The following is a 144,179-nucleotide window of genomic DNA, read 5'->3' on the forward strand; positions in this document are numbered from 1 at the left end:
TTTAAGAGACTCCTGGACAGGTACATGGAGCTCAGAAAAATAGAGGGCTATGGGTAAACCTTGGTAATTTCGAAGGTAAGGACATGTTCGGCACAGCTTTGTGGGCCAAAGGGCCTGTATTGTGCTGTAGGTTTTCTATGTTTCTAATACATTTAGCTGTCAATGTCAATGAAGGGATAACAAGCTATGACATTCTGGGTAGGACATGGACACAGATGCTGTATTTTTTGAAGTGGTACATGTATAAGCTGTACCGATTTAAAACTTTAAAAGCTATCTTGGCTCTAGATGAACAAACATTATAAGAACAGTAATAGGTATTTATTTAATATTGTTCCTTAATGTGTATCATGCAGTGCTGAAGAGCAGAAAAAAGTCACTATACCAGTAATACATTCTCATATTTCCTCACAATTTTGAAAAAGGCTATTTAACCTATTTTGTCTATGCCAGCTCTCAGAACTAACCAATCCCATTTTCACTTATATGTTTATCAACATCCCCCAGTCCCCAATTCTGTAACCACTTATACCCGTCTATCAATCTACCAGCACAATCTACCCCACCAGCGCCCGCATCCAGCTCATAATTCTCCAAAACTTCCACCACCTCCAACTGGATCCCACCACCAAACACATCCTTCCCTCCCCCCCCCACTTTCTGCTTTCCACAGGGATTGCTATCTACACGACTCCCTTGTCCATTCATCCCTCCCCACTGATCTCCCTCCTGGCACTTATCCTTGCAAGCGGAACAGGTACTTCACCTGCCCCTACCCCTCCTCCCTCACTACCATTCAGGGCCCCAAACAGTCCTTTCAAGTGAGGTGACACTTCACCTGTGAGTCTGTTGGGGTCATATACCGTGTTCGGTGCTCCTGGTGTGGCCTCTTGTGAGACCTGACGTAGATTGGGAGACCGCTTCACCAAGCATCAAGGCTTCGTCTGCCAGAACAAGCAGGATCTCCCAGTGGCCACCCATTTTAATTCCACTTCACAGTCTCATTCCAATACGTCCATCCATGGCCTCACCACTGTCGGGATAAGGCCACACTTAGGTTAGAGGAACAACACCTTATATTCCGTTTGGGTAGCCTCCAACCTGAAGGCATGAACATCGACTTCTCAAGCTTCCAGTAATGCTCCCACCCACCCCGCTTCACCATTTCCCATCCCCTTGTCCCTCTCTCATGTTACCTCCTTGCCCACCCATCGCCTCCCTCAGGCGCTCCTCCCCCTTTCTTCTTTCTTCCATGGCCTTCTGTCTCTCTCAACAATCAACTTCCCAGTTCTTTGCTTCATCCCTCCCGCTCCAAGTTTCACCTATCGCCTGGCATTCCTCTTTCCCCTCCCCCACCTTTCAAATCTACTCCTGGGCTTTTTTTTCTCCAGTCCAGCTGAAGGGTTTAGGTCCAAAATGTCGACTGTACTTTTCTCCATAGATGCTGCCTGGCCTGCTGAGTTCCTCCAGCATTTTGTGTGTGTGGCACAATATTGGGATCTGGGAAGAAAATGGAGCAGTTGAGGGAAATCCATGTGGTCACAGCAAGAACTAACTCACAATTACTTTTCTGGAATATCATTTGCCAACTATTTGCCCATTCTGCAAATATATAGTGGAGTACCATAGGAAATGGTACTGGGTCCATTGTTGTTTGTCATCTACATCAATGATATAATGTGTTATCTGGATCAGCAGATTTGTGGATGACACTAAAGTTGGGGATGTAGTAGACAGCCAGGAAGACGATCAGAACTTGCAGCTGGAAAAAGGAGCCGAAAAATGGCAGATGGAATTTAATGCAGACAAGTGTGAGGTGTTGCACTTTGGTAGGACCAACCAGGGTAGATCTGACACAGTGAATGGCAGGGCACTGAGAAGTGTGATAGAACAAAGGGATCTGGGAATATAGGTCCATAATTCATTGAAAGTAACATCACAGTAGATAGGTTTGTAAAGAAAGCTTTTGGCACTTTGGCCTTCATAAATCAATATATTGAGTACAGAAGGTGAGGTGTTATGTTGAAGTTGTACAAGACATTGGTGAGGCCTAATTTGGAGTGTTGTGTGTAGTATAAAAGAGTATGGAGAAGATTTACAAGGATGTTGCCGAGATTGGAGGACCTGGTTTATGAGGAAAGATTGGATAGGATAGGGTAAATGCAAGTAGGCTTTTTCCACTGAAGTTTGGTGGGACGACAACTGGAGGTCATGCATCAAAGGTGAAAGGTGAAAAGTTTAAGGGGAATATGAGGGTTCTGAGAGTCTGGAACGAGCTGCCAACACAAGTGGTGCATGCAAACTCGATTTCAACGTACATGGATGGTAGGGATTGATGAGAGTAGGCAGTGTAAATGGTTCGCCACAGATATATGGGCTGGAGGGCCTGTTTCTGTGCTATACTTTGTTATCACATTCCCTTAGCATCTATTACTAAATCCTGTACTTTTCTATGACTCTGTGACTCTATATTGAAATTATATTGTTGCTGGTCTCGTCAGTTTTAAACATCTCTCCCAAATTTAATACCATTCAAAAATTTATAAATTGCATTTTTGATTTCAGACTCTAAATCATTAATGCAATTTTAAACTTTTTATTTAGAGGTATAGTATCCTAACAGGCTTTGGGCCCAGTGAGCCCAGGCTGCCCAGTTATGCCCAAATAGCTGTAAATCTTTGGAAAGTGGTAGGGAACCGGAGTACTTGGAGAAAACCCATGTAGTCACAGGGTGAATGTACAAGCTCCCCACAGACAGTGACAGAATTGAACTTGGGTTGCAGCTACTACTGTTACAGCATGTGCCAACTGCAGTGCTACCATGCCACCCACTAATTTTGAGCAGCAGTGTTCCTAATACTGACCCATGAAACACCAAATCCCTGCGTCCTCAATGCAAGATGACCACCTTTTCCACCCCCTTTCTGTCCCAAAGCCGGCCAGCAATCCATTCTGCCCCTTAACCCCCAATTTAGTATTCCCTTCCTTTAATCAGTAGAGCTCTGTGGCATTGCATTTTTGGAACCTGGATGAATTACACAGACTGCATTACTGTCTACTCTCTCAGTTACCTCTTCAAAAAAATCAATCACCAGAAAGAATTTGTCCATTTTCTCTTTTGGTAATGACACAGGCATTGAATATACTCAGGGGCCAGTTTATTAGGTACACCCGTACACCTGCTCATTACTGCAAATATCTAATCAGCCAATCATGTGGCAGCAACTCAATGCATAAAAGCATGCAGACATGATCAGGAGGTTCAGTTGTTGTTCAGACCAAACATCAAAATGGGGAAGAAATGTGACCCAAGTGACTTTGACCATGGAATGATTGTTGGTGCCAGATGGGGTGATTTGGGTGTCTTAGAAACTTCTGGTATTTTCATGCACAGAACTTACAGAGTATGGAATGAGAAAAAAAAATCCAGTGGCTGGCATGTCTGTGGGTGAAAATACCTTGTTAATGAGAGAGATCAGAGAAGATTGCCTAGAATGGTTCAAGCTGACAGGAAGGTGACAGTAACTCAAATAACCACATGTTACAACAGTGGTGTGCAGATGAGCATCTCTGAATACACAACATGTCAAACCTTGAAGTGGATGGGTTACAGCAGCAGAAGACCATGAACATACACTCAATGGCCACTTTATTAGATACAGGAGGTATCTAATAAAGTGGCCACTGAGTGTAGATCTATAGTTTTGTATCCCATTAAAGCATAAGAATTAGAAATGTACAAAATGCAGCTTCTGGTGCTATTTTTGTGCTGATAACAATGATCTCCAGTTGACTCTTTTCAACAGTAGCTCCATTGGGTTCCTGATTTGACACAATAAATTTTTAAACCGGGTGTACAGTAATATAACTGGTTTAAAGTGGATAAACTGCAGGCAAACAGCTGGCGGTTTGAACCACTGATTCAGAGGCGTGAGTTTGAAGCTGACCAGCTTAGAAGTTTAGATTCCTGTGTAATTAAACGTGCCCGCTAGAGAAAGCAGGATCTCCCAGTGGCCACACATTTTAATTTCACGTCCCATTCCCATTCTGATATGTCTATCCACAGCCTCCTCTACTGTCAAGATGAAGCCACACTCAGGTTGAAGGAACAACACCTTATATTCCGTCTGGGTAGCCTCCAACCTGATGGCATGAACATTGACTTCTCTAACTTCCGCTAATGCCCCACCTCCCCCTCGTATCCCATCCGTTATTTATTTATTTATTATTAATTTTTTCCCTCTCTCCTTTTTCTCCCTCTGTCCCTCTCACTATACTCCTTGCCCATCCTCTGGGCTTCCCCTTCCCCCTTTCTTTCTCCCTTGGCCTCCCGTCCCATGATCCTCTCCCTTCTCCAGCCTCATATCCCTTTTGCCAATCAACTTTCCAGCTCTTAGCTCCATCCCACCCCCTCCTGTCTTCTCCTATCATTTCAGATCTCCCCCTCCCCCTCACACTTTTAAATCTCTTACGAGCTCTTCTTTCAGTTAGTCTTGGCGAAGGGTCTCAGCCCGAAACGTGGACTGTACCTCCTCCTAGAGATGCTGGCTGGCCTGCTGCGTTCACCAGCATTTTGTGTGCGTGTTAATTAAATGTGGATTTTTTTTCAAAAAAAGAACTAGCTTGTAAATACAAAGCCTCCCAATTGTCATTAAAAATGTCTAGTCTTCTTTCAGAAAAGGTAATCTATCATCCATACATAGATTTGACATATATATCACTGATGCAAGACCCATGACTGTGGTTGACCCTTAACTACCTTCTCGGGGAATTGAGGGGTAGACATTATCTATTGAAATAGCGATCTATATCCATCTCTGTGAATAGATAAACAGACAACAGTCCATATTCCATCTCTGCATGAAATCTATATATTTCAGTAATTCACATCTGGCCTCTGTTCTGCTCTACCTCTGTTTGTGCTCATGTGTTTTCATTTTACTGAATAGAATACACCATCCTCTCTACTTTTCTACATTTCATACCTCTAAAAAACATTGCCAAACTCTATTTTACAATTGTTCTTTCACTAATCCTCCCCTCCTCTTCTATTGTTTGGTCTCTCTTGTGGAAGATTTAAAAAAATGCACTAAATACGTTCAAGTTTTTTTCTGTTCTTTAATCAACATCGGTTATTTTGCATTAATAGAATTTCATAAGTGTAGAAGCCATGCATCTATTCACTACTTGCTTTGTATCCTGTGTCTTGGTTTATTATGTTTATTATGGTAACTAGTCACATGAGTGGGGGCGTGGTAAAAGCGAAGGCAATCAGTTATGTCTTCATGCTTTGCTCCAGGCAGTTTGTAGCTTGGGACTGGTGAATGTTTTGCTGATGCTCAATAACGTTCAATTGTGCTTAACTTACACTTGGATATGCTGAAGTTTCATCACTTCAAGATTGTATGTTTGCTAATTGTTAATAAAGGGTCAAGTAAAGGATTCAACTTTTGGAGCAATCATTGGAGCTGGGGGCGTGTCAAGCAAGTATATCAAATCCGTAGGTTGAAGGCAGCTACAATTGTTTTGCTTTTGGTTTTGCCGTTACAATAAGGTTAAATTCGTAACAACAATTACAGTTTACATTTATATAATTTCCTTGACATAATACAAAGGTTCCAAGGCAGTTCACGTAAGAGTTAGTAGACAAACCCAACACCCCACCAAAGAAGGAGATTTTAAGAGAGCTCATCAATGCAGATGCACAAGGAATGTTTTGAAGCAAGAGAGAGTTGTAAAATGATACAGAGTTTTAAAAAGAGACTTTCACAGGATTAGCAATTGAAGGCATTAGCTAAATTCGGGTAAAGAAAATTAGGAATGCATGAGAAACTAGAAATAAATGAAGGAAAATGCCTCAGAGCATTTAAGTGCCGGACACAATTAAGGACATCAAAAGAGGTGATGTAATTGAGGTATTTGAACATAATGATGAGAAAATGTAAGCATTACCAGACTTCAAGACAGTGAAGCTCGTGGGCAAAGTGAATACAGGAGGTGGAGGAAGTTTGAAAATAGACCTGGATGCTTGAGCTGAGGGGGAATTAGTGTTCCACAAGTCTTCCTTTCTCTCCTTCTACATGCCTCAATTATAAAGCTCAGATCCCATGTGCTTTTTAAACTCCTTTCTCCACCTGTGCACATAAACCCCTAGATCTCACTTTTGTTGGAATTGTGCTCTGTATACCCAAGTCCACATCATTAATGCATGTTGAGAAAAGCAGCAATTTAGTACAGAACCACTTCTCCATAACATGAGATACAATTTCTCAATACTCTTGTTTCATGCTGCTTAACTGTTTACTTTCCACACTTTGTTAATCTATGCTTAAATTATTATCATGAGCCTCGGATGTGGCACTTTTTCAGATTCCTGTTAGAAGTTTACATTTACCACACCAACTAAATGTTCCTTATTTACTCTCTCTGTTACTTAATCAAAACACCTTTTTAAAATATTAAATGCCACTTCCCTTAATTCATCCTAGCTTTCTCTAAGCGGCCAACAATATAGAAGTGATAGTTAATTCTGATCCTGATTATTGTTTCAGGAGTTTTCCTCACCACAGACACTATATATTGCCAGGTCTGTACTTTGTAAGTACATCCCTGCTAATGATTGCTATTGTCCATTCTTCAATCTCCTCCCCTGAATACATGGATGTTTGACTGATCATGGCCAGGGTTTCTACTATTTCCTTCCTTCCCTCAAAAACTTGGGATTTATCACTTTAAGTACAGCTAGCTTTTCTATCTTTATTTCTAATTTTTTGACCTATCAGAATCTCAACCACATATTCCTTTGAGGCTCAAGCAGTCTTCATCCTTCTGAGAGGGATGTAAAGAACTCATTCATGTATTCTCCCAGCTATTCCCTTTGCCTCCATGAATAGATTTCTTTCTTAGTCTCTGATCAACAATTTCTTTTCCAACCCCACCTCCTCCCTCTCTTACAACCCTTTTCCTGTTCACATGTACACATACTACTTTTGAATATTTCTATATTCACTGACATTCTTTTCTCATTCTCACTTTTCTTCCCGCATTTCTTTTCTCTTATTTCTGCTTTGAAGATTTTGTAATTTTTTTGTAATTAGTTTAATTATCATTTTCATACATATTTCTTTATCTCTAAAAAGTTCTAAGTATACTTATTATCAAAATCCATATAGCCGGCCAGTGGTGTAGTGGCATCTGCACCAGACTTTGAGGCAAGTGGTCCCAGTCTCGAATCCGGCCGGTTCCTTGTACGCTTTGTATCTGTGCTGGGTTGAGCATCAAGCTAGCAACTTGGCCTTGTTAAAAAAAAAAGACAAATGCTAAAGAAACAGCAGTGGACCCCCAGTGGGCCACTAGGTACGGAGAGGAACAATATGTATGCCTCCATATACAACCCTGAGATTTATTTTCTTGTGGGCATACTCAATAAATCCATAATAGAATAATAACCATAATAGAATCAATGAAGGACTGCACCAACTTGGGCTTTCAGCCAATGTGCAAAAACCAGCAAACTGTGCAAATACGAAAAGAAAGAAATAACAATAATAAATATTAAGAACATGAGATTCAAGATTGAAATCAGCAAGGATGAGAGTGGAAGCCGAGCAGGTGCTCAGCGCTATCTGCCTGTGTTTGACCAATCTCTCTCTCTCCCTCTCGCCCACTGCTGCTAGAGGAAGGGGCCTGTGTTTGAACGGTCTCTCTCTCTCTCTCATTCTCACGTTCTGCTCCTGGAGGAAGATGTCTGCACTTGACTAGTTTCTCTCTCCCTCTCAATCAATGCTGCCAGAGTTTTGAGCTTGGGCAAAGTTTAATTGACATGACTAGATGCAGATTGGACTCTGCAGTTCATGTTATGTGCTTCTGGTTACTCCTTCTTTTGCTGCTATCTTGTGCGATCTTGGTCGCAGCAGACTGGCTCTGCAGCTTGCGGTCAACGAAAGATACAGTGCTAAACTGAAATGAACTGAACTGAACTAAACATTCCTAGACTGTTTCAATGACACTGTGATTTGATGTTTTATGTTCTGTGTTTTCTGCTTGCTTTTTGCAATTTGCATGATTTGTTCTTTTTTGGGAATTTTCTTTAAACGGTTTTCATAGTATTTTTTTGTTTTGTGGCTGTCTGTGGGAAGACAAATCTCAGGGTTGGCAACTGCATACATACTTTGATAATAAATGTACTTTGAACTTTGAAGAGCCCCTGAAAGTGAGTCCATAAGCTTTGGGAACATTTCAGTGATGGTGCAAGTGAAGTTGAAACATAGAAATATAGCAATCTGCATCATGTTACAGGCTCTTTGGCCCACAACGTTGTGCCAATCATGTCTAGAAACTGCCAAGAATTTCCCTCATGCATAGCCCTCTATTTTTCTAAGCTCCATGTACTCATCTAAGAGTCTCTTAAAAGACCATATTGTATCCACCTTGCTGGCAGTGCATTCCATGCACCCACCACTCTGTGTGAAAAACTTACCTCTGACATCCCCCTTGTACCTATTTCCAAGCACTTTAAAACTGTGCCCCCTCATGTTATCCATTTCAGCCCTGGGAAAAAGCCTCTGGCTATCTACATGATCAATGCCTCTCATCATCTTATGCACCTCTATCAGGTCACCTCTCATCCTCCATCGCTCCAAGGAGAAAAGGCCAAGTTCACTCAACCTATTCTCATAAGACATGCTCTCCAATCCAGATAACATCCTTGTAAATCTCTTCTGCGCTCTCTCTATAGTATCCACATCCTTTCTGTAATGAGGTGTCTAGAACTGAACACAGTACTCCCAAGTGGGGTCTAACTAAGGTCTTATATAGCCGTAACATTACCTCACGGCTCTTGAACTCAATCCCATGGCTGATGACGGCCAACACGCCATACACCTTCTTAACAACACTGTCAACCTGCACAGCAGGTTTGAGAGTCCTCTAGACATGGACCCCAAGATCTCGCTGATCCTCCACACTGCCAAGAGTCTTACCATTAGTATTATATTCTGTCTTCTTATTTGACCTACCAAAATGAACCACTTTACACTTATCTGGGTTGAACTCCATCTGCCATTTCTCAGCCCAGTTCTGCACCCTACCAATGTCACACTGTAACCTCTGACAACCCTCCAGACTATCCACAACACCCACAACTTTTGTGTCATCAGCAAATGTACTAACCCACTCTTCTACTTCCTCATCTAGGTTATTGATAAAAATCACAAAAAGGAGTGAAGTTCAAAGGTTTCAAAGGTACATTTGATGTCGGAGAAATGTATACAATATACATCCTGAAATACTTTTTCTTCGCAACCATCCATGAAAACAGAGGAGTGCCCCCAAAGAATGAATGACAGTTAAATGTTAGCACCTCACAGCCCCCCACCAATTCCCTCTCCCACACATAAGCAGCAGCAAAGCAACAATTCCCCCCCCCATCAACAAAAAAAAACATCGGCACCCACCACTGAACACTCAAGGTGTGCAGCAAAGCATCAGCAAAGACACAGACTTGCAGTACCCCAAAGACTACTCATTCACCCAGTATTCGACATACCCAGACTCTCTCTCTCCCTAATGGGGAGAAAGAGGTGTCTCCGTGTCACAGTGAGAAGGGAGACATAACAAACAACTCGCTGATTTATGATGTTATAAGTCAGTTGCATTGCTTTTTCCAAGCTCTGTGCCCAAAGAACTCAGGTCTCTGGGCACACAGCCAGCAGCCAGCTTGCTGCTTTCGATCCTCCATCTCCCACAACACACCAGATTCCGGCAGAGACACTGACTTTTGGTCCACCTGTCTCCAGAGCCACGAGATTCCGGAATTCCAAAGATGAGCTAAGCTCTTAGGCTGCATCCTTGGCATGTCGAATAACAGCCAGTCATGAAATCCGAGAGCGGGTCCCATTCCCACAAAGAACCCAAGTCAGCGTGTAACTCCAGGTCAGGGTCTTCAAAAGAACCCTGAAAGGGAAAAGTAAAGATAGTAAAGATGGAAATAGAGCTGTTTCCAAAGATGCAAGTAAAGGAGTTTGGTGCCATTGTCTCCTCCTAAGCTCCTTCTCTAGTTATCCCCTTTGGTTCAGGAGCTCGATAAATAAGTGGTAAAAACTATTCCTGAACCTGATGACTGAGTGGTAATAACTGTTCCTGAACCCGATGACTGAGTGGTAATAACTGTTCCTGAACCTGATGACTGAGTGGTAATAACTGTTCCTGAACCCGATGACTGAGTGGTAATAACCGTTCCTGAACCCGATGAACCCGATGACTGAGTGGTAATAACCGTTCCTGAACCCGATGACTGAGTGGTAATAACCGACCCTGAACCCGATGACTGAGTGGTAATAACCGTTCCTGAACCCCATGACTGAGTGGTAAGAACTGTTCCTGAACCTGATGACTGAGTGGTAATAACCGTTCCTGAACCCGATGACTGAGTGGTGATAACCGACCCTGAACCCGATGACTGAGTGGTGATAACCGACCCTGAACCCGATGACTGTGTGGTAATAACTGTTCCTGAACCTGATGACTGAGTGGTAATAACTGTTCCAGCACCCGATGACTGAGTGGTAATAACCGACCCTGAACCCGATGACTGTGTGGTAATAACTGTTCCTGAACCTGATGACTGAGTGGTAATAACTGTTACAGAACCCGATGACTGAGTGGTAATAACTGTTCCTGAACCCGATGACTGAGTGGTAACAACCGTTCCTGAACCTGATGACTGAGTGGTAATAACTGTTCCTGAACCCGATGACTGAGTGGTAACAACCGTTCCTGAACCTGATGACTGAGTGGTAATAACCATTCCTGAACCTGATGACTGAGTGGTAATAACTGTTCCTGAACCTGATGCTGCAAGTCCTGATGCTCCTGTACCTTCTCTGTGATGATGGAAGTAGTGAAAAGAAAGCATGTCCTGGGTGGAGGGGGTCCCTGGTAATGGATGCTGCTTTCCTGCGATAATGATTCATGTAGACATGCTCATTCGTGGGGAGGGCTTTAACCGTGATGGTCTGGGCCAAATCCACTATTTCTTGTACCATTTTCTGCTCCAGGGCATAGGTGTTTCCATACCAGACTGTGATGCAGCCAGTCAATATACTCTCCACCACACATCTATAGAAGTTTACTCTCATTTATAAAAAGTAATCTCTAGCTTACTCTCTAAAACTCCCCCCTGATGGGAGGGGGCTACATAGTATCCACACCAGGATCACCATGCTCAAAATGTTACTTTCCCTAAGCAGTAAGGCTGAACAACACTTCCACCTACTAACTCACCCCTCCATCATTACTTTGCCATTTTCTGTCAGTCTCACCTTACATATGTACAGACACTCCTGTGCCTAGCGTCATTTTTGGACATGCAGTCAATCTATGTACGCAAGCTATTTTACGTATTAATACTTAGTGTTTTTTAAATTATTATTATTATTGTGTTCTCTATCTTTTTGTATTTTTTTTGTGCTGTATCGGATCCGGAGTAACACCTAATTTGTTCTTCTTTGCACTTGTGTACTGGAAATAACATTAAACAATCTTGAATCTTAAGCTGGATCAAAATGCTGGAGGAACTGAGCAGGTCAGGGAGTATCAATGGAAATGAATAAAGTCGAAGTTCCAGGCCGAGACGCTTCATCAGGACTGAAATGGAAGGGGGAGGACGCCAGAGTAAAAAGGTGGGGGGAGGCGAAGAAGGCAAACTGGAAGGTGATAGGTGAAGCCAAGTGAGCAGGAAAGATGTAAGGCTGGAGAAGAAGGAATCTGATAGGAGATGAGAGTAGACCATAGGAGAAAGGGAAGGAGGACGGGTCCCAGCTGTAATTGATAGGTAGGTGAGAAGAGGTAAAATGCCAGAGCAGGCAATAGAAGAAGAGGGAAGGGGGAGGGAAAAAGAATTACAGGAAGGAAGAAAAAAGTGACATTCACGCCAGCAGGTTGGAGGCTACCCAGAGAGAATACAAGTTGTTGCTCCTCCACTCTGAGGGTGGCCTCCTCTTGGCACAAGAGGAGGCCATGGATTGACACGTCGGACGGGAATAGGAATTGGAATTAATATGTAGTAAAAAGTTACTTAAGCTATATGTAGCAGCCAATTCTAGCCAAACCACATTGCCATGCTGGCTACCCCCCATGGGTTTGTTACTCTTGTATGACACACCCTCAGCTCCAATAATGATTGTTACAAAAATCAAAGATATCTATTTGATCCTTTATTAGCAATTAGCAAAGATAAAAGCTTGAAACAATGAAACTTAAGTGTACCCAAGTGTATGTTAAGTGTAATTGAGTGGTCAACAAAAGATACAATATCTGTCGGTCCCCAACTGCAAACTGTACTGAACAAAGGAAGAATACGTAACTTATTTCCTCACTTTTACCATGCCCCCACCCATGTGACTAGTTACCATAATAAACATAATAAATGCAAAACACAGAATACAAAGCAGATGGAGAACAGAGGCATGGCTCCTACACTGTAAGTGTCCATGAATACTACATACAGTTGCATCTCTCAGCAACACTCTTTCCCGTATAATGCAAATGAATAACAATCCATGGATAGTGATGAAGCCTGGGTGTTACAGAGCCCCACTGCTGGGGATGTTGGCCTGGAAAAGGACAGCAGCATTGCTTCACTATTTTTCCAGTGCTTTTGAAGGACAGTGTTTAGGAAGTAGTGACAGTATCTTACCGGAGCCTTGAGTTGTCTGTTGGAGGTAGTCCAGGTTTCCTAATTGTAAAGAAGAATCAGGATCCCTGGCGCCTAGAAGACCATGAGATTTGCACCGAGAAGAGGATTTTTATCTTCAAACCCTTTACCTAATTGACCTTAGGTAATGATAGCACAATGTATTCCATTGTTAAGATTAACCAAGAGGTGGCTTCTAAGATTATGGAAAGTGGCTCAGATTTTCCAAAGTGTTGACATGAATCTTTGTCAGTGGTTGGATCTAACTACTATAATACATCAAAAATCATACAATCAGATGTCACTGAATTCTTTAAACAGCAAGCACTAAATACCATTACAATAACATCTTAAGAGCCGAAATATTGCTTTAAATAATTTTGTTCTTAGTACTTGACATCCAGTTCTATCAATGCGTCTTGCAATTCCATTTTTTTTAAAGTTATGAATAACTCAGAAGTTGAGTTAAAAAGTTATTTCTTAGCCTTTTTCTTATTTGGAAAGAAAGTGAACCGCTCTCCGAAAGGAGATGTGAGAAGTCTGGACAAGGCAGGGGAAGAGCACCTTACCTCGGGAGGAGGGGGAGGCGGAGGAGGATCGGGATATCGCCTTCATCGCCGTCTCATGTCTGTGCGGTGACGTAGAGCGTCTGCTGACCTTTTACCTCGCGGAGTCGAGTGGGGAGAGAGGCTGCGGGGCCGAGCAGGATGTGGGGAGGATACTGATTGCTGGCGGATTGGGGAGGGGGAACTGACCGGTTGTTTCACTGTCCGCAACGGATACCTGGAGCGGTGGGGGGGTAGGAGGAAGGGCTGGGCGCAGATTAGCCCGGCGGAGGCCAGGCGTTGTTATCTGCCTGTGCGATAATTAATCGGGGGGCGGGGGAGGCCCGGCGCTAGCACCCTTTGGTGTGAGGTTGTTGTGGCCCCGGGGCGGATGCCTAGGTGCAGGACAGCCTCCGCCGCTTCCTTCGCGGCTTGAAGTTGTGCTGTTGTCCTTGGGCTCACTCCCTCGATCTCCCTCTGGCCGTGTCCCGTTCCCCTGTCAGCCATCTACTATGGCCGTCTCTCGCTCCACCAGCTGTTGTTCCTCATTCTCCAGCGGCCAGAGAAACCCATTGTACTATTGGACTCGGATATCGGCTTTCATTGTTCTCGGCTTCATCAGTGAGTATTGTACTTCTAATCTGATCAAATCGCACCTGCAAAGAAAACATCCTGTGTATTTCTATCTCTGCCCCGAATTGGAAAGCGGACACTTCGTGTATTCAGCTTATTGTTAACAGTTGTTGACTTCTCTTTTGTTGATTTTTGTTTAAACTCCCACATCAGAAGATCTAGGGGCTTTAAGTTTTAAAGCGGGTGTTATTTTAAGATTTGTAGACCTGTTTCAGAAAAAAAGACTGATCTGTTTATTGTGCCAGTAAATGGAAATTAGATTTTTTAAAAATTGTAGTCTTCCTCCCCCCCCCCCCGCGTCTTGATTGTTGTGCTATGCTCTGGTCTGTGCTCAATGAGTTTAGTTAATATTGTTAAAGGCTTTACTGCTAGTTCTGTTGCAAAGCAGATGTGTGGGTCTTATGGTAACTTTAAATAGTCTCAGTTAACCTGTCTGTTTTTTTAAAAAAACTAGAGTTTTTAGACTCTGCTTTATGTATCTGTAGAGTCAACCTGCCATCATGAGCATGCAATATAGGCTGGTCTGAATCTGCATTTCATCATGTACCCCGCTGTATTTAATTATGTTGCCCCTTGTCCTGTGCAGAACATATGAAAGCAGTAAAGCGTTTTCTGTTTAATGTTTGCTCCTGTCAGAATTGCTTGGCTTCCTCTTTAACTAATCCAGCCTGCTGGCCTTCTGTGAACTTCATACTTAAAAACTCCCTTAATTCACAGCAACCTTTGCTTCCTAGCCCTCTCCTGATGATGCTGAGCTACAGTTGATTTTGGGTTCTTGAATGCTTTGTTGTTAAAATTTGTCTTCAAAACCTACCATGGATTAGTTAGACTTTTTTCCATTTCTTTTAGTTAGAAAATTCTGAACTACCTGTGCTGTAATAATTTTCCGCTGCTTGTATTTAATTGTTCACCTTTTGATGGACAATACCTCAGTTGCCAAGAACTAAGCTTCCCTGCCTCCCTACTCAACTTGTCCTTTTAAATTGCTTTTTAAAATTTGCCTCTTTGATCAAGAGCTTATGGATAATGCTGGTGTTTCAATGAGAACTAACAGTGCGCAGTCATTTCATTACAAGGAATATCCAACTTGAAGATATTCCAAGTCTAGAGCATAGTGGGTGACAAATGACAGTGCATGTGCCTCTCTGCTCTTTCATTGGAGTTCAGTAGTAGAGGAAAAAAAGACTTACTGGTATTTAATGGGGGTTCCCAACTTGTGCTTTCCTGGCCTAGGATCAGAAAAGACACTCGTTTCAGTGAAAATTCTCTGATGAGAAAATGAGAGAAGTTTTTACATTTTAATGCACTTATTGAGAAATGTTTTAAAGTTTGAATTTATTTGAATTTATTTTATTTTTCTACACTTAGTTGAATGTCAGACATTTAATGTTGTTTCCTTTTAATATCCTTTACAGAGAGGGTTTTATCCCCAGTTTAGCCAACTGTGAAAGCACAGCATTTTGGGATGGGGCCTCAGCACCTTGCTGCTGAGACATACTCATCATTGAGGCTTTGGCTGCACCTTCAAGGAGATCAGTTGAAGTTTCTTTCCACATTCAGGCCAATGAAATGCCGAGAAATGGAGTAAGATATTTCTGGGAATATAAAATAAGTCCCAGTAACTCGGAGGTATAAACAAGTATGTGGGTTAGATTCTGAGAGGTGCAACAATGAAACTACAGTAGTAGGAGACTTCAGCCACACAGGCATGAACTGAAACTGTAGTGGTATAAGGGCAGTTAAAATTACAGCTTTCAAATATTGTGTAGTGAGTTAAGTGAGACGGTGTGGTACCTGACTTTGTGTAGATTATGAATCTGGACCACCAGAAAGGATGACAATGCCAGACCATTTTGGAAGGAACCATTATGGAATTACTCAAAATAAACAAGCTTGAGTGTAAAATTGGGCATGGCTTCTTTTGCTACACTGAGAAATAATTTGTTAAAAGAGGGCTAGAGAGAGCTACTTGAGGGGAAATGAGTGACAAAACAAAGGAAATATATAGAGGAGCTGGTGATGGTTATGACCAGATATTTAAAAGGGAAGGCATGACCCCTACACCAACCTTAATATTCTTCCTTTTAGTGTTTGATTGGTTTTGAGGAACATGCAGGACAGAATAATAACAAAAGGAAGTGTGTATATAATGTATATGCTTATATATGTGTAAGTATAATACATCTATTTTGAACTACAATGGGTTTCATAAGGTATTTCATTATATATAATGGAATAGGTTATGAAACCCATTACCACACAATGGAAAAGGTCCAAAATGGAAAATAAACGTGTAGCTCCTGTTTTATGCAGATGGTATCAACACTGATGTTAAGAAAATCTGGGTGTATTAACTGGCCTAGCATTTTTTAAAAAGTAGATAAATTTATGGAATTGGATTGAATATATCTGAGGCTCTTAGAAGGATCAAGCAAGCAAATGGTGTTCTGATGATTTTCCAATCCTCTTGCATTATTAGAAGTTGTGTGGTGGGGCTGTTCGTTGGTCAGGGTTGACCATGGATGTTGCTTCTCAGCTGTCTGTGATATGCAAGCCAGGGTTGTACAAGATGGAGAGCAAGCCATTGCCCATGTAGCAGCCCACCCCCAACGCTGCTGATGAATCCAAAGGAACGTCGGGGACCGATGCCATTTGGCACCAGCAGTGTTGCAGGTGTTGCCAGTCAGCATTGAACTCAACGTAAGACTGCCTTTCGGACTCCAGCTCCAGATTTTTCCTCGGGATTTACTCCTGAAGCCTTCCCATGAGTGGGTATAGCCACAAGGCAACAGAGATTTGAGATCAGAGTTTGCCTTCTAGATGAACTGCCAACGACAACTGACGAACCCTATTTCCCCAAAGCGGCTGGTTTTAAAGTGCCAGTAATGTGCCTTTGCCCCTTCTCCTGTCAGTAGAAATGGTTCTGCTGGGTTTAGGAGCTAAGCCACAAGTCAAGGTCAGGAGCTGGGCTTGGTTGTCAAAGACTATTTGAGACGCACACCTTTAGGAGCATTTAATAGTTAGTAGGAGCATATATTTAAGGCTTGTGTGGTACCGTTGTTTAAAAAGGGAGAATGGGAAGATTAGGTAACTACAAGCAGGAGTTCTGGTGGTGGACAAGTTTTTGGAGAAATCTGATTGACAGTATTTGGAGAGGCAGAGTTAATCGAGTAGAGATTTAATTTGAAAGGAAAGGTCATGCTGTAATAATCAGATTGCAGAATTTTGGAGGAGGATTGATGCAGTCTGCATAAATTGATGTCAATTTCTATGGGAATTTAAAGTTTTACATTTTAATAATCTTGAGGTGACTTGCAGCTTTGTCTTTAAACATTAATATGCTTTGGCATTGCCTGCATATTGCAACACTGACTGAAGTTGGAGTTTTGGAGTGAAGTGACATGGGTTGTATATTCATTTATTTTGTGGTTCAGCGCCCTTCTGGTGTGAAGGTTGTTGGTGATGAAGTGCAGTATTGAGAGAAGTTTTGAGGTATTCTTATTGTCACCAGTCTGAGCTGAGATTGGATCTGTTTTACACCTTTTTGGTTGATACTACAGCTTGCATGCCATCATGAATCGAATGCAAGAGGGAGATGAGTTTCCAAGAGCACCTGAATTTAAGAAGAATTCCTAAACTCCTCCTTGATTAGCAGAGATGAAGGGGTGGCACGGTATCGTGGCAGTTGGTGTAACACTATTCCAGCACCAGTGATTCAGTTTCTGTTCCGCCGCTGGCTGCAAGGAGTTTGGACACGGCTGTGTGGTTTCCCTCCCACATTCAAACGAGGTGAGTTTGTAGGTTAATTGGTAACATGGGTGCAGTTGGGCGGCATGGCCTGTTACTGTGCTGCATCCCTAAGTAAACAAAGTAATGGCTTTTGTGAGGCCTAGGTAGGCAGTGCCACTCAGTGAGAAAGCTGATGATGACTTTCCCCCTGGTAGAGAGCAGGAAGCCCCCTCTGTAGTTACTGAAATGAGAGTTGTCACTTACCACAGAGTTGAATACAGTTATGGTATCTGACTGACTGACTGACTTACTGCCTGTTACACCACTGGCATTTAGGGCAGCAATGAAGGTCCTCCATCTCTGGGGGTGTTCGGGGCTTCCTTCATTGTGTCAATAGCTCCCTCTCGGTTTTCTTTACTGTCAGTCACGCAAGTCCTGGTGGAGACTCAGGAATACTATCGCATTCCAATGTTGGAGGATTCATCATTGTTGATTCCATAACAATTTTGTTTTACCTGTCAGGATAGTTAGCCCTAAGTTAAGCTCCTGAACCTCGAGGACTGGTGGACCACTCTTAGTCTGTCCTCTACCCTTTGACCTGTTTGGCATGGATGACCCTGCCAAGAGCTGAAGGGTAAAGCCCTGACTCCAGCTCACATAGCTCTCCAGGTCATTGAGGTATGCAAACCTCCAGACTATGACAAGGTTGTGGACCTCTTGGAGGTGTAACACTTGAAGTGCTAGAGTAGTATAGCATGGAAACAGGCCTGTTGTCTCGACTCATCCATGTGAACCAAGATACTCATGGAAGCTAATCCCATTTGGTCCATATCCCTCTAGACCAGCGGTTTCTAACCCTTTTTGTGCCATGAACCCCTATCATTAACCTGTGGGGGGGTGGTGTCTGTGGACTCCATTGTTAGGAACCCCTTCTCTAGACTTCCTATCCATGTACCTGTCCAAATGACTTCTAAATATCGTTATTGACCTGCTTCAACCATTCCTGTGGTAGCTTGTTCCATGTAGGCACCACCCTGTTCATAAAGAATTTATCTCCTGGGACCCTATTAAATCTTTCTCTTCTCAGCTTGAAACAAATAAATCTAGATAGCATAGATTTTTGATTCACTTTCACTGGGGGTGGGGGAAGAGTGCTCATTCACCAGAAAATCTGCAGATGCTGGAAATTCAGGCAACTCGCACAAAATGCTGGTAGAACACAGCAGGCCAGGCAGCCTCTATATGAAGAGGTACAGCCAACATTTCGGGCCGAGACCCTTCGTCTTGTCCTGACAAAGGGTCTAGGTCCGAAACGTCGACTGTACCTCTTCCTATAGATGCTGCCTGGCCTGCTGTGTTCTACCGGCATTTTATGTGTAGTGCTCATTCACCCTATTTTTGGCTTATGAACGCAAAAGCAAGGATGCTTTGTAGACGCTGGTGAGGCCTCATTGAGGTATTGTGAGCAGTTTTGGGCCCCTTATCTAAGGGAGAGTGTGTTGACATTGGGTTCAAAGGAGGCTCATGAGAAAGATTCGGGAATTGAAAGGGTTATCATATGAGGAGCATTTGATAGCTCTGGGCCTTGCTGGAATTCAGAAGAATGAGGGGTGACCTCATTGAAAACTATCAAATGTTGAAAGCCCAAGATAGAGTGGATGTGGAGAGGATGTTTCCTATGGTGGAGTCTAAGACCAGAATAGGGGGACGTCCATTTAGAATGGAGATGAAGAAGAAAGTCTTTAACCAGAGAGTGGTGACTGTGGAATTTGTTGCTACAGGCGGCTGTGAAGGCTGTCATTAGGTATATTTAAGGCAGAAGTTGATGGATTTTTGATTAGCCAGGGCATGAAGGGATATGGGGAGCAGGCAAGAGATTGAATTTGAGAGGGAAATGGATTAGCCATGACAAAATGGTGGAGTAGACTCAATGAGCCAAATGGCCTACTCCTGATTGTATATCTTATGACCTTATGTCACCATATGCAACCCTGAGATTCATTTCCTTGTGGACATGCTCAACAAATCTATAGAATAGTAACTATAACAGAATCAATGAATGACTACCAAACCAGGGCTTTCAACCAGAGTGCAGAAGACAACAAACTGTGCAAATGCAAAAAGAAGAAACAATAATATAAATAAATAAGGAATAAATATTAAGAACATGAGATGGAGAGCCAATTAAAGTGAGTCCATTGGTTGTTCATATATGCTTATCCATATATGTTGGGATCGTGAGACCATGAATAATTGCCAGCAAATATCTTCTGGACATTGATTCTAGTTCTTGGGTATTCCCGCAAAATAAATATTGCCTGAAGATTGATGCCATCATATCTTTTGTTCAATTTACATGTGTATTTTATCATTTGTTAGCCTTCAGCAAAGTCTGTTTATTTCAACAGTTTAAAACGATGCACCATTCTCAAGTGAAATACACAAATTAAAATAACAACAAAGTTATGGGCTGATGTTTGTGTATGCACGGTTTCAACAAATTACATAGTGAAACCAATTATGATTTGGAAGCCACTTAATCTAATTTTAGTGGAAGACACTGTTCCCTAGTAAACTTGATGATAAACTTGGCTTTAATTCGGCTTTTAAGGAGGTGCTCATGCTGGTGCTTTATTCATTATTCATGCTGGGCTTTTATTCAGGCGTACACGTGAATTGAAGTAAATCTACTGTGCATCCATAGAAAATAGTTTGGCACCATAATGTCTAGCTGGTTTGTGTTTACTAATGCTGATTGTTACTTATTGTGAATGAATGGTCTCTAGAGTCCATTTCAGTTCAGTGACAGCCTCTGGACTGAAATCTTTTGTTCTTTTCCAGCTCTTCCCACATCCATCTGCTCTTTAACTCTTCTGTTTTTTCTTAAGCCATCATAGCACTACCAAATAGAAATCCAAACATTATACTATAAAAAGGATATGATTAAACTAAAAAGGTGCAGAAAAGATTTACAAGGCTGTTGCTGCAACTGAAAGGCTTGGGTTACAAGGAGACTTAAATAGGCTGGGACTGTTTTCCTTGGAGTGAAGGAGGCTGAGAGGTGATCTTATCGAGGTTTATACAATCAGGAGTGGCATGGATTAATACAGAGAGGTGCAAGGTTTTGCACATTGGTAGGAACAACCAGTGAATGGTAGGGCACTGAGAAGTGTGGTAGAACAAAGGGATCTGGGAATACAGGTCCATAATTCGTTGAAAGTGGCATTACAGCTAGAGAGTCGTGAAGAAAGCTTTTGGCATATTGGCCTTCATAAACTGAGTACAGGAGATGGGATGTTATGTTGAAGTTGTACAAGACATTGGTGAGGCCTACTTTGGAGTATTGTGTGCAGTTCTGGTCATCCAGCTACAGGAAAGATGTAAATACTGTTGAAAGAGTACAGAAAATTTACAAGAATGTTGCCTGGTCTGGAGGATGTGAGTTACAAGGAAAGATTAAATAGATTAGAAATGATCTAAATGATCTCTCCTCATGACCTTTTTCCCAGGTGAGGGAAAACTTTAGAGGGTCTAATACAGACAATTGTGACAACCTCAGGAAGGGAAAAGAAACACTTTGGTTGGCATCGAGCCAAAGTGCTTGTTTCCATGATCTATAACTCTGCTACCTTCTGCCTCCTACTATTAACCCAGTTTGTCACAACCCAAAATGTTAATTGTGCAGTTCCCTCCACAGATGCTCCCGGAACTGCTTCAGTACCTTCAGCATCTTGTTTGTAAGTAATCAATTGGTTTGCTCACCCTGAATCTCATTTGTTCTAACCTTCTTGATGATGTGGGATTTTGTCAAGGCCTTGGTAAAGTTCGTGAGGCACAATTCTATACGCAGCAAAGCCATACTGACTATCGCTAATCAATCCTAGTTTTTCCAAATGCAAATAAATCCTGTCACTCAGAATCCATTCAGTAACTTTCCACCACTGGTGTTAGATTACTTGACTGGTAGTTCTCTAGCTTGTGCTTAAATAAAGATGTAGCATTAGCCATCCACCAATGTTCTGGTACCTTGCCATTGGCTAACTAAGATGTAAAAATCTCTGCCAGGGCTTCAGCAATTTCTTCCTTGCTTCCCACAATGTCCTAGGATACACCTGGTCATGCTCCTGTGATTTGTCCATCTTTATTAACTAATAACCCATCATTACTTCCTCTTCTATAACGTCAATAAAATGTACAGCACAGAGTCCATGCCAGAACGATTTAAACTGCCTATTCCCATTGACCTGCAATGGGAACAAGCCCTCCATACCCCAACCATCCATGTACCTGTCCAAACCTCACTTAAGCTTTGAAATTGAGCTCGCATGTGCCACTTGCTGGTGCTGGCAGCTCATTCCATACTCTCATAACCCTCAGTGAAGAAGTTTCCCCTCATGTTCCCCTTAAATTTTTCACCACCTACCCTTAATCCATGACATCTGGCTATAGTCCCACCCAGCGTCAGTGGAAAAACCCTATCTATACCACTCAGTCTTGTATACTGCTGTCAAATCTCCTCTCAATCTTCTACGTTCTAATGAATAATTTTAATCTATTTAATCTTTCCTTGTAACTCACATCCTCCAGACCAGGCAACATTCTTGTAAATTTTCTGTACTCCTTCAACATTATTTACATCTTTCCTGTAGCTAGATGACCAGAACTGCACACAATACTCCAAAGTAGGCCTCACCAATGTCTTGTACAACTTCAACATAACATCCCATCTCCTGTACTCAGTTTATGAAGGCCAATATGCAAAAAGCTTTCTTTACGACTCTCTAGCTGTAATGCCACTTTCAACGAATTATGGACCTGTATTCCCAGGTCCCGTTGTTCTACCACACTTCTCAGTGCCCTACCGTTCACTGGTTGTTCCTACCGACGTGCAAAACCTTGCACCTCTCTGTATTAAATTCCATCTGCCATTTTTCCCAGCTAATCCAAATCTCTCTGTAAGCCATGATGTCCTTACTTGCTGTCCACTACACCCCCAATCTTGGTGTCATCTGCAAATTTGCTAATCCAGTTAACCACATATTGTTGTTGATATACATAACAAATAACAGCAGTCCCAGCATCAATCCTTGCGATACTCCACTAGTCACAGGCCTCCAGTCAGAGAGGCAACAATGTTCTATCACTCTGGCTTCTCCCACGAGCCCAGTGTCTAATCCAACTTATTACCTTATCTTTAATGTGGAGTGACTAAACCTTCTTGACCAACCTTCCACGCTGGACCTAGTCAAATGCATTGCTAATATCCATGTAGACAACATCTACTGCCTTGCCTTCATCCACTTTCCTGGTTGCTTCCTTGAAAAACTCTTAAGGTTGGTTAGACATGACCTTCCATGCACGAAGCCTTACAAGTCAAAATCTGTAGATGCTGGAGGTTCAAGAAAAACACACAAAATGCTGGAGGAACTCAGCAGGCCAGGCAGCATCAACAGAAAAGAGTAAACACTCGACGTTTCGGGCCGAGACCTTTCATCAGGACTGGAACAAAAGATGAGTTGGAGCAAGAAGGTGGAGGGAAGGGAGGGCCTCAATATCTCTCGAAAATCAAGGTTCCCTATACCTGTCATATTTACCTTTTATTCTGACAGGCACAGACAAGCTTTGAACTCACTTTTGAAGGCCTCCCACTTAGTAAGTACAGGTTTCCCCCGCCATCCGAAGGTAGAGTGTTCCTATGAAACGTTTCGTAAGCCAAAATGTCGTAAATGTCGTGGAATTCTTCATTAAGATGGAGAGTGACATAGTTAATTCAGAAACAAAGGTTCTGAACTTAAAGAAGGGTAACTTTGAAGGTATGAGACGTGAATTAGCTAAGATAAACTGGCAAATGACACTTAAAAGGTTGACGGTGGATATGCAATGGCAAGCATTTAAAGATCGCATGGATGAACTACAACAATTGTTCATCTCAGTTTGGCAAAAGAATAAATCAGGGAAGGTAGTGCACCCGTGGCTGACAAGGGAAATTAGGGATAGTATCAATTCCAAAGAAGAAGCATACAAATTAGCCAGAGAAAGTGGCTCACCTGAGGACTGGGAGAAATTCAGAGTTCAGCAGAGGAGGACAAAGGGCTTAATTAGGAAAGGGAAAAAAGATTATGAGAGAAAACTGGCAGGGAACATAAAAACTGACTGTAAAAGCTTTTCTTAGATATGTGAAAAGAAAAAGATTGGTTAAGACAAATGTAGGTCCCCTATAGACAGAAACAGGTGAATTGATTATGGGGAACAAGGACATGGCAGACCAATTGAATAACTGCTTTGGTTCTGTCTTCATTAAGGAGGACATAAATAATCTTCCGGAAATAGTAGGGGACAGAGGGTCCAGTGAGATGGAGGAACTGAGGGAAATACATGTTAGTAGGGAAGTGGTGTTAGGTAAATTGAAGGGATTAAAGGCAGATAAATCCCCAGGGCCAGATGGTCTGCATCCCAGAGTGCTTAAGGAAGTAGCCCAAGAAATAGTGGATGCATTAGTGATAATTTTTCAAAACTCTTTAGATTCTGGACTAGTTCTGGACTAGGTGGCTAATGTAACTCCACTTTTTAAAAAAGGAGGGAGAGAGAAACCGGGGAATTATAGACCCGCTAACCTAACATCGGTGGTGGAGAAAATGCTAGAGTCAGTTATCAAAGATGTGATAGCAGCACATTTGGAAAGTGATGAAATCATCGGACAAAGTCAGCATGGATTTGTGAAAGGAAATTCATGTCTGATGAATCTCATAGAATTTTTTGAGGATGTAACCAGAAGAGTGGATAGGGGAGAACCAGTGGATGTGGTATATTTGGGTTTTCAAAAGGCTTTTGACAAGGTCCCACACAGGAGATTAGTGTGCAAACTTAAAGCACACGGTATTGGGGGTAAGGTATTGATGTGGAGAGAGAATTTGTTGGCAGACAGGAAGCAAAGAGTGGGAATAAACGGGACCTTTTCAGAATGGCAGGCAGTGACTAGTGGGGTACTGCAAGGCTCAGTGCTGGGACCCCAGTTGTTTACAATATATATTAATGACTTAGATGAGGGAATTAAATGCAGCATCTCCAAGTTTGCGGATGACACGAAGCTGGGCGGCAGTGTTAGCTGTGAGGAGGATGCTAAGAGGATGCAGGGTGACTTGGATAGGTTAGGTGAGTGGGCAAATTCATGGCAGATGCAATTTAATGTGGATAAATGTGAGGTTATTCACTTTGGTGGCAAAAACAGGAAAACAGATTATTATCTGAATGGTGGCTGATTAGGAAAAGGGGAGGTGCAACGAGACCTGGGTGTCATTATACACCAGTCATCGAAAGTGGGCATGCAGGTACAGCAGGCGGTGAAAAAGGCGAATGGTATGCTGACATTCACAGCAAGAGGATTCGAGTACAGGAGCAGGGAGGTACTACTGCAGTTGTACAAGGCCTTGGTGAGACCACACCTGGAGTATTGTGTGCAGTTTTGGTCCCCTTATCTGAGGAAAGACATCCTTGCCATAGAGGGAGTACAAAGAAGGTTCACCAGATTGATTCCTGGGATGGCAGGACTTTCACATGATGAAAGACTGGATCGACTAGGCTTATACTTGTTGGAATTTAGAAGATTGAGGGGAGATCTTATTGAACCGTATAAAATCCTAAAGGGAGTGGACAGACTAGATGCAGGAAGATTGTTCCCGATGTTGGGGAAGTGCAGAACGAGGGGTAACAGTTTGAGAATAAAAGGGAAGCCTTTTAGTTCTGAGATTAGGAAAAACTTCTTCACACAGAGAGTGGTGAATCTGTGGAATTCTCTGCCACAGGAAACAGTTGAAACCAGTTCATTGGCTATATTTAAGAGGGAGTTAAATATGGCCCTTGTGGCTAAAGGGATCAGGGGGTATGGAGGGAAGGCTGGTACAGGGTTCTGAGTTGGATGATCAGCCATGATCATATTGAATGGTGGTGCAGGCTTGAAGGGCCGAATGGCCTACTCCTGCACCTATTTTCTATGTTTCGAAAGCAAAGAAGCAATTACCATTTATTTATATGGGAAAATCTTGTGAGCGTTCGCAGACCCAAAAATAACCTACCAAATCATGCCAAATAACACATAAAACCTAAAATAACAGTAACATATAGTAAAAGCAGGAATTATATGATAAATACACAGCCTATATAAAGTAGAAATACTTCTCTACAACGATTGCCTGCACAGATCTCCGTAGTGAAAATCTCACGCAAATACTGTTGGCATAAACGCGCTCTGTAGTAACCTATAAACTATGAAGCTGCCAAATCTACCAAATAACACGTAAAAATACACAGCCTATATAAAGTTGAAATAATGTATGTACAGTGTATCACTTACTGGAATTGGGAAGACATCGAGCATACTGATGATAGTGTGTTAGACTGAGTCGTTGCAGGTTGGGGTGGTGCAGTGGCCCCCACCCTCCAGGCCGCCGACTGATACATTGCCGCGAAGCATGCAGGGGTCCAGCAGTAGTCAGGAGGCACTCAGCACATCTTTAAGAAAAAAGCTGAACTAAACATGCTAATTAATTAGGTGCTGCCCGGCACGTAAATGTTGGCGCAGATCAGAGATGATTGCCGATTGCATCAGCACTGATCTGAGCCGACAATTACGTGCTTGGCGGCACCTAATTAATTAGCATGTTTATTTTGGCTTTATTCTTAAAGATGTACTGTGTGCCTCCTGGCTACTGCTGCATTCTCCGCAAATTGGTATAGTATCTGTCCGGGGCCCGGGTGTTGGGGTGGTGGGACATGGGGGTGTCATCTCATCGTCGGTCAGGGCGGGCAGCTCATCTTCTCCTATTACTGCCTGCCTCGATGTCAAAGGTCGAGGTTTGTCGTCTGCTGTGGCTGATGTGGAAGGCTTGCTTGACTGCTGATCCTCGCGCATTTTTCTATCACACAGTTCTTTGTAAGACTCAAAACATCCTGCAAATATCCCCTAAACCTACGTAACCTTTCAAAATTAAAGTCGTACCTTATCATTGCAGCGAAAATCTCATGCAGTTGCTTCACGTTCAGTTCCTGGACGACTTCACTTTCGCTACTGCATTTGGTTTCGATTGTTATCCTTTCCTCTTCCAAGTGCATCAGCTCTTCATCTATTAGTTCTTGGTCATGGGATGCCAAAACCTCTTCAACATCATCTTCGTCAGCTTCCACAAGCCAAACTCACTTTGTCCTTGCTTCGTTCACCACGATTGAAACGCTTAATTATGTCTAGTTTTACGCTAAGTGTAACACCCTTACGAGCTCTTTCAGGCTTTTTTGACACTTTAGAACTCATCTTGCAAACAGCTGCTCACAGGCTCGTGTTTAAGCAATGCTGTTCCGAATCCGGGGGAGAGTGGCTGCTCGGGGCATGCGCTGATTTTTTTTATCGCGCGCTGCCTTTCTTCGTAACAGTGAAAACACATTCTGAAAGCGAAAACATGGTACTAATGTAGGTCTTTCGTAACAGTGAGGTTTCGTAAAGTGAACGTTCGAAAAGCAGGGGACACCTGTACACCTTTGCCAAAAAACAACTTGTCCCAATCCACATTTGCCTCATCCTTTCTGATACCATCAAAATTGGTCTTCTCCAATTTTGAGTTTCAAATTGTGGACCAGACTTAACTTTTTGTATATTTCCTTTGAAACGACAGTCGACCCTCCTTATCCGCGAGTTCCGCATGCGGGAATTCAATTAAGTGCGAATCGAGAAAACCCGGAAGTGCTCTTCCAGCATTTGTTGTTCGAGCATGTACAGACTTTTTTTTCTTTTCATTATTCCCTAAACAATGCAGTAAAACAACTATTTTATGTAGTATTTACATTGTATTAGGTATTACAAGTAATCTAGAGACAATTTGAAGTATACAGGAGGATATGCATAGGTTAAACCTGGATTGGGATCGAAAGAAAACCGGAAGTTCTCTTACTAAGTAAGTCGGAACAGGTACATCCGGTATAACAGGTACGTCCGGACATGGCTTTAAGGTAAGGGGTGGGAAGTTCAAGGGGGATATTAGAGGAAGGATTTTTACTCGGAGAGTGGTTGGTGCATGGAATGCACTGCCTGAGTCAGTGGTGGAGGCAGATACACTCGTGAAGTTTAAGAGACTACTAGACAGGTAAATGGAGGAATTTAAGGTGGGGGGTTGTATGGAGGCAGGGTTTGAGGGTCGGCACAACATTGTGGGCCGAAGGGCCTGTAATGTGCTGTACTATTCTATGTTATTTAGCGTCAGTTAGTCAAACGTTTGTCTTAGTATATAGTATATATTTTACCTTTCTATGCATATAAAACACTTAAGAAACGTATGTTTCAGAGCTGGGCCCAGTGACAGACCGCTCCCGAGTGCGCTGTCCATCTATGCTGGGTTGATGTGGAGGATCAAAAACCCAAAACCGAATAAATGAACCACTGCGTTGCTTAGTAATAGTTGTAGCTTTCATCAGGGCAAGGCCTTTCTCACTTTATCCTTTAAAATTGTTCCGATCGTTGACCGACTGTAGCCTAACGCTTTTCCAATGACCGATGGCGTTTCACCTCTTTCTGACCGCTTTATTATTTCCACGTTATTTTCCATTCGTGATCGTGATTATTTTAGTGAACAGAAACACTGCAGATTCAGAGCTCTGCCGCTGGGTCCTAATGTCCACCGCACTGAGACAAGTTAAATGAGGTCCTGGATTTCGCTGGGTCCTAAGGTCCACCGCATTGAGCCAGGTTGAATAACGAACTTGAGCATCCGAGTTTTTTGGTATCTGCAAGGGGTCCCAGAACCAGACCCTCGCGGATAAAGAGAGCCGACTGTACTGGCATTGTAATCACTATATGCAAAGTATTCACCTACACAAACTTCTGTCACCTGCCCTGTCTCATTCGTTAATAGCAGATCAAGTATCACACACACTGTCATTGGGATTTCTACGTACTGATTAAGGAAACTTTCCTGAACACATTTGACAAACTCTATCCCATCTCGTCCTTGTACAGTATAGGAGACCCAGTCAATATGTGGAAAGTCAAAATCACCTACTGTAATAGCCTGTTGTTTCTTGCAACAGTCTACCATCTCTTTACAAATTTGTTCCTTGAAATCCCTCAGACTGTTGTGTGGTCTGTAATATAGCCCCATTAATGTGGCCATACCTTTCTTATTTCTCAGTACCACCCATAATGCCTCGCTAGATGTTCTCCAGTCTGTCCTGACAGTCACTGCCATGACAATTTCCCTGCCTCGTTATGCCACCCCTCCTCCTTTTATCCCTACAGCTCTGTCTCATCTAAAATAACGGAACCATGGAATATTGAGCTGCCAGTGCTGTCCCTCCTACAGCTAAGTCTCACTAATGGCTCCAATATTATAATTCCATGTGTTGATCCATGCCCTGAGCTCATCTGCCTTTCCTACGATACTTCTTGCATTGAAATATACGCAGCTCAGGGCACTAGTTGCCCCTGCTCAACCCTTTAATTTCTGACTTTGTCTGAGGTCTTAGGAACATCTGTCTCCTCAACCTCTCCACTAACTGTTCTGGCACTCTGGTTCCTATCCCCCTGCAACTCAAGATTAAGCCCATCATTCAGCACCAGCAAACCTTCCTGTTAGGATATTAGTCCCTTTCCAGTTCAGGTGCAAACTGTCTCTTTTGTACAGGTCCAACCTTCCCTGGAAGAGAGCCCAGTGATCAAAGTATCTTGTGTTCTCCCTCCTACTACACCAACTCCTTAGCCATGTGTTAAACTGTGTAATCTTCCTAATTCTGGCCTCGCTTGTATGTAGAAACATAGAAAATAGGTGCAGGAGTAGGCCATTCGGCCCTTTGAGCCTGCACCGCCATTCAGTATGATCATGGCTGATCATCCAACTCAGAACCCTGTACCAGCCTTCCCTCCATACCCCCTGATCACTTTAGCCACATGTAGCACAATGCTGAGATCATAACTTTGGATGTCCTGCCCTTTAAGTTAGCACCAAACTCCCTTTGCAGAAAGATCTGAGATGTCCGGGATGCTGGTACCCAGGAGGCAACATACTATCTGGGGTTCTTGTCCACAAAACTTCCTTTCTGTTCCCCTACTAATGAATCCCCTAACACCACAGTTCGCCTGTTCTCTCCCCTTGCTTCTGAATTGCAGACTCAGACTCAGTGCCAGAGACCTGACTTTTCTCTGCTAGGTCATCCCCCCCGCCTGCAGTATCTAAAGTAATATGCCTGTTGTTGAGGGGGATTGCTACATGGGCACTCTATACAGACTGCTTAACCCCTTTCCCCTTCATGACTGTCACCTAGTTTCCTGTGTCGTGCACCTTGGGTGTAAATGTTCTGCACCATTCGTAACTCCTCAGATAGTGAAGCAGTTCGTACCCAAATGCAGCAGGACTGGGACAATATCCAGGCTTGGGCTGACAAGTGGCAAGTAACATTCGAGCCACTCAAGTGCCAGGCAATGACCATCTCCAACAAGAGAGGCTCTAACCATCGTCTCTTGACAGTCAGTGGCATCACCATCACTGAATCCCCTACTATTAACATCCTGGGGGTTACCATTGACAGGAAACTGAACTGGTCTAGCCATATAAACACCGTGGTTACCAGAGCTGGTCAAAAGCTAGAAATCCTGCGGCATTTAACTCACCTCCTGACTCCCCAAATCCTGTCCACCATCTACAAGGCTCAGGTCAGAGTGTAATGGAATACTCACCACTCACCTGGATGAGTACAGCTCCATCAACACTCAAGAAGCTTGACGCCATCCAGTACAAGGCAGCCCACTTGATTGTATTCCCTTCTACAAGCATCCAATCCCTTCACCGTCGATGAACAGTTGCAGCAGTATGTGCTATCTACACGATGCACTGCAACAATACATCAAACCACCTTCCAGACCCACGACCACTACCATCTAGAAGGACAAGAACAGCAGCTACCTGGGAACACCACCACTTGGAAATCCCCCTCCAAGTCACTTACCATCCTGACTTGGGACCATGTCGCTGCTCCTTCATTGTCGCTGGGTCAAGATCATGGAATTCCCTCCCTAAGAACACTGAGTGTATCTACACCTCAGGGACTGCAACGGTTCAAGAAGGCAGCTCATCACCACCATCTCAAGGGCAACGAAGGATGGACAATAAATGCTGGCTTAGCTGGCGATGCCCACATCCTGTAAATGAATAAATTTTAAAATCCTATCTCTCTATATGTCCTATTACAACCTTAGCCTCCCAAATGATCCCGAGTTCATCCAGTTCCATCTCTAACTCCTTAACGTGGAGTGTTAGAAACTTGCAGTTGTTGTCGCCGGGGATACTGGAGGTCTCCTGGACTTGTCACATTCTGCAAGAGGAGCATTTCACTTTCCTGCTTGGCATCTCTACTGTTCTAACTGAGCAAATGTAAAGGGGTGGGGGTTGGGGGAATCTACCTACAGCTTTTGTCTGCTTTCCCTGACTGAAGTCTCGAAGAGCTAAAGCCTCAAACTCTCCACTCTTAACTCTGACCACTACAACAATGGCTGCTTCGCCTTCCCCTGCCTTCCTTTAATTTGTTCTTGCTAATCAATCCCAAATGCTGATTGACCGCTGCTCAAAGCTCCAGGTTTGCTGTGAGTAACTACCTTTTCCACTCGATCAGCGAACTTGAATGAACTATGTTTTCTCAGGCTTCTGCTCTCTCCGATTGCATGTTGCCTCAGGATATCGCTTCTTTTCTCCGAACTAACTAGTCTCCATGTCCTTCTCCATGTTAAATGCAGATAAGAAGTATCATCTTTTTCGATTCACTTTTATGTTTATCTTGTGTCCTCTTTTTAAGATTCTGATTTCCACTTTACGTGTACTTCTACATCCTTCATGCTTCCTCCAGAGATTTGCCTTAGATGACATACAGTTTGCTTCCTTTTTCCTGACTAGAACCTCAATATCTCTTGTCAGCCAGGGTTCCCTAATATTACCAGCCTTGCCCTTAACTGTAACAGGAACATGTTGCATCCATTGTCAAAGGCCATGCCCTATTCTCGCTACTACCATTGGGTAGGAGGTACAGAATCTTTAGGTCCCACACCCAGCAGGTTTGGGAACAGTTATTCTACAAACATCTGGCTCCTGAACTAATGCGGATACCTTCATTCGTGACTGCTCTGAACCTATTCTATGATCTACAGATTCATTTTCAAGGACTCTTTCATGTTCTCAGTGATAGTTTTATTTGCAGTTTGTTTTTTGCACATTCGTATTTGTCAGTCTTTGTTTATGTATAGTTTTTTGTTAAATTATATTGTTTGTTTCTTGAAAATGCCTGCAAGAAAATGAATCTCCATGCTGTATATGTAAACTTATATGTACTTTGATAATAAATATACTTTGAATTTTTCTTACCTCACTTTTTAAATCCTGCCACTTGCCAGACATCTCTTTACAAGCTAATAGCCTCTCCCAATCAACATTCGGAAATTCCTTTCAAATGTCATGAAAATTAGCCTCCCAATTTAGGACTTCACCTAGCAGATCATTTCCATCTTTCCTATAAATAGTATTAAGCTAATAACTATGGTTGCTGGTCTCAAAGTGCTCCTGCACTGACACATCAGCCACTTGCCCAGCCTCATTTCCTAAGAGGAGGTAAAGGGTAGTCCCGTCTGTAATAGGGCCACCTACATATTGCTTAAGAAAACTTTCCTGCCTCGTCTAACTCCTAGTACAATGCCAGTCCCAGTCACCTACCATTATAATCTTGCAGCTTGTTGCAATTTCCTTACATATTAGCTCCTCTGATTTCTTCTGACAATTGGGAGGGGAGGCAGTCTGTAGTATAATCCCAACAGAGTGATCACCCCTTTAATTCTAAGTTCTATACTTATCCCTTTCTATGTTTCCCCTTGGAATATCCTCTCCAAGTACTGCTGTGATGTTCACTCATCGATTTTGCGTTTCCTCGACCTCTCTTGCCTCCACCTCTGTCGCACAGGAAGCATTGGTAATTGAAGATTGATTTGCCACTCCTGCCCATCCCTCAACCAGTTTGACTGGTGTAGGATTGCAGAGGTGGATTTCCCAGCATTTCCAGTGCATCTGTCATTTGGAACACTATGGACATGTATGTGTACTGTAATTTTCTTTCTTTTTGTATAGTCAGAGAACCTTTGGCCTTTATGAGTCTATATTGGCTTTCAGATCAATCCCTTTATTCCCACTTATTACTCCTAATTTATTTGCTTGCCCATACCTGCCCTGGTGGATTCAACTCCTGGTCAGCTACATGATGGGTTATTTACAGTTAAACTACAAGCGCATCTTTCAAATGTGGGGAAGCCAGAGCAAACCACATTGATAGCACTTGAACCTGGATTGCTGGAGTTATTAGACAGCTGGACGTCCTTTAGCCCCACCATATCACCCCCCCCACACCCCCACCAATCAAGTAGGGGTAGTGTAAGTCCAGTAAGTTTATTTTTGGTTTGCTTCATAATCGTCCATGTCTGCCAACTCGATTCAACACATGGCTGAATCCCGGCTTTTGTAAATGCAGGAAATCTAAATTTTTATCTGAAGCTATTGAACAATCGAAGCAACATTAAACAAACTTTTAACATTATTAGTCTAGATCATGCTTTGTAATTTTTCTAAATGTAGAGCAATTTTATTTAAATTTTTCTGAGTGAGTACTTTCCTCAGTATGGTAAAATCCAGATGGACTGGCAGTAGATAACATGCAGTTCATAACGATATTGATAGAATTACATCAGTTATTTGCCTTCTATCCTCCGATAAGGAAAGACGATTCTAGCTCTACACATGGATATACTCAGTTGAAAGTTGCACTGTTGCTAAAAGCAGTTGATATGGAGTACATCAAATTTATGATATTACATTGACTTGTCTTTTGGGAATTATAAATCAGCAAATCTGCATGGGAATTCAGCATATGAGCAGTTTCTGAAATATACATGGTCTGCTTGAAATCCTTTTTTTAGAGGGAAAGGATGAGGGCACTTTCTTCTTTTAAGCAAATGCATGAGTAGACGATTATCACTTTTTAAATAAAATAATGCCTTAGTGATGCTTGCATTCTGTGTCACTCATGAGATTAATGATTGATTGTTGTATCCAACAATGACAGGAAACTGTATAGGAGTGTTTTTAAAGTGGAAAAGCTGGGGCAGTTCCACTCTCTCTACCTCAGAAGTCACAACATGCTGTCAGGACGAAGGGTTCCGGCCCAAAACGTCGACCGATCTTTTCCACTGATGCTGCCCGACCTGCTGAGTTCCTCCAGCGTGTTGTGAGTGCTGCTTTGACCCCAGCATCTGCAGATTATTTTGTGTTTACCTCAGAAGTCTAGGTCCAGTGGTATGAGTAGTTGTCACAACTAGGTCCCCTTGGTTGCAATGGATGACTATGATTTCTCTGCCTTGTCATACTCTTTGCTCGCGACGAAGCATTGTGAAACCTGCCTTTCTGGCTATTGGATCTCACTGTACATCTCATCCACCCAGTCTGCTGGAGCTGACTTTGCGTGCTTGGACAGGCATGTCCCTATCTCACCAGGTATGAGGTCCCTGACTACCCTCACCTGGTTTAGCCCATCTGTTGAAGCAGTGTTGTGGCCGCTGTTGCGTGCAAACAGCTACTTGGAGTCATAGGTGAGAGATGAGTGGGACCAAAGGTGAGTGAGCAACCTTGGAATAGACATGACGAGCTAATTTACCAGAGGTGCTATCCCTCCCTGGACACCCCATAACACTCCTATACACTACCTAATACCCAACGTGGATATAAGGTGATGCTTGTGATGGATACACTTTAAGATTTATTTCCTGTACATGTGCAGTGCCTCAGTTACTGGTTTTCCTTAGTCTTGTGTGTCTACTTTGTAACACTTGCAAACTATATATCCCAAAAACAAGTATTCAGTAGTTTGTTCAATGAGTTCATGTTCCAGATGGGAGTGTGTTCCAAACATTGCTATTGTCTTTGCAGTGACCTTCTCAGTCGTTATGATAATGAGATTATAATACAGCTGCAGTTCTATTTTTGTTTGCATTTTGCTTGAGGCAAAAATTCTTATTGCATCTTATATGATGTTTTCATTTCTGGTGTGTATTGTACCTTTTGTTAGTTTGAGTGAATAGATCTTTTGAAATTTCTTGATGCTTTTCTTTAAATATTATTACTTTTGTGTTATGTTACTTTTATCGGGAGTTACCAGTTCTGTCAAAACGAGGTTATTTCAACCAATTGCCCTTTTATGTTTCTTCCTTTCCGTGCAGTATTTTGTTAAACTCAAAACAGCATTTGTGCAGTTCATGAATTCAATAAAAATAAATGTGGATGGTATCTTAACTAGTAAGAATCACAGTGGTTCTTCCCTGTGTTAAATGTAGTTAAGAGACTTTTGCTATTCCTCATTCTTTGCAAAATATTTCATTTCAATTTATCTGGGAAATACTATTCTCTCTTGGATTGTGATTCATCAGCAAATTAAATGGACATTTCTTTTTGAACTGTGGAAAATTTATTTCTTTCACTAAAAGCAAACAAAATCTACATGTCACAGTTTGAGCTTAAATTTATTAAATATTTTATTTCATTTTAGGAAGCACTGTTCTGGGAGAAAAGCATGGTTTGGCAAATACGCAAGTTTCCGATATCTCCACTGGTATGTTTGCATTCATTCTAATAAGATGATTTTACTTGGGTGGTGGGGAAAAGGTGTAATTTGGTACGATGGTTTTCTAATTTGCTCTTGTGGTTGAAGGACATTATTCAGACCTATTTCAAAGTAACATCTTTATATTGGGTATAATGAAAACCAAATAAGAGGTGAAAGAAAATTGAGTTAATGTAGAACGTTGTATTTGGATATTATTTTTGGAATTGGATTGAATTAAAGGTAATTGTAATATATTTTATTTTAATTGTTATAATAGTTTAATTGATTAATGTGTAATTGATACAAATATGGTGGTCAATTAGCGTAATATTCCAAACCCCTGGTTCTGTTCAAAAATGAAAATGCATTGCGTTTACAACACACACAAAAAATGCTGGTGGAACGCAGCAGGCCAGGCAGCATCTATAGGAAGAGGTACAGTCAACATTTTGGGCCGAGACCCTTCGTCAGGACTAACTGAAAGAAGAGATAGTAAGAGATTTGAAAGTGGGAGATCCGAAATGATAGGAGAAGACAGGAGGGGGAGGGATAGAGCTTAGAGCTGGAAAGTTGATTGGCAAAACAGATACAAGGCTGGAGAAGGGAGAGGATCATGGGATGGGAGGCCTAGAGAGAAAGAAAGGGTGAGGGGAGCCCACCATAGTGAGAGGGACAGAGGGAGAAAAAAGAGAGAGAGAGAAAAAAAGGGGGGGAAATTAATAAATAAGGGATGGGGTACGAAGGGGAGGTGGGGCATTAATGGAAGTTAGAGAAGCCAATGTTCATGCCATCAGGTTGGAGGCTACCCAGACGGAATATAAGGTGTTGTTCCTCCAACCTGAGTGTGGCTTCATCTTGGCAGTATAGGAGGCCGTGGATAGACATATCAGAATGGGAATGGGACGTGGAATTAAAACGTGTGGCCACTGGGAGATTCCCCCTCCCCCTCCTGAATGAAAGTGAACATCAAGTGCTATCAACCCCATCTTCTAGAACTTATTGTAGCCTTCCCCCTCCCCCTCCCCCTCCCACTTTCAAATCTCTTACTATCTCTTCTTTCAGTTAGTCCTGATGAAGAGTCTCAGCCTGAAACCTCGACTGTACTTCTTCCTATAGATGCTGCCTGGCCTGCTGCGTTCACCAGCATCCTTTGTGTGTGTTGCTTGAATTTCCAGCATCCGCAGATTTCCTCGTGTTTGGTCTCTACAAGTTCATTTGTTTAAATACCCTACATCAGGGGTCCCCAACCTTTTCTGCGTTGCGGACCGGTTTAATATTGACAATATTCTTGCGGACTGGCCGACCCGGGGTGGGAGGGAGGGGTAGGGTTGCCAACGGAGAAAAGTAGCAGTCAAATACGTTGTTTATCCAGATTGAGACTACAATGACCATGAAGCCTTGCGCGGGCACCAGCGCACATGCGTGACTTGCGCATGTACCTCCCTATGAATCGTTTTTGGCGATTCTGTTGGGGGGGGGCGGGGCGGAGTGTTAATCACGACCGGAATACAGGTGATTAAGTAGCTAATACACTCAATTTAGTTTCTAAAACGGTTTATCTAACGAATTTAATATTAAACACACAGCGCATATTTTCCTCGCATGAATATAGTGATAAGTCAATTATCAGGAGAACTTGAAGTAAGTGTTGAATTAAATTCCAGTAGAAGTGGTAGAGGCAGGTTCGATATTATCATTTAAAGAAAAATTGGATAGGTATGTGGACAGGAAAGGAATGGAGGGTTATGGGCTGAGTGCAGGTCGGTGGGACTAGGTGAGAGTTGCGTTCGGCATGGACTAGAAGGGGCGAGATCGCCTGTTTTCGTGCTGTAATTGTTATATGGTTATATAAGTCTGTCAATAGCATCATAGTATTTAAGTAACGTTTGGATATTAAACACACAGCACATATTTTCCCTGTATGAACATATAAAATCATTGCAACACACCAATATCGCTGCATCAGTGGAAGACCTGGGCTTGTTTCCCTGCAACAACATGGTCCTATCGAGGGGTGATGGGAGACAGCGATACTCGAAGGGGGTTCCTTATGTCCAGTCTATTCTGCAATTTAATTTTCATTGCATTCATTGCAGAGATATGTTGGAAATGGAAGAAACGTTTTCAGTGCTTTCGTGGCTATCTCAGGATATTCAGCCTTGACTTTGATCCAGAATGTCGGCAGAGATGTTATGTCAAACATACTTTTAAGCCCGCCGTCATTTGCAAGCTGGAGGAGTTGATTTCCTTCCCGCGTGGACATGGATATGCGCGGGTAATGAACTCACGTGTGTTCAAGCTCAACAGTGGGCGTGACAGGGAATGAGGAAAGGTGCAGCTGACTCATATCGCCAAATCATATCGTTTCCTCGCGGCCCGGTAGCACATGCTCTGTGGCCCGGTGGTTGGGGACCGCTGCCCTACATGCATTGTTGAAATTAATGCATACAAGGAGAAACCTAAAATAGATTCATATTGTAGAGCTGCTATTTGTTTGATTGTTGTGACATTGAGGCATTTTGTGTTAGTAAATTCATTCAAATATGCTTAACTGGACATACAACTTTTCCCCCAATGCGTGGGAGGATAACTAAGAAGGATTTTCAGTATGATGCCTTGTCAGTTCTGTATATTAAAGTAACTAAATAGTACAACTTGAAATTCACAGTACAGTAAAACTCTGGCAGTCTAGCAATTGGAAATCCATAATGTTCGGCATCAGGATTATGAGGGGGGGCGGATGTGTGCAGTCATAGCCTGGGATCTGGAATGCTTGTAAATTTCCTGCTCCTGTGTATCTCACGTGAAAATTTACTTGACTACAATGTAACTTTTAACAAGTGAAATAAATATTTTTGGCTATCTGATATTGAATACCCAGCAGACTGAAAATCTGAGAGAGTATCAGTAATAAAATTCCAAGGGTGCCAGATTATCAGAGCTTAACTGCACGTGCGCCACTCGGTGAACTTACTCTTTCTTTTAATCTAATTTACATTACATTACATTTATTGACACAATAATTAAAAGTTGAATGCCAGTTCCACAATATGCTTTTTACTGTAGCAGTAATTGTAAAACTTTAATCCCTGAAAGTCTCTTGTCGCCTTCATGATAGGATCATCCAGCACTGTTTGGTTTAAAAAAGCATTTGAGAATGAAATTTTTTTGTGAGAACTTGCATAATTAAAATTTGAAAGTAAATACATCAGATTTAATTTGGGAATCTGTCTACTATTAGCCACATGAATACAGAAGACATAATATTATAAACTGGTATCGCTCATATAATTTGACCTGGAATTGCTTCCAGGATATCTTGCAGTCCTGCTCTATATGGGTCTGTAGCTCAGTTTGCACCTTGCCTGCTTAAGACTCACTAGAGCCCAGAAGGAGAGGGATGAATGTATGGAAAAAGAAATGTTTGTACTATTCCTTCAATCTTCTCCTTGTTGAATCTGGTGATTGTCCAGAAAGTTCTTCAAAAGTCAAGAATGAAGGGCAAATGTTATGGTTACAATAATTTCATTTGGGGCAGCACAGTAGCATAGAGTTAGCACGACGCTTTATAGTACGGGCGACCTGGGTACATTTCCTGCTGCTGCCTTCAAGGAGTTTGTACGTTCTCCCCATGACCACACAGGTTTCATCCCACAGTCCAAAGATGTGGAAGTTTAATTGGTAGGTTAATTGGTCATTGTAAATTGTTCTGTGATTAGGCAAGGATTAAATGGGGGATCGCTGGGCAGCGTGGCTCGAAGGGCAGGAAGAGCCTATTCCATGCTGTATCCCAGTAAGTAAATAAATTAATTAATAAAGTTGTTCATTATAGTGCAGGTCAGATAGTCAGCCTGTTCTAGCCAGCTAAGTAACAAAACAGCGGAGAGAAAAGACTAGTATAGAGGGAGAGGGAATGCAACAACAAAAAGCTGCGGGCTGTGTTTTCCCTCTTTGTACTGTAAAGTAGTTCAAACCAGATAGAAAGGTGATGATAAGAATGGTCTACGAACAAGAACAGTCTTGATTTATGCTGCCATGGTATCTCAGGCTCACAGACAAAGAAACCGCATACAGAATCAACTATACTACAGATTACTGAAAATTTACAGACAAGTTTTATAATAAAACCTGCAACCAAACTACAACAATAACAATTTAACAGCAATTTAGACCTAAATCCAGCAGCCTCGCCTCCCCACTTTGATTCTGAATACAACAATTTGAATCATGACACTTGAAAATTTAGAGGCAGTAAAACTTGTGATATCAGCATTGAATATAGAATTTAATCAACTGTGAGTTATAAAAACATAAGGGTTCTTGTACTGTCATGTGATAATTGGGTGAATTGTCCTTATGAGTTCAAACTTGCATGAGTTTGGACAGCTCATTTGATTATGGTCCTTATACAAGTAATTAAGATGTAAAATACAATAAGGCAAACTGGAGGAAATATTCTAACTTGTAGTGTTAAATAACCCCAGCTCCTAAGGGCTGATCTGATACAGTTAGAGAAATCCCATCTATCAGATTGGTGTATCTTGACTATACACACAATGCTGGAGGAACTCAGCAAGTCAGGCAGTATCCATGAAGGGAATAAGCAGACGTGGTTTTGGGAAGAGGGAACACCTTGTGTTGCCCTGGGAATTTACCCACTCTAATTTGCCTCAAGACTGCAAACACCTGTAATATGTATAGAGTCCATGAATTTGAAGCCGTTTTGCTTTACTTGTATAGACTCAGTCTGTCTCCTAAGTAAATATAGATGCAAAAAATGCATTTAAGATCTTTTGGCTCCACGCATGGATTACCATTCTGATCTTCCAGAGGATAAATTTTGTCTTGCAGTCCTTTTGCTCTTAACGTGTATCTGTAGAATCCCTTGGGATTCTCCACCACCTTGCCTACTAAGGCAACCCTAATGCATTCTTTTATCCCCCCTGATTTCTTTCTTGAGTGTTCTCTTGCATTTCTTATACTCCATAAGCACTTCATTTGTTCCTACCTGCCTATACCTGTAATGCACCTCCTTTTTCTTTCTTAAGCAGGGCCTCAATATCTCTTGAAAACCACGTAAACACAAAATACTCTGCAGATGCTGGGGTCAAAGCAATGCGCACGGCTGGAGGAACTCAGCAGGTCGGGCAGCATCAGTAGAAATGAACCTGTTTTTTGGCAATGGTGTACTTAGTAAGTAGGAGGCCTTCAAAATTGAGTACAAAGCTTGTATTTGCCTGTCAGAATAAAGGGTAAAGATAACAAGTGTAGGGAACCTTGGTTTTCAAGACAACACTCACAACATGCTGGAGGAACTCAGCAGGTCGGGCAGCATCAGTGGAAACAAACAGTCAATGTTTCCGGCTGAGACCCTTCGTCAGGACTGAAGAGGGAGGGGGCAGGGGCCCTGGAAAGGGCACTTACCAGCCTTCTCCTTCCCACCCTCCCCCCACCCGCTCTATAGGGCCCCTGCCCCCTCCCACTTCAGTCCTGACGAAGGGTCTCAGCCGGAAACATTGACTGTTTGTTTCCACTGATGCTGCCCGACCTGCTGAGTTCCTCCAGCATGTTGTGAGTGTTGTCTTGAAAACCAAGGTTCCCTACACTTGTTATCTTTACCCTTTATTCTGACAGGCAAATACAAGCTTTGTACTCAATTTTGAAGGCCTCCTACTTACTAAGTACACCATTGCCAAAAAACAGCCTGTCCCATTCCACGCTGGCCAGATCCTTTATGATACCGTCAAAATTGGCCTTTCTCCAATTTAGAATGAAAACCTGTGGACCAGCCCTATATTTTTGTATATTTACTTTGCAACTAATGCATTATGATCACTAGATGCAAAGTGTTCACCCACCCAAACTTCTGTCACCTGCCCTGTTTCATTCCCTAATAGCAGATCAAGTATCGCACTCTCTCTTGTTGGGACTTCTACATACTGATTAAGGAAACTTTTCTGAACACATTTGACAAGCTCAATCCCATTTAGTCCTTTCAGAGTATGGGGGTTCCAGTCAATATGTGGGAAGTTTAAAATCACCTACTATAGCAACTTTGTGTTCCTCGCAACAGTGTGTGATCTCTTTACATATTTGTTCCTCTAAATCGCTTGCACTATTGGTGGTCTGTAATGTAACCCCATTAATGTGGTCATACCTTTCTTCTTTCTCAATGCCACCCATAATGCCTTACTAGATGAGCTCCCCGTCTGGCCTGACTGAGCACTGCCATAACACCAGGTTTCTTCCTTTAATCCCTTCCATTCTCTTGCATCTAAAACAATGGGATCCTGGAATATTGAGCTGCCAGTCCTGCCCCTCCTGCAACTAAGCCTCACTAATTGGTACAATATCATAATTTCAGGTGTTGATCCATGTCCTGAGCTCATCTACCTTTCCTATGATATTTCTTGCATTGAAATATACACAGCACAGGACATTAGTCGCACCATACCTCAACCTTTTGATTCCTGACTTTATCTGAGGTCCTAGGAACATCCGTCTCCACAACCTCTCTACTATCTGTTCTGGCACTCTGGTTCCCATCCCCTGCAACTCTAGTTTAAACCCCACTGTGCAGCACTAGCAAACCTTCCTGTTAGGATATTAGTCCACTTCCAGTTCAGGTGCAAATTGTCTCTTCTGTACAGGTTCCACCTTCCCTGTGGAAGAGAGCCCAATGATCTCTCTGGCCCTACATTCCTCCTTAGAACAGCTGGAGAATAAAGATGCATACGTAAGGCTCCTTTTCATTGACTACAGCTCTGCCTTTAATACCATCATTCCAAATGATTCCTAAGCTCCGGAACCTGGGCCTTAGCACTCAGATCTGCAGCTGGATCTTCAACTTCCTCACAGACAGGACCCAGGCTGTAAAAATAGGGGACAAGCTCTCCTCTGCAATCACTCTGAGCACCGGTGCCCCATAAGGCTGTGTACTCAGCCCCTTGCTGTACTCACTGTACATTCATGATTGTGTAGCCAAGTTTCCATCAAACTCAGTATATAAGTTTGCTGATGACACAACAATTGTAAGCCGTATCTCAGGTAATGATGAGTTTGAATACAGAGAGGAAGTTAAGAACCTGGTGGCATGGTGTGAAGACAATAACCTATCCCTCAACGTCAGCAAGACGAAGGAATTGGTTGTTGACTTCAGAAGGAGTAGCGGACCGCATGACCCAATTTACGTCGGTGGTGCGCAAGTGGAACAGGTCAAAAGCTTTAAGTTCCTCGGGGTCAGTATCACAAATGACCTGACTTGGTCCAACCAAGTAGATTTCACTGCCAAGAAGGCCCACCAGCACCTTTACTTCCTGAGAAAACTAAAGAAATTTGGCCTGTCCCCTAAAACCCTCACTAATTTTTATAGATGCACCGTACAAAGCATTCTTCTAGGGTGCATCACAACCTGGTATGGAAGTTGTCCTGTCCAAGACCGAAAGAAGCTGCAGAAGATCGTGAACACGGTGCAGCACATCACACAAACCAATCTTCCGTCCTTGGACTCACTTTACACAGCACGCTGTCGGAGCGGTGCTGCCAGGATAATCAAGGACACAACCCACCCAGCCAACACACTTTTCATCTCTCTTCCCTCCGGGAGAAGGCTCAGGAGCTTGAAGACTCGTACAGCCAGATTTGGGAACAGCGTCTTTCCAACTGTGATAAGACTGCTGAACGGATCCTGACCCGAATCTGGGCCGTACCCTCCAAATATCCAGACCTGCCTCTTGGTTTTTTTGCACTACCTTACTTTCCATTTTTCTATTTTCTATTTATGATTTATAATTTAAATTTTTAATATTTATTATCGATTTGTAAATCAGGGAGCCGGGAGCGCAGAATCAAATATCGTTGTGATGATTGTATGTTCTAGATTGGTGACAATAAAGTATAAAGTATCTAAAAATCTTGTGCTCTCACACCTAAACCAACTCCTTAGCCATAACTGTATAATTTTCCTATTTCTGGCCTCACTGGCATGTGGCATGGGTAGCCATCCTGAGATCAGATCCCTGGATGTTCTAACCTTTTGCTTAGCACCTAACTCCCTGAACTCTCTTTGCGGAACCTTGTCACTCATCCTACCCATGCCATTACATGAACCATGACCTCTGACTGCTCACCCTCCCACTTAAGAATGCTGAGGACTCAATCCAAGATATCCCAGTCCCTGGCCTAACATTGGTGAGCTATGTGGTATGTATTGGCATACTCAACTGCCAAAGACATTGACAGCATTTGCAAACTCAGATGATACTCTTAAGAGCATATTATAGGTGATTTCAATTGGCATATTGTGAGTTGACTGCAGACTACATCAGAATGAGATTCATCATGTCAAGTTGTTAGTGACTGTTCGATGTCTTCTGGGTGGTTAGTGATTTAATTGCTGTAGCCCACTTATATAGGCACTGAATCAGAGGTTACTAGCACATTAATCTCTGTGCTTGTTGCCTCCATCCTCATCTCCTGATACCCCCTTAGCTCAATAGCAGTGGCTAGTGTACATCCACTTACTCTTTCCTATAACTTTTACTGCTGAATTAGTAATTAACAGCACCTGGTAGAGTCCATCCCACTGAGCAGCTGATGGCTTTTTGTGGTTTCTTGATCAGGACCCTCTCAACAGGAATTAAAGTATATCCTCCTGCTGCATTGCTCTAGAGGGCAGAAACCTGTTGTGAAGCAGACAAACAGCTTGGGTTAGTTTTATACAATAATCAACTAAGCTGTCTGTCATTATGTGTATATCAGGTTCTCTGAGATCAATAGCTCCAGCTAATAACATGCATATGTCATTCTGACATCACCTTAAATGGGCTTAATCTAGTCTTTTTGTTTGGAGTTGCTGTGCTGCATAAGATCATGGGGAGGCCATAGGCCATGTTGCATCCTCCTTGTGATGATGATTGTTTGGTAGTACCATCTATTTGTTTCACCTTTCCTGATGATGTGGACAGTGGAAGGATCATTCAGTGTATATTAGTCAGCATACCTTGTGACATACACTTCCGTGAAATGTGTCCTTTAATCAGAGTCAATGTGACACATCAACCTCCATCCTGGAAGGTAGTCCTAGATCAGAGATTTTCTGTACATGTAGTAGTGGCTTTCCTTGCCAGAACAACCCCCACCCACCTTAAGACCTTGTCCACTATAACCAGTATATTTGAGTATCCTTGGCAATTCAGTAAGATGATGTAATTCACTTGTAAGTGCAAAAAAATGCCCAACTGGGACTGGAGCACTCAATTGTAGCATTCCGCTGCTCGCAGGTTTATTTTCTGGCTTGCCACGCACATCATTACATTGAGTTTGTGACATAACTTAGGATTCCACCACAACTAGGAAAATCTACCAGCCATCTTTTCCACTATAATGTGTATCTGGGAAGTAATGTGCTTGGGGCCACCAGTCTTTGACAAATACTGTATCTCCATGCTCTGTTAATGTTTAAGTTCCCACTGCTCTCCACTCAGAACCACTTCTTTGTTAGAGGATCAGGCTTCCATTTCTTGAATATCCTGTACATCCATTTGGAATTGTTCAAATTTGCTCTCACAATTTTAGTTGTTGGATTCACTATTCTCCCCATGCATCCTCCCCACCCCCTCCTGTGCTACCTTGTCTGATTTCCATGGCTTTAAATTTGAAATGACATTTATATTTCATTACAGCCACTTCTGGCAGTAATTGTATAACGCCCATTAATTCTTGTACCAACTGGTCATTCTTGATTCAGGTTTCTGCAGCCTTAAGAAATCCCCTTTGCTCCATGAATTGTTAAAATCATGAACAACACCAAAAGCATATCAGGAGTCTGCATTGATGTTAGCTGATTTTTTTTTTTTTCCTTTGCCATTTTACAGGTTTCCATCAGGACTTATAGTTCTGTCTGTTGTGCAAAAGCACCAGGAGCCATACTTACTGATGTCAGCACGTCAGTTTCTGAGGCAATAGCCTTTCCAGCCATTCTAACTACGCCTTCAGGCATTGAGAAGTTGTCTTTGAATTTGATCTGGTTTTGGCAGGGGCATTTCTTTGCATCTTCATAACATATTATCTTTGCACATTTATGGACTTCTTGTGTCCAATGGCAACACTGTAGCTGTACTCACGAGATTTGCTTTTTCGATGTCGATATTAGGTGCCTCAAGAACGATGGACCATTGGGCAACCATTACTTGGTTCTATTCATTGTCAGTAAAGTAGACTCAGGGCATCGGGCGTTGGACATACACGCCTTGATCTAGCATAACACTGTAAACAGCCACGACTGGCAGATAAGTTAATTGCCTTGGTTGCAAATGTGAACACTGTCATTGTGCTACATTGTCCATCGGGCAGAATAATAGCCAAGGGGAAGCTGTTGGTTTCCTTGTTCCTAAGTGAAGACTGCTGTCATGTAGCCATGTTTCTCATTGACATGGAGGGTGACTGGTTTGCCTGATCCTTCTGTTGTCTTCGGAGTTTAAACAGTTCCAGTTCTCAGTAAGAGTCACGGGACTTGCTGTCCTTTAACAGACTAAGTAGTTGAGCATTTTCAATACAGTATATATAGTTGTAGTTGCACAAATCGGAAAAGTTGAAGTTGCTGGACTGGTGCGGATGGTTTTGATAGCCTTCGTATGATCCTTGGTGATTCCCCACTTACTTGGGGCAATTCTTTGTCTCAAGTAAATCCCTTATTCTTGCTGCAATTGTGTCTTGTCCAAGCTTGCTATGTGGCCTTTGAAGGATAAATAATCAGGTAAGAAGAGTACCTTGTGTTCATTTTTGTCTACATTGTCACTGCAATAAGGACATTATTCATATATTGTATGAAAGTTGAATCAGTGGTTGGTAATTTTGTCAGATGTTGTCAGAGGCAGGTGGTAGACATTTGGGCTATTGTGAAATCCTTGTGGCAGCCTCAACCACTGGTATTACTATCCATTAACTGTAAAAGGCAACCATGATATTCAGGGTACAGTCCAGAACCCATTGACCATGCCAATAACTGTGAACAACCTGTGTGATGGTTTCATTGCATTGAAAATGATTGCTGGATCATCCATTGGAGTGGCTAACTTGTCAGTACATTGATTGGCAGCCCTGTAATCCACTATCAGTCTCCATGTGTCATTTGCAATCTTAACAGGCCGAAACAGATTGTTTGACTTTGAGTTTTGACAAGAATCCTTTATTTCTCCAGCTAGTTGACAACAGGTACAGTACCTTCTATAATATTTTGCTAAGAGGATGCTGTTTGGCACATGGTGTCACCTTTCCAATAAACTTGACTGGATCCATTTCCAGCAGGCCCCAGTCATTTTTCTGTTTTGATCAATTGGATGAGTTGTTAGTACAGCTTTGACCAACCACATGAGGTTCCAGACAACTTTACCTTTCATTAACTCAAGACATCCGTCCATTCCAAGGAAAGGTTGAAAGATGTCTCCCACTCAGGATAGTATTATTCATAGATGAAGACCAAGCTGCACTTCAACTGGTCTGGTTTTGGTTAGAGTAATTTTCTGTCATCCAGCACCATGTGCACATCTGCAAATATTGGGTGGTGGTACTTTGCATTTTGTGCACTAGTTTTGTTTATGCACATTAGCTCAGCTCTGGTATCTATTAAGAATTAAACATGTTCATTCTTGTTCGGGAGTGTAACATATAGATGGTCCTTTTTTTTGCTCTATCAAATCAAACAACAGCTGCAAGGAAGTAGATAATTGTTTCTTGACTTTGGGACTGTGTCAATCAAGTCAAAAAAATTCTTTGAGTTGCTGTCATGTTCCTGTCAATGTGAACTGGTCTCGCCATTCTCCTCTAATCCCTCTCATTAACAAGGCGTTTTCACTCTTAAAACTGTGGCTCACTAGATTTTTCTTTTTGTGCCATCCTTTGTAAACTCTAGAGACTATGTGAAAATTGTAGATCAGCAGTTTCTGAGATATTCAGACAAACCATATCTGGTACCAACAATCATTCTACAGTCAAAATCACTTGAAGATATTCCTTCCCCATTCTGATTTCTGGCTTCTTAATCATATCTGCATGCTTTCATGTATTGAGTTGTTGCCACATGAATGGATGATTAGATATTTGCATTAACAAACAAGTGCAGAAATAAACCTAATAAAGCGTCCACTAGGTATATATTATTGTAATTTATAGTTTATTTTTTTCGTAAGTACTGTGCAAAATTCAGGCATGTAAAAGAAAATTCTGTAAAGTGAAGATACTTTTAAAAATAATACAATTTCTAAATTCAAAAATTACTATAAAAACACTAAAAAAAAAATCAAATTGGTGTTTGAAGTGCCCATCGTTTGCTTTTAACCCTGCATCAGTTATCTTAGGTACACTGTCACGCAGTTTTATAAGAAAATCAGCTGGTAGGTTGTTCCAAGCACCTTGGGGAACTTGCCACAGTTCTTTTGCAGACTTTGCTGTCTTGCTTGCTTCTGTCTCTCCAGGTAATCCTAGACAGCCTCATTGATGTTGAGATCAGGACTCTGTGGAGGCCACACCATCTGTTGCAGAACCCCATGTTCTTTTTTTCCACTGAAGATGGTTCTTTCTGATTTTGACTGTGTGTTTCTGATCCTTGTCCTGCTGCAGAATTAAGTTGGGACTGATCAGATGTCTCCCTGATAGTACTGTGTGATAGATGAGAATCTGCTTCTATTTCTCAGCATTGAGGATTCCATTAATTATGACCAAATCACCAACTCCATTTACAGAACTCCAGCTCCAAACCTGTAGGGCAGGGGTCCCCAACCTTTTTTGCACCGCGGACCGGTTTAATATTGACAATATTCTTTCATGCTGGCCGATGGGGGGGGGGGGGGGTTCAAGTTCAACAGTGTGTGACAGGGAATGAGGAAAGGTGCAGCTGGCTCATATCATTTCATATTGCCAAATCATATCGTTTCCTCGTGGCCCGGTAGCACATGCTTTGCGGCCCAGTGGTTGGAGACCACTGCTGTAGGGAACCTCTGTCATGCTTCTGTTGACCACAGACACATTGTCGTAGCGTTGTCCAGCGCTTTTCTATGGATAAACTGCCTCCTGTTTGAGCCAAAATTTTCAAATTTTGACTTGTCAGTCCAGAGCACGTGCTGCCATTGGTCAGTTCCCCATTTGTTGTGTTTTTGTGCTAGGTGAGTCTCTTGGCTTTGCTTCCACTTCAGAGGAGTGGCTTTTTGACATCAACTCATCCATGAAGAATACTTCTGACAAGATTCTCTAGACTGTATAGGGGTGTTGTAGGTTCCAGTGATTTTTGTGAAATCAGAGTGCAGAGCTGACAGCTGGGCTCCTTCTGATTTCAAAAGGATGTCAGTTTGATGTACCTCCCGTCTGCTGCACTCTGTTTCTGTGGCATTTCTGGTCTTTAGCTTTGCCCATTTATTTGTGCTTCTTCAGAAGAGCTTGAACAGCATATCTTGAAACCCTTGTCTGCTGTGAAATTTCTGCTTGGGAGAGATCTTGCTGATGCAGGATCACCACCTTGTTTTGTTGCTGTGCTCACTCTTGCCATGGTGTAAGAATTGATAATTTGAAGATTAAATTGTCACATCTGCCACATCCTCACCTTTTAGTTTGTTTGTCTTTCACCCAGTTTGATTCCTCCTCCTCCTGACTTTTTATGGTGGTTGGTAGTCTAATTTAAAGGTGCATTACCGCCACCAACTAGACTGGAGTGTGGTGTAGAAAATTGGGGGAAAACCCTAATTACTCTTTCAAATGAAAGCTAAATTACCCTGAAAAATGAAAATCCCTATAGATTGTGGGTTAATCTAATCTAATCTAATCTAAAGAAAGACTGTACTATGAATTAGAGTCCTCCCATAACTTGGTTTTTAAATGAAAACTATCACCCCACCCCCAAAGATTGTAATGAAGCTTGCATATTTCTTTCAACCTTATATGCCTCACACTGTAATAGTATATGTTCAACTCTTTCATAATGATGGCAAAACCTACACAAATCAGAATGATGTTTCCAACAAGATATAAAGAATAACTAGGCAAAGTATGCCCAATTCTAAGTCGTGTCAAAATAATTCCTTCCCTTTTTGTTTTACCCCCTTCTCCCATCAACCCAACAGTTTTATGTCCTCCCCTTATGCCTATTATCCCACCAGTCTTACCATAACCAATTATTTGTTAACCCTACCAACCCCTTAGCTTCTAAGTGGAAGGTCTATATTCATTGTTGAACTTTTAATAGCTTTCTTAGCTAAACATTCAATCCACTCATTCACTTCAACTCCTCTATGTGTAAGGACTCATGAGAAGCAAACATATAAACCAGTACTTTGTATATGAAATAATATTTATTGAGTTTCCACCATTAAATCTCACCTACTGCTAGAAAATCTAATCAAAACTGAAAAGGAATCTGAACAAATTACAACTTTATATGGACATATTTCCTCCACTCACTGTAAGCCTAAAATGAATGGCAACTAATACTGCTGTATATACTGATAAATGCTCAATAAATTGTTTCTTTATCATTGTCTATAATTCAGGCACAGAAAGATCCACACCATCATTCCCAGTTAAATTATCTTTTGATCAATCTATACAAATAGTTAACATACCATAATAATTCTCCTTAATATATTGATGAACCAGCTGACTCTCAGGCAACTTTATTGTTGTGTAAACTAAAACTTAAATTCGTCAGGGGGAAAAAAAACAAGGTTGGGTTACTGAGAAAGCTATAGTAGGACATATTGCATAATCCAACAATCCTATATTCCCAGCATGATGAGAACCCAGCCACCTAAAGATATAAACGTTCTTCTTGTGATATTCCCAACAGTCCTCCAACACACCTTTAATAGAATGATCATTTCTTTGCCCCCTCAGATTAATCCAGTATGTTAACATAAACCTCAACCTCCACGATTATGAGGGTAATTGTCCCATTTCAACCAGTAAAGCAGAAACGGGATGACCTTATTACACCACAACACTGTCCTAAACTTGTATTTGTATCATATCCAAACACTGAAAAGTTGAAGATGAAGCTGACCCATAAGCCACTCAACCATAATCAAGAACAGATCTAATTAAAAAAAAATAGAAATAGTCATTTGATTCCTTCTACACCTGTTTCTGTTTCAGTTAATCAGATTAGTTCATTTAACTCTGTCATTCATCATTAGCACCTATATAGCTGCAAAGTCATCAAGTATTTATTTGTAAAGTGGTCTATTGCTTAATTTGTTACTTTAATGAAATACAAAAAATTCTCTAACTTTTTTTGGAAAAAATGCTTGAAAATCTAAAATCTGTTCTTTTGTACTGATACACTAATGCAGAAGACAAAAAGTAACTATCTAAAATAAAATTTATACATAAAAAGAATCTAGGGTGCCTAACACTTACACAGTTAATAACATACTGGTTGTGTAACAGAATATGTTTGTACTTGTGGCATGACTATTGTCCATCCTTATTTTGTTGTTCCCTTTTCCTCAGGCATTCTCTGGATCTTGTCCCATACCATTTTAATCCAGAAGCCAGATTCCATTAATGGTCGGGGTCCATGGCATAAAAAAAAGGTTGGGAATCCCTGCATTAGACTCACATTGGTAATATATTGCATTCTGATTTCTTCGCTAATCTTACCAAGTTGAAGTAGTTTAGATAGGAACTCGAGCCCTCAGATATCTGTTCATGTACAACAACTGGAGGTTTGGTTCCCCTTTTACTTAAGTAGATTTCTTTTTTAAATTTGGCTTTAGTGTTAATTCTCCTCCTACTAGACATGGAACAGTTTATTGACTGCTTACTAGTGCTCAGTCGATGGTCTCAAGGAGCTCCAGTATGCAGGTAATTAGTAGGAGAACTTTGCACAACCAAAATTCAGGGAGAGAGAGACAGAGAGTAGCTGGATAGATAGGACTGTAAAAGCTAGGGGCATATTTAGGCACACTTAGGCCACTCGGACCATTAAGTCTGCTCCGCCATTCCATTGTGGCTGATTGTTTATCTCTTTCAGCCCCATTCTCTTCCCTTCACCTTTGACAACTTAATAACTAATCAAGAGTCTATCAACTTCTGCTTTAAGTATACCCAGTAACGGCCTCCACAGCCATGGCAATGAATTCCACAGATTCTCCACCTTCTGGCTAAAGAAATTCCTCCCATCTCTGTTCTAAAGGGATGTTCTTCTATTCTGAGGCTTTGCCCTCTGGTCCTAGACTTCTACACAATAGGAAACATCATCTCCACATCTGTTCTGTCTAGGCCTATCAATATTTGATAGGTTTCAATAAGGTTGCCCTCTCATTCTTCTAAACCCCAGTGAGCACAGGCCTAGATTCATCAAATGCTCCTCATACCCTTTGATCCCTGGAATTGTCATAACCTCCTCTGATTCTCTCCTTGTTTTTATGTTCTAGTCCTCTCAAAATTAATGCTAACATTGCATTTGCCTTCCTTATCACTGACTCAACCTACAAAGTAACCTTTATGGAATCCTGCATAAGGATTTCCAGGTCCCTTTGTACTTTTGATTTCTGAATTTTCTCCCCATTTAGAAATCACTCTATGCTTTCATTCTTTCTAGCAAAGTGCATGATCATACTCTTCCCCACACTATATCCCACCTGCTGCTTCTTTGTCCAGTCCCTTAATCAGTCCTTTTACAGTCTCCCTGCTTCCTCAACACCACCTGTCCCTGGATCTATCTTCTATCATCCACAAACCTGGCCACAGTCATCATTTACATCATTCAAATCATTGACATATAATGAGAAAAGAAGTCCCAATACCAACCCCTGCAGAATACTACTAGTCACTGGCAGCTAACCAGAAAAGGCCCTTTTATTTCCACACTTCGTCTCCTGCCAGTCAGCCAAACTTCTTTCCTGTAATGCCATGGGCTCTTGTTAAGCAGCCTCATGTGCAGCACCCTCTCAAAGGCCTTCGGAAAATCCAAGTGAAAACATCTATTGGTTCTCCTTTGTCTATCCTGCATATTATTTCCTCAAAGAATTCCAACAGATTTGTCAGGCAAGATTTCCCCTTAAGGAAACCATGCTGACTATAGCCTATTTTATCATGTGCTTCCAAGTACCCTGAAACGTCATCCTTAATAATGGACTCCAACATCTTCCCAATCACTGAAATTAGGCTAACTGACCTATAATTTCCTTTTATTTACCTTCCTTCCTTTAGAGTGGAGTGATGTTTTTAATTTTCCAGTCCTCACGAACCATTCTGGAATATAATAATTATTGAAAGATCACTGTTAGTGCCTCCACAAACTCTTTAGCTACCTTTTTCATAACCCTGGGGTGTACACCATCTGGTCCAGGTGACCTTCAGACCTTTCAGTTTCTCAAGCACCTGTCCTTAGTAATAGCAACTACACATTTCTGCCCCTTGACACTCTTGAATTTCTGGCATATTGCTATTGTCTTCCACAGTGAAAAGAGATACAAGAGATTTATTAAGTTAATTCACCGTTTCTTTGTCCCCTAAAACTACCTCTCCAGTGTCATTTTCCAGTGCTCTGGCATCCACTCTCCCCTTTACTACATACTGCATGTAACCAATCCTTATGCCTGCCATTATAATACTCGCACAGCAATTTGCTGTAATTTTGTTGAATCTTTTGCTTGGCACAGTCCAAACACATTAAGGTTAACCCTTTTGTTGCCAGTTACAGCTTAAAAACAAAATGATGGATTTGTTAACAGTATCTTCATAATTCCTTAGAATCTGCCTAATCTTATGAGTATTTTGTAAGTGTTTTGTCACTAGTTTAATAACGGATTCCAAGATTTTATCTTCTATTTGTATTGGGTTACCTAATTCAAGTTTTCTCTCTCCCTCATATTTAGTGGGTTATATTTACTATATATAACTTATGGGAACTGTTCTCAAATCTATGGAATAATGTTCCCCTCCCCGGCAGCTAAGCTTGTTAGCGACCAGAAGCAAACCTCCACTGGCTGGAATAATCCCAAGCAAAAAAGGAGATGGGTATAAATTTTGGACACAAGAGCTCCCGAGACTTTCTTAGTGCTGTCTCTGAGACCTAAAATATTCTAGATCATATATTAGAGACCTTGCCTCTAATCTATGAAAACAACAGGAATTCTGCAGATGCTGGAAATTCAAGCAACATACATCAAAGTTGCTGGTGAACGCAGCAGGCCAACCAGCATCTGTAGGAAGAGGTACAGTCGACGTTTCAGGCCGAGACCCTTCGTCAGGGTCTCGGCCTGAAATGTCGACTGCACCTCTTCCTACAGATGCTGCTTGGCCTGCTGCTTTCACCAGCAACTTTGATGTATGTTGCTCTAATCTATGATCTAGAATTTGGCTGCTCACTAGAGTTTTCACAAATATTCAATTCCATTAGCCACTCCTCAGTCACAAACAATATGACAAGGACATTTTGGCATGAACCATTGTGTAGAATGCAGCATTTACATCACAAGCACCAGGCAACAGCCATCTCCAAAGAGAGTAAACACATTCCCTTAGAATCCATTATTATTGCTGTTATTAAATCCCACTGTCACTTTGTGGCTTGAAGTGGGTGCAGGTCCGAATTGGCCAGAAACATAACTAAACCAGGTAAAGTACATGCAAGAAAGGAACAAAGGCAAGGTAACTTGTCTCTTGACAGCTTGAAGCCTTTACAGGAATAGTGGGTTGTAGAATTCTTTTGAATTACCATTTTGCTTGGGCCTTGCTTGATATCAGTCACCAGCTTGAGCTTGGACACATCTTTCATTGGCACAAAATGCAATTTCAAAGATTTCATTGTAAAGAGCTGTTGTAGGTGTAATGGGCTGTAAATATGTGTGTGTTTTTTTGTTTAATTGCCAATCTGCCCAGCCTCCATCCCAAATTACATAAGGGGCTAAAGGTTCCTAGAGTGGTAAAGGAAAAACACCTACAGGTTTCTGACTGGTGGTTGGAAATGTTAGCTCTCTGAGTGTAAATAGTTAACCTTTTTGTTGCATTTACGTTCAGTAGTCAAAGTTTGGGAGCAATTAATGGGTAAATGCTGCTCATTATTTTGTTTAACCTTTTTTGAACAACATTGGCCATCCAAATGTCCTTGCACTGTTATTCACAGCCACATAATGGATGTTTGGGACCATAAATATGTATTGCAGCACAGTAATGTGGAACATTGCTTGGGGTTCTGTAAGAAGTTTGTATGTTCTGCCGGTGACCACATGGATTTCCTCCCACATTCCAAAGACATACGGTTAGACTGAGTGTGTTGTGGGTATACTGTGGTGCCCAGCTCAATCTCCACTGATCTGGTTTGACACAGAATGACACATTTAACTGTATGCTTTAATATACATGTGATAAAAATAATATTTAATCTCTGATGTCTCTCCTTTTATCTGGTTTAGAGATAAACGTTGGCTGCATTGTGGCTATTGATGCTACTTTTTTGACTGACTTTGATACCAGCACTATTTGTATTTGCATTGTTGACCCCCGACTAAGAGGACAAAGATTAGTTCGGTGCATGAGAATGCTGCTAAATTCCCCTCCAAGTCGAATGTAATCCTGATTTAGATCATATTGTCAGCGGGTCTAAATCTTGGAACTTCCTCTGTGATTCACTATAGAAATACCTTCACAGTACAAACGGGCTATTTCAAGAAGAGCAAATTGTAATCATGATGAGGCAAAAAAAAAGCTTTTGCTGTCAAAGATGCCCACAACTTGCAGAATGATCTATTTTTTTTATTTACTTCCTCTTGCTAACCAAGTTATTTGACTAATATCAAATCTTGGATCAGAGAAATTACATTTCGCTGTACTCTGGGCAGACCTAGTCCGAGCTTTTTTGGTTTATATTTGTCCGGCATGGAAACCACTGATCACAATCCATTAGTGTTTTTGGCCACTACGAAGGATAAAAACAAACGCTTACTAAGTTGGAGCCTGGTCTTACAGGAATTTGATATTGGAATAAAACATATAAAAGGAACGGACAATGTGATTGCTGACTGTCTGTCAAGGTGTTAAAACTTAAAGTTCTCTGTATTAGCTGAATAGCTGATGACTACCTGTATATTATTGTGTATCTAATAATGTCCATTCATGCCCATAATTTTTACCCCGGTAAAAATCCTTTTAAGGGTGGGGGTGTCATGTGTGACACCCAGCAGAGGTACTGGACTGATGATGCTAATGAGAGAGATAAGAAAGACAATGGGGAAACATTCAAAATGCTAATAAGGGAGAAGAGAGGGATTAACGGGAAAGAAACACAATTCAGCTATTGACAGATCGGTTTCTTTGAACCTTAACTGTTTGAAGTTTGATGGACAGGTGGTACCCCAGCAGGGGGATAAAAAGAGCAGGTTTGCTAAGGCACGACACACCACGAGACCCTGGAAAGAGTAGTGTGCCCCCTCAAGTTGGTGGAAGTTTGGAGGTCCGGTTCACGGGAACCGACCAGAGGCTCACAGGGTGTAAAGGTACGATCGGTGGGAACCTGGGGTGTGTGTCCGCCCTTGCCTGGGTGCCGGGTTCACCGGGGAAGAATGATGGTATCCGGAACGGAGGGATCACAGTCGGTGACCACAGCGGGATAAAAGACATCAAAGGGTTTGCCCGAAACCAACTGCGAAGACATCCAAAAGATCTGCCTGAAACCAAATTGCATCTCTCTCTCTCTCCCTCTCCAATGGTACGACAACATCGATTACTGCGAACTGCACTAAACTGAACTGAACTCTGCTTCACTTAAGACATCATTTTACCCCTAGACTGCGATAGAGTTTGGTTGATTCCTATTACTCTAGTTCTGTGTATTTGTGTGTATTATCATTGCTAACTTGTTACATTTATATCCTTACGATTAGTGTACTGTATTACTTATTTCTTTAATAAAACTTCATTAGTTTCAGTAATCCAGACTCCAATGAGCATTCCATTTCTGCTGGTTTGGCAACCCAGTTACGGGGTACGTAACACTGTATGCTTTAATATACATGTGATAAATAAAAATAATATTTAACCTCTGATGTCTCTCCTTTTATCTGGTTTAGAAATAAATGTTGGCTGCATTGTGGCTATTGATGCTACTTTTTTGACTGACTTTGATACCAGCACTATTTGTATTTGCATTATTGACTCCTGACCGAAGAGGACAAAGATTAGTTCGGTGCATGAGGATGCTGCTAAATTCCCCTCCAAGTCGAATGTAATCCTGATTTAGATCATATTGTCAGCGGGTCTAAATCTTGGAACCTTCTCTGTGATTCACTATAGAAATACCTTCACAGTACAAACGGGCTATTTCAAGAAGAGCAAATTGTAATCATGATGAGGCAAAACAAAAAGCTTTTGCTGTCAAAGATGCCCGCAACTTGCAGAATGATCTATTTTTTTTATTTACTTCCTCTTGCTAACCAAGTTATTTGACTAATATCAAATCTTGGATCAGAGAAATTACATTTCGCTGTACTCTGGGCAGACCTAGTCCAAGCTTCCTTGTCACCAGTATAAACGCAGTGCCTTTTGACTGTTGACTGATGCTGAAGTGAACTCTTTGTAACTTCATAATTTAGTTTTGCCAAGTCAAATTTTCAATCCCTTATATACTCCACCTGTACAATTTCATTGCCCTCTGCTACCTTTTCCAACATTACTTACATCTGAAGTCCTTATCAGTGCCATCGTTGTCATCTGACACAATCTATCTGTTTCCATTTTTACAATTTCCAGATCCTGAAAAAAAGCATCCCTTTCATATCTATATACTACTAAAACTCTCGTGCTCTGTCTGTCTGTTTGTCTGTTGGTGACCTCCAATTAACGCAAACGGTGTATTACAGCGGCACTTTTTTTGGCTAAATCGAATTAAAATGCGCTAACTTACAGAATGCAGGCAAAGTTCAGGGTTATATATTCGTATAAAATTGCTCATTCACCAAAAATCAACAGGCTATCTTTCACCTGAGACCCGATTGGCCATCATGGAAATCGGGATGCCACAGCTCGACGCATGTGCACGGATAGCCTCAGCAGCGCCTCACGATGCTCACAGAGCTGGCTCCACCTTCCATGGAGACCGCGACGCCACACCACTGCGCATGCGCACGGCCAGCCTCAGCAGCTTGGAGGCTTGGGTGTTACTGCTTCCTATCTTCTATCAAGCACTAGGGTGAAAATATATGGATAGCCTAATTATGCCGTGTGGAAAGAGAAGGGGGACATTATGGTCAAGAGATGACACTAAACGTCGTTGGGAAGCGGCAAGGAGAGGGAAAGAACAACAATTGGATGAGGCCAGGGCCGCACGAGTCCAGGATCAAAGAGTCAGGACAAAAAAGATGAGAGAAGACGAAACAGAGGAGGACAGATATGCACGTCTCCAAAATGACAACAATAGACACAGATAGAGGAGAGAACAAGAATCTGATCAGGCCAGGACCACATGACTCCAGGATCAGAGAAGAAGAACAAGTGGTAGAAGAGAGGATGAGACGAAGGATGAAAGGGCTGCGTGTCTCCAGAATGATAAAAACAGGCAGAGAAGAAGGTGAGAGGAAGAGACAGAGGAGAAAAGGAAAGATCAACTCGAATATGCGACACAAAGTAATTATTGCGAGAGTTGCTGAAGACAACAATGGCCGCTTTCGACGACAATACCTCAACAGAGGAAGAGCAAGGCAAAATGCACAAGTTGCATGCCGTCACGTTTCTGCTGATGTTGGTTCGATGACCAGAGTATGCCCTCACTGTCGTGCCTTCCTATTCACTGGAGAAACCACACATTTCTGCTGTATGAAGGGACAGGTCAGGATAAGCAATTTGCAGCCTCTACCTAATGAGCTCCTCAATTTGTACAGCAATGATAAACCTATTGCAAATGAGTTCAGGAAGAACATCAGACAATACAATTGCCTCTTCCAAATGACATCCTTTGGTGCCAAAGAAGTCATTCCAACTAGGAATCGATGGAATCCTCCTGTGATTATTCAAGGCCAAATCTATCATTACATCGGACATTTAATTCCAGACCCGATTCCTTCAAATTTACTTCATGGATACTTAATGTTCATTCTGGTCACATATTTGTCTTGTTATGTGTCTTTTAATAAGCTGAGTTTTTCTTCTTTAATTTCCAAATCAAGGAGATAGCAATAGCATTCAGGAAAATTTACTGTTCATTCTGGCCGCATCAGACTGCACTACCCTTCTCTCAAAGGGTGCCCCAACGGGTCACCCCGTTGTCTAGTATTAAACTAAACTGTATTCACTTTCCGTACTTATTCTTAATATTCTGTTACTCCTTCACAGTTCTTCTGCAAAATTTCCAAGGCCATTGTCACCTAGCCGCTCTTGTCAGAGTGTAGGAGAGCCACTGAATTTATAGACTCCGATCTATTCTGCATCCCACAGAGGATGAATGCTCTCGGACCTCATTTCACTTTTTATACCTTCAAAGGTAAACTTTGTTCATGATAGTTAGTTGTCAGGAATGTTCTCTGTTCTATGCTGTCAAATAGAACATAGAACATTAAAGCAGAGTACAGGTCCTTTGACCCACAATATTATGCCGATCTTTTAACATATTCTAAGATTAACCCTTCGTACCTACATTCTATTTTTCCATCATCCGTGTGCCTATGTAAGAGTTAAAAGCCACTAACACCACCCCGACAAGGTGTTAGATTGTGCAGTTTGTGGTGGCCTTGGGCTGAATAGTTACCATACCAAGCTATGTTGCATCAAGACAGAGTGCTTTCTGTGGTCCATCTATAAAAATCAGTGAGAACAAACAGGGACGTGCCAAATTCCCTTATCCTCCTAAGGAATTAGAGTAGCTAGTATGCTTTCTTAACCATTTTGTCTATGTGGTTGGACCAGGACAGATTACACTAGTGATAGTTACACTAGTAACTTGAAACTCTCTGTCATTTTGAAGCAGGCTCAATGGGCTGAATATCCGAATTCTATTCTTATGTCTTACGGTGTTTATTCACATTTCAGCACCATTATTAATACATAGAGGGGTATGTACTCCTGAAGTTAATGATCATTTCTCTTGTTTTGATGACATTGAGGGAAAGGTTTTGTGGTCTTGTTGATGTGCCACTAGGTTTCTTATCTCCTTTTTCTGAACTGCAGTGTGGTCAGGATGTTTAAATCCCATATATTTATATTTTTGTATCAAATTCTATAAAAAGACCTGTATTCTTTAGGAACTGCACTATATATTTAAAGCAATAATCTATGATCCTTTCTACAAAATATTGTTATTGTTAATGTTAAGTTGTATTGTTTTCCATATTAACTTTAAAATCCGTTCCTTTCTCCTGTGCTCTGTCTCATCATGTTTAAAATCTGGCCCACTATGATGGTGTCATCCATGAGTTTGTAGATGGAGTTACAGTTGTTGGTGTTTTGAGATTATGGAGACTATTTTGAGGATAATCATGCCTATTCTTACTGATTGAGGTCTGTTTGAGGAAGTCAAGGAGAGGTGTTGAGTTTTGGAGATGAGTTTGTGTGGATTCTTTGTTGACAAGATATTCCATAGATGAATATAGGGCCAAGGAAATGTCATCTGCCATGGATTTATTTTGGCAAAAGACAAATTGCAGTGAGTGGAAGTTATCTGGGAGACTGGAGTTGATGTGTACCTTGACTGACCACTCAAAGTACCTCAACATAGTGGATATCTGAGTCACTGGGCAGTTGTTATTAAAGCACGTTATATATTTTTGTTTGGCACCAAGATGATAGCATTCCTAAAGCAGGTGGGAACCTTGAAGAAGCGAGAAGTTAAAAATGTCTGTGAATGCTCCTGAGAGCTAATCATGCAGTATCTAAGGACGTGGCCAAGGACTCCATCTGGGCCGAATGCCTTGCACCTGTTCGCACACAACAAGGCTGATCTGATGTCTATAATGGTTACTGGGTACGTGCAACAGAAGCTGTTGGAACAGGTGGTGGCATTTCATTGCCCTTTTCTTCAAAGCGTGTGTAGAATGCATTGAATTCATTGGGGGTGGATGCATTGTTGTCAGCCATACTGCTGATTTTCATTGTGTAGTCTGTTCCTTTGTTTTATCTTAAAAGTATGTGTCTGTCTACTTACGCAGTGATGTAAAATTGGGAATTCTTCCCCTTTTAAATTTGTTTTGAGCCTTTTTTAAAAAAAAAATGGCATGTAGAGATGCACATGGATGATGAAAAATTGGAGGGCTATGTAGGAGGGAAGGGTTATATTGATCTTAGAGTAGATTTAAAAGGTCAACACAACATCATGGGCCAAAAGGCCTGTACTATGCGGTAATACTGCCTTTTTATCACTGGTGAGATCACTCCACATGGAGATGGAAAACTGCATTTTGACCACTAGTGAGATTGCTTTGCTGTGGAGAGGGGAGACTGCCTTTCGATCGCTGGTGGAATTGCTCTGCTGCTGGAGAGGGAAAGGCCTGCCGCCTGACCTGAAGAATGTCACCAGGTTTTCTGTGTTTTTTATATGGACGTGGACTATAGACTTCTTTTCAGTCTTGTAGTTTTTTCGCCCTATCTTTCTAGCTTTTTTTTTGTGTGTGGGAGAGGGGGATTTGGGGGTTGATGAGCCTATTCCATGCAACACACATCAAAGTTGCTGGTGAACGCAGCAGGCCAAGCAGCATCTATAGGAAGAGGCGCAGTCGACGTTTCAGGCCGAGACCCTTCGTCAGGACTAACTAAAGGAAGAGTGAGTAAGGGATATATCCCTTACTCACTCTTCCTTCAGTTAGTCCTGACGAAGGGTCTCGGCCTGAAACGTCGACTGCGCCTCTTCCTATAGATGCTGCTTGGCCTGCTGCGTTCACCAGCAACTTTGATGTGTGTTGCTTGAATTTCCAGCATCTGCAGGATTCCTGTTGTTTGAGCCTATTCCATTTTTTGTTTGTTTTTTTTGTGGGGAGGAGGGATTTTGGGGGGGGGTGTTGATGATCATGATGATCAAAAGGCAGTTTTGTGGCCATCTGGAGAAGAATTTCAGAGTTGTATACTTTGATAATAAATTCACTCTTGGTGTTCTGAGCCTATGTTCTGAAGTTGGTGAGGGAAAATGGTAGATACGGAAAGTGATTGGTGGACCCAAATAAGGGAGGGATAATGGGCAGATGGAAATGGGTATGGAAGGGGATAAGAAAGGTGAACCAAGGAAGAAGGCGGCCAGGTAGATGGGTATGTGGGTGAATTTTATTTCCTGTATAATTGAGTTTTGTAATTTGTTTCCACCGAGCACCTACCAACTGTTGTCTCAATATTCTCCTCTAGTTCCATGTATTAACTCTCTTGCATTTCTATACTGATTATCTTCCCTCTGCATTCTGTCCTGAAGTGAGGTCTCATCCCAAAATCTCGATCATCGCTTTGCTTCCAGGGATGCTGGACTTCTTCCAGAAGTTTGCTTTTTGTTTCAGCTTCCAATATCTGCAGTCCTGTGTCTCTATCTTGGTATTGCAATGACATCTTAATTTGGGTAATATTGTCTGTCTTAATCACATTAATTATCTAACTTACCTTTTTTTTAGCTTGTGGTGATGTACCAGAACAACTCAGGGCACCAAATGGAATAATTACAAGTCCAGGTTGGCCTTTTAACTATCCAACTGGAACTAATTGCAGTTGGTATATCCAAGGCAATCGAGAGGAAATCATCACCATCAGGTAAGCTTGATCAATTTGATGTTTATATGTTACTAATTGGCATACAATAGCCGGCACAAATTTGTAGTGTCATTTGGAAGTTTACCTTGTTTAAAAGGTTAGAATATATTGTTCCATGCCATTGATGTATACACATTGCATACTAAGCTCCCTAGCTTAGCTGTTAATTTTCTACCAGCATTGCTGTTAGAAGTAAAATCTTGTGAGTATTGAATGAAGACTGTTTAAAAGTAAGTTTTAAACTCTGCCCTTGATCAAAATTCAGTGGCGTCCCTTGTCAAAGTGAATTGGCAGTTGAACATAGTTAAATTTTGTTGTAGCTAGTACTTGGAGGTGACTGTGTCTATTACCTGTTAATAATTTGAAAGTTTCCTATAGTGGGAGAGTCTAAACCAAAGAGCACTACCTCAGAATAGAAGAGCATCCCTTTAGAATGGAGAGGAGGAAGAATTTCTTTAGCCAGAGGGTGGTGAATCTGTGGAATCAACTGCCACAGATGACTGTGGAGGCAGGTCACTGGGTATATTTAAAGCAGAGGTTGATGGGTTCTTGATTAGTAAGGGCATCAAAGGTTACGGTGGGGAAATCCATAATAAATCAACCATGCAGAGCAGACTTGATGTGCCAAATGGCCTAATTCTGCTGCTTTGCCTTGTGGAAAGGAAAACTGGACAAAATATCCCAATATGGACACACCATGCTTGATCAATTTGACACTTTTTTTTGTAGCCATGCCTTTGAGAATCTTCCTGCATTATTCGAATGATGCTGTTAGTGATTTGTCAATTTTCTGAGGTATTTCTGAAGGAAGTGCAGTGGTTTGGCTTCATTGACTTGGGTTTAGGTCTAATCTCCAGTTGTCCCCGTGACCATATTTGTTTCTTCCTCACACATCCTGAAGACATAGAGAGGTAACCCATGGACATGGGTTGCCTCTTGTGTGTAGGTGCATGGGAGAGTTTGAGGGGAGAATAAAATGGCATTAGTGAAGGATGGTTGCTGGAAAGTAAGTATGGACTCTGTGAGCCAAGTGGCCTGCTTCCATGTCCTTTGCTTATGATCTGTTCCCAATCAATCCCATTCCTATTCCTTTTATGAAATTCCATTGCTAGGTATGACTAAACTAGAGCTGCTCACCTTCTGTTCTTGAATAAAATGTCTCTAAACTTGACAGAGTCTGAATACTGTTTTCTGTCAGTTGGTGCTGATCTCATCAAAATGTACACAGTGGCCATATACTAGGTGCATCCTGTACCTAATAAAGTGGTCACAAGTTTATGTTCAAGGTGGTGTAGCCTATCCACTTCAAGGTCTGCTGTGTTGTGCATTCAGAGATGCTCTTCTGCACACCACTGTGTAGTCATTTGAGTTGCTGTTGCCGTCTTGTCACCTTGAACTAGCCTGGCCATTCTCCTCTGATCTCTCATGAACAAGATATTTTCGCCCTCAGAACTGCCAGTCACTGATTTTTTTTTTGTTTTTCACACCATTCTCTGTAAACTGTGGAGATTGTTGTGTGTGAAAATCCTAGGAGATTGGCGTTTTCCAAGATATTCAGACCAGCTCGTTTGGCACCAACAATCATTCCATGAACAAAGTCACTTGGATCACATTTCTTCCCCATTCTGATATTTGGTCTGAACATCAGCTGAACCTCTTGATCACATTTGCACGCTTTATGCATAGAGTTGCTGTCACATGATTGGCTGATTTATATATTTCCATTAACAAGCAGGTGTACCTAATAAAGTGTATATCTTCAGTTTTGCATAGGAGTCTTTTGCAAAATTGAGTGGCATTCCCTGGCACTTTTATTTGACAATATGAAGTTATTGATACTTTTTTACCGTTATCCTGTCCTTGCTAATCATTCAGATATGCATTTCTCATGAGAGCTGCTAGATGTGATATCAGATCTGAAATCCTGTCTGCTCACTACCCTGGACCCCCATCAATTTGCCTATTACACCAACAGGTCAACAGAGGACGCCATCTCCATGGCACTTCGCTCCGCCCTGACCCACCTGGACAGCCCCAACTCTTATGTCAGAATGCTGTTCATTGACTTTAGTTCGGCATTCAATACTGTGATCCTCTCCAAGCTGATTGCCAAACTTCGCCAGCTTAGTATCAGCTCATCCCTCTGCAATTGGACCTTGGACTTTCTGACTAACAGAAGTTAAGTTAGACAACCTCTCCTCCTCCACTCTCACCCTGAACACCGGCGTGCCTCAAGGCTGTGTGCTGAGCCCTCTTCTGTACTCCCTTTTCACCTATGACTGTGTTCCTGTACATGGTTCTAACTCCATTATCAAGTTCACAGACTACACCACGGTGGTTGGCCTGATCAGAGGGGATGACGAGACGGCCTACAGGGATGAGGTCCAACACCAGGCCTTGTGGTGTGCCGACAACAACCTGGCCCTTAAAACCCAGCAGATCAAGGAGATCATTGTGGACTTCAGGCATGCTAGGAGCCACACTCACGTCCCCATCTACATCAACGGAGCTGTAGTGGAGCGTGTATCAAGCTTCAAATTCCTTGGTGTCCACATTTCCGAGTATCTCACCTGGTCCCTGAACTCTTCCATCTTGATCAAAAAGGCGCAACAATGCCTTTATTTCCTGTGGAGCATCAAGAAGGCTCACCTCTGTCCCAAGATAGTGACAGAATTTTACCGCTGTACCATTGTACTCACCAACTGCATCTCTGTGTTATGGCAATTGTCCCGTATCGGACCGCAAAGCATTCCAGCGTGTGGTGAAAACTGCCCAGCGGATTATTGGCACCCAATTGCCCACCATTGAGAACATCTACCATAAACGCTGCCCAGGCAGGGTGAAAAACATTATCAAGGATGCATCTCACCCTAACCATGGACTTTTTACTCTCCTCCCATCCGGTAGGCACTGCAGGAGCCTCTGCTCCCGCACCAGCAGGCACAGGAAGAGCTTCTTCCCTGAGGCTGTGCCTCTGCTGAACCTCATATCACAGCGCTAAGCAGTATTGCACCCATATTGTACAGCCTCAGTACTTCTATATTTGTGTGCTGTAGTACTTTTTATTTGCAGTTATTTTGTAAATAACACCATTCTTTGCATTTCTGGTCAGATGCTAATTGCATTTCATTGGCTTTGTATCTGTACTCGGCACAATGACAATAAAGTTGAATCTAATCTAATGTGATAAACCATTTATAGTCACTGGTTAGGCCCCAGAGGAAGGCCAGGTATTTAAGAGTGTCAAAGCTTGGAAGGACTCTCCAAGTAAGTTATAGCAGTGGTACCGAGGAAAAGGAGCTGCTTACATGGAGACTCAACGGAAGCTGTAGTTGTCCTTGGAGTAGGGGCAGTTAGGTGGAGATCTAACGGATGCAGTTAAAGCATTAATTTTGATATTGTAAATTGTGGATGGATTAGAATCTGAGTTGAGGAGAAACTTGTTTTGCAAGTTGAATGTCACTGAACCAGACATCCCACCTCTCCTGGAAGTTCCGGGAGTCTCCCTCATATTGATAGTGGCTCCCTGATGCCTGGAAATGATATACAATATTCCGCAAATCGATTTTTTTTTTGAGAGGGAGAGCGAGAGCGAGTATCCTGATTGGTTTCCCTTCGTGCTAAGTAGACCTATCAGTTTTCTCTGTGGGCGAGCTTTACAGTCGACCTCAAAAATGATGAGTGTTGCTTGCTGCACTGTTTGTAACAGTGACTTTTCTATTGCCCGTGGTGAGTTAAAATGTAAAAGACATGTTGAGGTGAGTTTTAACAGGTGTCATTCGTTCATTAACGTAGCTAACGTTATTTAAACTAGCTGGCTAGCTGCTAAGGGGCTACTCTATTGATGTCCTACATGATGAAGCCAAACTCCCTGTAGACTTGCTTAAAGTTGTGATAGAATAAACATGATAATATAATATAAGTACATATTTTAATGCCACATTTTCTGCATATACCCAACTTGGCTTACAGATTAGACAAAATCACTGAACAAAGAACCCTTGGAGGTCGACGGGGGGAGGGGGGTGGGAGATGTGGGGTTGCGGGGGGGGGGGGCTGCTACCTCCCTGAAATGAGTTTTTGCAGGGTGGGATGTCTGCTGAACTAAAGAGTGGTGGAAGCTCAGTTAGCAGTAACTTCCTAAAGGAAATTTGATAAATATTTAAAAGTGAATCAAAATTCAACGATGGTGTGTGTGGGGTGGGGGTGGTGGGGTGTCGTTGGAATGGAGAGGCAATTGAAACTTGGACTAATTAGAAAAAAATTCAGAGAGCTGATGCAGCTTTAATGGACATTACAGAAAGTCTTTTTCTTCAGTTGTAAGGGTCAATAGTTCTTTGAAGCTGTTGTGATTTGCACTGGGAACCTTGATCTATTTTATTTTCCTAAAAATTTAGTTTGTTGACATGGAGATTATTTTTCAACATCTAGACTTCTATTTTGGTTATGATCAGATAACTGATGCAAACTAATAATTGATTATGGGACCTGTCAGCCTGTATTTCTCAGACTCCTTGCTTTATTCTATATAATAAGTAGCAGTGCACAAATCATTTTTGAATCTCTATTTCATGAATTTGTATTTTTAATGTTGACAGTGATTACTAATATGTTCTGAGCCGTTGCTGAGACAAGCTGAACAGGTGTTTATACTGTGCTGGGGAATATTTTTGGTTTCTGGAAAATGGAATTTGTATCTGTAAAGTGCAAATTCGACTGCATTAAAGAGACAGAAATACCTTTGTCTCGGAAGTTATGCTTTAAATACTGTATGTGCTTAAGCTCTTGGGTGGTGTAAAACTTTATTTTTGAATTTTTCAACATGCAATAGTTTCCTGAAGATGATCTATTTCAGATAAAATAGCTCCCATGCTGTAAGAACATTCTTTGCAAATGTCATTTTAAACATGGAGAAATGCATGGTGAATATCCTTCTTTTTCAATTGTCAGACAACAGCTTCAGATTTCCATGAGGCTATCTTTAAGTTTCATGATTAAAAGAGTTGTGATGTGGTACAGGAAAATGAAAATCCTATCCCTTCAGCTTTGGATTCTGTATGTTATTTTTACCACAATTTAGCTGGCCAGTTTTCAGGCTGTGTAAAAAATTTCCTGCTCAGTGCAATGGATGGTCTGTGCACCTGTTTAAAAAAAAGAACACACACAGAGGGAACATTGCCCACCACATTAAACTAATAACAAGATATATTTGGGTCGAGTTCAGTGAAGGCTTGAAGGTTGCAGAATACAGCAAGTGGAAAAGATAATTTAGAAGCAAGTGTAGTTGATTTGCTGAGTGTGATTATATTCTTGTTTAGTTTAGGAATGACTCTCTTCCTGTAATTAGAATGACCTTCTTGCCTGTGTTTGACCTTAATGCTTCTGATTGTCTTGCAGGTGGGCATGTTCATGACCATGAATTGATATTGAGCAGATGAAATTGCATCTAGTGGAAATGTTTTTTTCTGGTCAGAGCATTAATCAGCTAGTGAATCTTTGCAGTGTGTTCCAAGAGATAAGATTAAAATAAGTAACAAAGTAATAGAGACCTAATGGGCATGGGGCTCTCCAAAGGCCTTTGAAAGATTCCAAGAAACTGTTCAATAAAGTTAGTGCGGATGGGAATGAACATAATAAAAATCACGTGCATTAAGGACTTCTAAAATGATGGTGGGAATAAACTAATCATTTTCTGGTCGGAAGGCTAAACTATTGAAGGTATGAAAACATTGTAATAGGAAACAAGCTGTTCACAATCTTAATTATTTGCATGAGGAACTGATGTAATAAATGTAACTTTTATATTTCAAAGTTGAATGTGGTGGGAATTAAAAGGAGCATGCCAAGAAACTTCTATGGGATATAGTCGTCGTCGAGGATGATGGTCTTTGTTCTGAAGAAGTGGCCCACAGAGCGAAGACGCCTGTGCATGTATTTGTTTAATGTGTACGTGATGTTGCACTCCAAGAAGCACACGATGCTTCACAAATCAACCAACTGATTCCAATGGCATGGAAACCACAACGATGGGAGCTGATGGATTTGTTGCAGCCTTCATTCGCCTTTATGGTCGTTGAGTTCGAAGTAACTTCGTCCGCCTGTTCCACCGTTGAGGTCTTGGTTGCATTGTTCTTTGTCAGGGACCTCACCCTTGACCTTACCACCATGGGTGACCCTACCAGGAGCATGGCTCCAGACAGCATTGCTGTCGGGATCACAGGACCACACAAGCTTCTCCACCGCAACAAGGTGACAATCCATGGAGAAGATGGGATATAGATAAGCTAAATGAATGTGTGAAGACTTGGCAAATGAAATATTATGTAGAAAAGTGTGGAGTAATATGCTTCAACATAAAGAATAGAAAGATAGCATATTTTTAAATGGTAAGAGATAAAAAGCTGTTGGTGTCAGCAGGAATTTCTTGTCCTTGTAAATGAATCACTGGTGCTAAACCTGATGTGACAGTAAGTAATTAGAAAGGCAAGCAGTATGTTAACCTTCATTGAAAGAGGATTTGATTACAAGAGTAAAGACCTTTTTTTGTAATTATACAAGTCCCTCCTGAAATCACTCTAGGAATATTGCATACAAGTCTGGTGTCCTTACCTGGGAAGAGGTATGCTTATAATAGAGCTAATGCAACAGATGTTCTGCAGATCGATTCCAATGTGAGTGGAATGTGCTATGGGGAAGATTAAACAGTTTGGGCCTATAATTTCCTGAATAATAAGAGACAATTATTGAAACATTTAAATTCTTGTAGTGCTTCACAAGATAGTTGCTAATGACCAAAGGTTGACATGACACCAGGATTCCAGATATTAACAACTGGAATTTTAGTATCTTGCTGATGCCTTGATTTTCGACAGCCAGTCGTGTGAGTTTCATTTAAAGCATCATGGCAAACCTAAACCAAAAATTAAACATGGGTAGATAATAAGATTTAAAGTACATTATTATCAAAGTATGTACGCAGAATACAACAGTTTCGTGGCTGCTCGCAGAAGGACGAATCTCAAAGACCTCAGAACCCTTTGAAGAAAATATCACACAGCGAGCACACGAAGAAAGAACAAATTGTGCAAATGGCAAAAAGCAAGCAGACAACACTAATAATATCAAACATCAAACCAGGAATCCAGCAGTATTCAGTTTAGTTCAGTTCAGCGTTGCGTTGTGCTGCTGGCCCACTGCAGCCTGCAGGGCAAAGCATTCTTTGCTGAAGTGCTCCAGACCACATCGATTGCTTCAATTAAACCACTCAAAAACAGCAAATCAAATTAACCCGAATCCAGGAATGCATGCAACCTGAACCCAGAAGTCCCCCAATACGAGTCCACAGTCTCTCCGATCAATCCTTGTAATATGGATCCCAGGACTACTGCACCTTCCTTCGAAAACAGCTAGTGGGATGGAGAGGAAGACAGGTCAGGAGCAGGCAGACGGTGCTGTACACCTGCCTGTCCTCTGCTCTTGTTCTTATCGCCTTCAACCTTGCTTGATGCCTCAGTTGGAGATTAGCAGCTCACGCCCCATCTCCAGGCTTCCAGGCTATACACTCCGCTCCAAACATCACCAAACTTGCTCAGAGACAGCAAAGCACCTGATCATTCAGTCAGTCCAAAAACAAACTGTCAAAGTGGTTCCAGTCACATGCATTTTAGTTGTAGAATCATTTTGAAAGTAGAGGAAGTAAAAGAAGTAGTTTCGTGAACTGTCCGCAGGATGTCGCCGTCGGTCACATTGTTCACTGGTGCCATCTGGAAACAATCAATATATAATGGTAACTCCAGTGAACAGTTAGCACACAGCCGCATGACATGCATACAGTGCTCTCATATGATGTATGGTGAAACAGACACCTGATGCACTCAAATGTTTCTGCTGCTCAGACAAGTCTTGAGCACTGCAAATTCTGAAAATCTAATATCCATCTTCGCTGTTGAACCTTGCTTTCAGGACAGGATGCCTGTTCAGCAGGTAGTTGAAGAATAATAATAAGATGAAGGAAGGCTTTGTGTTTATCTTTAAATTGATCTTATTGTGCTATAGTTTACCAAACCTCATGTTCCATTCATTAACCCGTTTCCCCTGTGCTACGATGCAGATGTAGAGGCCACCACAAATTTTCATATCAAATTTGTAAGTGAAATCATACCTGAAGATTAAAAAGGTAGAATTCCATGGCAGTTTTTCAGAGTTCGACTGCGACTTATTTCTGAGCGGGATTCATTCGAAAGGGCAAATAAAAATAATGCAAGTGCCAGTGGAGTAGCTATTCTTGTGAGTGGGTCAGTGTTTAGAGTGGCTTTGGTGCATCAGGCTTAGGCAAGGATAAGTATCTGGTAAGTTTCTCTTTTTGTTCTTAATTTCTCATTGCTCATCTTTTAGTGCAGTGAGAGTGGCTTTGGGGCAGTGTATGGTACTGTGTGTGAGATGTGGGAATTCTGGGAGACCTCTAGTCTCCTGGATAAAGATGTCTGCATCAGGTACACAGAGTTGCAGCTCCTCAGAGAATGTATTAAGGAACTGGAGCTGTGTCTCATTGACCTTTGGCATGTATGGGAGAATGGATTAGAGCTACAGGGAAGTAGTCACCCCTACATTGCAGGAGACAGGTAACTTGGTGACTGTCAGGAGAAGGAAGGGAAATGCACAGGCAGTGCAGAGTATTCCTGTGGCTGTTCCCCTCAATAGTAAGTATACCACTTTATATACGGTTGAGGGGTACAGCCTATCGGGGGGGGGGGGGGAGCTTCAGTGACCAAGCCTTTGGCACTGAGTTTGGTGCTGTTGCTCAGAGGAGAAGAGAGATGAAATGAACTGCACTGGTGATGGGAGATTCCATAGTCAGAAGAACAGGGATGAGATTCTGCGGGCTCGATAGAGAAACCTGGATGGTACATCGCCTCGCAGGTGCCAGGGTCTGGAATGTCTTGGATCAGGCCCATGGCATTCTAAAGGGGGAGGGTGAGCAGCTAGAAGTCATGATACATATTGGCACCAATGACCTAGGTAGGAAAGTGAGGAGTTCTGAAGAGAGATTTTAGGAAGCTAGGTAGAAAGCTGAGAAACAGGACCTCCAGGGTAAATCTCTGGATTGCTGTCCATGCCATGCGCCAGTGAGGATAAGAATAGGATGATTTGGCAGGTGAATGTGTGGCCGGGGAACTGGTAATGGGTAGGGGTTCAGATTTATAGGTCATTGAGATCTCTTTGGGGGAAGGTATGACCTGTACAAAAGGGACAGGTTACACTTGAACCCAAGGGGGGGCCAATATCCTTGTGGACAGATTTGCTTGAATTGTTTGGGAGAGTTTAAACTAATTTGGCAGGGGGATGGAAATGGAGTGATACTGCTGAGTATGTGGTAGTTGGTTTACAAACAGGCAATGTGTAGTGAAACTGGTAGCAAGGAGAGGCTGATGATAGGGCAAAATTGCAGTCAACAGGATGAGTTGCAATGCAAAAGGTGGATAAAATCGAGAAGGGTGAATACAAGACTGAAAGTATTGTATTTGAACGCGGGCAGTATATGGAATAAGGTAGATGAACGTAGCACAGTTACAGATTGACATGTATGATATTGTGGTCATCACTGAATCGTGGCTGAAAGAAGATTATAGCTGGGAACTTAATGTCCAAGGACACACATTGTATCGAAAGAACAGGCAGGTAGGCAGAGGGAGTGGCATGGCTGTGTTGGTAAAAATGAAATCAGATCATTAGAAAGAGGTGACATGGGGTTAGAAGATATTGAGTAATTGTAGGTAGAACCAAGGAATTGTAAGGGTTAAAAGCCTCTGCTAGGAGGTTTAGAATGGCGATGAGGAGGAATCTATTTAGCCAAAGAATGGTGAATATGTGGAATTTGTTGCCTCAGGTGGGTGTGGAGGCCAAGTCATTGGGTATATTTAAGGCAGAGGTTGATTGATTCTTGATTTAGTCAGGGCATGAAGGGATACAGGAAGAAGGCAGGAGATTGGGGCTGACAGAGAAAATGGATCAGTCATGATGGAATTGCAGGGCAGACCTGATGAGCCAAGTGACCTAATTCTTCTCTAATATTTTATGGTCTTATGGTTTTTATGCTTGTTAATTTAATATTAATACTAATGTATCGTGCAAGAGTGGGCTTCTTGATCACCTTTTGTGTGTATGCATGTGTCAGTACTGTTACATACAGTATGTCATTGTAGTTAATGTCTGATGGAAGGCAGAGTAATTTCAGTGGGGAGCACTGCACATCACTGTGAACTGTCTGGGCACAATCGCATGACTATAACAACAGTTTAGGTTGATGAAAGACAGGCAACAACAAAATAACTTGTAGCATTTGTGAAAAATAACTCCATGGTCAAAGCTACAGTGCCTATAAATCTTATTAATCTTCTAATCCTTCAGTGTTTTGTTATCCTGATTTATTTTGTTTCTTCAATTCATGTACTTGTAGCAGCAATTAAACCACTGCTTCTCATCCCTGAAAGAGGTACAGATGTGTTTTAAACACTTAAGTCTAGCCTTAACCTCAGCTAGACACTTGAATATTGGTACACACTGGTGTGTTCAACTAATCAGCACCTTGTTGGATTTGGTTGAATGCTGAACATATTGAGAATATGTGAATAGGGCATGTTCTGATACTATGTCATGACATCTGTTTTGTAATGTTGCTCTTAAAAATGGTAACTATTAAACTTTTCTGTCACAGTTTTCAGGAATTTGATATACAGACCTCAGCTTGGTGTAGTTCAGACTGGTTAACTATAGGAACACGTAAAAGCATCGAAGGAATTCGGGTGTGTGGTTCGTCTATTCCAGCACCATTTATTTCTTCAAAAGGCCATGTCTGGATTGAGTTTCATTCAGATGACAGATACACTGGAAAAGGCTTCAGGCTCTCTTATGTGATAGGTAAATACGGAATTGGTATATCTTTTGAAAAATGAATGTAGGATGTTTTACAGCCTTATTTAACAACGTTCAGACATACAATCCACCGATATCTCTGAGTTGTTTCCGTACAGGTCTTTTGTATATCCCCAGTTTAAATTATCTTGTGGATGAGCTAGGAAGTTGAGGCCGTATGGTTAATCTCTAGCCATATCCTGGAACATTGCCTTACCCTGACTCTACAAACTCATTCTTCCACTTGCTTCTTCTCGACTTCACATTTTTAGTCATCTTCTGGCTTATATCCCACATTCTATCTTATATAAATTTGAAACCATTCAAAATAGCTGCCCGTTTCCTAACTCTGTCCAAACACTCATGTGTACAATGAATTATGTTAGCTTTGGTTTAAACAATGTCGCTGTTTTAATTTTCTTACCTTTGTGTCTTAATTCTCTTCTTTGTATCCTCCTACAGTCCTACAGCTTGCTAATATCTCTGTGTTCCTCCAAGTATGATTGCTTGAGCATTCTGATTTTTACTAAGAACTTTAGTGGCTGTGAATTAAACTGCCATGGCCCATACCTTCTGGTATTCTCTCCCTAACCAAAATTTTTGGTCATCTGTCCTTTTTAACTTCCTTTCTTTTGGATTGGCACTGAAGTTTGTTTTAAAATGTTGCTATTGATGAACTCACATATATCATTATTATTATGGATTACCATATTGTTGGAGAAGGCTGGAGTATGAGATATCTTTGAACTTGGGTGTGTTGAGATCTTGCATCTCAGATCATTCTTTGAGTATATTCTTCAATTTTATATGTATAATATTGCAAGGGCATGTGTATTTAAGGAAATGCTTCCTTAATTTGTATTAAACTGACATTTGCATGTCATCTGAGGTTCCTCCCCTCCCCCCACCTTCTTCCTCTGACGTCTCTTTTTTTCTCCAGCCCTGACAGAGGGTCTTAGCCCAAAATGTCAACTGCTTGCTCTTTTCCGTAGATGCTGCCAGTCCTGCTGAGTTCTTCCAGTATTTTGTGTATGTTGCTTGGATTTCCAGTATCTGCATATTTTCTCTTGTTTGTGGTAGTACACATTAATTGGCAATAATATTAATCATAATGAATTAATGAACAGATTGGATTGCTCATTTTTGGAGTTAAGGGGTGTTCAGAAATTCACAAATACATAAAGACTGAAGATTTTTCTTGGGCTGCAGGAATGCAGGTTCTTGTCCAAAGTGTTCTTTTTCCCCATTATTTCACTGTTACTAAGATTTAGAAAGTACTTGCATTGTAGAACAGCAATGTTTTCGCAGTGAAATTTTAGAGCATTTCAACAGGGAGGAAGGCCCATGACAGAGCCAAGTACAGGACCAGAGCAACGTGGCACGAATTATCTTCTATAATTTTCATGTCTGAGATTGCGTGAAGAAATCTCATGCACCATTCTTTGGCAGTACTTGCCTTCCATTAATTACTTACATTCATTATGTCCCCAAACTAGCTCTTTATCTTGCTCCCTTAAATGCAGGGGTCACGCCGCAATAGAATGAAACTGTTAAAGAAGGGTGAATGTGTCATTAGAAAATAACAGTGAAAATGAATGAATGATATTTCTGCTGTCATTGATTATTTTTGCTAGCAAACAACTGGAATAAGGCTTTCTTAGATAATCCATTTTAACCTCTTGTGCTCCTCCTTAAATATCACATGCTTAGTACAAAGCATCATGCGGAACTAAAAGCACATTTTGCCTTTTGAGTGGTTAAAGTGACAGCTGCTTTTATGAGGAGGAAAATTATAAGAGTACCAACAGCATTGATTTTAATTGTTCAGGTTTACAGCTTTACATTCTGTATGCTATGCTTCCTGCAGGGTAAAAATGGGTACATATGTTAGAATGCTTCATTAGCTATAGAATGTTTTAGGCTGTCTTAAGATTGTGAAAAGTGTTAAATAAATGTAACACACATAAAATGCTAGAGGCAGCATCTATGGAAAGGAATAAAGAGTCGCCGCTTTAGGCTGAGACCCTTCGTCAGGACTGGAAAGGAAGCGGCATTCAGTAACTTTTGTTGAGGAATTCTAATGAAAGAACTGTAAGAAAAATTTTTTGAAGTTTTTATTTCTCCAGCTACTTGCTTTTCACATTGTGATTTAATTATATTTTCAGGAAGGTCTGTGGAGGCAAGCTGTAACTGGGACCAGTTCCACTGCAATAATGGAAAATGTATCCTAGATATCTGGAAATGCAACTCCATGGATGAGTGTGGGGATAATTCTGATGAAGAATTTTGTGAGCTGTCAATGCCCCCTACTGATTTCCCATTTCAGCCTTGCACTTATGATCAATTCCAGTGCCTTTCCCGATATACAGCATCTTATACATGTTTACCTGAATCCCTGCGATGCGATGGAAATATTGACTGCCTTGATTTGGAAGATGAAATAGATTGTGATGTTCCTAGTTGTGGTGAATGGCTAAGAAACTTTTATGGCACGTTTAATTCTCCAAATTATCCTGCCTTTTATCCTCCTGGAAGCAACTGTACGTGGCTAATAGATACGGGAGACCGACGTAAAGTTATTTTACGCATTAATGATTTGAAGCTGGATGGCATAGGCTATGGGGATTATATAAAAGTGTATGATGGTCTGGAGGAAAATTCACACAAGTTGCTCCGCGTTCTAACGCCCTTTGACTCCCGGACACCAATAACGGTTATCTCCTCTTCGGGTCAAGTTCGCATACATTTCCATGCTGACAAAGTGAATGCAGCTAGAGGTTTTAATGCCACTTACCAAGTTGAGGGATTTTGCCTTCCATGGGAAATTCCCTGCGGAGGTAATTGGGGTTGCTATTTTGAACAGCAGCGCTGTGATGGTTATTGGCACTGCCCAAATGGACGAGATGAACACAACTGCAGCTCATGCCAGAAGGACGAATTCCCCTGTTCCCGCAGTGGTGTGTGCTACCCTCTGGCTGACCGTTGTAATTACCAGAATCATTGCCCAAATGGCTCTGATGAGAAGAACTGTTTCTTTTGCCAACCTGGTAATTTTCACTGCAAGAATAACCGCTGCGTTTTTGAGAGTTGGGTGTGTGACGCACAGGACGACTGTGGTGATGGCAGTGATGAAGAAAACTGTCCTGTGATCATCCCCACCAGAGTTATAACTGCAGCAGTCATTGGAAGTTTAATCTGTGGGTTGCTGCTTGTGATTGCTCTAGGATGTACCTGCAAACTTTACTCTCTCAGAATGTTTGAACGCAGGTAAGTTCTGAATTATGATACCATATTTGTTGTGAATAAATTAAGAAGTACAGTTCTTGTAAAACAAAATTATTTCATATAATCTAAAGAAATATTTTCAGATACTCTGTGCCTGCTTTAGAATGAAGGTGGAAGCATCTTCCTGTCTGACCGGTTTTAAGTATTTTGGTGGGATTGTTATGGCGGGAAAGGTTTCACTGCTAACATAATAGTCTTTCTGTAGAATCAGCATTTGGGTTATGGTTAGAGATAACGGATGCTTTGGAATGTGAGTTGGGTCTGTTATTTGGCATGAGAGGAAGAGAGAAGACATTGGAGAGAACCAGTTGTAGGATATGACCCGGTGGGGAAATCATGTTTCGATGGAGCCGAGTGGTGAGGTTGACTGAGGATCAGTGAATTGAGTTACAACTGGTGCACATTTGACTGTTTAACTATAAAGGGCCCTTTTTGTTTTTTCAGTTCTGGCAAAGGGTTTTGGCCTGAAATGTCAACTGTACTTTTTCCCATAGATGCTGCCTGGCCTGCTGAGTTCCTTAGATTTCCAGCATCTACAGATTTTCTCTTGCTTGCCTTTTTGTTTTTACTTTCTTTTCTTTACTAACCCTTTAGTTAAGATTCATAAATGTAATTCCTTTAATCATATGCAGTGTGCTGTCTGTTATTTCTTGGCACTGAGTTGTAACAGGGTTGCAAATTACACAGCATCCACACAAACCAAGGTTTGGGGTGGGAGAGCCGTCTCAATCTCACGTGTTTGGCAGGACTGGACTGTGTCTTCCCTAGATTTGCGCAGCCAGGGAAACCGAGGGTTTCATTTGTGGGGGCTTGTCTAGGATCGATTTCGTTGGATGCTGTGTGATTGCCCTGGGTTGTGTGTTTAAGCCTATTGTCTGGTAAAGTGATTAAGAAGCATGGTTATAGATGCTGCAGGAGTTGAGCAGTGGTGCAAATCCACGGGTTTACCAGTAACGAATGTGTGGGTGTATTGAGTGGGGTAGACATTCGTATCCCCAACAAATTGTTTAAGTACCATTAAACCATTACAATCATGGAGCAGAGGTTTGACAAAATGATGGAAAAGACTTTGTTTTAGTTCAGACTACTGCTGACGTAATAGCAGTGGAACTGCCTGGTACTATTGGGTCCGCAGGAGAGGTGGGGGCCATGGGCTGTCCATACTTTCTGGGGGGAGAGGAGTGTAGGTGAGCGTGTCAAATTGGAAGCAGCTTCCTGTAGCTGGGGGGCGGAGACTTTAAAGACAAGTTGCTCCGGAGTGAGAGGAAGGAGTGGTCTGATGTGGAAGGTCTAATGAGTCCTCCAGCATGGGCTGAGCATTCTGAGTTGGTAATGGCCTTTGCCTTCCTGGCGAATAAATGGCAAAATGCCCAGGTTCAGAGTCCCAAGAATGTTCTCAGGAATGAAGCCCACCCCAAAGGGGAAGAGAAGTATGAGACTTGGGCAGAGCAGACCTCTCAGGTGCTGGATGAGTGGCAGTGCTCTGATGACGTGAAAAGATAGCGATTGGTAGAGAGTTTGAGGGGGCAGGCTGCTGATGTAGTGAGATCCCTAAAGACACAGAAACCCTTTGTTATGTATGTGGGTTACATGCAGGATGCGCTGGCCTGTCTGAAGACAGCACTCATATGTCCACTGGGGTTCATCCAGTTTGAAAGGATGCCTCAGGGCGTATCAGGAGTCCCGGCACCTTTCCAGCATGTCATGGAGAAAATGGTGGGGGATGTGAACTTGAGGTATTGGTGTACCTGGATGATCTCATAGTGTTCGAGTCCACCTTGGAGAAACATGAAGTAAGGGTACTGAAGGTACTGGGCCTCCTGAAAGCTGACAGGTTAAAACTTTACCTGGACAAGTGCCAGTTCTGCAAGATGTCTGTCACCTATGTTGGGCACATAGTCTCACAGAGTGGAGTAAGTACAGAGCCATCTAAGATAGAGGCGGTGACCACATAGCCAAATCTGCAGACTTGTCAGTGCTTTGCGCTTGTTCCTTGGATTTTGTGGATACTATTGTAGGTTTGTGAAGGACTACTCAAAAATGATTCACCCTTTAAATTAGCATCTGTGCAGTTACCCTCCATCAGGGAAGAAAGGGAGGACAAAAGGAGAGGATAGTAAAGGTCATCTTAGATCTTCAGAGCCTTTTGAAGCGAGATGGATGCAAAATGTGAAGATGCCTTTCAGTTGCTGAAGGAGCTGCTGACGAAAGCGCCTGTGCTGGCTTTTGCAGACCCCCAGTTGCTGTATGTATTGAATACAGATGCCAGCAGAGAGGGCTTAGAGGGTGTCCTGTATCAGGATCAGGGCACAGGGTTGAGACCTGTCACATTTGTCAGCTGAAGTTTGTCACCCTCTGAGTGAAACTACCCCATGCACAAATTGGAGTTCCTGGCATTGAAATGGGCTGTGTGGATAAGCTAAGTGACTTGTGCTGCCAATTCCAAGGTGAGGACCCTTTAACTTGTACCCTGACCCCGGCGAAATTGGATGCCACAGGCCATCGGTGGTTGGCGGTGTTGTCTGTCTGTGATTTCAGCCTGAAGTACCAGCCGGGGAGTCAGAGCATTGATACCAATGCGTTGTCCCGATGTGCATATGAAGGGCTGGACAGGGACAGAGAGTGGGAGAGCGTTCCTGTCCCTGGAGTCAAAGCCATGTGCCAGTTTTCCATCACAGTGAAGGAAGAGGAAAGGCAAGGGCAGAATTGAGTAGTAGATCACTTGGGAGCTTCTAATGGTGCCATTCCGCTAGCTTACTGCAACCTGACTGCTCTGAAGACAAAGCAGTTGCCAGAATTGAGTCCTTGGGAAGTGGTAGGCACTTAGCGAGATGTCTCGTGCATTGGTACTCTTAGGTTTGTCAGCACTTGCGAAAGGGGACATAACCCAAGCAGAGGAGATGAAACACTCTGTGGTGTCTCTACTACTAAGAGAATGGTCCAGATTGGAGTTAGGAACCAAATTTTATACTGGGTCATGTCACCTCCAGACCGGCCTCTGATACTTCTCAGACAGAACCAGCTGGTAGCACGGAGGATTGTGTGGAAGTCACTTGATGATGATTCTGGCCATTTGGGGGTTGATGAGACCTATGGGTTGCTCAGAGATCAGTTCTACTGGCCCTGAATGAAGCCAGAGGTCGAAGAGTACTGCAGGTCGTGCATTCGACATATACCGAGGAAGACGCTGTTTATGAGGACCGCTCCGTTATCCCACTTGTAGAGTGCAGGCCACTTGATCTGATGTGTGTGTGTGTGTATTTCCTATCAATAGAGCCTGATGCCAGCAACATGGTGAGTGTCTTGGATCACAACAGCAGATATGTGCAAGCATCCAGTGCAGCCAAAGTGTTGTGGGAGAAGTAGTTTGTTTGTTGTGGCCTCCCCAGCTGGATACGTAGCGATCAGCGACGGGATTTCGAGAAGCTCATGCTTGAGTTACTGAGCATGCAGGGAGTCCCGATGTCGAGGACTATGCCTTATCACCCGCAGGGTGATCCCCAGTCCGAGAGGTTCAATTGGACCTTGCTAGATGTGCTCAGAACCTTGGAAATCAGTAAAAAGAACAAGTGGAGTCAATATATTGGACATCTGGTCCAATGCTACAGTTGTACACAGAATGAAACTACCGGGTGCTCGCCGTACAATCTGATGTTTAGTGCAAAGGGAGACTGCCCGTTGACCTCTGTTTTGGGACAGATGGCGAAGATCTACAACAGAAGACTTACCTGAAGTATGTGTCTGATATGAGAAGGGAGCTGAAAAAGGCTTGTGAACTAGCTGAGGCCTCGGTTATCAAGTCATATGCTAAATGTACCAGTTTTCCAGGTGAAACCAGAGGATGGGAAAGGGCCTGTCAAGACTGTCCATCAGAACCACCTTCCACCTCTGGGACAAGAGGTACGTGTTGACCCAGAGCCTGGCCTGGACTCTTTCTAGTTAGATGACTCTGTGGCAATGTGCAGGAACCGAAGGACCAGCAGCGGGAAGGATTACACCGGACCCCACCCTGAATATGATATGGATTCGGAGAATGAGGAAATGGAGGTATATGCTGCCCTTCGCTAACTCCCAAATAATTGATGAAGAGATTCTCAACCCTCTTCACGCTGAGGTGGGTGAAATGGGGAGAACTAGCCATGGATTGGCAAGTTTGCAGATAGAAAATAATGAGAGGCTGGACTCTAGCTGGGCATTGAGGGTGAGCTCAGCCAAGTGACAAGGGGCCCTTACTTGTCGGGAGGCACAAGTAATGGACAGGCAGAAGCCTCCCCAGGTAGACAAGAAAGAGCCTAGGGAGTGTCTGAAGCTGAAGAAGTAGATGATGGGGTAAGGAGATCCCGAAGAGTCAGGAGACCCCCACACAGACTGGCCTATGTCGCACCCGGGGAACAGTGTGTGGCACCTGTCCCCTTGGTGAGCTATGTCACTACCTTTTACACCTGGGTTGGACCTTGTGCTTTGTATGAAGGATGACAAATTATCTCAACATCATGAGGGCATAACTAATTTTGGTGGGGGGAGAGTGTAATGCCCTGGTAAAGGTTTTACTGCTAACGTAATGGTCTTTCTGTAGAAGCAGTGTTTGGGTTATGGTTAGAGAAAACAGATACTTTAGAATATGAGCTGGGTCTTTTGTTCAGCATGAGAGGGAGATAGAAGGTGCTGGAGAGAACGGGCTGTAGGATACGACCCGGTGGGGAAATCGTAATTCGATGGAGCCAGGCAGCAAGATTGACTGAGGATCGGTGAATTGAGCTCCAGCTGGTGCACATTTGACTGTTTAATTATAATGGGCTCTTTTTGTTTTTTCTTTACAAACCCTTCTAGTTAAGATTCATAAATATTAATTCCTTTAATCGTATGCAGTGTGCTGTCTGTAGTTTGTTGGCACTGAGTTGTACCAGGGCTGCAAATTGCACAGCATCCACACAAACCGAGGTTTTGAGTGGGAGAGCCATTTCAGAGTCATGGGTTTGGCGGGATTGGACTGTCTTTCCTAGACTTGCGCAGCCAAGGAAACCAGCGGGGTTTCAGTTATACATCTGAACAAGAACTGGAAGATGAAAAGCCAGGAAATTGATGTGTCTGGACAGTGAATGTTACTTCTTGTGTCTTTGTATGGGGCATGGGTTGATGGGATTTTTGACGGATGGGAAATCAGTAAACATATCAAGAATTTGTACTTGTTAATCTTGCAATCATGTGGTCATTTGAAACACATTATTATTATTATTATAATAATTATATTTTGTTTTCTTGGTTCAAGCTGGTAAAACCTGAAGTGCAGGCATAGCCAAGTACACCATTACTCAATTGCTTGAAACTTTCGGACTATTCTACTGGTGTTTAGTATTGTTATTTTCCAAAGATTTACATAGGCCTAGTTGTTTAATGCTATTGTGTTGTTTATTATTATTATCCCTTTACTGGTCACCTCACTACAGGAAGGATGTGGAAACCATAGAAAGGGTGCAGAGGAGATTTACAAGGATGTTGCCTGGATTGGGGAGCATGCCTTATGAGAATAGGTTGAGTGAACTCGGCCTTTTTTTGCCTTGGAGCGACGGAGGATGAGAGGTGACCTGATAGAAGCGTATAAGATGATGAGAGGCATTGATCGTGTGGATAGTCAGAGGCTTTTTCCCAGAGCTGAAATGGCTAGCACGAGAGGGCAGAGTTTTAAAGTGCTTGGAAGTAGATACAGAGGAGATGTCAGGGTAAGTTTTTTTACGCAGAGAGTGGTGAGTGCGTGGAATGGGCTGCCGGTGACAGTGGTGGAGGCGGATACAATAGGGTCTTTTAAGACAGGTACATGGAGCTTAGAAAAATAGAGGGCTATGGGTAACCCTAGATAATTTCTAAGGTAAGGACATATTCGGCTCAGCTTTGTGGGCCGAGGGGCCTGTATTGTGCTGTAGGTTTTCTATGTTTCTACTTGTGTAAATTTTCCCTCTCGGTTCTCCTGATCTTGCCTTGCACAGAGGTTTTATCTTTTGGAGCCCACTGGTTTTGCAGGCCAAAGAATTTCCATGTCTTCACCCCCCCCCACCCCCCAACCCCCAAGACCTCCTTAGCCTTGTATGTAACTTCCAGGATTGCAGTGAGTGTGGTATATGTGCTGATGACTATTGTCTGCTAGTTCCATTTTAGAGTGTGCTATAAGGGTCATGACGCCTTCACTTATTCTCCCCCACCGCCTTTCCACCCAGGGGCTGTCACTGAGATGTTAGATTAGTTCATTGTTGATGATAAAACCTGGTTGTAAAAGAGGTCTTCCTCTTCTGGATTAACCCTTCCAGAAAAGAATGTGCTGGTGGCTTGTACTTTTGACTGGTCATCTCTTGCCTATTGTGGTTCACTCAGGACAACAATGTAAATATTTCTGAGGAACCTTTAGCACTGCTGATGCATGGGTGTTTCTTAACCCGAATCAGGGCTAAAAAATGGAGGTGAATTTATCAAGGACAGATGGGCAGTCAACACCTACTGGAATGAACATTTCAAAGAATTCTTCAGCTCTCACTCTGAAATGAGCAACGGCGACTCCTGTTTCCAGCAAACTATCAAGTCCAGCCTTGCTGCTAATCCTCACTGACAAAATGTCAAAGGCTATGTGTGGAGTAAAAACTTTTAAGGCCTTTGGATCAGCTGAAGCCCTAAAACCTGGACTGGAAATTAATTGACAAATTTATAACTCCCTTCTCTATTTGGGAAGAAGAAAATGTGCCGGGGGTTGTCAGAGATGCTGTAATCACATCCTTGCTCTGGACTGGAAATAAATGAATTACTGCTACAGAGGAGTCTCTCCCTTGACTACCACAGGGAAGGGTGTCAGCCACCTGACTATCCTAAACTGTTTTGATCAGAAAGCAAGGAGCTGCTTTTCAAATTGCTTTGTGAATTCCATCCATCTAGAGACACAATGGATGTGATCTTCACCAGGTGACATCTCTGACCGGTATAGAGAGGAAATAAACTATTTAGGTGGCCTTCCTTGACCCTGCAAAAGCCTTTCACTTTCACAATTGAAGGAAATATGAAGCATCCTTCACAAATTTGGCTGTCTGCAGAGCTCCTTTTATTTTTGCTCGAGTTTGTTGAGGATATAGCAAGCTAAACCAATAGAGATGTGGTGTATTTGGATTTTCAGAGAGATGTGTGAAATGTAAAAGGCTGGAGCACAAAATAGTGTATTAACATAGATTGAAGTCTTGCTATTACTTAGATGATGAAGTCAGAATAAATGGGTCTGCAAGCTGCGGGGAAAATGAGAATGACAGTGTTCGAATAATGGTCTTGGGCTCTTGATTATTCACTATCAATATTTATTGAGGATGAATTAGAGTGTTAGGTATCCAAATCTGAGATGACGTGAGAATAGGTGAAAAGATGCTGTTAACTAAGAGCAAGCTAGATGTTTTTGTGCATGAAAAGTAAATTACAGTGCAGAAGCAACAAATAACTAAAACACGAAGTGGCAGGGGTTTGAAATGTAATAATAAAGAGGTAATTATTGCAGTTATATGGGGTATTGTTGAGACCACACCAGGAGTACTGCATACATCTTTGCTCGTATAAATCTTTAATACAATGTCACTGTTAGGACTTCAGTGTGTCAGACTGGCAGATTTTCCAAACTACCGGATGTTGTTTGTCAAATTAAAAAAAATCTATCAATGTTTTTAAAGAAAATGACAAACAGCATCCAATAAGGGAGTAAAGGGAGCATGATAAGTGGAACACAGTGAGATTCAATTTGTATGGTGTTCCCATCTCCAGCTCTGACCCTCACGCCCAGCAAGGCAAGACTGACCTTGTAAACAGTTAGATGTGTGATGATGAGGACTTAATTGACTAATGAATGTACTGGGTACCAAGTCAGGATTTCTAATAATTAAATACTGTATTATTGCAATTTAAGCGTACAAGCATTGGAGGCAGTTTGGAAGAGATTCAATATGCTAATTCCTATCCTGAAGAGTTGTCCTATCAGGAACAACTGATACTGGTTAGACTTGTATTCTTTGGATTTTCAAAGGATGAGGAGTGTTGATTTAGTAAGATAAAATCTTAATGGGGGCATGATGGGAACTACGATGTTATGTTCCTACTGCTGGGAGAGTCTCAGCAAGGGGGATTGTGACAAGTGGGAGTCCGTGAGATTGTTTTCTCACAGACTGGTGAACCTCTGGAATTCTGTACCCCAGATGGAGTCTGGATAGATCACCAGAGATATTTAAAGAGGAAGTAGATAAAATTTTGAAAGGTCGGGGAACTGAGGTCTAGGCACATTGGTCATGATCATAGTGAATTGCAGAGGCAGGCTTGAGGGATTATATGGCCTTGTGTATAAGAAATTTGTTTCATGACAGTTATGCAAGATCAGTCACTGTGCAGTCGGGTATCAGGCAAGGCAGTGTCATTGCTCCAGTGTTCCTTGCAGTCTAATAGACAATAGACAATAGGTGCAGGAGTAGGCCATTCAGCCCCTCGAGCCAGCACCACCATTCACTGTGATCATGGCTGATCATCCACAATTAGTACCCTTTTCCTGTGCCTTCTCCCCATATTCCTTCACTCTGCTATCTTTAAGAGCTCTAACTCTTTTTTGAAAGAATCCAGAGAACTGGCCTCCATTGCCTTCTGAGGCAGAGCATTCCACAGAACCACAACCCTCTGTGTGAAAAAGTTTTTCCTCCACTCCGTTCTAAATTGTCTACCCCTTATTCTTAAACTGTGGCCTCTGGTTCTGGACTCCCCCAACATCGGGAACATGTTTCCTGCCTCTAGCGTGTCCAATCTTATATGTTTCAATCAGATCCCCTCTCATCCTTCTAAATTCCAGAGTATACAACCCCAGTTGCTCCAATCTTTCAACATATGACCGTCCCTCCATCCCGGGAATTAACCTCGTGAACCTACGCTGCACTTCCTCAATAGCTAGAATGTCCTTCCTCAAATTTGGAGACCAAAACACTACACAGTATTCCAGGTGTGGTCTCACCAGGGCCCTGTACAACTGCAGAAGGACCTCTTTGCTCCTGTACTCAGTTCCCCTTGTTATGAAGGCCAGCATGCCATTAGCTTTCTTCACTGCCTGCTGTACCTGCATGCTTGCTTTCAGTGACTGATGAACAAGGACACCTAGATCTCGTTGTACTTCCCCTTTTCCTAACTTGACACCATTCAGATAGTAAACTGCCTTCCTGTTTTTGCTACCAAAGTCGATAACCTCACATTTATCCACATTAAACTGCATCTGCCATGCATCTGCCCACTCACCCAACCTGTCCAAATCACCCTACATTCTCATAACATCCTCCTCACATTTCACACTGCTACCCTGCTTTGTGTCATCTGCAAATTTGCTAATGTTACTTTTAATCCCTTTATCTAAATCATTAATGTATATCGTAAATAGCTGTGGTCCCAGCACCGAGCATTGTAGTACCCCACTAGTCATTGCCTGCCATTCGGAAAAGGACCCATTAATCCCTACTCTTTGTTTCCTGTCTGCTAACCAATTTTCTATCCATGTCAGTACCCTACCCCCAATACCATTTGCTCTAATTTTGCACACTAACCTCCTATGTGAGACCTTAACAAAGGCTTTCTGAAAGTCCAGGTACACTACATCCACTGGCTTTCCCATGTCCATTTTCATAGTTACATTCTCAAAAAATTTCAGAAGATTAGTGGAGCATGATTTCCCTTTGGTATATCCATGATGACTCGGACCTATCCTGCCACTGCTATCCAAATATGCCGCTATTACATATTTTATAATTGATTCCAGCATCTTCCCCCATCACTGATGTCAGACTAACTGGTCTGTTTTCTCTCTCCCTCCTTTCTCAAAAAGTGAGATAACATTAGCCACCCTCCAATCCGCAGGAGCCCTGAATCTGTAGAACATTGGAAAATGATTACCAATGCGTCCACGATTTCTAGAGCCACCTCCTTAAGTACCCTGGGATGCAGACCATCAGGCCCTGGGGATTTATCACCCTTCAGTCCCAACAGTTTACCCAACACCATTTTATGCCTGATGCGAATTTCCTTCAGTTCCTCTGTTACCCTAGGTCCTCTGGCCACTATTACATCTGGGAGATTGTTTGTGTCTTCTCCAGTGAAGACAGATCCAAAGTACCTGTTCAGCTCATCTGCCATTTCCTTGTTCCCCATAATAATTTCACCCGTTTCTGTCTTCCAGGGCCCAACTTTCATCTTAACTAATTTTTTTTCCTCTTCACATACCTAAAGAAGCTTTTATTATCCTCCTTTATATTTTTGGCTAGCTTACCTTCGTACCTCATCTTTCCCCCTTTTTAGTTATCTTCTGTTGCTCCTTAAAAGTCTCCCAATCCTCTGGCTTCCCACTCATCCTTGCTATGTTGTACCTCCTCTCTCTTATTTTTATACTGTCCTTGACTTCCCTTGTCATCCACAGTCACCCTTTACTCCCCTTAGAACTTTTCTTCCTCTTTGGAATGAACTGATCCTGCATCTCTGTATTATTCCCAGAAATATCTGCCATTGTTGTTCCACTGTCATCCCTGCTAGGGTATCTTTCCAGTCAACTTTTGCCAGCTCCTCCCTCATGTGTCCATAGTCTCCTTTGTTCAACTGTAATACTGACACTTCCTATCTTCCCTTCTCCCTCTCAAATTGTAGATTAAAACTTATCATATTATGGTCACTACCTCCTAATAGCTCCTTTACCTTGAGTTCCGTTATTAAGTCTGACTCATTACACAACACTAAATCCAGAATTGCCTTCTCCCTGGTAGACTCTAATACAAGCTGCTCTAAGAATCCATCTCTGAGGCATTCCACAAACTCTCTTTCTTGGGGTCCAATACCAACCTGATTTTCCCAGTCTACCTGCATGTTAAAATCTCCCATAACAACCGTAGAATTACCTTTGCGACATGCCAATTTTAACTCTTGATTTAACTTGCACCCTATATCCAGGCTACTGTTTGGGGGCCTGTAGATGACTCCCATCAGGGTCTTTTTGCCCTTACAGTTTCTCAGTTCTATCCATACTGACTCTACATCTCCTGATTCTATGTCCCCCCTCGCAAGGGACTGAATTTCATTCCTCACCAACAGAGCCACCCCACCCCACCCCCTCTGCCCACCTGTCTGTCCTTTCGACAGGATGTATGTTCTGAATATTCATTTCCCAGCCCTGGTCCTCTTGAAGCCATGTCTCTGTTATTCCCACAACATCATACTTGCCAATTTCCAGCTGAGCCTCAAGCTCATCCACTTTATTTCTTATACTACTTACATTATTTCTTAACGTGCTGTAATGTTGCCTATCACCTCCAATAAGCTTTGTGCTGAAATGGAGCTAATCTACAGGATAAATTGGACATTGTTCAGCCTATGTGAATGTTCTTGTCTAGATCCAAGGTTACTGACACGTATCTGCAAGCCATTGACTAGTATAATGAGCCTTGCATTTCACATCTGCAAAACAAACCAACTACTATCTACTAACCTTGCTACAGTGGTGCAAAACCATCCTCCAATGATAAAAGACCTGAACCAGACACACTATAAGTTCAGAGCTACCTCTCAGTAAATGTATACATTAAAAGGGATGGGGACTTTTATCATCAATGCTCCAGCACAGCCCTAGGTTCCTCTATGATCTTTGTCTCAGAAACTGATGCTAGAACATCCTTCAAGAGGATGAGCCCTCACGGTGCTCAAGAGGAACGTGGTGAACTTCCTCAAGACTATCACCTAGTAGCTGTCACCCTTACTGTGATGAAGTGCTTTGAGATGTCGATTGTTAGTATTTGCTCCTTTCTAAGCAAAGGCCTGGACACACTACAATTTGCCTATTGCCACGACAGGTCTACATTGGATGCAATCACACTGGCTTTCCACTGGGCTTTGGACCACCTGTACATAAGCAATACCTACATCAGGCTGATGCTTATTGATTAAAACTCAGTGTTTAACACAATCATCCCCTCAATATTAATCAACAAGCTTCAAAATCTGTGCCTCCTTCTGCAAATGGATCCTTGACTTCCTCATCTGGGGACCATAGTTGGTGCAAATCAGTCATAAAACTTCCTCCTCACTAGTAATCAACATGGGTGCACCTCAAAGATGGCTCAAACGCCCTATCCACTGTTGTTGGCAGAATCTCAATTGCTATACAGCATACAGGAGCAAATAAGATCAGCTGGTCAAGTGGTGTTGCAACAATAACCTTGCATTTCATGTTAGCGAGACCAAAACCAACAACTGATTTATGGATGTTAGGAAAGAGAAGTTGGAAAAACATGCACCAGTCTTCAGTGGAAAAGGTCAATGTCTATGCTGAGTGAGGCCTCCGTCAGTCAAGGTTGACCATGGATGTTGCATGGTAGCTATGTAGATGTGCAAGCCTGGGCAGTACAATATGGAAAGCAAGCCTTTGCCCATGTAGCTATCTTCCCTTCTCCATGCATCTGATGAACCCAAAGGAACAGCAGAGACTGATACAGTTTGGTGCCAGCAGCTTTGCAGGAATTTGCCACTTAGTTTTGAACTCGACGTAGGACTGTCTTAGGGACTCCAGCTTCAGATTTTTCCCTCAGGGCTTACTCCTGAAGCCCTCCCCATGAGTGGGTATCACTGCAAGGCAGTGGAGGTTTGAGATCAGAGTTTTCCTTCTAGCTGAGCTGCCAACCATGGCTGACGAGCCTCATTTATCCAAAGGAACTGGTTTTAAGGTGCCAGTAACCCGCCTTTGCCCCTTCTATCAGTAGAAACGGTTCCGCCGGGAATAGTAGTTAAGCCACATGTGAAAGCCATGAGGTAGACTTGGTTGTCAGAGGCTATTTGTGGTGCATGCCATGGGAGCATTTAATAGGTAGTGGGAGCTTAACCCCTGGCTATAACAACCTTAAGATCTATGCTAGACCTGCCATATTGATACAATCAGGATGAAGGTATGCCAGCAGTTATTCTTCATTAGGAATTTGAGGAGATTTGGTATGTCACAAAGACTAGAAAATTTCCTCAGATGTATTGTGGAGAGCATTCTAACTAGTTGCATTACTGTCTAGTATGGAGCCGCCAGAGCACAGGATTATAAGAGGCTTCAGATGGTTGTAGACCGAGCGGCATCTTTCATTAAAGACTCACCATCCAGGACATGCCTTCTTCTCATACCATCATGGTAAACATCCTGAAGGCCCTCATTTGATGTTATAGGAAGAGCTTCTGAAGAACCCATGAACATTACCTCACAATTCCTCTTTTGCAATATTTATTTATTCTTATTGTAACTTGTAGTAATTTGTCATTCCTGCACTGTACTGCAGTCATAAAACAACAAATTTTATGATTTATGTCAGTGACAATAAATATGATTCTGAGAACTGATCTGTAACTGCTGCTCTTTTGTGCCACTTTGAGAAGAACTCAGTTGTTTTTTTTTTATTATGTTTGTAAGGTCTTTTGAAACCCATTTATCAAGAGTTGAAGCAGAACTACTACGAAGGGAGGCTCCACCATCCTATGGTCAGTTGATTGCACAAGGCTTGATTCCTCCAGTGGAAGATTTCCCAGTGTGTTCATCAAGTCAGGTAATATCTTAACTGATTCTTATTTGTATTTACACACTGCAGCTGTAAGCTGTGCTGTTTCAGTTATGATAATGTATATGAATAAAATTAAAGGCTATAAAAGCCTACCTTTGATTCTAATAATATGAATCATGATCTTATTTGTAATCCTAGGAAGCATCACTGGAACCAAGTTTTTTTTTCACTAGATCTTTGCTTTGCCTAATGACTATGTATTTAGTCACTGTTCTTATTGCTAGTTACCTATACTAGTTATCACAACCCCATCAGGGGTTGGTTCCATCCTGATTATAGGTTTAGGATAAAACTGATGATGAGATAGAGGAGGATTTCGGATATAAGAGAGTTATCAATGAGTGGCTTTATTTGCATGTGAATTGGAGTTGGGGTGTTATAGCATGGTCATGTTAATAATTCAATAACTGGGTAGTGCTTGTTTCTACTAGCTTGCTTAGTTTCCCACCTGGGTGTTACGGATGCCGACAGCATGATAAAATTGGACATAAGGCTGAGGGGGGGAAAAGTCATTGGCAAACCAAGATCATTCTGAATTGGCTTAACCCCTACTTCAAACATGGATTTGGTCAGGGGAAGATTTATTACATTCCCAAGAATGGGATCATTGAGTCATAAACAGTCTGCTGGAAGAACTTAGTGGGAGAAAAGGAATTGTTGACGTTTCGGGTTGAAACCCTGCATCTGTACTCCAAGGGATCTGTAATATTGGCTTCAGCTATTGGTTTAACTTCTCCCACCTGATGTCAGGATTAATTTGAAAGATTTTGAGCTAGTGCCAGGAGGTAGCTTGGAATCATAGAATTGTTATAGTACAGGAGGCAACCATTTAGGTTTGTATTGCCTTTTAATACCATTTCTCTTCTGCAAATTAATTTTCCTTCTCAATGGGCAAGTTACAGGTTTAAATCATCCAGATATCTTGTGAATAAAGAAAATTAGTTTGACAGTCCAGTGCATCAGAGGAAGTTAATCCAGCATTAATCAGATATTATCCATTCAATAACCGAATGCTCTCATGTAAAATCTCAAATTAACTGTTGTGCTTTCAACATTATAAGTGACTATACCGACATGTGGTAATGTGAAAATAAAGTGATTAGCACTATATATTAGCAAATATCTGGTTTGTGATGTTACATACCCAATATCTGAACCTATCACTGTGCTGCATACAGATGCTTTGATATTGGGTAAAGGTTGGGCCATGGAGGGAGACATCGATGAAACATCGATTATGAAAGGAGCTTAGATAAGGAGGTTGTAGATTGCAGACACTATTATAAAATGAAAACCTGTCAATATTGTTAATAAATCTAGCCCATTTCCTGTCACTTTGACCACCAGATAACTAGACCAAATACAGCCATCAAATCATACTAAGCTGGATAATGGAATGGCAATTAAAAACCAAACAAATCTAGGAGAAATAGAAGGATTAGATGGGATAGAGTCTGTGAAATGTGTTGAGGAAAGCTTCCTATTTCAATGTGGAGGTCCCAACTAGAGAGAGCATGATATTGGATTTCTGTTACTCCTCTAAGGGCACGAGTAAGGCAAGTGACAGAGAACTGTGTAGGGGAACACTTTGGATCTAGTGGTCATAATTCAATTAGTGAAGTATAGGACTGATCCTTGGGTTGAGATTCTAAGTTGGAATCAGGCCAGTTTTGATGACGTCAGAAAGGATTTGGCAGGCATGATTCAGCAAAAAGATGCTTGATAACTGGGAGGCTTTCAAAAATGAATAACTAAGAGCACAGAATTGGTAAGTTATTGTTAGAGTAAAAAGGCAAGGCTAACAAGTTTAGGGACCCTTGGTTATTCAGCGACATTGAGGCCCTGGTAAAGAAAAAGAGGAAGACACATTTGCAGTTAGGATCAATTGAGGAACTTGAGTATAAGAAATGCAAGGGAACACTTGAGACAAACCAGGAGAGTTAACAGAGGACACTTTTAACTCTTGCAGACAAGGTGAAAGAGAATCTCAGTAGTTTCAATATCTATATTAACAGCAGGAGGAGAGCAGGGAGCAAAATTGGTCATCTTGAAGATCAGTGTGGTTATCTATGCATGGAGTTGAAGAAGACGGGGAGATTTTTTTTTTACTTAGGAAACTGATGCATAGACTATAGAACTAAAGCAAAACAGATCATAGACCATATCTGGATTACAGAAGAGGAGGTGCTGGCTGTTTTTAGGTGAATTAGGGTGGGTAAATCCCCAGGACCTTGCAAGGTGATCTGTCAGATCATGTGGGAGGCTAGTGCAGGAATTGCGAGGACTCCTGCAGAGATATTTAAACCGTCTCTAGCCATGGGTGAGGTGCCAAAGACGTGATAACTAATATTGTTCCATTGTTTAAGAATGGCTCTAAGAATGAGTTGGGAAATTATCGGCTGGTGAACCTGATGTCAGTTGTAGGTAAATTATTAGAAGGTATTTTAACGCACAGCATGTATAAGTATTAGGGTAGAGTGAGCCTTTTTAGGGATAGTCAGCAACACACAAAAATTGCTGGAAGAACTCAGCAGGTCAGGCAGCATCTATGGAAAAGAGTATATTTGATGTTTCGGGTCAAAATCCTTTGGCAGGACCCTTTTGTGTAGTGGACAATGAGAAAGGTGATCAAAGCTTGCAGCCTGATGTTGACCAGCTAGGAAAATGGGCTTAAAAGTGTCATATTGAATTTAATGCAGATAGGTCTGGGGTGTTGCACATTGGGATGACAAACCAGGGTAAGATGGTGAATGGTAGGGGTCTGAGGTATGCAGTAGAACAAAGGAACCTGGAAATAGAGATACAGGTAGATATGGTCATATAGAGACCTCTTTAGCACATTGACCTTAATAAATCAGAGCATTGAGACAGGAGTTGGGATGTTGTGTTGAAGTTGTACAAGTTGTTGGTGAGGCCTGGTTTGCAGTATTGTGTGCAGTTCTGCTTACCAACCTACAGGAAAAATATAAGCAAGCTTGAAAGAGTGCAGAGAAAATTTATAAGGATGGGACTTGATTTGAGTTGCAGGGAAAGGTTGACTAGGTTAGGACTTCATTCCGTAGAAAATAGGAGAATGAGGGGAGATTTGATAGGGGTGTACAAAATTAAGGGGTATAGATAGGGTGAATGCATGCAGGCTTTTTCCCCTCAGGATGAGTAAGATTTGAACTAGAGGTCAGGTGTTTAGGGTGAAAGGTGAAATATTGAAGGAAAATTTGAGGGGAATCTTCACTCAGGAGAATGTGAATGCGGAATGAGCTGCCAGTGGAAGCGGTAGATGCAGATTCAATTGTAACATTTATGAGAAGTTTGGATAGGTTGATATAGATGGGAGGGATTTGGAAGGATATTATCCAGTTACATGGGGCTAGACAGAAGATGAGATCAGTATGGACTAGATGAGCTGAAGGGACTGTTTCTGTGCTGTAGTACTCTGTTTCTTTAAGTAATGGGGACAGAATGAAATCTGGGTGTGTTCTGGAGGTGAGAAAAGGTTGGGGAAGGAGCAAATGTCTGCTTTCTAAGGATACAGAAGTGCTGTACGGAAGCAAATGTTTAGTGCTGATTGAGGAATATTATAAGGGACCAGCATGTTGGCAATTGGGTCCTAGGGAAAAAATGATTTTTTTTTATTGAAATGGGTGCTGCTTGACAAAATATTGCATAATGAAGGTAAGCTATTGTGTAGATTGACTAAAAGGCATGTTAGTGATGGGTGGGATAATGGTTGATCTTTAAAAAAATTAACTTTTAGTTTTTAAATTCACAATTATTTCTTGGGGTGGAAGCCATCATGCTGTTTCTTTTTTAATGATGGCTATGAATAGAAGTGATACTAGCATTACTTGGCCCATTCTAACCTTGCCTTGCCTTCTTCGGGTCTACTGTCACCATTCCTTGGAAATCCTGGTATTAGTGCTCGTAAAGAAAATGAAATTAGGTGATTTTCTTTACCCCTGTCCCCTTCACCATTTAATTGCATCAGAATAGTTAAGATTTCAGATGCCAGAATGCTATGGTGGACTAAGGAGGGATGGGAATGTGATAATATGGCTTAGCATACCATTTCCCAAAATTTCATGTGGCAAACTCTGGTTTGGTAGAACATAGCATGCTGTATAACCAAGGTAAAAGGGGAAGAAAGTTAATATTTAAAAAGACTGAGCTATACAAGCACAAAACAAATCTGTATAGATTTTTTTTGTTAAAATGCTTGCTATTCTGATTCAGCAACAAGTTTACATAAAATAATTTGTTAAACCTATTTTAATTCTTTCTTTTAAAAAAAAACACAATCTTTAGCTGTTTTCACCCCTGCAAGTAGGTAATATAGACTATGTAGAGTATTGGGATCAGTTTTGAAACTATCCAAATTAAGTTCAGTATTTACAGTGGAGAGTTTATATTGTTGCTTCTTCAAAGCCACACATCTCTTATTTGCTATTTTCTTCCAGTTTCCCTATTAATTTTTTGGTGTACTTGTATTGCTTTTCTATTTTAATTTTATTCACGATGTCACAAGTGAAAAGTAATTTAAATAAGATGCAGAGCTAACAGTCTTGATCAAATGAATGCCACACAACAGTGTAAACAATGTAGTTTTGTTCTGTGTAAAGGAAACAAAGCTGTTTTATGAAGGATTGTTTAGTTCAACAATTAAAGGAATTTAAAAATTGAAAACTGGAAAAACAGTTTGAAGTTGTATTTTGTTATTTTTCAAGCATTTTCTTTTAAGTCTTGTATTTAAAAATATTAATGATTTGTGCAATTGTAATAACTCACCTCACCCATCATTTGCACTTTGACTGTAACAATCAGCTTACCCTTAGAAAGCCATCACTAAAACTGGTAGTACTAAAGACAAATGAATTAAATTTTATAACATGGGCGCACATAACCTCGATATGGTTAAGGTCCACTTTGTTTTTCCACTGAACCTTAAAAGATCTGCATTAATTTAATTTTGAAGGCAGCTTTGAACTGTGTCAGATCAGTGGGTGGGTACATGAGTGGAAGGGAAGATTGATCAGTGCTTTTAATGTGTGTGAGAGGGAGATAGGAATTGCTGAAAGAAAATCAGAATGCAATTGGCGTGGCATATATAACATTGTAGGAGGAGACCATCATTGAGAATGTTTACATAATTTTGTTCTGTGCCCCCTTTTGCTTTTCATTCAGCAGACCAATATAAATTACTGTTTTTGTGTTTTTTTGCAACTAGCTACCCAATTTTTTTAGGCTGCCTTAATTGCTACTTTTCACTCTAATTCAAAATGTCTGGAAGATTCTGAGTGGTACAATGAACCAAAACAATTAAAGTTTGAATATACTGCTAAACCTAATGTTGTTTATTTAAATTTTAGGCATCCATTTTGGAAAACCTCCGATTAGCAGTAAGGTCACAACTTGGACTAACCTCCATTCGATCTTCTGCATCTAGTAGTCGATCTAACTTATGGAATCGCATCTTCAGTTTCACAAGATCCAGGAATTCGGGGTCTCTAGCGCTTGTGTCAACAGATAGAGATGATCCTACTGGTGAGCAAAATGTTACAAGGGAATCAGAAAGTCTACACCGTAGACTTATGACATTTGAATCTGATGATGCAGATCGAGACAGTGAGCGGAGAGATATACCTGGCGCTGTTGGTGGGCTTGTCGTCCCTCTACCTCAAAAGGTTGCACCCACCACAGCAGTAGAAGTTGTTGTAGGAGCAAGTGGAATTTCATCTGGTTACCATATAAATACGGCTGCAGAAGTACCTACCTCACAATTGGAAACCTCAGAGCAGCCCAGCATTAGTCCAGCCAGACAGCAGTTGACCAGTGCACTGAGCAGAGTGACTCAGAGTTTGCGATGGATGAGATTTTCCATTGGGAGATCTAGTACATCTCGTCAGAACCAGAGTCCCTTGCGACAGCTTGATACTAGAGTGAGTGGAAGAGAAGATGACGACGATGATGATGTTGAATTATTAATTCCAATTTCTGATCCAGCATCAGACATTGACATGAGGGGCTGCTGCAGACCTGTTGGTGAACCAAGCCCTAGAAGTGTGCAAGGAATCAGACAGCACTCTGCTTTAATGCCTGATAGAGAACAGTCTAGCAGTAGAGATGGGCCTTGTGAGCACTGTGGGATTGTACATACGGCCCAAGTACCCGATGCGTGTCTGGAAGCAACACTGAAGAATGAAGCCAGTGATGATGAATCCTTGCTTGTCTGCTAGCTGTGCAATACAATGAGTACTAATTTTATTTATGCTCCTGACGGTACTGTGCATCTTGTGACTTTTAAGTTGTTTTGGTACTTGACACCAAATTTGTGTGACTGTCAGATACAATATTTATTACAGTTTATTTTGGTTTATGGGAGACAATGCATGTTTCATTCAATTTTTTGATTTTTTTCTTATACATTTAGGATATGTATTAAATTTATTTTAATGTGTAGAATGAAACTAAATTATAACTCATTTCTGTATTAACATTTTTCCTAGCTATTTCTAAAAATATTGCCTATTTATTTATTGCTTTTTCACAAATTGCATGTTTTATGATTTCTAACAAATAAGCTGAAAATTGAATCTGGAACATGAAAAGTAATGTAACAAATAAAAATTCACTTTTACAGAAATAATTTTTTCTCTCTCATTCCCTTCATTTGGTTGCCTTGTATCAATATGATTATGCAGATGTTTTAGTTCAATGTCATTTTGCCTTCTCCAATATCCATCTTCAAATGACTGTTATGATATGTGATGGTGTCATATCACGTCCAACTGGCTAAGCAAAAATTTCATATCTGGCACTGCAGTTTGAGATTCCAGTCATTCGATAACATTTACAAGTTACAAATAGAAGGCTGAAAAATATTACCAGCCTTGTGATAGTCAATGAGTTGAAAGGAGAAGTGAAGCTTTTGAAAAAATTTTGTTTCTATGATTAACAATGCATGTTTTACAGCAAACAAAATTAATCAGTAAATAGTACATTTAAAGAGGAGAATGCAGGAACCTCTATCTGGAAGAAGATGGCACCAGTGAACATTGCTACCTTGGGCAACATCTTCCAAATAGTCCATAAAACTGTTTCTTTCACGTCCTTTACATCTTTTCCTTTCAAATGTGGTTCTGGTACTGTTGGAGCCTGTGATCTACAGTTAGACGGTGTGTTTTCGGGTCGATTGAGTGATCTGGTGCTTTGCTGTTTCTGAGAAGGTCTGGGAGGCGAGCAACCTTGAAGCTAATAAGCTTAGAGCCCATAATTGAACCCATGACTGACTCTATTTCTCGCCGACTCACTAATATTTGTCGAGGAATATTGAAAGCATCGAGGTGAGCATGGAAGGTGAGTGAGTGTTCAGCACCGAATACCAGCCTCTGGCTCACTGCTGCGGGAGTAAGATGTCTGCGTGTGACAGTCTCTCCTCTCTCCCTCGATACTGTTGGAGGATGGTACCAAAGTTCTGGGTCTGTAGTTTGTGGATTGGATTGTAGTTCCAAGTTGCTCCTTGCTTTTTTGCTATTTTGGTTGACTTGAATCAGGGCAGATAATGAACACTGAGCTGAACCGAATACGGACTCTTTTGAATTGTTTTATATTGTGTTTTTGTTTGTTCTTTCTTGTTGCCATTTGCACTATTTGTTTTTTTATGCATGGGGGGTGGGTTGATGTTTTTCTTTGAATGGGTTCCACAGATTTCTTTGCTTTGTGGCTGCCTGTGGGGAAGATGAATTTCAGGGTTGTATACTGCACACATTCTTAGATAATAAATGTACTTTGAATAAGAGAAGTTTCTCCAGGAAAGTGTACTGTGGTGGATGAATAATATGGATGAAGTTGTTCCCAATCAGATATACCAGTGTGAGCAAGAAGCTTGTTGGATACAGGAATTTCTCAGTCATCTTGGGATGGGGCTGCAATGTTGATATCAGACACTGACTTCAAATCCAGATACAGTTGATTCCAGTTAATTGGGACACATCAGGACCAATACATTTTGGCTCAATTAAGTGGCTTTCCTAATCGGACAAAGTTGCAGAGAAATAATTAAAAGGCTATTTTTTAAAAAAGACAAACTATCATTTAATTTCATTCTGTACTTAAATGAAATATAGAACAAATTAGAACACTTATCAATACTATGACAGTACTATAAATCTGTATTATTTCATCCAGTGTATGCTGGCATGTTCTTTGACAGTAAGTAAACAAAGTCAGCACAGACACCTAGTGCAGATAATGGACTGCCTTCATACAATACTATCAATGATTGCATCGTCCAAATCTTCATTTTCATTGTAACATTCAAGATGATTGTTGATACTTTTAAATTCTTCATAGTTCCTAACTTGAAGTAGTGAAGGTAGTGCAGCTTGTGTGAAGTAGTGAAAGTAATGAAGCCTGAATATTTCAAACAACAATGCACAAAGCAGTTCTGAATTGTCTTGCTGTTTATTTCTCTCCAACTATCAGGTTCAAAAATCGCTGCTTTTTGAGCACAGGCTCATGCGACTGTCGCTATTTAAAAACTATTTGCTCTAAGCATGGTGTAGTGTCTAATGCCACACAAGTGCACGTGTTTGATTCTAGTTAGAAATTGTTTGGAAACTGTCTTCTGCCTCAATTAGGCGGTCTAGTGTCCCAAATCAACAAACTTTTTGCACAGTAGGGGAATTAAAGGTTATGGGGAAAAGGCAGGTAGGTGGAGATGAGGCCATGGCCAGATCAGCCATGATCTTATTGAATGGCGGAGCAGGCTCGATGGGCCAGATGGCCTACTCCTGCTCCTATTTCTTGTGTTCTTAAAGGGAATTCCGGCTATTTTCTTGATTAGTTTTTGTTCTTTAAGAGTTGTCCCAAATAAGCAGCTGCCCCAGTTAACCAATGGCCCAGTTAACTGAAATCCACTGTACTGATTTTCTTGATCAGTTTGAATGCAAGCCCAAAAATGCTATTAAAATGTTACTAATTAATTTATTGGCACCCTTGTTGATCTAATGCTATCACTTTGGACTGTTTAAATATTTAAGTTGAACAAAAACATCTCTGACTGAGTTTTAAAAACCCATTTTATGGGTCTTGGCTTCACTATTGCTGCTGATTAATCAACCTGCTATTTGCAACTGGAAAACTAATTTTTCAAATAGTATATCTTACTTACTTCATCAATCCAGCTCAAGTTAGGAGTTTAGCAGGATTGAATAGGCTGTTACCGAGGACTTCAGCTCCATAAATAAAGAATTTTGATCCATTTATGTATACATAAAAAAAAAAATGCCTTCCTTGTGTTAGTGCTCAGACAGCATAGTGGTGTAGTGGTTAGCATAACACCTTACAGCACCAGCGCCCTGGGTTCAATCTCCACTGCTGTCTGTGAGGAGTTTGTATGTTTTCTCCGTGTTTCCTCCATGTGCTCCAATTTCCTCCTACGTATGGATTAGTAGGTTAATTGGTTGCAGCGTGGGCTCATTTGGCTGTAAGGACCTTTTAGTATGTTGCATGTCTAAATAATATATAAAACATAGGTGCTAAAGACATCAATGGGTCCTGACGAAGGGTCTCGGCCTGAAAGGTCGACTGTACCTCTTCCTATAGATGCTGCCCGGCCTGCTGCGTTCACCAGCAACTTCGTGTGTTGCTTTAATGGAAAAGTAATATTTCTTTTGCAAGTTGTATTAAGTGGTCATAGCAATAGTTACTGTTTAACTTGGACACTAAAACTACTGCCCAGGGGTCCAGGGAAAACACAAAGTTGTTTGAATGTGGGTTAAAATAGATTAGCGGACACATTTTTTTAATGCTTTACCAAGTACATAATAAACAGAGTGGACTAATGATCCTTAGCGGAGGTACCGGATTGGGTACAAATCTTAACCTGATTGATCCATCCAATCTTAGTCTTGTGTTTTGTTCTGATAGTGTGCTTACAACTAAGTAACTTATCAGGGCATTTCAGAGAGCAGTTAGAGGTTAGCTAAATGCTGAGATTCGGGAGCCACATATAGGCTGTACATGTCTTTATTATTTTCAATACTGTTAAGATGGTGCAATTGTGAGTTTCTGGGCAGTTTGCGAAGATTTGGCATGACACCTGATACTTAAACAAACTTCTATAGATGTGTGGTGGAGAGTATATTGACTGGATGCGTCACAGCTCGGTATGGAAACACCAATGCTCTTGAACGGAGAATTCTACAAAAAGTACAGGATATGGCCCAGTACATCACAGATAAAGCCTTCTCCTCCTTTGAGCACATCTACATGAAACACTGTCACAGGAATGTAGCATCCATCATCGGAGACCCCCACCACCCAGGTCATGCTCTCTTCTCGCTGCTGTCATCGGGAGAAGCTACAGGAGCCGCAGGACCCACACCACCAGGTTCATGAACAATTACTACACTTCACCATCATACTCTAGAATCACTGAGGATAACTCAATCCAACTTCACTCAACCCATCAATGGACTCACTTTTAAGGAGTCTTCATCTCATGTTCCCTACTTATTGCTTATTTATTATTATTATTTTTTTGTTTTGTATTGCACAGTTTGTTGTCTTTTACACATTGATTGTTTGTCCACCTTGCTGGGTGCAGTCTTCCATTGATTCTGTTATGGTTCTTGGAGTATACCTGCGAGAAAACTAATCTCAGGGTTGTATATGTACTCTGATAATAAATTTACTTTGAACTTTGAATTTCTTCAGGTTTTTTTTTTAAGTAGAACGATATCCACTTTGCCCCCTCACTTTTCTGTGTACACTCCTATGAGAACTGATTAAACAATTATAGGTGTTGAGGTATTAAAAGTAGATGACCACCTAATATGATTTGGAAATAAATTCTTACTTTTGCATTGATGACTTTGTCTCTTCGTGAATCAACAGGTTACACAAAGAACAATCTGATCACAAGCTCAAGTTAAAGAAATCAATTTATAACTATACTTTAAAGAGCATTCCCATCATCCATAAGCACTGAGGATAATTACTAGCACTGTTTCAGTTAAAAGATGAACAGCTTCGAACTTTAGGGATTAAAAGAACACCCAGCTTAGCATAGAAATATAAACATTTGAGTGTTTTATATGAATCATGACTTGTGTCCTGCATAAGATGTATATTTTCACTGATGGTTTACCTCTCCACGAATCGATAAAGATGGTGATCTCACTTCATTTATATAATTGTCAAATTTTTATCTTGTAAATTTAGCATTTTAAGAATGAAACTTGCAGAGAAAAGTAATTCAAGGAGGTAGATCAGGTGGGTCTTTAATTTATCTAGTAAACAGTGAAAATCCATTTGACGAAGGGTCTCGGCCCGAAACGTCAACTGTACCTCTTCCTAGAGATGCTGCCTGGCCTGCTGCGTTCACCAGCAACTTTGATGTGTGTTGCTTGAATTTCCAGCATCTGCAGAATTCCTCGTGTTTGCGTTTTTAAATCCATTTGTAGTAGTTTTGGTATTAGAAATCGTGGGGTGGTACAGTGGCATAGCGATTAGCACAGTGCTTTACAATACAGGTGACCCTGGCTCAATTCCTGCGGCTGCTTGTAAAGAGTTTGTACCTTCTCCCCGTGACCACGTGGGTTTCCACCGGGTGCTCCGATTTCCTCCCATAGTCCAAAGATGCACCAGTTTGTAGGGTCTCGGCCTGAAACGTCGACTGCACCTCTTCCTAGAGATGCTGCCTGGCCTGCTGCGTTCACCAGCAACTTTTATGTGTGTTGCCAGTTTGTAGGTTAATTGGTCATTGTAAATTGCCCTGTGATTAGGCTAGGGTTAAATCGGGGGATTGCTGGGTGGCACGACCGGAAGGGCCTATTCTGTACAGTATCTCAAATTAAATAACTAGAACAGAAGATGTACATAATCAGAGGATCTCAAGTCTCCTGTCTGTGTGTTTATCCTCACTTTATTTTCAATCAAAACAGATGCAATATTAAGCAAAATTAACATAATAATTTTGCAGCACTGATGTTTGTTTTGCTGCTCTGTCTCCTAATCCAGTAAAAGGTTGTAGTAATGAAAAGTGATCATTCCAATGTTTATCTTAGCTGTTTCTGTCCATGTGCACTACTGTTAGGACTGCCTTTTTTTCCCCTCCTGTTTATGCTGAGTGTCCCTATTAATCTCTAACTCTAGAAGCTGTTCATCTTTTAGCTGAAACAGTGTGCTGGTAATCACTCTCATTGTTTATGGGTGATGGGAATGCTCTTTAAAGTATACTTCTCAATAGAATTATTTAACTTGCAATCATAGAAACATAGAAGACATACAGCACAATACAGGCCCTTTGGCCCACAAAGCTGTGCCGAACATGTCCCTACCTTAGAACTACCTAGGCTTTACCCATAGCCCTCTACTTTTCTAAGCTCCATGTACCCATCCAGGAGTCTCTTAAAGAACCTATCGTTTCCACCTCCACCACCGCTGCTGCTGGTAGCCCATTCCATGCACTCACCACTCTCTGCATAAAGAGGAGAAAAAAAAACAACTTACCCCTGATATCTCTGTACCTACTTCCAAGCACCTTAAAACTATGCCCTCTCGTGCTAGCCATTTCAGTCCTGGAGAAAAGCCTCTGACTATCCACACAATTAATGCCTCTCATTATCTTGTACACCTCTATCAGGTCACCTCTCATCCTCCGTCGCTCCAAGGAGAAAAGGCCGAGTTCACTCAACCTATTCTCATAAGTTATGCTCCCCAATCCAGGCAACATCCTTGTAAATCTTCTCTGCACCCTTTCCATGGTTTCCATGTCCTTCCTGTAGTGAGGCGACCAGAATTGAGCACAGTACTCCAATTGGGGTCTGACCAGGGTCCTATATAGCTGCAACATAAACGGGAATAAACGGGACCTGTTCAGAATGGCAGGCCGTGACTAGTGGGGTACCGCAAGGCTCAGTGCTGGGACCCCAGTTGTTTACAATATATATTAATGACTTGGATGAGGGAATTAAATGCAGCATCTCCAAGTTTGCGGATGACACGAAACTGGGCGGCAGTGTTAGCTGTGAGGAGGATGCTAAGAGGATGCAGGGTGACTTGGATAGGTTAGGTGAGTGGGCAAATTCATGGCAGATGCAATTTAATGTGGATAAATGTGAAGTTATCCACTTTGGTGGCAAAAACAGGAAAACAGATTATTATCTGAATGGTGGCCGATTAGGAAAAGGGGAGGTGCAACGAGACCTGGGTGTCATTATACACCAGTCATTGAAAGTGGGCATGCAGGTACAGCAGGTGGTGAAAAAGGCGAATGGTATGCTGGCATTTATAGCAAGAGGATTCGAGTACAGGAGCAGGGAGGTACTACTGCAGTTGTACAAGGCCTTGGTGAGACCACACCTGGAGTATTCTGTGCAGTTTTGGTCCCCTAATCTGAGGAAAGACATCCTTGCCATAGAGGGAGTACAAAGAAGGTTCACCAGATTGATTCCTGGGATGGCAGGACTTTCATATGAAGAAAGACTGGATGAACTAGGCTTATACTCGTTGGAATTTAGAAGATTGAGGGGGGATCTGATTGAAACGTATATAACCCTAAAGGGATTGGACAGGCTAGATGCAGGAAGATTGTTTCCGATGTTGGGGAAGTCCAGAATGAGGGGTTGCAGATGAGGATAAAGGGGAAGCCTTTTAGGACTGAGATTAGGAAAAACTTCTTCACACAGAGTGTGGTGAATCTGTGGAATTCTCTGCCACAGGAAACAGTTGAGGCCAGTTCATTGGCTATATTTAAGAGGGAGTTAGATATGGCCCTTGTGGCTAAAGGGATCAGGGGGTATGGAGGGAAGGCTGGTGCAGGGTTCTGAGTTGGATGATCAGCCATGATGATACTGAATGGCGGTGCAGGCTCGAAGGGCCGAATGGCCTACTCCTGCACCTATTTTCTATGTTTCTATGTTTCTAACATTACCTCTCAGCTCTTAAACTCAAACTCAATCCCACGTTTGATGAAGGCCAATGCACCATATGCCACCTTAACCACAGAGTCAACCTGTGTAGCAGCTTTGAGTGTCCTATGGACTCGGACCTCAAGATCCCTCTGATCCTCCACACTGCCAAGAGTCTTACCATTAATGCTGTATTCTGCCATCATATTTGACCTACCGAAATGAACCACCTCACACTTATCTGGGTTGAGCTCCATCTGCCACTTCTCAGCCCAGTTTTGCATCCTATCAATGTCTCGCTGTAACCTCCGACAGCCCTCCACACTATACACAACACCCCCAACCTTTGTGTCATCAGCAAATTTACTAACCCATCTCTCCACTTCCTCATCCAGGTCATTTATAAGAATCACAAAGAGTAGGGGTCCCAGAACAGGTCCCTGAGGCACACCACTGGTCACCGGCCTCCAAGTGGAATATGACCCATCTACAACCACTCTTTGCCTTCTGTGGGCAAGCCAGTTCTGGATCCACAAAGCAATGTCCCCTTCGATCCCATTTTCCTTTGGATTTTGAATCACACAGTGTGTGCAGCCTTTTCAAAATTTTAAAGGAAATATTCACTGATCTGAAGTTCCTTTGATTCTACAGATTATTGACTGAACAGCCAGTAAATCTCTGAGCCTTCTCATGAGTCCCTTTAAACATAAAATTTGACTTGATGGGTATTTACCATTGGTGTTAAATAGTGTATTCACTTGTACATTCAACTTGACACAATTGATACTTCTACATCTTGGATAAGAGAATTTCCATTGACCTAGGTGTATTGAAATGAAAAGGAATAGGAAGGTGATTTGTTTAGTGTTGTAAATGGCACAGCTTCATCTTCCTGTGAAGCAATGACATGTACAAGGATCAGGAATTTGGCAAATTTTCTTTTCAAAGAAAAACCTAACTTTATTCATAAATTGTAATCATTTCTCATTTTAGTGATTATCTAAATATTGTATATTGGATGTTTGTTTACAAACAACATTAAGTGATATTGACCAATTTGTTTCATCAATAATAATATTCAGATCTGTTTCCCATTTTTGCTTTGACTTATGGGTTCCTTGTTTAATTGTCTGTTCTTGAATCAAATTATACATACAAGAAATAAATTTTTTAATTTTCCCTTTTTGAATTAAAATTTCAAATTTCATTAGGTTTTGGCAAAAACATTGTTTGACCCAGCTTACCTTTTAAGTAAGCCCTTAATTGAAAGTAACAAAAGAAAGTATTATTAGATATTTTATATTTATCCTTTAATTGTTCAAATGACATCAATATACCTCGTTCAAAACAATCTCCTATAAATTTAATCAGTATGACAAATACAATAAATGTTCGACTTAGATTAGTACAATATAATTTTTTACACCAATTATATATTACACCGCAAAAAATAGATTAAATTCAAATCTATCTGATAAATGTTTTCGGTGTAATCAAGAAATTGGTACTTTTTTACATTCTACTTGGTCTTGTTTTAAAATTCAACCCTTTTGGATAAATTTAAGAATCTTATTGGAACAAATTACTGCAACTCAACTTCCACATAACCCTGTATTATTTTTATTAGGTGATATTGAAGGGATAAAACCGAAACTTAAATTGAATAAATATCAGAAAGAATTTATAAAAATTGCATTGGCAGTAGCTAAGAAGACTATAGCAGTTACTTGGAAATCTGATTCGTATTTAAGTATGGATCGTTGGAATAATGAAATGGCTAGTTCTATTCCACTCGAAAAAATTACTTATAATTTAAGAGATAAATATGTAACATTTTTGAATATTTGGCGCCCTTATTTACAAAAGATAGGATGGCATATTTAAGTGCTCCGATAAAGACTTTGGTCACTTGGGGAAAGTAACGAATAATTATACCAAATTTATTTTGAATCCCATGGAGCATGTGGAAACCTTCCAATACCCAGGCGGTTCTTTTCTTTTTTTTCTTTTTCTTTCTTTTAGGTAGGACTATATATGGGTGGGGAGGGTAGATTCTATTTTTTTCATGTATTCTTTTTGAAAATTCAATAAAAATTATATTACAAAAAAAAACATTAAGTGATATTCATTTCCTTTGTTTTGGTTTCCCACAATTTCTCTTGGACAAAAATAATTGTTACCTTTGATACCTTTCTTAAACATTAAGTATCCATTGATTGTGCTCTGACACAGTTGTCCAGGTTTGAATCATCATTGAGCTCACTGATCAATTTTTGACCCCTTTCTCCAAAAGCTGTTCATAAATGGGAATTCTCAATGACTTCTCTTTTCCTTCCACACCTCGCTACCTTGAGGCTGGCTCTGCTAACATAACAAATACATAATTTCTAAGACTCTTCCACTCCCCTCTCTGAGACAACTACTTTAGTCAACTGATCTTGGCTGTGTTCATTGCTGGTGTACCATGAACCACTGGGAAAAAAAACATGACTTTTTAAAAATCTTTATTAGTGGAACCTCTCCAGGATAGAACTTTGTGGTATCAAAATCATTCCGTCCATTCAGATACAGCCTCTCTTGCACTTTCAATATTTATGTACAACATGATCAGCTTTTTACAATTGCTCATAATTCAAATTTTGTGGATTTTATTATGAGTCTTTTGTGCACAGAGCAATGTGAACCCAACACAATGTTCAGATCAAAGATTTTCAGTCGTACTACACCTAGTCATGAATGTTAATCAAAGAGTTTTTAAGAAAAAAGAAAATTTGAAATTAATGCAGTATGTTGTAAGTACTCAGTGAGTTAAGTAGCACCTGCAGAGAGAGAAAACAGAATTAACAGCTCAGGTTGAATAACTTCCATTACAACTGAGAATGATTAGGAATCACGCATGTTTTAGACCATAAGATACAGGAACAGAATTAGGCCATTTGGCCCATCGAGTCTGCTCCACCATTTCATCATGGCTGATCCATTTCCCTGTCCTGCCTTCTCCCTGTATCCCTTCATTCCCTGACTAACCAAGAATCTATCAAGCTTCGCCTTAAATATACGCAATGACTTGGCCTCTACAGCCACCTATGGCAATGAATTCCACAGATTTGCCACCCCTGACTTAAGAAATTCCTCCTCATCTCCATTCTAAATGGATGCCCCTCTATTCTGAGGCTGTGTCCCATGGTCTTGGAATTGGACTCTGCCACCATGGGAAACATCTTTTCCACATCCACTCTATTGAGGCCTTTCAATATTCCATAGGTTTCAATGAGGAATCCCCCCCCCCAACAATTCTTCTGAATTCCAGTAAGTACAGGCCCAGAGCCATCAAATGCTCCTCATATGATAAGCCTTTCAATCCCTAAATCAATCTCGTGAACCTCCTTCAAACCCTCTTCGTGTCAGCGCGTCCTTCCTCAAAAAGGGGCCCAAAGCTGCCCACAATACCCCAAGTAAGGTCTCACCAGTACTTTATAATGCTCAGCATTACATCCTTGCTTTTATATTCTAGTCCAATTTGTGTTACAGAGGGAAGAGAGGATGGAAAGAACAATGTGAATGTTGGGATCTAGTGGAGATCAAATAACAGTAATGGTGACGATACTGGCTCACAAAGTGAGGTAGAGGCTTGTTCATCACATGAGTTGTTTTGCAGGTCACGTGACTAGAAGATGAATACAAACTGAAGGCTGTAAAAAGGGGAAAAACAAAGTGCTGGGATTTAGCAGAACATCAAAGAAGTGAAACACTCCAATCTGAAATTAACAAAGAGCTAGGAATGTTTCAGGGATGTAGCAGATTAGGCAGCAACTGTGGAGAGAAAATCAAAGTTTAATAGTAGTGGCTGGTGTTATTCCCTCATTTTATCTTAGTTGTGAATGGTAGGCAATTAAACAGCTATGAGTTTAGCAGTTTTTCTCTATATCAGGCTTACTAAATATGACTCAAAGCCTTATTGTTAGCAACATGTAACACTGATAAAGAAGCATAATCTAATCTTAATTGCCACATTTGGCATCTCATTTTTATGTATGCCAAATGAAGGGTGAGGATGAAACATTGTATATTCAAGGATTCTACAATGGTCTAGACTGGTAAAATTGGTGTGGACAATTTCATAGAGGATAGAATCAGAGCACCACAGCACAGAAGCAGGCTGTTGGGTTCATCTAGTCTGTGCGGAACTATTATTCTCCCCAGTCCCATCAACCTACATCTGGACCACAGCCGTCCATGCCTCTCCCATCCATGTACTTATCCGAACTTCTCTCAAGCTTTGAAATCAAATCCGCATCCACTATTTCCACTGGCAGCTTGTTCCACATACTCATCACCCTCTGAGTGAAATTGTTCCCTCACATGTTCCCTTAAACATTTCATCTGACCCCCTTAACCCATGATCTCAGGCCTCAGCCAACCTCAATGGAAAAAGCCTACTTGCTTTAACCCTGTTTATACCACTCATAATTTTGTACACCTCTTGCAAATGTCCCCTCATTCTCATTCTCATTCTCATTCTCATTCACTCCAGGGAATGAAGTCCTGGCCTGTTCGACCTTTCCCTATAACTCAGGTCCTCAAGTCCTGGCAACATCCTTGTAAAATGTTTCTGTACTCTTTCAATTGTATTGCTATATTTCCTGCAGGCAGGTGATGAGAACTGCATACAATACTCCAAATTGGATCTCACCAATGTATTATACAATTTTAACATAATATCCCAACTTCTCTACTCAATACATTAATTTATGAAGGCTAATGTGCCAAAAGTGTTCTTTATGACCTCAATTAATTATGGACCGGTATTCCCAGATCCCTTTGCTCTACCGTACTCAGTGCCCTACCATTCACTATGCAAGTCCCATCCCTGTTTGGCCTCCCAAAGTGCAACATCTCACATTTTTCTCAATTAAATTCATCTATCAATTTTCAGTCCAGTTTCCAGCTGATTCAGTTCCCAGTACAAGGTGATGGCCTTCTTCACTGTCGACTATACCCATAATCTTGGTGTCATCTGCAAGTTTGCTGATCTATTTTGCCACATTATCATCCAGATCGTTGATATAGATAACAAACAACAAGGGACCCAGCATTGATCCCTACGGGACATCACTAGTTACAGGCCTCTAGTTGAAAAGGCAACCATCTACTACCACTCTCTGGCTTCTCCCATGAAGCTAATGTCCAATCCAATTTACTACCTCATCCAGAATGCCAAGTGGTAGAACCTTCTTGAACAACCTCCCATGCAGGACCTGGTCAAAGGCCTTGCTACAGTCCATTTAGACAACATTCACTGCCTTGCCTTCATCCACTTCCCTGGTAACCTCCTGGAAAAACCTTGAAATTGATGGAATCACTAAATCCAAAGTGTTCCCCTACACACACTTCTATTACCTTCCTGCCTTGTTACTTAATAGAAGATCCAGTATCACACTGTAGTTGGGACCTCAAAATACTGATTAAGGAAGTGTTCCTTAATATATTCGACAAACTCTATCCAATCCAGCCCTTTCACAGAATGAGAGTCCCAGTCAAAATCACAGAGAATCATACGTTATGTTTGCGATCCTCTGCAAATTTGCTTCTCTAAATCCTACTAACTATTGGGTAGTCTATAATAATCCAATTAATTGTGATCATCCCTTTCTTATTCCTTGGGTCCTCGTTCAATTAAATTTCACCCATGTGTTGTAACTTTGAATTGATGCAAAACCGATGGTGCAGTTGAATCACTCTTTGTAATGAATATCGATGTCTAATTACAGTGCAATTGTGACTGAGATATACAGTATGCATTGCTGCTCCCAGTTGTTCAACATGGAGGATCATTGCTTAGTTAGTGGAGAGAGATTGTAGGTTGAAGTCAATGAGGTTTCCTTGACTTTCCATGAATGACCTAATATCATGACAACCAAATTCAAGGATTCTCAGTAGTCTAGGCTGGCAAAAATGGTGTGGACAGCTCAGGGAGCATAGAGCACTGCAGCACAGAAAGTGGCCATTGGGTTCATTGAGCTTGTGTGGAACTATTATTCTCACAGTCCCATGACCCACACATGGACCATAGCCCTCTATATCCCTCACATCAATGTACTTATCCAAACTTTTCTTAAACTTTGAAATCAAATCTGCATCATGAGTTGGGAGGGCAGTAGGGCAGCTCATCCCAGCCTTTCCACCAGTTGGTCTATCCCGCTAGTGAGAGAACATAACTCGGAAAACTAAATCTAAAACATTGGATGTGAAAAATCATTTATGAAGGATGGGATTGGAATTTTTTTAGAAGTGACAAGCATTGGACAAAGAAATGCCTATGATGTTAACTGTTTGGATTTTGAGAAGGCCTTTCATTTAGATTTTCATAAAAGATCATTAACCAATATTGAAGTTTCTGGTACTGAAGACTCATTGTTAGCCAAACTGTTTTCTTTCAGAAAATAACCATGAAGAATCAAGAATGTACTGAATTTTTTCTAAGGAATAGAACTGAGTAACTTGAGTTGAATAGAGCTTAACATTATACAGCCTGCCTTATGACTTCCTTCTAAATTAAAATTCTAATTATCATAAGTAATGCAGTATGCTTTTTAAACAGAAAAAAATTAACTAATCTTAGAGCTGGAAGATAGATTTTTTTTGTGCAGCCAGTAATGTCTTTAATGTAACACAGTTTAGGAATTCATAACCATTGTACATTTATGCATTCACTTCATTGATCTCAATAAGAATTAAATTTATGTTCTAACTATAAACATGGATTTAATTTTAAACTTTGAATAATAACAAAGAACTTTTTATGCAGAGAAGTTCAAATATACTCAACTAACATGCTAAAAATTAATATATTGACACATGTACTAGATATTTTGAGTGAGAATCGGTGTAGTCTCCTGCCTTCTCCCCATAACCTTTGACAACCTTACTAATTAAGAAACTATCAACCTTTGCTTTAAATATACCCAGTGACTTGGCTTACAGAGCTGTCTGTGGCAATAAATTCCACAGATTTACCACTTCTGGTTAAGAAAATTCCTCTTCATCTCTTTTCTGTAGATACGTCTTTGTATTCTAGTGTGGTATACTCTGGTCCTAGACACTCACACTATTGGAAATATCCTCCCAATGTCCATTCTGTCTATTTGGTAGGTTTCAGATGTTCATCGTACATTAACCCTTTCATTCCTGGGATAATTCTCCTAAACCTCCTCTGGACCTTCTCTTAATGACATCTCCAAGGCCACAAACAGTTCAGTTCTCAAAATGTGGTTTGACCATTGCCTATAAAGCCTCAATGAAATATTCTTGCTTTTAAATTCTAATCCTCTTGAAAAGAATGCTAACATTGTATTGCCTTCCTTACCAGCTGCTCAACCTGTAACTTAACCTTTAGGGCAGGGGTTTCCAACCTGGGGTCCACAGACCCCTTGATTTGGGGTTAGGGTTGGGGAAAAAAGGATTGCAAAGATCCTTTGCACTTCCTTTTGCTGCCCATTTAGAAAATAGTCCATGATTTTATTCTTTCTACCAAAGTGCAATACCATACACTGTATTCTATCTGGCTCTTCTTTGCTCATTCTCCTAATCTGTGCTAGTCATTCTGCAGACTCCCTGCTTCCTCAACATTACCTGCCCCTTCACCTATTTGTACAAACCCCATTTCCAGAAAAGTTGGGATATTTTCCAAAATGTAATAAAAACAAAAATCTGTGATATGTTAATTCACGTGAACCTTTATTTAACTGACAAAAGTACAAAGAAAAGATTTTCAATAGTTTGACTGACCAACTTAATTGTATTTTGTAAATATACACAAATTTAGAATTTGATGGCTGCAACACACTCAACAAAAGTTGGGACAGAGTTAAAATAAGATTGAAAAGTGCACAGAATATTCAAGTAACACCGGTTTGGAAGACTCCTCATTAAGCAGGCTAATTGGTAGCAGGTGAGGTATCATGACTGGGTATAAAAGTAGCGTCCATCAAAGGCTCAGTCTTTGCAAGCTAGGACGGGTCGTGGCTCACCCCTTTGTGCCAAAATTCGTGAAAGAATTGTTAGTCAGTTCAAAAGGAACATTTCTCAATGCAAGATTGCAGAGAATTTAGGTGTTTCAACATCTACAGTACATAATATTGTGAAAAGATTCAGAGAATTCAGAGACATCTCAGTGCCTAAAGGGCAAGGTCGGAAACTACTGTTGAATGCGTGTGATCTTCGAGCCCTCAGGCGGCACTGCCTAAGAAACCGATATGCTACTGTGACAATTATAGCCACCTGGGCTCGGGAGTACTTCGGAAAACCATTGTCACTCAACACAGTCCGTCGCTGCATCCAGAAATGCAACGTGAAATTGTATTATGCAAGGAGGAAGCCATACATCAACTCTATGCAGAAATGCTGGCGAGTTCTCTGGGCCTGAGCTCATCTCAGATGAACCGAAAGACTGTGGAACCGTGTGCTGTGGTCAGATGAGTCCACATTTCAGCTAGTTTTCGGAAAAAACGGGCGTCGAGTTCTCCGTGCCAAAGATGAAAATGACCATCCAGATTGTTATCAGCGAAAGGTGCAAAAGCCAGCATCTGTGATGGTATGGGGGTGCATCAGTGCCCACGGCATGGGTGAGTTGCATGTATGTGAAGGTACCATTGACTCTGAGGTGTATATTAGGATTTTAGAGAGACACACGTTGCCATCAAGGCGACGTCTCTTCCCGGGACGTCCATGCTTATTTCAGCAGGACAATGCCAGACCACATTCTGCACGGGCTACAACAGCATGGCTTTGTAGACACAGAATGTGTGTGCTTGACTGGCCTGCTGCCAGTCCAGATCTATCTCCTATTGAAAATGTATGGCGCATCATGAAGAGGAGAATCAGACAATGTAGACCACGGACTGTTGAGCAGCTGAAGTCTTATATCAAGCAAGAATAGACAAAATTTCCAATTGCAAATCTACTACAATTAGTATTCTTAGTTCCGAAACGATTAAGAAGTGTTAGTAAAAGGAAAGGTGATGTAACACGATGGTAAACATGCCTCTGTCCCAACTTTTGTTGAGTGTGTTGCAGCCATCAAATTCTAAATTTGTGTATGCTTACAAAATACAATTAAGTTGGTCAGTAAAACTCTTGAAAATCTTTTCTTTGTACTTTTGTCATTTAAATAAAGATTCACGTGAATTAACATATCACAGATTTTTGTTTTTATTGCATTTTGGAAAATATCCCAACTTTTCTGGAAATGGGGTTTGTACATCACTTGGTGATCATTTCTGCAATTTAAATCATTAACATATAATGTGAAAAGTAACAGACCCAACCCCTGTGGAACACCAGTATTTACCTGCAGCCAGCCAGAAAAAGTCCCCTTTATTTCCATACTTTGCCCTTTGCCAGTCTTCTGTATCTTATCTTTTGTCATATCATGTGGAGCAGCTTGTCAAAGGTCTTCTGTAAACAATATCCACTGACTCTCCCTTGTCTGTCCTACCTGCTACTTCCTGAAAGAACTCCAACAGGTTTATCAGACCAGATTTTCCCTTAAGGAGACCATGCTGACTTTGGCCTGTTTTATTTGTTTATTTAGACACTGTGTTGAATAGGCTGTTCTGGCCCCTTGAGCTGTGCCGCCTAGCAGCCCCTGGCTCAACCCTAACCTAATCACGGGACAATTCACGATGACCAATTAACCCACTTACTGGTGCATCTGGTCCAGGTGACTGATCTTCTTCCAGCTTCATAATCACCTTCTTAGAAATAGCAACTACACCCACTTCTGCCCGCTGACACTCTCAAATTTCTGGCATGCTATCGCTGTCTTCCACAGTGACAATGGATGCAAAATACTTTTTCAATTCATTTGCCATTTCCTTGACTCCTATTCCTACCTTTCCAGCATCATTTTCCAGCGGTCTGATGCCCATTCTTGCCTCCTTTTTCACTCTTTATACATCTGAAAAAATACGTATCCTCTTTTATATTACTGGCTACTTACATTTATATTTCATTTTTTTTCTCTCCTAATTGCTTTTGTAGTTGTCTTCTGTTTGTTTTTAAAGGCTTTCCAGTCCTTTAGTTTCCCACTTTTTTTTTGCAATATTGTATGCCATCTCTTTTGCTTTTATGCTGTCTTTGGCTTCACCTATCAGCCATGTTTGCCTCATCTTCCCACGCAAACTCCAGCTATTGCTGTTCAACCATATATTTAACTCTCTCATCTTATTAACCCTGTGCAAATTTGCATGTGACTCAAGGTAACAATGCAGAGATGATCTGATCACCTTTTTTTGGTTTTACATTAATTCAAATTAACTCAAATTCTCTCAGCAAAACTTTTCTCTGTTCTTTCTATGTCATTGGTACTCACATAGATCACGACGACGGGATCTTTCTATGTCACTGGTACTCGCAAAGACCGCGACGACTGGAACTTTCTATGTTATTGGTACTCACAAAGACCACGACAACTGGATCTTTCCCCTCCCTCTCCAACTCCTCTGTGGGTCTGATGGGAAGTCATAAACCTGGGCACCAGACAGACAACATGGGACACTTTATCATTACAGCAGAGATTTGTGTATATTCCCCAGATCATACGATCCCTAATTACAACACTTTTTTTCCTTTTCTTCCCCCCCCCCCAACCTTTGATGGCTCCCTTGACCACGGTTCAGTTGTTTATCCCTCCTACACTAGTCCTCACAGGGAGCAACGATCTCAGACATATTGGGCAAACTGAAGGCTGAGGTTCCTCCAGCACCACTATTTGGATTCCCCTACTGGCCATCCCTCTTGTCCCTGGCCACAGACTGAACCTGAAGCAGTTATTCTAGTGGGTGTGGCTGCCTCTTGAAAAGTGTGTCCAGGTAACTTCCTCCCTCCCTGAATTGAAATAAAAGCCCTGCAACAAGTAATTACTATTAATAACTACTTAACATGACTTTTATCAAGTCAACCTCCAAGCTGTTATTGAGCAGAAAGGGTTTTTGAGAATGCATGTGTTACAGAATGTGGATTTAAATTTTGCCTTTCACTGCCCTTGTGAGGACTCTGCAGTACCTTGCAGTTGGAAAAGTTGGGAAATTTGCTCCCTGACCACCAAACACTGTATAACATTTGAAGAAAAAAACAACTTGACCCATTATTGCTCCCACTTTTCCCCAACATCTGAGCCTTTCTCATCCCTAAACCCCATGGGATTCTGGGTTGTAAACTCTGAACATATTATGGAAGGCTATATCATGTGGCTTTAAAAAGGCACTTTAAAAAGTCTTGTGAGACCATGGATCTGCGCCTGGAACGTCTTCACTCTCCAGGGTGCAGGCCTGGGTGAGGTTGTATGGAAGACCAGCAGTTGCCCATGCTGCAAGTCTCCCCTCTCCACGACACCAATGTTGTCCAAGGGAAGGGCACTAGGACCCATACAGTTTGGCATCAGTGTTGTCACAGAGCAATGTGTGATTAAGTGCCTTGCTCAAGGACACAACACGTTGCCTCGGCTGGGGCTCGAACTCACGACCTCCAGGTCGCTAGTCCAATGCCTTAACCACTTAGCCACATGCCCACACCATGTGACTTTATGCCACAAGGAAAGGTGATTACAATATGATAGCATTTTGCAAACAGTCAGGAGAGGCACAGGAAAGTTGGAATAAAATCTAGAATTTAAATAAATTCTACCACCATTTTTATTACTTGTTCTATAAGGCATTGGTGAGGCCGAATCTGGAGTATTGTGTTCAGTTTTGGTCACCAAATTACAGGAAGGATATAAATAAGGTTGAAAGAGTGCAGAGAAGGTTTACAAGGATGTTGCTGGGACTTGAGAAACTCAGTTACAGAGAAAGGTTGAATAGGTTAGGACTTTATTCCCTGGAGCGTAGAAGAATGAGGGGAGATTTGATAGAGGTATATAAAATTATGATGGGTATAGATAGAGTGAATGCAAGCAGGCTTTTTCCACTGAGGCAAGGGGAGAAAAAAACCAGAGGACATGGGTTAAGGGTGAGGGGGGAAAAGTTTAAAGGGAACATTAGCCGGGGCTTCTTCACACAGAGAGTGGTGGGAGTATGGAATGAGCTGCCAGACGAGGTGGTAAATGCAGGTTCTTTTTTAACATTGAAGAATAAATTGGACAGATACATGGATGGGAGGTGTATGGAGGGATATGGTCGGTGTGCAGGTCAGTGGGACTAGGCAGAAAATGGTTTGGCACAGCCAAGAAGGGCCAAAGGGCCTGTTTCTGTGCTGTAGTTTCTATGGTTCTATGGTTCTATGGTCTAAATACAAATATCCAATATAGCTTAATCAATGTACCTCTCAGTGACTACACAATTGGTAGATTGGGTATTTATATACAGAAGGACAAGAACTGTGGTGAAAAGAAAGAACTCTCACATACTCAGCTGTGATCATCGGACAAGCGCAAACTATTTATAATGCTCCAATTTTGTAAATAAAGTTCCTTGTCATTTGTGCTGAGATCTGTCTTTCATAACACTAGGAATATTAGATGTGTGACCAACATTTCCATTAGAAACAACATGTTTTCCAGGCTGCTTTTGCTAAACTTATGAAACTTGGAAATGTTGTATTCCTGTTTTGTCCTGCTGAGCATCGTGAACATGTTACATTAGCACTGGATTGTGAGGCTGCTATGGTAGCATAGCAGTTAGCGTGATGCCATTATAGCTTGAGGCATTCCAGAGTTCTGAGTTCAATTCCTGTGCTGTCTGTAAGGGGTTTGTATGTTCTCCCCATGAACATACCTCTGGTTTCTTCCCACAGTCCAAAAACGTATCAGTTAGTAGGTTAATTGGTCATTGTAAATTGTCCTGTGATTAAGCTGAGGTTAAATAGGTGGGTTGCTGGGTTGCTGGGTTGCATAGCCTGTTCCGCTTTGTATCTCTAAATAAAAAAAAATTAGATTTTGAACTTGTGTGCTTGCCACAGCATGTTTTAGTTTGTATTGGTTGTTAAAGCAAGCAACACATTTTACTGAATGTTTTAATGTAGTGGTAACTAAATAAATCTGACATTTTGAAAGGCCTGCCAGCAGAACAAATTAAAGACATATCTGCAGTATGTTTAGAATCATAATAGCATTTGGCTGAATTAACATGCTTTAAGAAGGAAAATGATGCTGACAAGTCTAGTGAAGCTTTCTGTAATTTTAAGTTTCATAGTAAATAAGGATGAACTACTGGATGTAGAATGGTTGGATTTTTAAGAAAACATTTAAGTTTTCACATACAATTAGGTCTCTTTGGGTTAATATACTCAGCATAAAGGATTGATAAAACCACAGAAAACAGAGAATAGGAATAAAGAAGTCACTTTGAACCGGCTGATGACTACTAATGCCAATAGGTTCAGCACTAGTCCCTGAGCTATTCATAATTTATGTTAGTGACTAAGGTAAAGGGCGGTGTGGCAAGACGCCCAGGCTGGAGTCAGTGCGTCCCCCCCCCACCCCCCAGCATTCTCTCAGCAGAAGTGAAGCTGTATTCTGGGTCAACTACAGATTTCTGCAGCATTCATCGCTCAGGTCCGGACTTTTTTTTTGGGTGGCTGTATCTTACTGATATCTTTATGTGCTTGCTATCTTGTATGTCCTATGTATGTTTTGTGCTGTGCGTGACTGTTGGTAATGTGCTTTGCACCTTGGCCCCAATGTAATGCTGTCTTATTTGGTGATATTCATGGGTATTCAGGAATGGTTGAATGACAATTAAACTTGAATTGAATTGACGTTAACGTTTTGAATTGTTCTTAGTAACTGGCAAATGATTTACAAGTTGAGTGCACTGTAATTAAAGAAAGCCTAATTGTCAGTGGTCATGTATTAATACAGGTAGCGGAATTCCTAGCAGTATCATGGCCAATATCAAACATTACAAAAAATAAAATACTTTTCCTCTCCTGTACGTCCACCAAGTCAAGTAAACTCCATTGACAGGCACACATCCGTGGCTACCTCCTGCTCTTGCCAACAGGAAAGGTGATGTTCTTGTAGATGCATGGAAACTGCACTGCGGCAGACTGAAAGCTTCTGCAACAGGTAGTCAAAATTGGCCATGGTATCACTGGCACAGGCCGGCCCACCATCGAAGACATGTACACAGCAAGGAGCCGGAAATGGGCCAGTAACATCATAAAGGATCCCACCCACCATGTTCATGGAGAGAGGAGGCTACCTAGCATCCATGCCTGGACCACCGGACTCAAAAATAGATACTTTCCCCAAGCAATAAGGCTGATAACACTTTCACCAACTAAACAAGCCCTCCAGACCCCCCCCCCCCACCACTACTTTCTCATTTCCTGTCAGCCAACTTACAGAACATAGAAATGTTCAGTACTTTACAGGCCCTTTGGCCTACAATGTTGTGCCGACTGCTCCAGAGACTGCCTAGAATTTCCCTGCAGCTTAGCCCTCTATTTTCCCATGCTTCATGTACCTATTTAAGAGTCTGTTAAAAAACCCTATTCTGTCCGCCTTCATCACCATCACTGGCAGTGTAGTCCATGCATCCACCACTCACTGTGTGAAAACTTACCTCTTCCAAGCACCTTAAAACTATGCCGCCTTGTGATAGTTATTTCAGCCCTGGGAAAAAGCCTCTGACTATCCACATGGTCAATGCCTCACATTATCTTACACACCTCTATCAGGTCACCTCTCATCCTCCGTCGCTGCAAGGAGAAAAGGCCGAGTTCACTCAACCTATTCTTATAAGGCATGCTCCCCAATCCAGGCAACATTCTTGTAAATCTCCTCTGCACTCTTTCTATAGTATCCACATCCTTCCTGTAGTGAGGTGACCAGAACTGAACACAGTGCTCCAAGTGGGGTCTAACTAAGGTCTTGTATAGTTGTAACGTTACCTCACAGCTCTTGAACTCAATCCCATGGTTAATGAAGGCCAACACACCATATGACTTCTTAACAACACTGTCAACCTGCTGCAGCAGCTTTGAGTGTCCTATAAACTTGGACCCCAAGACCTTTCTGATCCTGCACACTGCCAAGAGTCTTTCCATTGATATTATATTCTGTCTTCAAACTTGTCCTACCGAAATGGGTTGACCTCCATCTGCCGCTTCTCAGCCCAGTTCTGCATCCTATCAATGTTCTGCTGTAACCTCTGACAGCCATCCAGACTATCACAATACCCCCAACTTTTCTGTAATCAGCAAACTTACTAACCCATCCTTCTATTTCCTCATCCAGGTCATTTATAAAGATCACAGAGGAGGGGTCCCAGAATAGATCCCTGCGGAACACCCCTAGTTACCGTCCTCCATGCAGAATACAAACCATCTACAACCACACTTTGCCTTCTGTGGTCAAGCCAATTCTGGATACACAAAGCAAGGTCTCCTTGGATCCCGTGCCTCCTTACTTTCTGAATGAGCCTGGCATAGGGAACCTTATCAAATGCCTTACTGAAATCCATATACACTACATCCACTGTTCTACCTTCATCAACGTGTTTAGTCACATCCTCAAAGGATTCAATCAGGTTTATAAGGCATGAGCTGCCCCTGACAAAGCCATGCTGACTATTCCTAATCAGGTTATGTCTCTCAAAATGCTCATAAATCCTGCCTCTCAGGATCTTCTCCAACAACTTGCCCACCACTGAATTAAGACTCACTGGTCTATAATTTCCTGGGTTATCTCTACTTCCTTTCTTGTACAAGGGAACAACATTTGCAACCCTCCAATCCTCTGGTACTTCTCCCGTCCCTATTGATGATTCAAAGATCACCGCCAGAGGCTCAGCAATCTCCGTCGCTTCCCACAGTAGCTTGGGGTATATCTCTTCCAGACCTGACTATTTATCTAACTTAATGCTTTCCAAAAGTTCCATCACATCCTCTTTCCTAATATCTATATGCTCAAGCATTTCAGTCTGTTGTAAGTCATCCCCGCAATTGCCAAGATCCTTTTCCCTGGTGAATACTGAAGCAAAGTACTCATTAAGTACCTCAGCTGCCTTCTCTGACTCCATGCACATTTCCACTATCGCACCTGATTGTTCCTATTCTCACACGGTTCATCCTCTTGCTCTTCACATACTTGTAGAATGCCTTGGGGCTTTCCTTAATCCTGCTCACCAAGGCCTTTTCATGGCCCCTTCTAGCTCTTCTAATTTCATTCTTAAGCTCCTTCCTGGCAACTTCGTAATTTTCTAAAGTTCTAACGGTGCCTAGTTTCTTGAACCTTTCGTGAACTTTTCTTTCTTCTTAACTAGATTTTCAACATCCTTTGTACACCATGATTCTTTTAGCCTACTATCCTTTTCCTGCCTCATTGGAACATACCTGTGCAGAACGCCATGCAAACATTCCCTGAACACTTGCCACATTCCTGCTGTGCATTGCTCTGAGAACACCTGCTCACAATTTATGCTCCCAAGTTTCTGTGTAATAGCAGCTTATTTCTCCCTACCCCAATTAAATGCTTTCCCAATTTGTCTGCTCCTATTCCTCTCCAGCACTATGGTAAAGGAGACAGAGTTGTGATCACTACCTCCAGAATGCTCTTCCACTGAGAGTTCTGACACTTGACCGAATTAATTTCCCAGTATCAGATCAAGTATGGCCTCTCCTCTGGTTGGCTTATCTATATATTTTGTCAGGAAACCTTCCTGAACACACCTAACAAACTCCACCCCTTGCTCCAAAAATGAGGAAAGTGGGAAAGTTAAAACCACCCATCACAACACACAACAACCCTATTGTTATTGCACCATTCCAGAATCTGCCTCCCTATCTGCTCCTTGATGTCTCTGCTACTACTGGGGGGGTGGTCTATAAAAACCACCCTGACTCATCCAAGTCTGTGTAATAACCACAATGTCATAGTTCCATGTATTGATCTATGCTGTAAGTTCATCTGCCTTGTTTATGATACTCTTTGCATTAAAATAGACGCATCTCAAACCACCTGGCTGAGTACATCTTTGCTGTATCATCTGCCTATCCTTCCTCATAAACTCCCTACAAGCTGTCTCTACTTGCTTACCCCCTGCAAATCTAGTTTAAACCCTCCCCAACTGCATTAGCAAACCAAACCAAATGGAATAGGGATATCAGGTATTAATACATAAAAGAACCAACCCCGGTCTTCAAAAAGAACCTGTCGAAATGTAAGGTGCGGGCAGTAATGACTTCTGAAATTAAAAAGTACCTACATTGCACAAGCTGCTAAAGATAGGGTTTGTAAAGTGACGTGGCCATGAGATATTCTTATCTGCATCAGCCAAACATAAGATAATGATCTATATCAAATAAGGCACCTATAGCTAAGCTATTAGTCATAGAAGTCATAGAAAGGTACAGCACAGAAAGAGGGCCCACGGACTATCTAGTCCATGACGAAACCTTTTAAACTGCCTACTCATATCGACCTGCACCAGGACCATAGCCCTCCATACCCCTACCATCTAGGTACCTATCCAAACTTTGCTTAAACATTGAAATCGAGCTTGTATGCACCACTTGTGTTGGCAGCTCATTCCACACTCTCATGACCCTCTGAGTGAAGAAGTTTCCTCTCATGTTCTCCTTAAACTTTGCTCCTCTCACCCTTGACCTCTTGTTGTTGTCTCGCCCAACCTCAGTGGAAAAAGCCTGCTTGCATTCACCCTATCTATACCCCTCATAATTTTGTATACCTCTATCAATCAAATCTCCTCTCAGTCTTTTACATTCTAAGGAACAAAGTCCTAACCTATTCAATCTTCCCTTGTAACTCAGGTCCTCCAGACCCGGCAACATCCTTGTAAATTTTCTCTGTACTTTCAACCTCATATACATCTTTCCTGTAGTTAGGTGACCAAAACTGCACACAATATTCCATATTAGGCCTCACCAACATCTTATACAACTTCAACATAACATTCTATCTCCGGTACTCAATACTTTGATTTCTGAAGTCCAACATGTCAAAGCTTTCCTTATGACCCTATCTACCAGTGACACCACTTTCAATGAATTATGGACCTGTGTTCCCAGATCCCTTTGTTCCACTACACTCCTCAGTGCCCTACTGTTCACTGTGTAAGATCTACCTTGGTTGGTCCAACCGATGTGCAACACCTCACACTTGTCTGCATTAAATTCCATCTGCCATTTTTCAGCACATATTTCCTGCTGATCCAGATCCCTCTGAAAGCCATGATAGCCTTCCTCACGTTCCACTACACCATCAATCTTGGTGTCATCTGCAAATTTGTTGATCTATTTAACCACATTATCATCCAGATCGTTGATATAGATGACAAACAACAGCTGATTCAGCACCGATCCCTGTGGCACTCCACTAGTCACAGGCCTCCTGTCAGAGAGGCAACGCTCTACTACAAATCTCTGGCTTCTCCTACAAAGCCAATGTCTAATCCAATTTACTACCTCATCTTGACTGCTAAGCAACTGAACCTTCTTCAACAAACTCCCATGAGTGACCTCATCAAATGCCTTACTGAAGTCCATGTAGATAACATCCACTGCCTTGCCTTCATCAGCTTCCTGGTAGTTTCCTTGAAAAACGGTATAAGATTGGTTAGACATGACGTACCATGTATGAAGCCATGCTGACTATCCTTCATCAGTCCAATACACCTTTTTTTTGCTTAACTTCAGCCTCAGTATCTTTTGAACACAAAGGTTCTGTACACCTGTTATATTTACCTTTTATTCTGACAGGCACACGCAAGCTTTGTACTCTCAAAATTTCTCTTTTGAAGGCCTCCCACTTACCAAGTACACCTTTGCCAGAAAACAGCCTGTCCCAATCCACACTTGCCAGAGCATTTCCGATACCATCAAAACTGGCCCTTCTCCAACTGAGAATTTCAACTGCGGACCAGCCCTATATTTTTCCATATTTACTTTGAAACTAATGGCATTGTGATCACTAGATGCAAAATGTTCTCCGACACAAATTCATGTCACCTGCCCTGTCTCATTCCCTAATAGCAGATCAAGTATTGCACACTCTCTTGTTGGGATTTTTACGTACTGATTAAGGAAACTTTCCTGAACACATATCACAAATCCTATCCCCTATTTCTTACAGTACGGCAGTTCCAGTCAATATGTGAAAAGTTAAAATTGCCTACTATAACACCATTATGTATCTTGCAACAGTCTGCGATGTCTCTCCAAATTTGTTCCTTTAAATCCCCCGGATTGTTGTGTGGTCTGTAATATTGCCCTATTAACGTGGTCATACATTTCTTATTTCTCAGTACCACCTATAAGGCCTCATTAGATGAGTTCTCTGGTCTGTCCTGATGGAGCACTGCTGTGACATTTTCCCCGACTAACAACTTCACCCCTCCTCCTTTAAACCATCCCACTCTATCACACCCTTTTTTCTGAGATCATGGAAGATTGTCAGACCAGACAAAATTTTGTCACTTAGCTTATCAAACATGATCATAAGCACATTTGTTCCATCAATAATTGCAATATCTGTGTACACAGAGTCAACACTCACAACACTAATATTGGGTAGGTGGTTCTTAAAAGCTTTTTGACCGTACCTGGGAATGAATTTGTCCAAATCAAGGTGTCTGAACTTTCAGAGGTATATATCAGTTTCAGTGTGCTCCCACTGTAAAAATGTACTTCAATTGAACCATTTGTTAGACACAAAAAATGATGTCATTGTAGTTTTGAAATTGCAATCAAGCACTGACTGTTAGCATTGTTTTTAACAGTATCAAAAACTTGATAGATTTTGCATTTGAGGCACACTACCAAGAGAGACTCTAAGAGTATGTAACTACAAAGGACTAAAGAAGGACAGGAACAGATAAGCTAGGGAAGCGTTTAATTGGAGTAAGGGGAAACATGAATCTATCAGACAGGAACTTGGAAGCATAAATTGGGAACAGATGTTCTCAGGGAAATGTACAGAAGAAATGTGGCAAATGTTCAGGAGATAATTGTGTGGAGTTCTGCATAGGTATGTTCCAATGAGACAGGGAAAGAATGGTAAGATACAGGAACCATGGTGGTACAAAGGCTGTTGTAAATCTAGTCAAGAAGAAAAGAAGAGCTTACAAAAGGTTAAAAAAAACTAGGTAATGATAGTGATCTAGAAATTATAAGCTCCTTTCTGCTAGCCTTAAGAAAGAAATTAGGAGAGCCAGAAGGGCCCATGAGAAGGCCTTGGCGGACAGGGTTAAGGAAAACCCCAAGGCATTCTACAATATGTGAAGAATAAAAGGATAAGAAGTGAGAGAATAGGATCAATCAAGTGTGACAGTGGAAAAGTGTGTATGGAACCAGAGGAGACAGCAGAGGTACTTAATGAGTACTTTGCTTCAGTATTCACTTCAAAAAGGGTCTTGGCCATTGTAGGGATGACGCAGTGGACTGAAAAGCTTGAGCATGTAGATATTAAGAAAGTGGATGTGCTGGAGCTTTTGGAAAGCATCAAGTTGGATAAGTCACCAGGACCGGATGAGGTGCACCCCAGACTACTGTGGTAGGCGAGAGAGCAGATTGCTGAGCTTCTGACGATGATCTTTGCATCATCAGTGGGGATGGGAGAGGTTCTGGTGGATTGGAAGGTTGTGGATGTTGTTCCATTATTCAAGAAAGGGAGTAGAGATAGCACAGGAAATTATAGGCCAGTGAGTCTTACTTCAGTGGTTGGTAAGTTGATGGAGAAGATCCTGAGAGGCAGGATGTATGATCATTTGAAACAGCATAAAATGATTAAGAATAGTCAGCATGGCTTTGTTAAAGGCAGGTCGTGCCTTACGAGCCTGATTGAATTTTTTGAGGATGTGACTAAACACATTGATGAAGATAGAGCAGTAGGTGTAGTGTATATGGATTTTAGCAAGGCATTTGAAAAGGCATCCCATGCAAAGCTTATTGAGAAAGTAAGGAGGCATGGGATCCAAGGGGGCATTGCTTTGTGGATCCAGAACTGGCTTGCCCACAGAATGCAAAGAGTGGTTGTAGACGGGTCATATTCTGTATGGAGGCCGGTGACTAGTGGTGTGCCTCAGGGATCTGTTCTGGGACCCCTACTCTTCGTGATTTTTATAAATGAGCTGGATGAGGAAGTGGAGGGATGGGTTAGTAAATTTGCTGATGACACAAAGGTTGGGGGTGTTGTGGATAGTGTGGAGGGCTGTCAGAGGTTACAGTGGGACATTGATACGATGCAAAACTGGATTGAGAAGTGGCAGATGGAGTTCAACCCAGATAAGTGTGAGGTGGTTCATTTTGGTAGGTCAAATATGATGGCAGAATATAGTATTAATGGTCAGATTCTTGTGGAGGATCAGAGGGATCTTGGGGTCTGAGTCCATAGGACACTCAAAGCTGCTGCGCAGGTTGACTCTGTGGTTAAGAAGGCATACGGTGCATTCGTCTTCATCAGTTGTGGGATTGAGTTTAGGAGCCGAGAGGTAATGTTGCAGCTCTATAGGACCCTGGTCAGACCCCACTTGGAGTACTGTGCTCAGTTCTGGTCGCCTCACTATAGGAAGGACATGGAAACCATAGAAAGGGTGCAGAGGAGATTTACAAGGACGTTGCCTGGATTGGGGAGCATGCCTTATGAGAATAGGTTGAGTGAACTTGGCTTTTTTTCCTTGGAGCGACGGAGGATGAGTGGTGACCTGATAAAGGTGTATAAGATGATGACAGGCATTGATCATGTGGATAGTCAGAGGCTTTTTCCCAGGGCTGAAATGGCTAGAACTAGAGGGCACAGTTTTAAGGTGCTTGGAAATAGGTACAGAGGAGATGTCAGGGGTATGTTTTTTACTCGGAGAATACTGAGTGCGTGGAATGGGCTGCTGGCGATGGTGGTGGAGGCGGATACGATAGGGTGTTTTAAGAGACTCCTGGGCAGGTACATGGAGCTCAGAAAAATAGAGGGCTATGGGTAACCCTAGGTAATTTCTAAGGTAAGTACATGTTCGGCGCAGCTTTGTGGGCCAAAGGGCCTGTATTGTGCTGCAGGTTTTCTATGTTTTATTGTGTCTAGGAGTATCTATAAATTTGTTGATGACACAACTATTTTTGGCAGAATTTCAGAAGGTGATAAGAAGGCGTACAGGAGTGAGATAGATCTGCTAGTTAAGTGGTGTCACAACAAACAACCTTACATTCAACGTCAGTTGATGTGTTCTTTACATTCATACGTACCGTAGGTTACTAATAAAGAACCATGTTCTGGAAGAAATAGAACGTTTATTTAACAACAACTACAACGTTTTTACAATGCCATGTTTCTCAACCTTTCTATCATCCCTGTGCATACTGAGAACTCTCTCCAATCACGTTCTTACACGTCATATCACCACATCTTCCTTTCCTTAAAAAAAAACAATTAGCAAGATTAACCAGAGCAAATGCATAATTTTACATGTTTCTATCAGTCTCTCTGGGGGTTTATGAACACGAGTAGATCTTCTAAGTGGTTCACACAGTTCTTGTGTTTCGTTGTTATTTCCATGTTTTGTCTGGTCTGTATCAGTTAACTGAAACTCTGAAGTTAGCTCTTTCTCAAGGTCTTTGCAATTTCTTCTTAACACTGATCCTGTTTGGACCATGTATGATCTAGGTTGTACTTCAAGTATTGTAGCTTTCTGTGTCCATGTGTTCATTTTGTCTTGTATCCTTACTTCATCTTCTTGGTGCAGTTCAGGTAATGGACAAGAACATCTGTCAAAGTATGTTTTCTGCTTTGCTTTGTGTTCATCTTTCCAACTTTTTGCTTGCTCACCTCCCTCTGTTCTCAGAAGGCTCTCATCTATTGACAGATTGGATCTCAAACGACGCACCATCAAGAGCTGAGCAGGTGGAAATCCACATTCAAGTGGAGTATTGTGATAGGCTAACAAAGCTTTATAAAAATCACCTCCACTATCTTTTGCTTTGTGCATTAGTTTCTTGATAATTCCTACCGACTTCTCAACTAATCCATTGGACTGAGGGAAAAATGGACTAGAGGTTGTATAACAAAGCCCCATTCATGAGCAAAATGTCTCATGCATTCACCATTGAATTGTGGACCATGGTCTGTGAAAACTTCATCAGGTACACCATGTCTGGAAGAAACTGATTTCATGCATGTAATTACACTCTCTGCAGTTGTTCTGCTCAGACCACACACTTCAGGATACAATGAGTAGCAATCTGTTATTAATAGATAATCTTTGTTGTCAGTTACAAAAAGATCAATGCCTACCTTCTGATAAGGTCTCTGAGGACTAGGATGTGGATGCAGTGGCTCCTTAGGGTTGCTAGGTTGGTATTTAAAGCATATTTGACAGGAAGACACCAGCTCTGCAATTTCTTGATTCATCCTGGGCCAAAACATCACTTCCCGCGCCCTTCTCTTACATTTTTCAATACCTAGGTGGCCTTCATGAATTTTCCCAAGCATTTCTTTTCGGAGACTTTTAGGAATCACAATTCTACTACCTTTGTACAATATTCCATCCACAACAGACAGTTCTGATCTGTGGTTCCAATATTCTTGTACTTCTGAGGTACAGTCATGCTTATTATAGAAACATAGAAACATAGAAAATAGGTGCAGGAGTAGGCCATTCAGCCCTTCGAGCCTGCACCGCCATTTATTATGATCATGGCTGATCATCCAACTCAGAACCCCGCCCCAGCCTTCCCTCCATACCCCCTGACCCCTGTAGCCACAAGGGCCATATCTAACTCCCTCTTAAACATAGCCAATGAACTGGCCTCAACAGTTTGCTGTGGCAGAGAATTCCACAGATTCACCACTCTCTGTGTGAAGAAGTTTTTCCTAATCTCGGTCCTAAAAGGCTTCCCCTCTATCCTCAAACTGTGACCCCTTGTTCTGGACTTCCCCAACATCGGGAACAATCTTTCTGCATCTAGCCTGTCCAATCCCTTTAGGATCTTATACGTTTCAATCAGATCCCCCCTCAATCTTCTAAATTCCAACGAGTACAAGCCCAGTTCATCCAGTCTTTCTTCATATGAAAGTCCTGCCATCCCATCCATCCATCACCACTTATATTACCTGACTGAGAATTTTGTCCTTCTCTGTCTCAAGACGCAGCAGTTCCAACTTTTCGGGAGCAACAGGTACAATCTTTATGATCATATCAACAAATGCCTGAACATCAACAGCATCCCTGTGAATGTCTTTTGTTGTCAGATCCACAGCTCTGGAAAGTGTGTCAGCTGTGTACATGAATTTTTCAGGTATGTATGACTCATTCAATGCATATCTTTGCAATATGATCATCATTCGCTGAATTTGCAAAGGACAGTCACTTAAAGGTTTGTGAAACAATGCAGTCAGAGGCTTATCACACATCAAAGTTGCTGGTGAACGCAGCAGGCCAGGCAGCATCTCTAGGAAGAGGTACAGTTGACGTTTTGGGCCGAGACCCTTCATCAGGAGCAGCAACTTTGATGTGTGTTGCTTGAATTTCCAGCATCTGCAGAATTCCTCGTGTTTATGTTTTAAAATCAGAGGCTTATGATCAGTTTCAGCATCAATAGATTGCCCTGCCACAAACTGATGAAATCTCTGGTAAGCAAACATAATGCTGAGCAATTTTTTTTCAATTTGGGCATACCTCGTTTCTGGATCAGATAATGAATGAGATGCATATGCCACTGGGAGCCACTCCTGATCATGTTTCTGGAGTAATACTGCCCCTAAGTCTGCTTGAGATGCATCACATGAGATTTTGATGGGTCTCTCAGCACCATAGAATTTCAACACAGGTTCTTTTGTGAGCATATAATTGCTTGTGGACTTCAGGAAGGGGAATTCGAGTGAACACACACCAGTCATCATCGACGGATCAGCAGTGGAAAGGGTGAGCAGTTTCATCACTGTCTGGTTTGAAGGGGCAACTGCACAGGATTGAAAAAAGCCGCAAAAATTTGTGAACACAGCGAGCTCCATCATGGGCACTAGCCTCCCCAGCATTGAGGACACCTTTCAAGGGCAATGCCTCAATAAGGCAGCATCCATCATCAAGGACTCCTATCACCCAAAACATGTCCCTTTTCATTGCTACAATCAGGGAGGAGGTACAGGAGCCTGACGAGACACACTCATGTTTTCGGAAGAAGTTCTTCCCCTCCACCATCAGATTTCTGAATGGACAATGCACTAACCCGTGAATATTATCTCAATATATTTTTTTCTTTTTCTTTGCTCACTTTTTGCATTTCTTATTTAATTCAAAATTTTAAAATATATTTTTATTGTAATCTATATTTATTGTGTACAGAAATGTACTGCTTCCCAAAACAACAAATTTCACAACATATAACCAGTGATATTAAATCTGATTCTGATTATGTCTGCTTGTTGTGATAAATGAAGTCTTTCATATCCACCAGTTTCTCCACTGACTTAGTCGCACAATGGTGTCAATTAAATCCAGGGTGAATCTTGATTCACCTGTTCTAGTTATTAGTAATCAATTCCTGATTCCATTTTGTCTTGCACAGCCTAATCAGTTGGTAAGTAGAAAAAGATTTCTGGGTTTCTTGTGTCACGTACCCCATGACGGGTAAAGAACCAGCAGAGATGGTAAACACTTTGGAGTCCGGTATTGCTACTAACTAATGACATTTATTAGTAACTATGCAATATAGTAATATAAATGCAGATAAATCAAACAGGTTAGCAATGATTATATATATATAGTGATGGAGAGAGAGAGAGGGAGAGATTTGAGTCTTCGGGTGAGCTGTCACCATCGATCTTCCCGTTGTCCTCCGAGTTCCTTTAGAAGTCACCGACTGTGACCACAACAAAGGGGACCGTTCTTCTTTGGTGGAGCTATCAACCCAGGTGAGGGTTGGACACACAAATAACTCCCCACCGGTCACGCCCCTTTCACACTGCGATAGCCACTGATCGATCCGCCTAATTGATCCTCCAAAACCCACTTTTTCTGTGGGCACAACAAAGTTCATTCAGTGTCCAAAATCATGTGTGTGAGGTCTATCATCTGACCTGCTATTTATCTCACCATACTGAGTACCAACTGTCTCTCAAATAACTCCTCCCTTCTCTGTCTGTGTAAGAATGTACAAGCAGGCAATGTCCTTGGGAAATGTAAACATACTATGAGCAGTCTTCATCCCTCTCTCTCTTAAAAACAAAATGTCTGTGTTAAATCTCTCTCTCTCTCTCTTCAAAAGCACAGTTCATAGGGGTAATCGAGCACAGTTCATAGGGGTAATTCAGAACCCCGTCACATTTGTGCTATTGAAAATGATCTGCTTTCCATACAACTCTTCCACCTCAATTCAAATCCATCTGGTAATGAAGTTCAGACAATAGTCATTATTATGGTTGTTGATTAACTATAGTTGGTCTACAAGATCAATGCAAATGTAATATAGCCCAGCTATGCCAGTCCGTATCACGATGCCCATGCCTGCTACTGTCATTATCCCTGAGTTTGTATGGATCACCCAGTGAGCACTTCCTTCTCAATGTTGTCCAGAACCATCAGCAGCAAGTTCCTGCTGAGGAAACTGCTGGAAAAACCTCACCCCTGTGAGCTCAATGGCTGTACACAGTTTACACTTACAGTTCAAAGAGTGCACGGCATTGGCTAACATTAAGGATCAACAGGGAGAGTTAGTTCGAAGTTAAAACTATCCATAGCCACTACCTCCATAAATCAGAGACAACTGATTAATATAATAACATGTGTTGCATTGCTCTATTTACACCTGCTATAATTCTCTCATTTCATTGAATCATCAGTTTAACACTACCCTTAATTAAACTAATGAAATATATACCATATCCAGTCATTAATGAGTACCATGAAACATTTTATTATTATTAGCTTGAAAAACTCCTTAAAAACGCTGGGAGAATTTGCGTAAAGTTGACTTTCTGTAAGTTAGGTAATTCCTGAACTAGTCCGAGCCCCTGCAAAAACCTATGCTGCCATCAATCTATCAGACAAGATTTGAGTTACAGTATCCTAAGCCCAAGAGATTCGGCAGATGGTGAAAATCCAGCAGGGCAGGAGAGAAGTGAACAGCCGATGTTTTGGGCTAAGACCCTTAACCAGAAATGATTAAGTGTCATAGCCCCAAATATCGGCTGTTCACTCCCCTCCGTTGATGCTGCCTGACCTGCTGAGTTCCTCCAGCATTTTGTGTGTGTGTTACTTTGAGCTGCGGAGACTAACAGGGCATAGTATGTAAGCTATGGATTATTACCACTGTTGCATGTGGAATGACATAATATTTGGCATTAAGATATTTATGGTAATGGGATTATGATTTGTTTTATTTTATATGGTCCACATATATATATATCACCTCTGGTGAAGGGGCTTGTCATGTACACCCTGGGGCAGCTCACTCACTTTTGATCCCCACTGCACACTCATCTTTCACCTGTGACCCCAGGTAGCTGTTTTCCCCACACCCCAGTACACCGCTTTGGCAGGCGGGCTAAACCAGTTGGGGATAGCCAGCGACCTCATACCCCGGTGAGTTAGGGACGTGCCTGTCCCAGCATGCGAAATTAGATCTGGCGGACTGGGCAGATGAGATCTACAGTGAGATCCGACAACCAGGAAGGCGGTACTGCAATGCTCCGTGGAGAGCGAAGGGAATGAGAAGGCACAGAAGAAGTCATGGTCATCCACTGAAGCCAAGGAAGACCCCAGTTTGTGATGCTTGTACGTACCACTGGACTTTGACTTCTGAGGTCAAGAGAGTGGAACTGTACAGATGCAACAACTTTTCCACTTCAAAAACTCTCCCACACAGGTTTCCTGTCATCGTTGCACATGACAGACAACCACCACCACTGTCATATTTTTATATTATATTTTTTATTTTGCTTATTTTCAGAATGTAACTATCAGTAGAATGGCCAGGATTTGTCATCCATATCTACCTGCCCTCCTCAAACTGGAGGTGAGCTACTTTTCTGCTTTTACTGCTCTAGCCATCAGGATGAAGATTCAAGATTGTTTATGGTCATTCTTCAGTACACGAATGTAAAGGAGAGTGAAATGATCGTTACTCTGGATCTGATGCAGCATAAAAAAAACAATAAGCATAAAGAACACAATAAATATAAACACAACAGATTAACTTATACATGGACTAAATGGATGTACTATGGCAACACCCACTGCCTTGTGGGCAACCTCGGGAGAGACATAGAAACATAGAAACATAGAAAATAGGTGCAGGAGTAGGCCATTTGTCCCTTCAAGCCTGCACTGCCATTTATTATGATCATGGCTGATCATCCAACTCAGAACCCTGCACCAGCCTTCCCTCCATACCCCCTGATCCCCGTAGCCACAAAGGCCATATCTAACTCCCTCTTAAATATAGCCAATGAACTGGCCTCAACTGTTTCCTGTGGCAGAGAATTCCACAGATTCACCACTCTCTGTGTGAAGAAGTTTTTCCTTATCTCAGTCCTAAAAGGCTTCCCCTTTATCCTCAAACTATGACCCCTCGTTCTGGACTTCCCCAACATCGGGAACAATCTTCCTGCATCTAGCCTGTCCAATCCCTATAGGATTTTATATGGTTCAATAAGATCTCCCCTCAATCTTCTAAATTCCAACAAGTATAAGCCTAGTCGATCCAGTCTTTCATCATGTGAAAGTCCTGCCATCCCAGGAATCAATCTGGTGAACCTTCTTTGTACTCCCTCTATGGCAAGGATGTCTTTCCTCAGATTAGGGGACCAAACCTGCACACAATACTCCAGGTGTGGTCTCACCAAGGCCTTGTACAACTGCAGTAGTAACTCCCTGCTCCTGTACTCAAATCCTCTCGCTATAAATGCCAGCATACCATTCGCCTTTTTCACCGCCTGCTGTACCTGCATGCCCACTTTCAATGACTGGTGTATAATGACACCCAGGTCTCGTTGCACCTCCCCTTTTCCTAATTGGCCACCATTCAGATAATAATCTGTTTTCTTATTTTTGCCACCAAAGTGGATAACTTCACATTTATCCACATTAAATTGCATCTGCCATGAATTTGCCCATTCACCCAACCTATCCAAGTCACCCTGCATCCTCTTAGCATCCTCCTCACAGCTAACACTGCCGCCCAGCTTCGTGTCATCCGCAAACTTGGAAATGCTGCATTTAATTCCCTCATCCAAGTCAGTAATATATATTGTAAACAACTGGGATCCCAGCACTTAGCCTTGCGGTACCCCACTAGTCACTGCCTGCCATTCTGAAAAGGTCCCGTTTATTCCCACTCTTTGCTTCCTGTCTGCTAACCAATTCTCTATCCACATCAATACCTTACCCCCAATACCGTGTGCTTTAAGTTTGCACACTAATCTCCTGTGTAGGACCTTGTCAAAAGCCTTTTGAAAATCCAAATATACCACATCCACTGGTTCTCTCCTATCCACTCTACTAGTTACATCCTCAAAAAATTCTATGAGATTCGTCAGACATGATTTTCCTTTCACAAATCCAGGCTGACTTTGTCCGATGATTTCACTGCTTTCCAAATGTGCTGTTATCTCATCTTTGATAACTGACTCCAGCAGTTTCCCCACCTCCGATGTTAGGCTAACCGGTCTATAATTCCCGGGTTTCTCTCTCCCTCCTTTTTTAAAAAGTGGGGTTACATTAGCCACCCTCCAATCCTCAGGAACTAGTCCAGAATCTAACAAGTTTTGAAAAATTATCACTAATGCATCCACTATTTCTTGGGCTACTTCCTTAAGCACTCTGGGATGCAGACCATCTGGCCCTGGGGATTTATCTGCCTTTAATCCCTTCAATTTACCTAACACCACTTCCCTACTAACATGTATTTCGCTCAGTTCCTCCATCTCACTGGACCCTCTGTCCCCTATTTCTGGAAGATTATGTCCTCCTTAGTGAAGACAGAACCAAAGTAATTATTCAATTGGTCTGCCATGTCCTTGCTCCCCATAATCAATTCACCTGTTTCTGTCTGCAGGGGACCTACATTTGTCTTTACCAGTGTTTTCCTTTTTACATATCTATAAAAGCTTTTACAGTCAGTTTTTATGTTCCCTGCCAGTTTTCTCTCATAATCTTTTTTCCCCTTCCTAATTAAGCTGTTTGTCCTCCTCTGCTGAACTCTGAATTTCTCCCAGTCCTCAGGTGAGCCACTTTCTCTGGCTAATTTGTATGCTTCTTCTTTGGAATTGATACTATCCCTAATTTCTCTTGTCAGCCACGGGTGCACTACCTTCCTTGATTTATTCTTTTGCCAAGGCTACGGGACTAAACCCAGACAGCAAATCAGGAGTGGAGCCCCTGAGGCAGCTGGAAATCATTGAACATCCTTCCTGCAGCTCCTGTAGCCAAGCTGGTGCCATACTGGTTGCTTCATAAGCTGTCCTTTGGACTACACTGGTGAGGCCGGGAGGGGGACCTTGCTGACTGGGCATCTCAGGATCTCCTTACCTTCCACCCAGGCTTGTGATGATGATCATCACCTGTTGTCCTTTGAGACCGACTGGATGTACATAAAGTGACCCTAGGTACAAGAGTATCTGTATTTAAAGTAACTCTGACAGGAAATGATAACATATTGGTGATGAGGGGTGTGCTGAGGTGGAAGTGTTGATCAGCCTGATGGCTTGGGGGAAGTAGGCGGTTTTGACTCTGCTAGTTGTGGCATGGATGGTGTGTGGCCACTTCCCTGATTGGAGTGGGGCAGACGGTCCACAAGCAGAGTTTCCAGGATTTTGACTCTGATAATTAGGGAACAATCATATATTTCCAAACGTACTATTTGCTAGAGAGCCTGTGCTACTCCCACACATCCTCCACTTTTCTCTTTCCTACTTTTTTGGGAGGTGATGCTACATTCTTTGGAAGATTTTGAAGATCTACACTGGTATGTCAGCAGCTTTAAATTCCTGGATATTAACGTATCTGATATCCATAGCCCAGCACATAGATCAAATCACGAGATAAGATTAAGATAATAATCTTTTTATTCTGAGGTGCCACAGTAAAGTAACATTTAGTGTGACACTTTTAAGCTCGGGGTGTTGGAGTTCAGAGTTCATTTCCGACGTCCTCTGTAAGGAGTTTATACGTCCTCCTCATGGAATGCATGGGTTTCCTCCGGGTGCTCTGGTTTCCTCCCACAGTCCAAAGATGCATAGTTAGCAAGTTAATTGGTCTTCATAAACTGTCCCATGATTAGAGTAGGGTTAAGTTGGGAGTTGCTGGTGGTGCAACTCGAAGGGTCGGAAGGGCTTATTCCATGCTGTACCTCTAAATAAAAAATAAATAATGAAAGTAAAGAAGGTTTGGCATGTCACCAAACACACTAATAAACTACTACAGATGCGTTGTTAAGTGTTTTGACTGCTTGCATCACGGTCTGGTATAGCAATTTGAATGTGTAGAGATAGTGGCCTCACAGGCACATCCCTCCCCACCACATAGTCTCTACGTGAGGTACTGCCTCAGGAAGCTGTATCTATCATCAAAGATCCCCACCTTCTGGGTTGTAACATCCTCCTGCAGTTGCCCCCAGGCGGGAGCTACAGAATGCTGAAACCCCATACCACCAGGTCGAGAGCCCTCCAGGAGGACCACAACCTGGTTGTGGTTTGGAAGCTAGTATGCCTCAATGACTTGGAAAGTTATGCTGGCTGGAGCTGGGGCTTTACACTTTGGCCCTTAGTAGGGTCACCCATGCCGAACAGGTCAAAGGACAGAGGACAGACTTAGAGTGGTCCACCAGTCCAGCATCCTGACTGGTAAAACAAAATTGTTATGGAAACAGCACTGAATTGAAATGACTTTATTTCTTACAATCTTCACATACATGAGGAGTAGAAACCTTTTATGTTACATCTCCGTCTGAATGTGCAAATTATAGTAATTTGTAATAAATAGTATGTACAGTAAGATATAGAACAGTCAATATATCTTAGAAATTCAATGATGTCAGCGTGAATTAATCAGTCTGATGGCCTGGTGGAAGAAGCTGTCCCAGAGCTTGTTGGTCCTGGTTTTTATGTTGCAATACAGTTTCCTGGATGGTAGCACCTAAAACAGTTTGTAGTTAGGGTGACTTGGTTCCCCAATAATCCTTCAGGCTCTTTTTACACATCCATCGATATAAATGTCCTGAATAGTGGGAAGTTCACATCTTTCTACATCTGAGTGTGACGGTATTCCTAAGTCTCCACCTGGAATTTGCATGACTGAAAGTAGGAGAAACTGATCTGCTGACACGATGAAAGAAGCCCTGAATACTGTCAGAGATGGAGGACCTTCATCCCTACCCTAAATACCAGCAGAGAAAGAGATCAAGGACAGCTACCTTGCTTCATCCATTCAGTTCTTGAATTGACCAGTTCAGTAGTGTAGCAGTTAGTGTAATGCTTTACAGCACCAGCTGTAAAAAATAATAGGGTTTTATTCTGCTGCTGTCTGTAAGGGAACATTCTCCCCATGACCACATGGGTTTTCTCCGGATGCTCCAGTTCGTGAGTTATGGGCATATTATGTTGGCACCAGAAGTATGGCAACACTTGCAGGCTGCCCAGGACAATCCTTGCTGACTTGATTTGATGAGAATGTTGCATTTCACTGTATGTTTTGATGTACATGTGACAAATAAAGCTAAATACTATCTTATTAATCACATCTTCAGTACAGCAACACTTTGCACTGCAATGGACACTTCTTTGTTCTTATTGTTGCAATTTTGTAAAATTGTGCATAATATTTAATCTGATTATCGTCCGAATGTTGTGTCTCTGATGCCATTTGCCTACACTGCTGCATGTAAGTTTTTCATTGCACCTGTGCAAACATGTTCTTGAGTATATAACAATAAACATAAATCTGAGATGGTACAAACTACTGCTATTGATAGTGTTGGATTCTGCTCTTTAAATCCAAGGCTCTTTTAGAAGTCAGGAATGAGACATAAAACTTGCTTATTCGCGATCATTTTATTGAGTTGACAGAACAAAAGGAATCTGAAACAAGCAGGGACAGAAGTCTACTATTTGAAGAAAGGAAACTAAAGAAAAGAGAAAGATGGTGCTTAGCACAAAACAGCTACTTTTATACCCAGTGTTAAGAAAATTCCAATGGGGAATAAGTGTTTTCCCCATTGATTAACTTTTTACTACAGTACTGTATTCTTTCAATAATCCAAGAACACTTATTTGATATTGTAGAAAAAAGTTAATGAATGGGGTAAATATTTATTCACTTAATGCTGTACAAAGCTTCCAGAATTATGTTGTATAGCCACTAGAGGCATATTGGAATTATCAGGTGTATGCACTTGGTATTTATTTTATTTCTTCTCATGCTGCCTTTTCTGCAATTTCATCTTCATTTCATAGAAACATAGAAACATAGAAAATAGGTGCAGGAGTAGGCCATTCGGCCCTTCGAGCCTGCACTGCCATTTATTATGATCATGGCTGATCATCCAACTCAGAACCCCGCCCCAGCCTTCCCTCCATACCCCCTGATCCCCATAGCCACAAGGGCCATATCTAACTCCCTCTTAAATATAGCCAATGAACTGGCCTCAACAGTTTCCATTGTAGTCATTTTGAAGTAACTTTTACATTTTAGTATGGCAACCTCTGATGTCAATTGTATAACATTCACAAGTTCTCTTGCCAGTTCACCACTCCTGATTGGGGATCCTACAGACGTAAGAACTCCTCTTTGTCTCCATAGGTTTCCAAAGTCACAAACAGCTCCAAAACTATATCAGTGTCGATATTAGCTGAACTTCCTTCTGCCAACTTACGGGCTTCAATCAAAGCTTTCAGTTCTGTCTGTTGTACAGAGAAGCCAGGCTTCCTGATGCCAGTACTTTGGTTTCAGAAACAACCATCTGAATCTCTTCTTCAAACATTGAGGAGTCGTCAGTGTATACAATCTAATCATTGGCAGAGTAGTAACCTACAAGATGCTGTTGGTCTCCATGTTCTTGAATTAAGACTACTAACATGTGTTTCTCATTGGCATACAGGATGAATTGTCCAGCCGTATCAGGGATTCTTAATGCAGGTGCATTACACAATGTCTTGTTTAAAGTTTAAAACACTTTCTGTTGCTCTTCATTAAGAGTCACAGGGTCTTCTGAGCACTTCAGATTGTTGAGCAATAGTCGATTGATCTGCTACTAGCTTGTCAATGTATTAATTAGCAAGAGTTTCATCTGACATAGCTGTCAATCTTTTTCTTTCAAAACTGTCATTCTCACCTGAGTCGCTACAGGCTGCTAGAGTCCATGTCAGGTCCACATTGTAATTCCTCCGAGTTCGTATCGAGTCTCTGTTCCTGGAGTCCTGTCATTCTTCTGCGTTTGAATGGTGGCGGTGTATAAGAAGATTGTCCGATGTGAGCTGTAATTCCATGGGTGGAGTTTAAGAAGTAGGTGTTTTCTCAGGGTGAAGCACTAGCAGCTGTGTCACTTAAAGCATTAGGACCGCCCACTCAAAGTCGTGGTGGTACTTTTTCATTTACTTTGAAACTTCATACAATGCATATCAATTGAACTACAGTGTTCTTTCACTCGTTCAGTTAATGTAAAGATTTGCTCTTGAAACTTTTCACCCTATCATGCTGTTTTTGTAGTTTACCACATATTTTGTATTTCTTTTGATTTGTAAGACTTTACTCGCCTCATTAACTCTTAAAATCCCTTACGAATTTGATCAAACTGACTATGTGGTATTACCTCTAACTAAGTAGCAGCTATTCCCTTGAACTTAATAAACTGGGCATTGTTGGTTTTATGGCGGATATGTGGTCCATAATGACAGACCAGGAAGTTTGTTATCTCAACAACTGTTTTATTGTGATGAACTGCAAAGACCTGGCACCATGACCCAGAGTGTGAACCCAACCAGTCTTACACAGACGGGGGAGGTGACCACCACACACCCCGGTTACAGTTAGGGTGACCCACAAATAACCCAAGATAAAATGTAACAATAAATGAACTGGAACTTCCGCCCCTCATAATCCCACAAAAGCATTTTAACACAAGAACAACAAACAGTACTGGTTATTAGAAATAAAGGGGTGGGCTGTTGACCACACACCGCCAGGGTGTCACACTGCCTCTACCCGATGGGTCAGTCGTTCCCGCCAACCTCAGAGTCTATAACAAAGTCCAAAAGTCCCGATGGGCGTCGACACTGCCACCTGTTTGCGTGAGGCAAGAGGCAGGACACCCAGAGTATCATTTCCTTACTTCAGCCTCGCTGAGTTAGTGATGGCCAAGGGCTTGTTGTAGCGTGGATGAAATCACTGGAGAGACAGGGATACTGGTAGATACAAAGCAGCTTCTTTGTTCGACACAACAAGGTACAGCAGGTATCATATGGATGGAGACGCTTTCGGTAGAAAGGTCTGCTAAGCCCAATGTGGGCTCGATATTTATATGCTAAACACAAAAGGCAATCACTACTTACAAAGTTATAGACAATGCATGGACAATGCTTCCTTTTGAAGCTACATACAAACATCATACCTTCTGACTTCATTCTTTCCTCCTGACGCCAACATGTCTGGGTTGGTACTCACAGCCTTTAGGAATGCAAGTTAAATCCACAATACATTTATTTGGTATTTTCCATGCTAACATAGAGGACAATTAATATTTATAAAGTATAGATAATACTGTCTTCAAAACTACAACATCTGGTCAAACTACAGCGTCAACAGCATCTAGTATTCACAGCTTTTAGGAAATGCATTGTTGTGAACTCAATCCACAGAACTTTGTCAAACAGAAGACTGGTGACCAGAGTCATTTAAGTATAAATTAATCATCTACCCAAAAACGCACTCTAACAGTCCCTCCTCCTGGCCCTCCTGGACAAAAATTAAATTTGTACCAGGAAAGGCCAGCCTAGGAGGATCTGCTCAAATCGGACACCAAAAATGGCCTGTCTCGAAATTTCCCCCCTCCCCCCAATTTTATGTACCTCGATATCTATCCTAGCATTCCCTAATCGCTACCTACCAAATGTTAAGCGGAGAGGCTGTTCCAAGTCCTTAGAAAATGCAGCTCCTTTCGTGTGCCTGTCCGCTCTTTCCCTGCAGGCTGACTGCAGCTTAATCGCATTCCTTTGTCTTCATCCCTTTATCCTCTGGTCGCTAAAATCTTATCGCTGTACAGGATGAGTGGCCTCTACATAAATGTCTGCAAGGACCTTCCCCCAGTGGCACCCCCTTCCAAACTGTCCGGTCAATCACTGGCCCAACTGCTGAAAGGGCCCACCTCCTTAGACTGGGGTGACTGCTTCCAGATGCCGTGTGCAGTCTGAAATGCCATCGAAGTGGTGGAACTTGCTGTCTCGGCTTTAACTCAAACATCCCTCCCCATCTATTTCCCAATAAATCTCTATACTGTGCTATAAAACTAATCATCTGCCTTCAGCAACCAGCCTTCTTTACAGAGTACCATCATCATCACACCTTAGCAGGCTATTCATGGTTTTCCAACACGTTCTCTGTGTCTTCTGCCACGCTCTCAGCGTTTTCTGCCTTTGCGTTTTCTCCGGGTATGTTTTCATCAGCTGTGGTCAGGTCTGGCATGGCCAGCTGATGTTCCTCTCTTAGGTTCTCTGTAATTATATGGTTACTGGGTACACTTGGTTCCCCGCTCTGTCTGTGGGAGCAACAAGAGAGTGAGTCGTATGTTTTAATCTGGTTCCAGTGTTTCCACTGGCTGCCTCGCCGAGTCTGTACGCAGACACACATATCATTGGTTAAGAGTACCGTTTGTGGTCCTATCCACCCGGGGGTAAACGCCGGCCTTTCTGGCAGCACCCTCACCATAACCTGCTCGCCGGGCTGTGGAAGGACTATCCCCTTTCCCTCTGACTCTCTCTGATCAGCGATTCACTGCTGTTGTTTCGCTCGGTCCTTCAACACTTTAAATTGGTTACAAAGGTCTTTCACATATTGGGTCATTCTATCCCTGTAAGCCCCAGGCTCCCCACAACCCATAATTACCCCATAGGGGAGTCGCATTGCTCGCCCCATCAATAATTCGTAGGGGTTGAGACCCAAACTGTGATTCGGGCTTGCGCACAATCTCATCAGGATTCCTGGTAATACATCAACCCATGTCTTTCCAGTCTCACCTATAGCTTTGGCTAACGCATTCTTGATTGTTCGGTTCATCCTTTCTCCCATCCCTGAACTCTGGGGGTGTAGGGTACATGGAACCGTTGTTGAATCCCTAGCAGTCGACACATTTCCTTCATCACTTTCCCCGTGAAATGTGCTCCCTGATCTGAATCCACCTGAACTGGGGTTCCCCACCTTGGGAGGATTTCCTGAACTAGGATCCATGCAGCGGTGCGGGAGGTGCAGTCCCTTGTTGGGAAAGACTCCACCCACCGGGTGAAGTGATCCATAATTCCTAAACGGTAACTTTCCCCCCTGCTTTCTGGCAGGGGCCCTGTGAAGTCTATCTGGATGTTTTCCCAGGGTCCCCTCGGCCGAGGCTGATTTGCCAGCTGTAGCTTTCTGCCCTTACCAGAGTTATGCTGGGCACAAATGATACAACGGCGGCAGAATTTCTCAACATCCCCGCCCATCTCTGGCCATCACCAGTCCTGCCGGAGGGCTGTGATCATGCTCTGCCTTCCCTGATGCATCACCCCATGGTATAACTATAGTAGTATCTGTCTAATGCAGGGTGAGGCCACCATGACTCTTTCCTCCCCGTGTGTCCAGCACCCGTCTGGTTCCTCCTTTGCTTCTTTTCTCTTCCATTGTTCCTTCTTTTTCTGCCTCTACCTCTTCATATAATTTTACTAAGCTGGCTTCTGTCGTTTCCTCCTGCACACTTGCAATTTCAATTGCCTCTTGTTCCTCTGCTGCCTTCTTCGCAGCAACATCTGCCCACTCATTTCCCTTCTGTTTCATGCTCTGACCCTTCTCACCTTAATCACTACCACCTCTTTTGGCAGGCTCACTGCTTCCAGTAGCTGTCGTATTTGGTGCCCATGCTGAATATTAGCACCTGTTGAAGTTATGAATCCTCGTCGTGCCCAAGCCATTAGGTGATCATGCACCACCCCGAATGCATACCGGCTGTCGGTATATATATTTACCCATCTGCCCTCACTGCAGCGTAGAGCTTCTATCAGAGCGGCCAGTTCTGCTACCTGAGTTGAGCAACCCCCTGGCAGTTCACCTGTTTCCTTTGCCACGGCCCACCCAGTTCGTGGTTTCCCATCTATGTACCTCCTAGACCCATCTATAACGATTTCATCTGCTATTCCTTCCAGAGGTGTTTCTTTCACACTGATATCTTCTTCCTTGACAATTTCTATTTGGCACTCACGTGTTTCTCCGTCTGTTAGGATGGTGCTCGTGGGATCCTCCCCCGTGTCTCTAACTATAGTTACTGATTTGTCCTTTAGAATGAGAACTGCCTCCCAAGCTGCTCTTCGGCTATCGGTGACTGCCCTCAGCCTTTCCGTGTTCAGGAGCTCTACAATGGTATGGGGTGTGTGTAGGATCAGTTGCCCCATCATCACAACTGGTTCGCTTACTCGCACAGCCCACGCGGCGCAGTCCAAAGCTGCAACACAGTGGGGGAGTCCTGCTGCAGCCGGGTCCTGTTTCGTACAGTAATAGTCCCATGGTCCTGCACCACTACCGTGTTGTAGTACCCTCCCTCGTTACTACAGTATAGGTGAAAGGGGTGAGCTGTATCTGGTAACCCTAACACGGGTGCGGGAACCAGCGCTTTCTTGATTTCTGTAAAGGCCTTTTCCTCTTCTGACCCCCACTTTACTTCTTCCAGAGGGGGCTTTCCTCCTTTAATCAAGGCCACTAGTGCTGAGAATCCCGGTATAAAATTTCGGCAGTAGTTACTCAAACCCATCACCTTCCTCACTCCCCTTACGTTGACTGGGCAGGGCATGGAGCTGATTGCCCAGCGTCTGTCATCTGACATGTCCTTCCTCCCTTGGGAAATGGTGTAGCCCAGGTACTGTATGGTTTGTTTGCCCAGCTGAGCCTTGTGTGGACTGATTTTAAACCCTTCATCCTGTAGTACCTCTAAAACACTGGCCATCACTCCTAAATGGCCTGCTTCATCTTCCGAAACAACGAGTAGATTATCTACATATTGTAAAATGGTCGTCCGGTAGGGCATTAAATTGAGCTTTTCCAAAGTCTGCGCCATGACCTTATGAAAAATAGCAGGGCTATTGTGGAATCCCTGGGGGAGTCTGGTCCACGTATACCGCCGCCCACCCAGGGTGAAGGCTAATTGGTCTTGGGATTCAGGTGCTAAGGGGAGCCCCTAAAACCCATTAGTGATATACAGGACTGAAAAAAATTTATGTCCTGGAGACAGGCCATTCAGGATTGTTGCAGGGCTCGCCACGATGGGATGCAATCTGGGTGTGGTCTTATTAAGGGCGGTATAGTCTATTGTTAACTGATATGATCCATCGGGTTTCTTTACTGGCCATATAGGTGAGTTAGTCGTGGCCGCAGTCTCTCTGAGTATCCCTTGGTGTTTTAGTTCCTTCACTCTATCCTGGACAGCTGCCAGCACGTCAGGTTTTATCGGATACTGCTTATGGGGTTTATGCAGGTCCCCAGCTATTTTAACTGGGTTTATCTTTACCTGCCCACAATCTTGCTTGTGCCTAGCCCATACAGCTGGGAACTGCTGACAAGGTAACCCATAGACACCATCCTGGCTCCGGTCTCTAATGATCAGGGCAGCTGCGCCTATGCTAGCCATGCTGTGTATTCTGTTGGTTGTGCACGTTCGCTGCCCTTGACATGTCCGTATTACTTCTCCTTTTCCTGAATCTATAATGAGGGCACGATCCTTGGAATAGACATTGTAATATAACAGCTGGTATGCTGGCATTTATAGCAAAAGGATTCGAGTACAGGAGCAGGGAGGTACTACTGCAGTTGTACAAGGCCTTGGTGAGACCACACCTGGAGTATTGTGTGCAGTTTTGGTCCCCTAATCTGAGGAAAGACATCTTTGCCATAGAGGGAGTACAAAGAAGGTTCACCAGATTGATTCCTGGGATGGCAGGTCTTTCATATGAAGAAAGACTGGATGAACTGGGCTTGTACTCGTTGGAATTTAGAAGATTGAGGGGGGATCTGATTGAAACGTATAAGATCCTAAAGGGATTGGACAGGCTAGATGCGGGAAGATTGTTCCCGATGTTGGGGAGGTCCAGAACGAGGGGTCACAGTTTGAGGATAGAGGGGAAGCCTTTTAGGACCGAGGTTAGGAAAAACTTCTTCACACAGAGAGTGGTGAATCTGTGGAATTCTCTGCCACAGCAAACTGTTGAGGCCAGTTCATTAGCTATGTTTAAAAGGAAGTTAGATATGGCCCTTGTGGCTACAGGGGTCAGGGGGTATGGAGGGAAGGCTGGGTTCTGAGTTGGATGATCAGCCATGATCATAATAAA

General features: G+C 41.9%; 1 protein-coding gene across 1 annotated transcript; it reads left to right on the forward strand.

The window, feature by feature from the left end:
- The first annotated feature begins 13,352 nt into the window (after window positions 1-13,352).
- Window positions 13,353-96,623, forward strand: lrp12 (low density lipoprotein receptor-related protein 12). The gene is made up of 7 exons (XM_063054915.1): window positions 13,353-13,860; window positions 35,206-35,268; window positions 61,827-61,962; window positions 72,677-72,879; window positions 75,039-76,140; window positions 89,627-89,759; window positions 95,138-96,623. Exons 1-7 carry the CDS (start codon window positions 13,752-13,754, stop codon window positions 96,002-96,004), a joined length of 2,613 nt encoding a protein of 870 aa, XP_062910985.1. The 5' UTR covers window positions 13,353-13,751; the 3' UTR covers window positions 96,005-96,623.
- The last annotated feature ends 47,556 nt before the right edge of the window (window positions 96,624-144,179 follow it).

Source organism: Mobula hypostoma, chromosome 1, assembly GCF_963921235.1.
Source record: "Mobula hypostoma chromosome 1, sMobHyp1.1, whole genome shotgun sequence".
Taxonomy (NCBI): Eukaryota; Metazoa; Chordata; class Chondrichthyes; order Myliobatiformes; family Myliobatidae; genus Mobula; species Mobula hypostoma.

Excerpts from the sequence above, each read along its gene's own strand:
- lrp12 (XM_063054915.1), top strand. The coding sequence starts at position 13,752 with ATGGCCGTCTCTCGCTCCACCAGCTGTTGTTCCTCATTCTCCAGCGGC. Across the intron at positions 72,880-75,038 it reads CAGGCTCTCTTATGTGATAG|GAAGGTCTGTGGAGGCAAGC; the intron begins GTAAATACGGAA and ends TTATATTTTCAG. Across the intron at positions 76,141-89,626 it reads CTCAGAATGTTTGAACGCAG|GTCTTTTGAAACCCATTTAT; the intron begins GTAAGTTCTGAA and ends TATGTTTGTAAG.